This window comes from Tetrao urogallus, assembly GCF_951394365.1.
Source record: "Tetrao urogallus genome assembly, chromosome: Z".
In the NCBI taxonomy this organism is placed as follows: domain Eukaryota; kingdom Metazoa; phylum Chordata; class Aves; order Galliformes; family Phasianidae; genus Tetrao; species Tetrao urogallus.
Window position 1 is genome coordinate 29,838,066 of NC_136816.1, and position 144,179 is coordinate 29,982,244.

Below are 144,179 nucleotides of genomic sequence, written 5' to 3' on the forward strand. Positions count from 1 at the left end.
GTCTTTCATCTACCACCTACCATCTTCTCCATCTACCACCTGCAACAAAATTACCCAAGTAGATTGTGTGCTTGTGTCCCTCAATACTTCCTTTTCAGTAAAATAATACTATGTAAATTATTATAATCCATATATATATACAATTATATAAACCAGTATTAGTATTCTAGCTTTTTAAGAAAATTAAAATAGCCTCCAATATCTACTTGCTCCATGACTAGATTTCTTGATAGAAGTCTGCTGTTCCATGCTTTCTAGCTAAGGGGTTGATTTGATTTTTAAATTTAAATTAAAAAATGCAACACAAGGTCTTCACCAAATTTTGTTTCCCAAAATAAAAGGGTGTCCTTATCATAACCAAAAGGTTCTCTGCAACTCTGCAATAATGTGAACAATGGGGTAGAGTGTATCCTCAGTAAATTCACAGATGACATGAAATAATGGGAAGAGGCTCATCTGAAGAAGAGGCAGCCATTCAGAGGCTGGAGAGGTGAGCTGATAAGACATGCAAAGTCCTGCATCTGTGAAAGAATAATGCAAACCACTGGGAAGCAGCTTAACTGAAAAAAAAACAATCTAGAGGTCTTTGCAGACACCAAGTTGAACAAGTCAGCAGCATTCTCCTGCTGCAAAGATGACCAGTAGTATTCTTGGCTGACTTAGGCAAAATATTGCTGGCAGGAAAAGAATGGTGATTCTTTTACTCTACTCAGCATTTGTGAAGTCGCACTTGGAGTACTGAGTCCAGTTCTGCATAAAAAAAGTGACCTAGCAGTACTGAAAAGTACAGCAGAGGCCGTTCAAATGGGGAATGGCTGATATAACTGGGCCATTCAGTCTGGAGAGGAGCTGTCTTGAGGGGAATCTCAACAATGTCTATACATACCTGAAGGGAGAGCACAAAAGAGGAAGAAGGCTCATTACCAGTGCTGGGACAAGAGATAATGAGCACAGACTGTAACACAGTATGTTTCATCTAAATATCAGGAAGAATTTCTTTTCTTTTTTATGCAGGTGCCTGAGCCCTGGCACAGGTTGCACAGAGAGGTTGTGGAGTCTCCCTCTTTGGAGATCATCCAAATTTATGTGGATATTATCCTGAGCAACCAGGTTCAGATGTTTCTGCTTGAGCAGGAGGGATTGATGACCTCCAGAAAGCCCCTCCAACCTTAACTATTCTGTAATTCTGTGACTCTGAGGAAATATTTTATTGTTCAGAAACTGAACGTTTCAGGGAGCTTAGTTTGATTTGGTTAGATATTTGATTAGATATTGCTATTACTCCTATAGCCCTATTAAAAGGTGTATCTTTCTCAATTAGATTTTCTTCATGAGTTCATTTACATTTAAGTTTCTCAATTCATTCATAAAGAAAATATCACAGTATCTAATACAATAAAACAGGTAAGCAGAAGGACAAATTAGGTCCATGCTGAGCTGGGCTTTTATTTTGCTTGTTCTAACCATGAGATCAATGCCCTTTCTAATACTTGGTACTGATGCCTTTGAAGGCATGGCTAAACTCTCCAAAACTGTATTCTTGGTTTGTTACTGATATAAATGTCAGTCAATTTGCTTAGCTGAAGCAGCTTCTGATATCAATGACAAGGATTACTGTGAGGAAAAAAACAGGACTTGCCAACTGGTGCAAGCCAGTGGTCACAATAGAAAATGTCAACTACATTGAATATAACTGATCTAGTAACTGGAATAATTTCTGAAAAAATTGGAACACTTCATATCAAATTATAAACTGGAAAGCCTGTCCTCCCTCCTTGTAAGATTAAATAAAAATATATTTTTATTACTTATGTATTTATAATTCATAAATTATACATTTTTAAAATATATTCCAACACAAAAAGAAAATTTAAATTCACTTGCATGCTTCACTGAAGTCACTAACAATAGCAAATATAAGCAAAAGAATTAAGCAAGTTTTCCATCAGGAGATCTTTGTGTATGGAGGAGAGAGTAAACATTGTGAAAGAGACCACTGACCTGTAAATTGCAATAAGAATAATCTCTGTGCCATGATACCTCAAAATGCTAAAAGTATGGAAACATATTTCAAGCTAAAGAAACAGCAGAAAAAGGAAGGCAATTTGTTTGGAACTATGCTATTTCATCTTTTCAATATTATTATTATCAACATCATCTGTCTCGTAACTATTATTTTTTGCCACTGTGTTGAAATGACAGCAATTAGCCAGTAAGAGGAAGCCTGGTTCGTAGAAGACTGGAGTCAGTTAAAACTTATGATACTGAAGACAATTTCACCAGGATACTTGTTGAAGCAACCTGTACTTTCATTGTATTCCTGAATTTCCTTTAAAAACTCAGTTAAATACTTTAACTAAGAAAGACCTCACAAATACATATTTAATTTGATAAGCAACAAAAATGTCATTCAAACGATAAACTATTTAGCAATACCCTTCACAAATAACATTGTTAAACACCATATTTTATATTAAGTGAAACATGCGTCTAGAGAAACGAAATGATCAGAACTGTGTAAAATGGTTTTAGATTTAGGATTAGAATAATACCAATAACACTCCAATGTTTTTGTTGTTGCTGGGCAGTGCTTATGCAGACCTGAGAACATTTTAGCTTCTTGCACTGCTCTGCCAGTAAGGAGACTGCAGGTTCACGAGAAGCAAAATAAGAGGGAGAGGGCAAAATAAGAACAGCTGACCCAAACTAGCCAAAGAGATGTCCTACACTGCATGGTGTTGTGCTAAACAATAAAACTGGAAGGTGTAATTCAGGGGGGCAGCCATTGTTAGGATCATTGCTCAGCGGGTAGCAAGGAATTGTGTTCTGCATCACTAATTCTGTATGTTCTTTATTATTTTTTTAATAACTAATAATTATTATTATTGGTGTTGTTATTCTCATTATTTTCCCTTCCTTTTCTGGCCTATTAAACTATATTTATCTCTACCCACAAGTTGCACCTTTTCATTATTCTACTGTGAGAGAATGAGTGAATAGTTATATGGTACTTATCTGCCTGCTGGGTTAAAATCTCCAACATGGTTTCAGAGTTTTTCCAAACCCTTAGAGATATCCAGAGATAGTTATCTTAAATGTTTTCAATGTATCAATAGGACAACTTGGACAAAGATTCCCCAAATACAGTACACTTTTGTATTTGGATACAAATTAAAAGAACAAACACTGAAACAAATCCCTGTGGAATACAGTAGAAGGTGGCTTTACTATGTGCCCACTAGCCATGCAGACTATATATATATATTTACAGTAATTTTCTGCAAAAGTTAATGCTTGTGTTTGTTAAGCTCAAGAGGTCCTTACTTAAGTAATGGAAAATCATGTAGGTCTGTTGCTTCTGCCTATCATAATATATCCATTTTATAGATTAAGAGTTTAAAAAGTTCAGATATTTTTCTTCTGTTCCAGCAATTTTGTTTTATAGTCTGTTTGTTTTATAGTTTTATAGTCTGATATTTCACAACTAAAGAAAGAGTAAAGAGTTTACCACAGATTCATGCTTATCTTTCAGGGTTTTTTTTTATTTATGTTTATTCTTTTCATATCTTTATTTTGGTGTTCATTTTTCTAAAAGTCTTTTTCAGCCTGCAATCATGGTTACTGATGATGTGATAGAGATCCTCTTAGCAAAGGGATGGATAGGAAAGTAGATGTAATTGTGGGTATCTAGTATCAATTACGCACACAGGATTAAAGCACAGATCAGTTATTCTATGGGCAATTAAGGAAACACTTTAAAAAAGACAAGTTTCCCTCACCATTATGGGTTATTTTAACTTTGCATTCATAAAAAGGGAATATCATACTGTGACAAGATATTCCCAAAGCACACTGAAGAGATTTTTCTGTCACAAGTAATCAATAAGCACCTTGAAAAGGCATCCTCCTATACTTGTTTGAGAATTCAGAAGCCTTGTAGAAGACGTGATGGTAGGTGGCTGTTCTGTCTACAGTGAATTGGGTTCAATGTTTTTGGTATAAGGAGGAAAAAAGCAGATTTGCTTACTTGGATTTTAAGGAAGCCAGCTTCTAGTACTCAGCTAGCTAGCAGAGCTCCCAATAATCTGTTCTAGAGGACTGAGGGACCCATGAGATTCTTTTTATTAAGCCCACAAGAAGGCATTTCCTACTGTGCCGCAAAGCAAGCAAGCAGAGCAGAAGGCTGGCTTGGCTGAACAGGGAGATCTTCTTGGAACTTGAATAGAAAATGATATCTAAAAGTAAGGTAATTTCTTAAAAGCGCCCATAGGAGGGCAACAGGTGAGTTGGAAGACATATCCTGTGAGGAGAGACTGAAGACACTTGAGCTCTGCAACCTGGAGGAGGCCAAGAAGCAATCACATTTCTCTCTGAAGATTCCTGAGTATGGGGAAGTGAAGATGGAAGTGCCAATCTCTTCTCCCTGGTAACCAATGGCAAGACTTGGAAAAAGTTCAAAGCTGCACCAAAAGAGATTCAGTCTTGACATGCACTGGAATAGTCTTCCTAGTAAGACAGTGAGTGCCCTGTGGCTGTTAGTGATCAAGAAATATTTCAATAATGCTGTTATTAAAATGCTGTAAGTTTTGGTTAGCCCTGTAGAGGTCATATGGTTGGACTTAGGCATCTTTCTAGGTCCTTGCCAACTGAAATATTTAAATATTCTATTTGGGGTACCATCTCAACAGTGCTTTTATTTTCCATTTCTGTGCACTGCATTTAAGTATTCAATATCATCTGCATAGGAAAAAAAAACAAAAAACAAAAACAAAAAAACCACCAAACTTTCAAATGTATCACTGTGTTACACGTTCAATACCCTTGAAGTACTTAAGTGCTTTTTTATTTATTTATTTATTTTATTTATTTATTTTAAAGTAACAGGGAGACATTTTATACCTACTTTAAGATAAATGGGATTGGATCATGTATGTGCTGGAATGGTCACACAGGACCACAGGCCACATGAGTTATAGAAATTCAATTGAACAGTTGGAAGAGTCTTACCCACATGAAGGTGCAAGAAAAGAGATCTGGTAAAAGAGTTTGCCACCACTATCTAATCATGAACACTACCCTCTGGAAAAATATCACAATAGAAGTGTTTTAGCAAATACTGCCTATGTACATAGTGTCATGGTTGTGTGATTTTTGTTATCGGTATTCTACATCATAACATCATGTAAAGCACTGGGAGTTAAAAAGTCCACTTCCATGGACTGCGATTTTCCAGATACCTAGATCTCAGAAGAGAAGAACTACGCGCTCCAGAGGACTTGGTGTTCAGACACTCTCTCATTTCATTTGATTTAGTAGCCTCAATTCCAATTATATATTGCATTATTTTGTGTTATCTTGAATTCTGATACTATATTTAGTAAATTAACTTTCCTCCTGTTTCCACTGTTCTGTTTTGAGGCCCAGCTCCCATCTCCCTACCTTTCTACTTTTCCCTTTTTCCAGAGCGATGGGCCTTCTGTTCCCCTGTCATGGACACAGAGAGATCTAGAAATAACTCCATGACACATACATCGAAGATGTCTGTCCAGTCTGCAACATTTGTTGGACCATTCAGTACTACAAAGCCCATTCAAGCACCAGAAGAAAGGCATTACAAAGACATTTTGTATGCAGTCAAAGCCCAAAGTAACAGAGTACTATGAAACTTTCCAAGAGATATGGGAGAGTTTTAGATATTAGTTAGGAGGCACATGCTGAGCATTTGAGTTATGGAAGGAAGAATGAAATGTGTATAAAACTATGCAATCTACTTGATACTTAGCAGACCAGGTCACTTGCAGGAGAATAATGTCAGAAGTTCTGACACCTGCGTCTTTATGGACTAGCTGACTTTCTACTTGTCTTGTATCATGATTTATATCAATAGAGATTAAGCACTGAGTGAATATAAAGACTACCAAGTGAAAATGACGGATTTGTAAGAAATGTTTCAGCCTCCACCAAAGATTCAAGAACTTAAGTAAATAAGAATCTTGAATGTTAGGGTTGTGTAATAGTGACTATGTTCCCATTCTGATAATATGATAATAGTCTTTTCCTTGCTTCAGTAAGCCTTATATCACACCAAGAATCCTTACTTAAATGTATGTCTAACCAGGAGACAAAGACTTACTTTGCATGAAAATGTTCACTACACTTTAAAAACACCAGACCTTGCTACATTTTCAGTATTCAAACATAGTCCTACTTAGCATATTATACTGTAGATAATCCTCACAACGCCTTCAGTAAAAATGTTTAGTTCATTATCGCAGAAGAGCAGAAATTAACTCAAGATGGAGGGAAGTAGTAAATAATGGGGTATTTGACTAAGAATTTTCCCCCCGGGTGTTTTGAGACCTTTGTTAGGGCTGACAAGCAAAGTCCTTCTGAAATGATAATTAGAACTGCTGGGTACAATACTAAGTGTAGATGATAAACTCAAAAGCCTCAGTATTACAGCAACTAAGCAAAGTCAAAAAGCAAGAATTGCATTTATTACTTTTTAGGTTTAAGAATTGGCTTCAGCTCCTATTCTGGAAAAAAAAAAAAAAATTAAAAAGAAAGAAAGAGAGAAAGAAAACAAGAGCTTTCTGAAATAGCTAGCTTATGCCTAATATTTCGCAGTAAGCCCAATTACTTAAAAGGCTATTTCTCATCCAGGGAATTTGCCTGGGTCTTCAGGTGCTGTAAGCACTCTAAATCAGGCTAATCTGTGAAAATGAAACCCTGGAAAACACTCTCACTTACAGACCACCAGCCACTGTATTCCATTTGTTCTGCTGAACATTTCTATCAAAACACTGAAGTGAAAAATAGCAACAATAAATATAGTCAAAACAAACTTTCTTTTCCGAAATAATCAGAGGGTTAGATAACTGCAACACTCAAAATGGTTATATTGTTAATGTCTGTTTTTGGCTGTTTTCAGTTTGCTTACTTGGTAGGAAACAGCTACTGAAGAGTGAGAATGGTCCTGTTTGTATCTCCGTTTATAAACTATGTAAAACGTGTAGAAATTAAGTATAATCTTGAATGATTTTTAGTATGTTGTTGATACTTACTAATATCTCTACAGAAATCCTCATCAGATTGCAGGCATTTTACTGGCCATATATATGGATCACCAAAAGAAAATAACAGAACAATAAGTTTTTCCATGAAGTATTTTACAGAATCACAAAACAGTTCAGGTTGGAAGGGACCTTTGGAGGTCATCTGTTTCGCTCCCTGTTCAAGCAAATATGCCTAGAACAGGTTGCCAAGGACCACGTCCAGATGACTTTAGAAGACCTATAAGGAGACCTCCACCACCTCTGTAGGTAACTTTTGCAAATGCTTAGACACTCTCATATTGAAGAAATCATACAATAATAGAATTTTGGAATCATACACTATTGTAGAATCACAGAATCACAGAATAGCTTGGGTTAGAAAGAATGTTAAAATCATTAAGTTCTATGGACCGAGATGCTGTCCACCAGATCAAGTTGGCCAGAGTTCCATCTAACCTGGCACTCATTGCCCCTCATTCTACCACTGTCCAGCTCAGCTGAAAAGAGCCTGGCCCCATCCATTTGACCCTTGCCATTTAGATATTTATAAACTACTCCTGATAACCTTTTTTCCATTTGCATGTAGATGACATGCAGAGTAAGTTGTTTAATCACCTCCCCAGTGACAGAGGTGAGGCTGACTCGCCTGCAGTTTCCCAATTCCTTTGTCTTACACTTTTTGTAGACTGGTGTACCATCAGCTTTCAAGCAGTCCTCAGACACCTCAGCCATTCTCCATGACCTTCCAAAGATGATAAAAAATGTTGGACAGTCACTTCTCTTGGTGCATCTGGTTAAGTCCCACGGATGCACTGAGTTTGCCTAGACAATTTCTGACCTCCTCCTCAAGAAAGGGGAAGTCTTCCTTTCCCCTGACTGTCTTATCTCCAGGATCTGGGATTTCTGAGGGGCAGTCCTAACAATAAAGATTAGAACAGAGAAAGCGTTCAGTAACTGTGTCTCCTGTTATCCAGGGCACCCACCCAATTCAACAGTAGGTACATGTTTTCTATGGTCTTCCTTTTGCTATTGATATATTTCAGCTCTTCTTTTTGTTCTTCCTCATCAGATTTAATTTGAATTGAGTTTTTGCTTTCTTTGTTGCATCTCTGCATTCTGCAATAGTTTCTCTTTTCTTTATACTCTTTCCAAGTGTCCAGATCCTTTCTCCACATTCCATCAACATTCTTTTTCCAGTTCTCCCACTACGGTCAATACATTTTTCTGTTTTGCTGCAAAAAGACAGACTACAGAGTGCCTCACTGTGAATTTATTCTTTCAGGTATAACAAGCAGTAAATTATTCTTTCAGCATTTTAATTTAAAACTGACACATGCTTTACTATCCTGTCAAGATCAGTGGTGTGAGGCTAATCAACAATTAGTATGATCACAATCATACTTGAGGAGGAAAGAGCGCATCTAAAAATAAAAATAAACAACAATAACAATGAAAAAAAGTCAGGGAGACTCCCAGAGATTCTCAGAACTTACTTAGCAAGTAGGTGGTAGAAAACTTTATCAGTTTTCATGCATTTGAAGCCTGAGTTACATCAAGCTCTGGCAACTGAAATCAGTGTGTAAAGAAGATTTTCTTCTATGCAGATAAATAAACCATTTTCCTTTCTAGTGCACATGTGTTCTTTCACCTACTTTACTTCCAGTGTCTAACTATAATCGGCCAAGGGAGAGATGAAACTTAGTAAGTATATGCTCCAGTTTTTGATTGTTTGTTTTTTGGTTTTTTTTTTGTTTGTTTTCTTCATGTGGTTGAGTCATGTAAAGTTGCAATCTCTGGACTATTACATTCAAGGTAAAAAAAGCACTTCATAAAATGCTTCAAGGAATTCATAAATTTTCTACTTTTTTTTTTTTTAATATCTTTTTTTTTTTGATCAATAATCATTTTACTGTCTACCAAAAAAAAAAAAAATAAAACCACCCCAAAAAAACACCCGTGCCAAAAAAAAGAAATATTATAAGCTAAGTGCTTACAGAACTGTTTCACTACAGCTTTATGAGACAGTTTTATTTTCTATAATAGAACTTTTCATTAAAATGACTAAAACAAAAAGTCTTGCCTTTCTTATCAAAACAGAGTCCTGTTTGAAGAATTTTAGAATTTTCACTTCATTCTGCATGGGAATTCTCTACCTGAAGTTTTTCCTCAGAGTACACTGTAATATGGGCTATGCATTTATTCAGGTTTAAATATATCTCCAGCTTCTGAAATTGCTTTTGTATATTCTGAATGTACCAACAGAGAAATGGCTTCAGATCTAAGCTCATATAGGCCTCTACCATCTAAAAACATTTTTGAAAATAGATTTCCAGATTTACATCTGCTGTAAAATAACTTGTTTTTATCAATGATCTCTATACCACTCTACAAAATCACCTAACATTCTGCAATAAATAAAAATAAATCTGCTGATATTTTTAATAAGATTTTTCTCATGCTGCAGAGATAATCAAGAATAGAAAACAATACTTAAATTTTCATGTAATAGGGCATCCTTTCCATTTGTTCTTTCCAATACTTGATTATAGAACAGATCTAATTTTGCAAAACTTTCCATTTGAAAAGTTTAATTTTGGTGATCTTATCCTAATGCATTTTATGTGTCTCATATGCTTGTCCATTACAAGCCCTTTTAAAAGCATTCCTTTTTATGCATAATTACTATTCCATTTAAAAATCTAAGATCTCTATCATTTCATCTAATTAAATGGCATTAACTAAAGATGCTATTAGGCTGAAAAATTGTGACACTATTAAGTACAATTTTACTCTTTTTCTTTCATCTGTACTCTTTACTAGATTTTCCTTTGTGAATCTTCCTACTTTAGTAATCTCAAGAGATATTACATATTAGCACTTCAATTAATCACTGAATTGGAAGGCAGAGATAAGTAGAGACCACTGAAAGTAATGAAGTAATTATATTCATTTTGTATAAGGCAGTGTCAAAATGGTTAAAAAACAAGACAGAACTTACATACATGCATATTCACTACTGGGACTTCTGAAAAGTTTCTTTGGAACACAAAGAGTGAAGACAGCAACCTGGATACGTACTCGAGTGAGGTTGGGATCTCTGTTCAACAAATATCTAACATTCCCTATGGACATCTGCTTGTCAAGCAGAATATCAGAATGGTTTACACTGGAAGGGAACTCTGAAGTTCCTCTGATCGAGACCCTCTGCTCAAGCAGGGCCACCCAGACCAGGTTGCCGAGTATTATGCCCTGGTGATTTATGAATCTCCTCAAGGACAGGTACTCCACAACTCTAGGCAACCTGTGCCAGTGCTTCATCACTCACAAAAGAAAGAAATGTTTCCTCACGTAATTGAAGCAAATTGCACACATTTGTCTTGTTCCTGGACGTCACTGAAAAAAAAAGCCTTTTTCAGTCTTCTTTGCATTGATCCTCTGGATATATGTAGACATGGGTAAGTTCCCCCAGAGCCTCCTCTTTTCCATAGTGAACAGTCCCTCAGACATATTTCACAGGAGAAAAGTGCAGTCCCTTCATCATGTTAGCAGCCCTTTCATGGAATTGAGAGTATGTTTTTCTCACATACTGGGATGACAAGAATTGGATACAGCTCTGCAGATGTGGCCTTACCAGTGTTGAGCAGAGAGAAGAATTACCTCTCTCAACTTGCTGGCAGTGCACGTGTTTGAGGATTAGCCTTCTTTATGACAAGGTTCCTTGCTGACTCTTGTTTTGCTTAGTGTCCACTGGGAAACCTAGGTCTTCTTTATCATGCAGTTGCTTATCTGAATGGACTCCCAGTTTAAAATAGTACTTGGGGTTGTTCCATAGAACTTAGCACTTTCCTTTGTTGAATTTCATATTGTTTCTGTCAAGTCACTTTTCCAAGTTGATGAGGTCCCTTAGAATGGCATTATGATCCCCTTTTCACTCGTCCTTCTTCTGTCTCATCTGCAAACTTGTTGCAGTTACACTCTGCTTCTTCATCCAAATCATTATGGATGAGGAGTCCATTCCATGAAGACTTCACAGGGTATACAGTGTTAAAGGTCTTACTAAAAAATCAAGATATCCTCTTCTTTCCCTCCTTCTATTAGCTGGCCATTTCATCATAGAAGTGTACCAGCTTGTTCAGACAAGACCTTCTTTTAGTGAATCTATACCAACTGCTTTGGATGTTTTTTCTGACCCACATATACATGAAAGTATCATAATTATTTCAACTACTAATTAATCACCTACTGTCACTGAGTTAACCATAGTCATAGAGGTCAATCTATGCCCATGACAGAGGGACAGTAGGCCCCTGAGCCCCCCTCTGGCCCCACACAATGGGAAGGCAAAGGGAAAAAGAGTAGGGCGATGGGAGCTGGGCTCAAGGAAGGAAAAAAAAAAAACAAAAAAAACCAGCAACAACAATCTATGGAGGAAAACTTATTTTACTATGAAAATGGACTAACATATCAAATAAAATAGGAGAGAGAGAGAGTTCCCAAGACCGAGTCAAACCTGAAAAGTTTGGTATGGCTAGGAAAGCACTTTCCAACACTCCCTGCAAGGCAGTAAGAGATCGCCCAACCTGGAAGGGCCAGATCCCATGACTTCTGCAATGTACAGGGACAGGTACCCAGAACTGGAGTGTTAATAATTTAACTTCCAGTCCACTACTTGATGTTATGGTGTGGAACACCGAAAACCAAAAAAATCACAAAACCATGACACCTGTGGAAAGTATTTTATAAGGAAAGACAACTATTACATTAAACAATAAATCGTTGACTTTAGGGTAGAATAGAAAGTATTTTATAAGGAAAGATAACTATTACATTAAACAATAAATCGTTGACTTTAGGGTAGAATAGTTAGGTTGTGCTTGGATTCTATCTTTAAGGTCTTTTCCAACCTGTGTGATTCTATGACTTTTGCAACTCTAAGCCATATATGCTTAATGTACAAGATTCTTCAAAATGTTTTTCTAATTCCATTAGTATCAAATTATGACACAGTATTGTAAGAATTGTGTTAAATAACACTAACAATATTATGGTTCACACAATAGAAATGTCATCACTTTAAACAGTTTCAGTCATCTTATGGCACTTCCTGGACTTCGTAGTTTAGAAGTCACCACAAAAAGGAACGATCATAAAAAAAATGGATGGCAAAGTGGTTCTTCTCTGTTAAGTCTGAACACCTATTTCAGAACAGTTAGATAACCTAGGAGTGATTTCTTAAAAATTTCATTTATGCATACATGCCACAACTTTGCCATTACTTCAACCAAGTTTTCTTCTTTTATATAGGCTAAATGTATAAACTTTGTATGTTCTTATTGAGCACTTAATCATGTGCCATTAGTGGCTAGTGTTAAGGAATGCTCCTGTCAACAACACAGGTGGTGAATCTCCATTAGACAGGGGGAAAGGTCTCAATACACGTTTCCCAGCATCACCCACCTGCCTAAAGCAAAAGACTTCCTGATATGAATCATCTCAGAATTATTGTACAGAAGACGTTTGAGCGTCAGTGATTGAAAAATCCTTCAAAATCAGCTTTGCTGATACCCTTGTCTAAAGAGTAAAAAAATCTCAGTTACATTTTCTTATGCTTTCCTTAATCCTTAAATGTTAAATTACAAAGCATGGCTGACTCAACATGGTTCAATTTTACAGTGAGCTAATTACACTAAAGCAATGGTAGTTCTGAAAGTAATTTCAATAGTACCAAAAGTTAGACTAACTATCTGTAGACTATCAGAGTTGTAAATGGCGATTCTTTCAATTGAATTTCTATATTGACTTATATAAAATAACACATGAACTTGCATACTACCTCATTACTATATTGGGCTGAAATAATATTTTGTAAAGCATATAAACACCCTGATATCATAAATTCTTAAATAGAGAGGGAAATAGTAAGCATTACCTAGGACATGAATAAAGAGGTTTTATCCCCAGCATTAATTGAGGCAGAGAAATGAACTTTAGAAAGTTTTATCATGAATTTATTTGGAATTTAAACCCCATTGATTTTCAGTTGTCCTTATGGTACTTAATTATCACCAACCTTTGAAAATATTACCCTTAGCAAATTCTTCAGTTCAGTATGAAAGTTAAGTCTACTCACACTGGGTCAATAAATCCCCCTCCCATTTCCTTCCTTTCACAAGATCCAAACACATATACCTACATATACTGGCACATGGTTCAAGGCTTGCAAAAGCATGAATGTTAGCAATAGCTTTATGCTTTTACAGGTGCTCAGATTTTTTTTTTATTTATTAAAACTTAATACAATATAATCTAACCAGTTGCATATGTATATGAAAGTGTTCCACTTGTTCAAAATCACAGCCTTATACAGAAGGTATAAAGTTGAAGTCTCATCAGATTTTGTAAAACAAAACAAAACAAAAAGTTCCCACATGATTACCATCTTTTCTGATCACACAACAAAAAGAATGAAAAAAATAAGTAAAGCCTGCTTCATGAATTCAAGGTGAGATGTTAGTTATTTAGGGATTTGTCCCAGCTACATTTCGTATGTTGAAATTTCTGTGTTTTTGTCTCGCTCCAATTTATAGGAGGTTCTTTTATTATCTATATACCCGGCGTGAGATTAAGAAGCAACGGTTCAAATGTTGGTCCGACCAGTTTATTACAATTCTTAATCAGGGAAATGGGGAAGGGGAGGACAGACACTATTATGAATTAGGGTAATGGGGGAAGGGAAGGAGGGCGATAGAAAAGACAGAAAAGAAGAAGCAAGGAGTCTTTATAAGCAGCAAGAGGGACATAGTCACCACCATGGATCCAGCGAGGTTCGTAGTTCCATCTTTGATCCTCAGTAGTGGTGGGTCGTCGGGCATTGTTGTTCTATTCACAATGACAACGAAGATGAAGGACAACGATGAAGGACGACCACAGCGATGATGGCCCTTTTTCAATGCTTCAAAGTGGTTGAGTCAGCTGTCTTTGGAGTGACAGCTCAAATCCAAAGTGGTTGAGTCAGCTCTCCTTTGAGTGAAAGCTCAAACCCAAGGTGGTTGAGTCAGTTCTCCTTGCGGTGGCAGCTTCTGGCTCTGGGATCTCAGCAGGAACCTCCTTTGTTCTTATCTTTCTGACCTTGCCAGCAGATAAGAGGAAGCAGGGAGGCACCAACTTGTATCTTGCCTTCGCAGGATGCAATGGTATCATCCCCCAGCCTCCCATACCAAGCTGGAGCGGTTTGGTCACAGGCCAGATCTTCCGCCAGTGAACACTCCTGAGCACTCTCTTCCGCTCTTCTACAGAGCAAGCAGCTCTGGGGGAAGGGGCTTGCAAATGTTCCCAAAGCGATATCGATTGTCACACAGTTAGCACCCATCACTTGCCTCCTTGACAAGTCACTCAGAATCTTATCACAAGAAAAACCTCAGGAAGCAAACTTTGAGCCAAAAAACAAAGATGGATTCTCACAGTTTTGTACTGTTGCATGAAAGAGGCAGACTATAGGGTTAGAAGATTATCACACACTGCTTCAGATTGTTCCATTACAGGAACAGTGGCTGTTAAGTCTTTCAGAGCTTTTTTCCCCCCACCAAGTTATTAGAGATTTCAAAACTGGTTATTAACATTCTTATAATAGTCTACCTAGAATCTCATAGGATACATCAGTATATTAAATAAGAGAAAAATAATGACATATAGATAACTGTCTTGTTCCAATTTATGGGGCGGAGAAGAGGTCCCTTTAGTATGTGTATGGTGAGATTAAGACACAACAGATCAAATGTTAGCCCAAGTAGTTTATTACAAATCCAAGTTGCTTAGGGAGATGGGGGAGGAAAGGTGGGCAATAGAAAAGAGCTATAGTAACTGTTCATGTTTGCTTTCAGACATGCAATTGTAAAGTAAACTATGCTTACCTAAAGTTGGTGTGAATGTTTTCATTTCCAATTGTGAGTCCATCCTCCTCATTTAAAAAATCCCTGGAAATGAGGATGTAAGAAGTCATGACAATAGTTTGGATTGGAAGGGAGCTTTCAGATCATCTACCTCTGATGCTATAGGCACTGATACCTCTCCCTAGACCATGTTGCTCAAAGCCCCATAAAGCTGGTCTTGAGTGTTTCAGGAAGAAACCCAGAACCTCACTGGACAGCCTGTTCCAGTGTCTCACCACCCTCACAGTAAAGAATTTCTTCCTATTATCTAGGATAAATCTGCCCTCTACCAGTTTAAAGCCACTTCCCCTCATCTTGTCACTACCTGCCCTTATAGGTCGCTCACCAGCTTTCCTGTAGGCCCCCTTCAGTTACTGGGAGGACTCTATAAGGTTTTCTCAGATGCTTCTCTTCTCCAGGCTGGAGATCCCAAGCTTTCTCAGCCTGCCCTCATAAGGGAAGGTGCTCCAATCCTCTATCCTCTGATCACCATTAAAAAAAAAAAAAAAAAAAAATTTGAAGAAAATTTAGCTGTAGCTCTGCTTGCTTTCCCTATTCAAATTCCCAGTATTTTTGAAACATGGCAGTGCCTCATGTTTTCCATAGCTTAGCTCTTCCCTTCTCCAGTACCTACTATGACTAGGTCTACACAACAGGCAAAAATTTCCAGAACACTCTGTAAGTTTTCCCCTGGTATTTGGCTGGAAAGACTGTGCGCATACTGCACAGTGCCTGAACCAACAAACTCCTCTGTTCCTAACAGGAATTTTGGAATCATATCCCAGGAGTTGGCTACAGTCATTAAAGCAACACCTCTAGTTCCAATTCTGTTGATAATGACAGAAGTTAGTATTATTTGTCAGCAGAAATAAATACACAAATGACCATTTTTTCCTTTAAAGCCAGAAGATGTGTACATCAACTATTAAGCGATGGCAGGAGAGGCTAAGATATGCATTGACATATCTGAAAATTTACCCCAGACAGCTAAAGGTTAATCACCCTAAAGTAAAGACAAAAAACGTAGTCTGAGTGTTTCATGTTTACACTTCCCATAGGTCAATATGACTTTATTCATTAAGGTACAGTGAAAGTATCTAACATTGAAATATGGACATATTCCTAGTGAGCATTACTTACAGGAAGAAAAAATAGCAGAGTTCTCTTGAGTTGTAGTTCTGTGTGGCTACATACATCTACAGAATATCACAATCATGCCTCAGTTGTATTTCAGAGCACAAAAAAGGATTCTATTTCCCTCCAGTGTATTTACATTATTCTCATTCAGGATTTGCAGTGTTTTGTTGTTGGATTTTTATTTAATGTAGATTATTTATAGCTGTAAAGTAGACTGACTTCAGGTGAGTACAAACCATTTCACTTATGTATACCCAGCTCATAGAAAATGTTCCAGGAGAGACATACCTGAAGTAGATATTACTTTGTTCCAGAAAGAAGGTGGATTATTCATGGTGGTTTATTCTATAGATTCAGTCTCTTTTTCTGTTTACTGAATATTCATGGCCAGATGCATTTCTTCAACTCAACAAAATTGAAAGTTATTCAATATTTTTTGTTCTCTGTTGCTTAGTTTGAAATATTGAATATATTGAATATTTTATATGCAAGTGTGTGGCTTAGTTTCTACTGATACATCAGAAAAAAACCTTCCTGTTTCATTCCTATTACAGACAATTTATGTGAATTATGTTATCATCAATTTACTCATGCAGATCTAAAACATCGTGCTACTGATTACTGAGTATTTTATATTTCCATACAACATTTTTTTAACCTGTAAACAAAAGGGAATAAGCAAAAAACAAATGCTTCACTTGGTATCTTTGTCAAGAAAAACTATGGTTAAATGGTGAAAATTCTGAAGAAAAGTAAAATAACCCCATACAGAATACCGTCTAATCCCCTTACAGTTTATATTTTAAGTTATTCTTCCACCCTTCCACCCTCAAACCACATGAGCATCCCTGTTTGAGCAGGGTGACTGAACCAGAAAACTGCCAGAGCTCATTTCTAACCTTATCTGTTCTATCATGCATCCTTTGATAGATTTTCGTGTTCAGTTCATTAAATAATATTTTCTATTTCACCTTTTCTCACCTTATATTTACTTTGCATGAATATTAATTACTATAACTTTTTAAAAAAACATTCTTATTTTTATTTAACCATAGTATAGCCCTTGATCCTTCCTTTCTATTGTGATGCCATTTTCAATGAAGTGTTCTTTTTTCTTTTACTATATTATTTACTTTTGCTCCAGATTAGTTGCCATGGTCTACTTCAGGAAATAACTCAGGAATACTTGACCTGTTAGGATCGTTTTAAATTTTTTTGTCAATACTGACAATTTCAAATAACATTTTTCCTACATCTGATGTGCGGAATCAAACTCTGTAACCCAAGTAAGATTAGAAAGCAGGTACAGTTTATTCAGTGCTGTGCAGACACCTGGTGCAAGGGGAATAGATCCGCCTAACTTGCACACCGTTTAGAAAAATCATGCTGCAGATATAGGCCAAGCTAATACATAATCAGTAGTTTTCCCGGAATTTGGATACATATTCATTACACCCCTGAGAGTTCATTAGCATGCAGACCCTCCCCTCTTGCGTGCGTAGAGGGTCATGGGATGAAGATTTTTTGTATTCCTTGTGAAGGCTTCTGACCTTTTTCGCTGTAAACTCCTGGCCTTTCGGGAGGGCATCCCCCCCAAAATGTTTTCTTCTTGCCCTATGGACATCTAATCACCTGCCTGCCAAATGTCCTCGGGCTGTTCTCAAACCCTTATCTTTATGGCTTTCATCCCCCTCACTACCCAGACCCAGTGTCTGCCATCCTTTATTTTCTAACAAGCTCTACATTCTTGCTTCTGTAAACTATCTCTAATTATTCCCCTTCACCCTCCTTATTCTCAGTCACTGTGCAGCCTTCGTGCCTTTTTACTTTCACTTATGGGGCCCATCTCACCTTTCACATCACTTATCTGCAGCACTTTCCATTAAATAAAACTTGCAGTTCAGACATGCTGCTTTCACGAGTCTTGCAATTTTTGCTATGTATCATTTGGTTCAAGCAGCTTCAACCATGAAAATGTATTATTGGAAGAATTCACAGATGAAGTACATATAAGCCACAAGTAAAAAAAAAAAACAACCACGCTGTCAGGACAAAGTAATCACTTTGTAAAGTGATTAGGAGCATTTCTTTCCCTTCCTCTATAATATGTGTAGCAGACATGAAAAGAAATTCTGTACTAAGTTAGGAAATTAGCTTTGTTTACACAAAACTCAAAAGTGACATAATTTCCTAACCTCAAAGAGAAAACTGCTAAAATTAATACGTCACACACACCAATCTTAACATATTTACATCTTACACTTAGAAAAGGGAAAAGAAACTTAAAAGTCTGCTGAAGAATCATATATTGCACATTTGTGTATTAACTTAATAAATGGCATCATCTAAACCAGAGTATAAGTTAAAATAAATACATGCATGAGATAATGTGATGTGATATATACTACTTCCCAGCTGACTGAAAGAATTTGAAGTGAAAAACTTCTGCTACATGTGAGAACAATTATAAAATAGAACAAAATCTCTGGTAGGTAAGTAGGATACGGAGCAATTTACAGGTTAATGTGTCCTTCAGATATTTTTTTCTGTGAAAGCTCAATTTGTTGATAACCTGAATGTTTTGAAAGAACCATCAATAGTATTAATTTTATTTGGAAAAGAAATTATATCTCAAAATTACATAAACATTTGCAAATAAACTAATGCATTTTCTTGACCTATTTAATATTAGCACTTGTATTGTATTATATAATGTAATTTTTGGGACATAGACACATGTGAAGCATCAAACAGCTTCAGAAGTCTTTGTGGAATTACAACTCCTGGACAATTGAATGGTTGAATTCAGCTGTAACACATTCTCTGTGTCTGTGTAAGTGAACAGAAAAGAACGTATTTACAAGGCACGTACTGCTGGGTAATAAGGGTAAGCATAACAGAATCCCAGGTTTAATCCCACAAGTAATATGCTGTAGAATGAGCGCTGCTTGCTGCTGAAATTTCTAAGCCAATATATAGAATAGTTACTTATTATTTCTGACTCCAACTTTTTTCAGTCTTCTGAATTGTTATCTTCCCATGACTGAGCATATGAAATTGTAAACAAATATATAGAAAGCATTAGAAAACACTGAAAACACTGCAGAAATTTGGTTTTGAGTTCGCATTTACTCACCTCTGAGCATAGTACTATATCTACCTTATATATTTACAGAGTAGATCTCAAGTGCTTTTTTTTTAATCCTCCTTATGTTGTGATGCTCAAAGCTGCAATGGTGCATTGTACAAGGCTGCTACGTTTCAGTATCGATCCACACAGAACTCTCAAATGATACGTTATACTAGATTTATAACATTTATTATGTGTTTTAGTAAAATAGATTTTGTATTAACTTACTTAGATAATGGCAACTTATTGTGATATTTTGTTAGAGCTGTATTGTTGAAACATTTATTGAAATCTCAGCAACATGGGGTCCGTAACTTTAGACTAAACAAAATAAATCATAACATTAATTTGATGCCCATATGTGGGAAACAGTAGGAAATTTATCCACAGATCACTAATAATTTTCAGAATTGGGATCCTATCAAAGATATTGCAGAAAAACTAATTCTCAGAATCAGAAGTTAGAAGGCTATATTCTTTGCTAATGTACTTTCCCTGATCATCCATTACTGATCGCTACAGGAGACTACACACAGACACATGGGAGATATTTGTTCAGACATAGTACAGTCTTCCTTACGTTATTAATCACACTGGAGATATATCTATGTGTGAATTCCTGTTGTTTACAGTAATAGTGTCCCGAAAAAGACATAATGTATTTTAAACAGTGAAAGTAGCGAAAATTGAACAATAACAAAACTTAAATGAAGAACTTCAGAAGATTTTCATCTTACATATAGGCAGTATAATAGAGTGGGTAGAAATGCTCACCTAGATAATCTCGAGCATATGAACAAGAAGATGTGTTTTAAATTGGTAATTATAGGTCACTAAAATGGCTTTAAAATTACTTTATGTTGTTGTCTGAAAATGGCACATCTCTCCTCCAAGGGAATGCAGGAATCAAATATCAATTTCAGACATATTCTAAGTTCTAAAGAAAGCAAATGTTTGAATAGTTTTATACCAGAATGCGAGAACTAATATACTGTTCCACATAGTGTTAGAGTATATTTTATAGTTATTTCATTTAACTTTGGAGGTGTCCCATTACTAAGAATCCTTACTTACTGATTCAAAATAAAATATTTTTAATAAAAATAACTTTTAGTCAATGTGTTCGCTGTAATCTTGTTGAAATGAAAGTTCTGGACTAGGTTGTCCCATGCTTGGAAAAATGCTATGAACTCAGAAGTTTCAGAAGACCTGGGGCAACTGAGATGTTTTAAGGACAGCCCTATGCTGTCACAAAAATGACAAAATGGTTTGCACTGGAGGGGACTTCTGGATGTCACTTCATTCAAGCCCTCTGCACAAAAAGGGGCATCCAGAGCACATTGCTCATTGCCACATTCAGGAAGCTTTTGAAGATCTCAAAGCAGGGAGACTCTACAGCCTCTCTGGGCAAGCTATGATTATTCTATCACCTGCTTAGTAGTGACCATTTTGATCTATGACCATTCTATCATGCTTAGTAATGACACGCTTCCTGATGTTCAGATGGAACTTGCTGTGTTCCATTTGGATCTCTAAATTACATCTGATAAACACCTTTTAACACCTGATAAATTACCTTTTGTATCCTTGCCTTTCCTTGATTCCCTGAAATTCTGCACACAACCGGAAATCATTCTTTACTCTTTCCACACAGCACATGAACAAATGGGACATTTCCAAATTCAAGGTCTGGGAAAACAAATGTATTACAAGACAGTACTGATTATATCCAGAACCTTGAAAACTACAAGATATTCTGACTCAGTTCTGAATGGAGATAAGAAATATAAACCTGGAAGACATGATAAAATTGATATTTACTAACATATAGCTCATACATTAAATAGCTATTGTAATGAGTGGGTGGAAAATGGTAGATGATTGTGTGAATATTTAACTTGGAAGTTCTAGACTTCAAAAAAAATGTATTTCTATTCTGTATGATTTTGAAAGAGAAAGATATTGATGCTAACCTGAGAAACTAATTTTCTTGTGATAAATCAAAGCCATAGTAAAGTCTTAAATAATGTAAGCAGTAATTTATCAGAGACTTTCTAACAAATATATCCATCAATATTAAAGCATCAGTGATTCTGATGTACAGTACTTTTTCACTATAAAATATTCTGACCATACTTTCTAATGTTTCTCACTTTTAGTGATAAAATGCTGTAATTTTATTATAACTTTATGATAACAATGGTTAAATATTCCAGTTAACGCTTTTTTTTTTTCCTGCTAATCTTAGAGAGAAGCAACAAATACTGCTGATATTTTATAACAGGTAACAATGTAGTGAAGCTATCCTGAAAGAACAGTAGTATAGAAATGTGGCTTTATAAGCCAAACAGGAAAAAACTTAGTATTTCTGCAGAATATAAAAGTCTTTCTTAAATATTTAAATTAGCAGGGAAAAAAAAAAGTCTCAACTTCATTTATTATTAAGTAAATGAAGATCACTATGTATAGGTTAGCACTGTACACCTCTTCCTACAAAGAGTCCTACAAAGTAATTTTTTTTTTGTTTTGTTAATAAACATCAGAAACCTTACCAGATAATAAGAAGGTTTAAAACTGAGTAATTCACTTTGTAGCTACAAGATTTTGGAACACAGAGTTGACAATAAAAGGACTCAACAACAATCTCACAGGTATTCCAAACTAATAATATTGTAATATCTTTCTGAAGGCAGCAGAATTAAGTACTGCTCACAGACACTGGGAATTGTCATGGTTCAGCCTAGTCCCATGACAAGGGATGAAAGGAACCAAAGTCCCACACACTGGGAAAAGGAGAAGGAAGGTAGGGAAAAGGTAGGGAGACGGGACTAGCTGGGGAAAAACAACAAAACAAACAAAAAGAAAACACCACAGCAACAAGCTAAGTGAGAAAACTAATTTACTACATATGATAGCAGAACATAAGATAGAACAATATAATAAAATATAATGGAATTGAATATAATAAATCAAATAACATGAGAGAGTGTCCAAAAACTGAAGGCTTTACTATGATGCTGAAAGTGAAACAGACAGGGAGCAAACAGAGGAAACAAGCAGAAAAGAGAGAGTCTCACGACTTCCAGTCAGTTTTATCTTTCCCTGCCCCCAGAAGCCAGAAATAAAAAAGTGAAGTTTTCTGGAAGTCATGGTTCATTCTTCTCTCCCAGGAAGAGAACTGCAGCTTTAGCTCTTTAATTCCCAGCCCACTACATGGTGTTATGATGTAGAATACCAATAACAAACCACAAAACCATAACAGGAATTCATTTTCAGTGCTAAGTTAAAACAGTGCAGAAATTCACTTCAGTTTGTTAAGTACACTTAGCAAACATCAACCACGTGATTTCCCATTTGTGAAAGGAACTGAGCCAGCTAAGCAGCTGTTCAAAATTCCATACATTTTATACCTTATTTTTCTTTCATTCAAACATATAAGTTCAAAGTCAAATTAATTTTGTCCTCATTTCTACTCCAAAAGTTTCCAAGCTAAACTGAGATAGAAATTGCAATATAATCTCCTCTCCAGTGTCTGTATCAGTTCCCATAAACACACACAAAAAAAATCAGAGTAAAAATATAACCTTAAAAATCTAATATTTGGCAGACTGCTTCTACTGAATTAATTTCCTTTTTACCACATGAGCGCCCTATCATTAGTTATTTGTGTCTGGTCTAAAACTAGTGAGCTACAGCACAATGCATAGTACTTTTCAAAAACATTACACTGCAGCCCCGCAAGCTCCCAAAGGAAAAAGTTTCAGTAGGTTGTTTCACGGTTCACACTTTCCTTTGTTTAAAAAAAAAGGATAGATGTAATTATTATTTTTCTTTCTAAATCTGAAACAAGCTGACAGAAATAAAATTTCATTAAGTCTACTGTGTCTTCAGTAAACCACTCTTCAATATTACTGTAATCACAAACTACATGCTGGAACTAAATACTAGAGCACTGAGCCACAAATGCACTGAATAGCATAGGGTGAGTAGGAGACTATGGGGTGGTTTATTCTGAATAAATGCTACTTAAATGATTAGTGTGTTTGAATATTGCGTCCTTTTCTACAGCAAATTGCATCTTTCCAACAATGCAATAGAATTTCTTAAGGAAATAATTCCTAAATTAAAAAAAGAATGCTTCCTCCACATAAAGATTATTTCACAGAATCACAGAACAGCCAGGGTTGGAAGGGACCTCAAGGATCATAAATCCCCACGCTGCTGCCATAGACAGGGCCACCAGCCTCCCCATTTAATACTAGACCAAGCTGTCCAGGGCCCCATCCAGCCTGGCCTTGAACACCTCCAGGGTCTGGACATCCACAACCTCTCTGGGCAGCCTCTTCCAGCACCTCACCACTCCCTCTGTAAAGAATTTCCCCTTGACATCCAACCTAAATCTACCTCCCTCAACTTAAAACCATTTCCCCTTGTACTGCAGTTATCAACCCTTTCAAAGAGTTGATTCTCCTCCTGTTTGTAGGCTCCCTTTAGGCACTGAAAGGCTGCAATGAGGTCAACCCGCAGCCTTCTTTTCTCCAGGCTGAACAAGCCCAGCTCCCTCAGCCTGTCCTCATAGGGGAGGTGCTCCAGCCCCCTGATCATCCTAGTGGCCCTCCTCTGGACCCTCTCCAACAGCTCCCTGTCTTTTTTGTACTGCGGGCTCCACACTTGGACACAGTATTCCAGATGGGGCCTCACAAGAGCAAAGTAGAGGGGGACAATCACCTCCCTGTCCCTGCTGGCCACCCCTCTTCTGATGGAGCCCAGGATACCATTTGCCTTCCGAGCCGCAAGGGCACACTGCTGGCTCATGTTAAGTTTTTCACCTATCAAGATCCCCAGGTCCTTCTCCACGGGGCTGCTCCTTTCAGTCTCTATAGATGCCTGAGATTCCTCTGGCCCAAATGCAAAGCTCTGCACTTTGCTGTGTTGAACCTCATCAGGTTCACCCAGGAATTAAGCAAATGTATGGGGTTTCCTGGAATCAAGTAAGCTGCCTATTAAATGAAACAGTATTATTTTTACCTCTTCTGCTTTAAGTAAGATGTAGTATTTTCTTTAAGATATTTGTACTTTCTCCTCTGAGATTATGGGGGCTAACCATAGGGAAAGACAATAACATATAACCAGTTCTAAATTACCCTCCAAAAACAGGTAATGGACACAATCCAGTTTAAGATAGATTTGCTTACCCATACCAAGGTTTAGGGCTCATCAAATACTCAAATAGAAGGGATTTCCAGGTAGAGATCCTTACTCTGTGGCAGTCACCCCTTAAATGAGGCTTAGGGAGAAGTAGAACCTGCTTCCACCCTTTCCAGTCACAAGGGTGAATTGCTTTCACCTGTGCTCTTAGGGCTGTCTGTATCCCTTCACTAGGTGCTCAATCATTGGTTCAGGCTGTGATCTAGCAATTCTCGTATGCTATCAATCTTCAATATACTATCAATACTAATCAATCTTTTTATAAAAAAAATATACTTTATAGACTTTTATTTTTTAATCTTAATCTAAATAAGCATCTGTTGAAGTATAGATGCTTGTTTGCCAAGAATCTGTGGTTTGAAGTTCCATCTTCATCCTTGTTCAACTTTCTGTATTCGGTACTCTGTGATCAGTATGCTGGTAGCTTGGCTTGGAGCACTCAGTTTTCCCAAGGTAGTCAGTCAGCCAACTAAACTGAAACATTTGCAAGATACATCAAGGAAATGTCTTGCAAGCTCATTTCCATTGGAAATAATGGAAGTGCACCAGAGATGCATTATGAAAAGCCAGCTGGGGATTAATTCAATAGAGATTAACTCTTAAAAACAAAACAAGTTCCTCAAAATAAATCAGACATGAATTCCTTTCCTCATACTGGAAGAGCTGAATCCTAGGTGCACATAAGCCCTGACACATAGGTCCACTATCATCACTACAACATGACCAAAGCTCTGTTTTCAAGGTATCCCCTTTCCCGACCTGCCCTTCTTTACAGAGAGCTCAACTAGGTGTTCACCACATTACAAGAGAGATCCAAGAATGCATGATATGGTCTATAAAAGCATTTCCGGTGAGATTATTAGTAAATATGAGATGTTTCCTATGTTCTTTCCCCTTTTAATCATCATGAGGGATTTATAGTAGATCCATCACCCTTTCTTTTTGGATCCCTCACTACAAGAAAGACATTGATGTCCTGAAGCGTGTTCAGATAAGAGCAGTGAAGCTAGTGAGGGGGTCTGGAGCAGAAGTCTTACGAGAAGCGATGGATGGAGCTGGGATCATTTAGTCTGTAGAAGAGGACACTCAGGGGTGACTTTATCACTCTCTATTACTACCTGAAGGGAGGCCCATGTAGCTAGCAATAGAACAAGATGGAATGGCCTCAAGTTGTGCCAGCGGAGAGTCAGGTTGGATGTCAGGATGTCCCCTCTGAGAAGTGATTGGGACCTGCGACAGAATGCCCAGTGAAATGATGGAGCCACCTATCCTAGGTATTCAAGAAACATTTAGATGTTGTACTAAAGGACATGGTTTTGTGGAAAATATTGGTGATAGGTGGATGGTTGGACTGCACAGTCTCAGAGATCTTTTCCAACTTGGGTGATTATATAGTTCTATGAAAGATGGATTCTTTAGTCCTTCTGCCAGTGCCTATCCTTAGTCTTTTTCCTTTTAATATTATAAAACTCTTGTGAGCTTACCAGCTGGATTCTTTTATCTAAATTATAATTTTAGGAGTATAGTGGAAATTTTGGTTCTTCCTGTTTATGCATAAATACTTTTACTATAGTTTATATATAGATTTCTTTTTATGTAAGTAGTACTGGAAATGAATATCATTAAAAAATGATTGTGTCAGAGTAACAGACAGTATCTCAAGCTGTATATCAAACAGTATATCAATCATCTGACAATGGTTGGTGTTAGATAATCTAACAAGAAATATTAGATCTAAGCAGAAAAAATTGTGGTCTAAAGCTAGAAGAGTGACATCATTTTTAACATTCCCATTTCTCTTTTCTCTCAGACACCTTCATTTAAAGTGTTTTTATTGGATAGTTGCATACTTTGCTTGTACACATATCAAGCTTGTTGATTTAAATGAGTTTATAATCTCTTTATATGGTAATTCACTTTGTACGGCTACATTTGTACTTTTTTGTTGTTCTGCTAATTTAAGCTATAAGTCCCCCCACAGTGCTCACAGACAGAGAAGTAATAAATAAATATAACAACCACTGTGAACATTGGGAATGAGGTACAGATCTGGATTCTAGATCCCTTTGAATCCCCCTAGTCTTTAAAGGAATAAATTTCATCTACAGTATTCAGTTGCTTTCAGGACTAATTCTTAAATATCAACTTTGGAGTCTTAAATATCTTCATTCCACTATGATACAGAACTGCTCCCTAATTCCTCATGCAGGTCTGCAGTTATTATCATAGAATCATAGAATAGCATGGGTTGGAAAGGATAAAGATCACACAGCTCCAACCCCCTGCTGTGGGCAGGGCTACTGCCCAGCAGATCAGGCTGCCCAAGGTTCTATACAACCTGGCCCTCAACACCAGCAGAAGTGGGGCATCCACAGCTTCCCTGGGCAGCCAGTGCCAGTGCCTCAACACCCTCTGAGTAAGGAATTTCTTCCTAACATCTAGCCTAAATATCCCTTCTTATACTTTAAAGCCACTCCCCCTTGTCCTATCACTATCTGATCATGTAAAAAGTTGGTATTCCTCCTGTTTACCTCCCCTCAAGTACTCACAGGCCACAAAGAGGACTCTCCAGAGCCTTCTCTTCTCCAGTCTAAACAACCTCAACTCTCTCAGCCTACGAGAGGTGCTCCAATACTCCGATCATCTTCATAGCTTCACGGTTCTCCTCTGGACCCAAAACCAACAGCTCCACATCCTTCTTATGCTGGGGGCCCCAGGCCCCACTGCAGTACTCCAGATGGGGTCTCACAAGGGCAGGGGTCTCTCTTTCTCTCTGCTAGTCCCCCCTCTTTTGATGCAGCCCAGGATACAGTTGGCCTTCTGAGCTACAAGCTCACACTACTGGCTTGGGTCAAGCATTTCATTCTCCAGAATCCCTCAAGTTCTACTCCCTAGGTCTGCTCTCAAGGTATTCTCCTCCCAGTTTGTACACATTCTGGGATTGCCCCAGCGCAAATGTAATAACTTCCATTTGGCCTCACTATATTGAAGAGAACCAATCCAAAGATAAACCCCTGAGGGACACCATAAATCTGAGACAAATTTAATTAGCAAGATATTCATTTTTTCTTATTATTTATTAATTTAATCCCTTTTTTATTTGCTGCCATCATATTCTTATATTCTTTTAATCTGACTAATGTGTTAAACACAGAACCAGCCTATATTTGAAGCAACTAAGCTGCTGCTGTCAGCAAGATTGAAGGTACTCAGCAACTCAAATCAGTAGTATCAGATATTGCACTCACTGAAAGCATATTTTTAATAGGATCTATGCATTAGCACATGTCTGTTACTATGCAAAGAGTTGAGTTGACTCCTGTTTTAAAACTCAGACATCCTTTTTTTAGTTTATCAGCATGATTCAGACATCCTAACATAAACTTCACAGAAAACGATTTTATTTGTTATGGCAACAGAACCAATCTGCCAAACTTTAGAGCTGACTTTACAAAACAACACCTGAAGAAAAAAAAAAAAAGTAAAAATTGTCAGACTGTTTAATTATTTTTCTTGGGAGGCAGCTGCAGATGTAGAATGCTGAAGTATGGCAGCTGTAACCTGTGTCAGCCTACTGAGATAAAACAATTTTCTCATAGCAAGTATTAACTTCAGAACCACTATGACTTCATTTCAATCCCTATGAAACTGTTCTCTGTGAGCTTGCTGCAATTGCAAAACATATTAACTTAATTCTAGGCAGCAGTACTTATGCTGCAATCACTCTATGTAAAGGCTCCACGTTGTGTTTTAACCTGGGCAGGCATCTCAGCACTGCACAGCCACTCACTCATTCTCACCAGAGGAGAGAATCAGGAAAGTAAAACACCTGGGCTGAAATAAAATTAGTTTACTGGGCAAAGCCAAAGCCAAGCAAAGCATTCATTCACTGCTTTCTACTGGCAGGTTGGAATTCAGCCACTGGCAGGACAGAAGGGCCCATCACACATGATGTTTTCTGAGGAAGACAAAGCACTATGAATGTGCCCTTTTTCTCCTTCTTTACTCCAGCTTTTATTGCTGAGCATGACAACACATGTTATGGAATTCGGCCAGTGCAGATCAGCTGTCCCTGTTCTGTCCCTTCCCAGCCCTTTGTACCTCCAGCTCTTTGTTTGCAGAGCTGCACAAGAGGCAAAAGTGTCTGTCTCTGTACAGCACTGCTTGGCAGCAACGTATCAGTGCATGATCAACACTATTTTTATCAAAAATCCAAACCACATTATCATGCAAGCCCCTAAGAAGAAAATTAATTTTATCCTAACCAAGAACTTTTACATTCAAGTACGGTGCAGACATTTGTTCTTGTGAACTGACAGACCATTACAGACCCCTCTCTGTGCATTGGCTCTCCACCTCCCCACCAGAACAGATCTTTTTCAAATGTTTTGTCCTCCAAAAGGTAAAATACTTTCCCAAAGTTTCACAGACATCAAGGTTTGAGCACCCCTTATAACGCATTTTAATCACCCCCATCTTCCCTTTTGAACACATCTCTCCAGAATTCTAAACCGCTGAGTCACAGCTAGTGTTGTGTGAAGGAGTGCAGGATACAGTGAGCATCACAGTGCTGCTATATTTACATCCAGTGAAGTCCATCCATTACTGATATACGACAAGAGATTAGATAAAATGAATTGCTCTGTATTAGTTCCTCTTTTCTACAAGGTTTCCTATTCTTGGTGACAAGTCTTCTAACTTACAGAATTAATAAGTGAGCTATTTTGCAGACTACTTTCACATACAATGTAAATGCAAGCTATTTGTTATCACGTCATAGTTTTGTGGCTTATTATTCCACAACATAACATCATGCAGTGCACTGGGAGTTAAAGAGTTAATACAGCAGGTCCAATCTTGGAAGAGAAGAATGAGTGACAACTCTCAGAAGACTTCGCTTTTTCATTTTTGTCTTCTGGGGAGAGAGAAAAACAAAGCTGACTAGAAGTCTCAAGACTATATCTTTGCTTCCTGGTGGATAAGAGAACAGTGATTTTCAGAAAACTCTTTTATTTGATTTATTAGCTCCAATACTAATTAACTTGTATTTTTGCTATTATAATTAGTAAACTGAGTTTGTTTTCCTCCTCAAATTGTTGCTGTTGTTCTGTGTTGTTGTTGTTGTTGTTTTTTTCCTTTCATTCCCTTTCCCTTTCTCCCCCTTTTCAGGCCAGTGGGCCAGTGGGTCTGCAGTCCCTGACACAGATCTACAGATAAAACTATGACATACATGCCTATTCTTCTTTTACATTTTTGCCAGAAAATAATGCAAATTTATTCTTGTCTTCTAGAAATATGATAATGTTGACATAGAACCTGATCCTTAGAATAATAATAATGAAGCAAGAAAAAAATCACAGAGCAGGAGATGGAACCTCAAATGCAAAAAAAAAAACACCCTACCCTTTGTACTGCAGAGCACAGCATGTGGCCAGCAGTTGTTATCAGCAAAAAGCCCTCTGTGTATTGATGTGCCAAATATCTACGTGCACCTAGATCTCACAAGTACAGAACAACCAATTAAAAAGATTGGCATACTTATTTTAGTACTACTGCCTTTATCAACACCTATCAATCTCTCTAAACATTATCTTCAATAACTGCAGAATTTAAATTAACTGTTAATATATGCATTACTTGTAAAAATGTGTCAATGGTTTACGGGCTGGTTTGGCCCAGATCTGTGACTAGAGGAGCAGAGAGATTTCACAAAATCCATGCCCCCAGAAAAGGGAAACAGGGGACCCCAAAATAATTAAAAACAGTGGCAATGATCTGAGGAGAAACAAACTAATTTACTAAATATGGTATTGAAATGCAAGATAACACACCATGATACAATATAATTAGAACTGAAGCTAATAAATCAAACATAATGAGTGTCTGAAAGGTGGGTAGGCCTCACTGTAACACTGAGGTGAGATGCGCAGTCCAGCTGAGCAGCAGGGAGGAGAGCCTGACAAAGAAAAGCGCATCAGCTGACCTTGCCAAGGGTTATATCTCCTCTCTGACCACAAAGCCCCCTGGGGTGTGTAGTTCCTCTTCTCTTTCGGACAAGTACCTGGAACTGAAGCATTAACACTCTAACTCCCAGTGCACTACATGATGTTATGATGTGGAATATCAATAACCAAAAATCAAAATCATGACAATATGTTAACTTTTTTCATGAAGAAATTTGAACTTGAGTAATTTAGGAACAACCCTGTAAAATGGCTGAGAGGCCATGAAGAATAATGCTATTTTTCTTCTCTAGATACCTTCTATGTTTTCAGTGTGAGTCTCGCTTCAGTTCCACGCAACTCCATGTATTTAGCCCTTCCCACATCATCACAGGGTGTCCTCAGTTCCCTTGTCCAGGTCATCAATAAAGCTATTAAGCAGAACTAGCCTCAGTACTAACCCCTGGGGAATACCACCACTCATGATGATTGCCAGCTGGATTTAACTCCATTTGCCACCACTCTCTGGGCCCAGACCTCAAGTCAGTTCTTTATCCAGCAAATACTACATGTAGCTGTCCAAGCACAGGTTGCCAGATTCTCCAGGAGAATACTGTGGGAGACAACGTCAAAGGCTTTCGTGAAGTCTGTGTAGACTACGTGAACACCTTTCCTTCATCCTCCTGATGTGTTACTCGATTGCAAAAAGAGATCATGTTTCTCAAGCAGGACCTGCCTTTTGTGAACCCATGCTAGTTGGGCCTGGCTCCCCAGTTGTCCTACATTTGCTGTGCAATCTCATTCCAGATGATCTGTTCCACAACATTCCCTGGCACTGAGGTCAGACTTACGGGCCTGAAGATCCCTGAATCCTCCTTACAACCTTTCTTGTAGATAGGAATCTCATTAGAAAGTCTCCAGTCCCCTGGAATCTCTCCAGTTGACCAGTAATGCTGGTAAATGGAGGAAAGCCACTTGGCAATTATCCCCACCAGCTTCCTTAGCACCCTCCAATGGATCCCATCTGGTCACATGGACTTGTGACAGTCCAGGTGGAGTAGTAGGCCCCTAGCTACTTCCACTTGTATCATGGGGGTTTATTCTGCTCTCCATCCCAGACTTCCAGGTCTTTCAAGTAGAGAAGCCATTGAGGCATTTCCTTATCTTCAGTTGTCACATTCCCTGCCTCATCCAGTAATGGATGGAGATTCTCCTTAGCCATCTGCTTCCTGATCATATATTTGTAAAAATGTTTTTTGTTCTCTTTTTTGTTCTGGCTAAGTGGAGTTCAAGCTGGACTTTTGCTTTGCTCATATTCTCCCTGCATATCCCAACAATGTCTTTGTGCTTTCCCTGAGTAGCCTGCTCCTTCTTCCACAGGAGGTAGCCTCTTTCTCCTGGAGCTTCAGAAAAGTTCCCTGTTCATTTACATCTGTTCTCTTCCCTTCTGGCTCATCTTGCAGTACACAATGGGACTGCCTGCTCCTGTGCCTTTGAGACTTACTCCTTGAGAAGTGTCCGCTCATCCTGAACTCCTTTATTCTTCATAACTGAAGTCCAAGGGGCCTTCCCTACCTGTGCCCTGTCTAGTTCAAAGTCCACCCTCTGGAAGTCCAACATAGCAGTTTTGCTTCACCCCTTGTGACCTCACCTAGAATTGAGAGCTCTGCCATTCTGTGGTCACTCTGTCCAAGACAGCCACCAACCTTCAGATCTCCCATCACTCCTTCTCCGCTTGTGAACAGGGAGGCATCTCTACTGGTAGGCTTACCAGCTGTATCAGGAAGTTATCTTCCACACATTCCAAGTACCTCCTGCTGGTTCTGCTCTGGATTCTTTCCAATATACATCAGGGAACTTGAAGTTCCCCAAGAGAACAAGAGCTGGCAATTGCACAACTTCTGCCAGCTGCTTGTAGAATGCCTCATTTGTTTATGTATCCTGGTTAGGCGTCTATAAGAAACCATCATCAGGATGTCAGTCTTGTTGGCCCTCACCTTGATCCTTTATTCAACTTTATCTTTCCCAGCCCCAAGTTTAATAGCATCAAGACATGAAGAGCCACTCCACCAACTCTTCTTCCTTGCCTCTCCCTTCTGAAGAGCTTATAGCCATCCACTGCAGTACTCCCGTCATAGAAGTGATTCCACCACGTTTCAGTAATAGCAGCTAAGTCATAATTTGCCTGTCACACAGCTCCTTCTGTTTGCTGCCTATGCTGCATACATTGGTGTAGACGCACTTCAGCTGAGCCATTTCCCTGTCATCATTCCCACTAACATTATCTCTAGCAAGCCTGATTTTGCCCCCCTCTTCACTTTCATGCCTAATTTAAAGACCTCTCAATGAATCCCGCCATTTATTTGACTAGAATCTGTTTATCTCTTTGAAACAGGTGAGACTCACCTGCAGCCATCAGGCCAGGTACCAAGTTTGAACTGGATGATCTTTTAGGTCTTTTCCAACCTTGGTGATTCTATGATTCTATGATTCTAATATATTTTTAGCTCTATAACATAGTTTTGCAACCGGGATGGGTTGTGAAAAACACTCTAGATATTCTCATGTAATGGATTTAGATACTAGGCAATGGTGCTTTCTGAAGTTGTTTTAATCATTTATCTTTTAACATGTCTTAAACTATGTTAATATTTGTGTATCACATAGTTCAAGGCTGATGTTCTTAGAGAACTACAACAATGACCGTTGATCAATAATAATTCAATTGGATCCCCATTTTTTCAGTTAAGTCACTGGATGCCATTTGATGTGCTGTCTGCAGTTGTCCTTCATGAATCTCACTGATTAGTCCAAGTTCAAATTACAGTGAGAAACAGCTGCAGAGCTCAGATATAACTTTCTATGAGTTTGTACAGTAAAAATGGTAAAAATGTAATGCTGAAAATTTCAGTTACAACCTGTTTCTCTCCTTTTCTCATATAGCCCAAGTTATAGTCAAAATGACTGATTTTTAAAAAAGGAAAATAATAAACATGAAATGAGTAATTTTTAAAACAGAAAATAATAAAAATGAATACTGTGCAAATAAATAAATAAATAAACAATGTAGTATTCTTAGTAAAAAAAAAAAAAAAAATCCTCCTAATATTTCTAAAAGCAAGAAGCAACATTTCTGTTCTGCAAGTTCTGTCAGGTTGAATGTGCATTCAGAATTTGATGTTTGTTTTTTTTTCTTTTGACAAATTCTATTTGAATCTTGTCTGTCCTGAAGGTTGCAAACTGAGTAGAGTCTATCACGTGCAGGAAACACAAATACATGCTGCATACATAATGTACTACATGCTAGTAATCACTCTACTTTAAAATGTAACAATGAGGAGTACCTATATATAAATAAATGAAATTGCAGTAATGGTGAGGGGAAAAAAACTGTTTAACTGCTCAACAGCTGATGTTGCAGTACTATATTACGGACAAACTGGGACATACAACTGAGTTACTAGAATTGGAAATGTATTATGTTGATGAGTATTTGGTAAAGTTCAGCATTGTCACTGGAAAAAGTTTACAGTAGGTAATTCATTCATTGTTCATTACAAAAAGACCAAAAACTTTATTTTCTAAACAAAATGTATGTATCTACAAATGTTTTTACCTTCTGTTTTCTCCTTTAATAATCTTGATGGGAAACTGATATATCTATATGATGAATGAAAATACATCACTTTTTATTTTTCCAATCAAAGACTGGGCTTATATTAGAGGTCTAGATGCGGGGTGACCTCATTACAGCCTTTCAATACCTAAAGGGAGCCTACAGAGGGAAGGGGAATCAACTCTTTGAAAGGGTTGATACGTGTAGGACGAGGGGAAATGGTTTTAATGGTTGAGGGAGGGGAGATTTAGGTCGGACATCAGGGGGAAGTTCTTTACCCAGAGAGTGGTGAGGTACTGGAAGAGGCTGCTCAGAGAGGTTGTGGATGCCCCTTCCTTGCAGGTTTTCAAGGCCAGGTTGGATGGGGCTCTGGGCAGCCTGGTTTAGCATTAAACGTGGAGGTTGGTGGCCCTGCATGTGGCAGGGGGGTTGGAGATTCATGATCCTTGAGTCCCTTCCAACCCTGGCCATTCTGTGATTCTGTGATTCTGGGAAGTAAACTGTTCCATGGTAAAAACAAACAAACAAACAAAAACAAAACAACAAAAACTTGAGGATTCTTGAGGTTGCACCAGCCTCTCAACCATGTATTCATGAGATTGGTTTTCCTGCTCCCCTTAGTATCCCTCATTGCCACTGAAGGGATAAAGGAAAACACCATCTGTACTGCTACTCAATCAATTAACTGTCCCAACACCCCTAAGACCATTTTGATAGCCCTTAGGCTTCTTAGCAACTTCATTGCTGGCAGCCTGAAACTATCAGTAAAGAATAATAACCATAGGGGCAAACCAGAGTCTCCTAGTAATGTCCTTAACCCAGGCCCCAGAGAGCCAGCACACTTTCCTTCGGGTACGATCTGGCTGATATACAAGCCCTCCATACGTCTCAGCAGGGAGCGACCCATAACAATTACCTATCTTTCCATCTTGGCAGAGGCAGTCTAGAGGTACATAATAGACATGAAACTTTTTCCTAGACAAACCTACCACTGTATATAAACTATCAAAATATATATACAAATCCATCTTATTTTTCACATCTGATAAATTAAATAACAACTCTTTTGAAACTGTCTACTTCTTGTACCCTTAATAAAAATTCTGTATTGCCCAACACGTAAAAACTCAACTGCTGTCCCCTCATCGCAGTAACGTAGTGTCTTTTAGTCTGTATTTCCAAAAACTTCCTTTCCTGAACCACATTGGTGTTCATTAAATTATATATGTTTTACTAATTTTCTGTTCTTAGTCTTACGTGCATATAAACTTTTTGCAATTTCATTGACTATGTGCAGATATTTAACCCATGAATCACAGCTTGAAATAGAATCAGTTACTTACTGGTATTGAGGTAAAAGTGGATTTTGAAAATACTCTGTAAAGGAAAAACATATTTTTGTAGAACTTCTATCAGAACTCTTTTTAAATTCACTGTGTCTGCTAAATTAAGCCAATATTCCATTATGCAGGGCAGTCAGTTATATTTAGAAGAATAACTAAACTTTTACATGTCTTTTTGAAATGTGGTTTTATGGTTACTGGGGGAATTCTGCTCAGTTCAACTGAATAAATTACCTCATTAATGTTAGTAACATAAAATTCATTTCATTACAAAAAGATTGATTTTTTTTGTAAAGGATTTGCTGTCTCATAAGTAGTGATCCCTGCCTTCCTTTGAGAAATACTGAGATTAAATTTCATACTAAAGCAGTTATAACTGTATTCCACACTTAAGAATTGATTCAGCTGTTTCTGAAATAGAGTCAAAATCATACAAATCTATCTTGTTTTTCAGATAATGTTCATGGTTTTTCCAATTTGTAATTAATGCGCTCATACCTCAGCTGCGTTCAGACAGTTCATTCCCTATGATCGAATAAAACTTTCTTGAAAACAAGAGTCGTGTAAGGACAATCAGTTTTTTATGCACACACAGAAAAGTACACCCATATAAACACATCCTGCTGAAGGTGTTCCCCAGCCAATAGCTTGTGGGAAATTGGAGTAGCTGGAGGAGAGGTCACATTAGGGCTTTCCTGTGTAAAGCCAAACATAAGATTCTGAGGCCATTATAAGTAGGCTCAGAGCTGCCCTTAGGCAAAGTTCTTACAGAGCTAAAGTTTTACCAAAGTTTTAACTAGCAATAAATATATATATATAATAAAATAATGAAATAAAATAAATGAAATGTCAAGATTCAGAAAGTACAAGATCATCCAACATCCACTTCTTCTTTTCCAATGAAAACTGGTAATTTGTCTCAATATTTTCTTCTTTTTTCCCCTAGAATTTCACATTAACCCCATAAATTACCTCACAGTTTTTATATCTTCTTTCTCTCATAGACAGAGCCATCTTCCCTTCTTTTCTGTCTACAAAATTCACTCCAAAAGTATTGTTTTCTGTCTATTTCCATGAAAACTGCATCAAATACAAGAGCACAGTCACAGTATTCAGTAAAGCAAATTCTCAGCTACAAAACACTATTTTTCAAGATAGTCGCCATAGTTACTATGCATTTTAGCCAGTCATGAAAAAGAGCCTGCATGCTGTGCTCATAACTATCTTCATCAGTAGATGCGTGTATGGGAACTACTGAATCACGGCCTGAACCTCTGATTGATCACCTGAGGCGAGCAATGAGTCAGCCACAGGAGCACAGGTGAAGGCAATTCACCTGAACTGCTGGAAGGGGAGCCTCTCCTAGACCCATTTAAGAGCTGACTACCAGTGGGGAAGGATCTCCTCTGGAGATCCCTCCTCTGGAGATTTGCAGTGAGCCCAGGATGTGGGTAAGCTTTCTATATATTCTCTTTTTGTTGTTATAATCTGGATTTACCTAACTCTCTTGTTTATTTCATAACTATAGCATCTTAATATTCATTGATTATGTAATGTGGCATACTGCCACTTCCACCATTGCTGAAACACGCCACATGCTGCTTCACTGTTCTCATTTTGACAATTCATCCATAAACTTTCAGCAAGTGTCAATGACAACAATAGATGCCATTTTTTTCCACATGGAGGAATGGAAGTGGCACACCTTTGCTTCATCTGCGCTTCCATATCAAACAGAGTTTTGTCAGACTGCCTTTCTGCTGCCATTTGTCATAGGACAACAAAATGTAATAAAATATTGGTGAGAAAGTTCAGTCTCTACTGCAGTACCGCCAACGATCAAAAGAGGCATGATTTTCATAACAGCCTGTATATGAGTATTTAATTTATTTTTTTTTCTAATTGAGTCCTATTTTCTATCCAAGGAGGTGAAATGAGTGTGAAATTAAGTCATTGGCATATTAGTAGAGCACTTGTAGAGACAGCAATATATTCTTTATACATTTCCTATATATATTCTTTGTTTCCTGTTAAATAAGATATGTACTATTCTATGTAAGTAACATAGCTCCTTCCCATCTTTCCATTTAGAAATTTCCCAGAAAAACAGGATATCTGTGCTGTGCCTTCTTACTGGCCCATGAGTTTTGTACTTCCCTTGATGTTCCGACATCAGTATGGGCAGATACTATCTCTTCTTTCTATGCCCGGATCCTGTCTTAGATCTCAGAGGTCTCTTCCAAAAAATATCTTTTATCCTTTGATTTTCCTGTAAGCAGCAGAATTCTAGAAAAAAAAATCATTGAGTGCTGATAATAGAAAACAGGCACATTGACCCAGAGTTCAAAATCCCTCCAAACAGCCTATATCAGCTGTCTCACATACTGGAGAAGATTTTCCAATGATTAAGGCAAAAGAGTAACTCTGTAATGGATTTAATTCTGGTCAGTCTCTGTACTTCAGTTATAAAACTATTAGAGAGCATTCAAAAGCTACAACGATGGTGAAGTGCCTGGAGGTGTGAGAGGAGTGGCTGCAGTCTTTTGGTGTGCTCCATGCAGAGGAGCTGAGAGGTGCCCTCATGGCGGCTGCAGCTCCTCACAGTGAGCGGAGGGCAGCGCTGAGCTCTGCTCTGTGTGACAGCGACAGGGCCCGAGGGAACTGCATGGAGCTGGAGCTGCGTCAGGGGAGGGCAGCTGGGGGTCAGCGAAAGGGTCTGCATCAAAGGGTAGTGAGTAAGAAACAGGCTGCACAGGTGCCAAAGTTCAAGGAGCATGTTGGACAGTGCTCTCAGACATAGGTTCTAATTGGACTAAATAGTTCTTGTAGGTACCTTCAAACCTGGGATACTCTATGGTTTAAAACATTGCTTATGGTTAATATTGTCCAACAGATATTCTTGCAACAATTAATTCCAAACAAACCTTTATTTTCTTCTTCCTGGAAACATTTTTATCAACCGATATTCATTTTTAACTTTTTCTGAGGATAAGAGTAGAGAAAAAGGCACAGATCTCCTCTTTAGAGAACAAATCACTGTAGTAAGCTCTGATATAATATGCAGCTTTACATACTCCTTCCATTGTGAAGCTAAACTTATTTCAGGTGGTGCGAATACTGTGTGGAAACTTCTGCTTTGCTTGGAGAAATAATTGTTTTGTGGAAAGGTCTTGTGAATCATCTGATTATCCATAGAAGATATTAGATGCGAAATATTCCCATATCAGAAATTTTGTAAATGAAAATATCAAATTTTATAATTGTTTACATCTGATTATTGCAAAAGAGGAAAAAGGAGACAAGACAGTGAAAGAATATTAAGAATACATTCATAACATAAAAGGTAGTCAATAAGAATTATCAAAAATTCACACAACTCAATAAGAAAATGAAGAAATATAAATAATATGTAAAATTGCTCCAGAGAATATTCTGCTTTTAAAACCAGAAGAAGAAAGGGGAGCCTAGTTACAGAAAGAAACTAAGGGCTGAAACTATTTGGGCTACAATACTGGCTTAGATAATACTTGTGCAACTGAGCATATGAACAGCAGACACAAAAAACATAATTTTATAGAATAGAGAATGAGGTGTTAAAAGCATGCACAGGAATTGAGTGCCCAGACAAGAAAGGGGATCAGGCATCTGAAATAACAAAACACTGATCAGGATAAAAAGCCACAGTAGCCTTGGGAAGTCTAGAATAAGAAGAGTACAACAAGATGACAAGAGAATTTACAACAGTATGGGCTTAGGAGTCTGGGACTTAGAAAAGGAGACCAGGGAAGGAAGACAGCAAAGCTTTATGAAACAGAAGTAGGAAAAGAAACAATGCACAGTTAAGCGAAGATGAAGAAAAACACAGGTTGAAGACAAGGAAAAGTGGAAGACTAAAGCTAAATAAGCAGTAGACATTGTACCTGGTAACTTCAGATTCTTTTCGTTTGAGTCTGATAATTTTCAGTCCCTATTGAGACTGCTCACTATTATGACTACAAGTCTCACTGTTACATAATGTGAAAGCACCATGAATTCTGATAGATTTAATAGTGGGATGAAACTTGTATGTGGCTCTTTTTGAAAGCATACTTGACAAAAACAGAATCAAATACCATTATTCACATAGATTAGATTTTTATCAATCTCATAGTTCACTACTGGTGTAGTGAAAACATTAAATATAATTTTATTACAGTGTACTATAGACTTACGTTCTTTGGTGTATAATCAATGAATATTAACATGTTATAATTACAAAATCAACAAGAGAGTTAGACAAAGCAGGTTATAATAACAAAAAGAGAATAAATGGGATGCTTACCTGTGTCCTGGGCTCACTTGTGAAACTCCAGCAGAGTGGATCTCCAGAAGAGATCCTTCCCCACTGGTAGCCAGCTCTTAAATGGGTCTAGGAGAGGTGGATTAAACCTGCCTTTCACTGAGGCCTACACTGCTTTTCAAAATACAATGGTAAATTCTTTTATTTTGGTTTTAAACAGAAGGAAGAAAGGAAAACTAAAGAAGAACTAGTATCAAAACTTGCCAGTGATCAGTGCGTTGGGGAAAAAAAATCTGTTACCTAAATGCCAGAAATTTAACATTCAGTCTTAAACTGTTAATCAAGCATTTGCATATTAATGTTCAGAATATATTTTTAAAGCAGAAAGTTACTCAAAACTTGGCTTTGCCTCAGAAGGAAAGCACACAGAAGTTCTCAGTCATTCATACTTCATGCATGAGCAGAAAAACTCCGTCCTTAATGAGGAAAGAAAAAAGAAAGGAAAAAAAAGGAAGAAAAAAAAAAAAAGGACACATATATGTAAACAGATAGTTCTTCAGTACCAGAGTTTTATACTTTTCTGTTCCCCTAGTAGTTGGATGTTAATTTCTGATCTATGAATTTAAAATAGACTGTTTGCACAGTTATACATGAATTTAGTTTTTTTTTCCAGAATCTGAATTGTTTCCTTGCTGGGCACACTGCAGCCTTTGTAGAGTCCCTGAAGCAAGCTGATAATGATGCATAGAACTCTGTAGGGGTCCTTTCCTTATACCATGTCCCAGAATATATAGCATTAATGATTACTATGCTGTTTCATGTAATCTTTAGCTATATGGCAGCCTGAAAAGCCTGTCAAGACAAGAAGCATATCAAATTTTTCTTTGGTATTTTTCCAACCAATCTGTTCCTTTTGAAAGGAAGAAAGAAAAGGAGAGGGATAAAGAAAAAGTTTAAGCTGAGAATCTGGCTGCCATTAAGCGCTCCTCAGAAAAAAAATTGAAAGATCAACCTAGCAGTGTGCTTGTATTCCTTTATTTGAAGAGGAAGAGACTATTTAAAGGGTAAGAAATTATAAAAGCAACCACTTTTTCTGTGATTTCCATGGTGTATCTATGCCTACTAAGAATTGTATACATTCATAGAAGTAGTCTTATTGAAAGAGACAGTTATTCTTACAAACATCTTGGAGAAAACTTTTGGTAGAACTATCAACATTCAAGCTATGACCTTTATGTTGTATCCTGTAAAAATTTAAATGCATGAATGAAGTATGTTGTCCTCATGGAATTTGATTGAGTTTTACATTTGTAAAGCACTGTGGTGGTTTGGGGTTTGGTTTTTTTGTTTGTTTGTTTTTTCTTTGTGTGACAGGTACTGAGATAATATTTAGTGAAACTTTGATTGTCTATTCAAGACATACCATTTGTCTATAGAAGATTCTAGGACGCGAACTTGAGTGTATTGCTATCTTCAGAGTTCAAGCTAGCCCTTGTATTGTCTTTATACTATGATAGATCAAGCATATCTTTTGCACCGCCTGTGCAGAGAGCTCAGTTCTGTTCCTTTTTACATGCTACACCTAACAAGTACCATCATGGCACTTTGCAGCCCTGGGTGTGCGCTCATCACTCCCAACAACTAAACAGTGGTGTGCAGTCAACACTGTTGGAGCTGAAACCAGGGCATGGGAAGGGCTCAGTACTGACTGAAGCGATGGTGAATAAGTTTATGCATTTTAATACACAGCCTAAACAGCTCTGTGAACAGTGAAAAATATGTGGCCGTGTTTTTCATTTTATAAAGAAATTTGAAAATGAGTTTCTGACTGCAGAAAAAGTCATTTTTTCTTTTTTTTAATATATATTTGCAACTACATTTTCAGTCAGCATAAATACACTGGCTGTGAATTTCAAATTGTAAAGTATTGCAATCAGATATTCGACTCAAGAATTTAACCATGTCTCTTTACTGGTGTTTTATATGACCTCTCTTACATGCGAAACATATATTTCACTTCATAAGGAGGAGGTTTAGGTTGGACATAAGGAAGAACTATTTCTCTCGGAGAGTGGTCAGGCACTGGAATGGCTGCCCACTGGACAACGTGCTGCGAGATGTGGTTTAGTACTTGTGGTGGCAATGGTGATGAGGAGATGGTTGGACTAGATGATCTTGTAGGTCATTTCCAACCTTGTGATTCTATGATTCTATAGTAACATCTTACTTGTGTCATTTCTTTTTGGCAGTATGTACATTTGTGAACACATTTTCAAAGGTACAGAAGAGTAAAATTTCATCAAAAATCTCAAGAAAAAATCTTGAGAGTTCACTGAGCATGGCAGAAACTGCCTTCAAACGAGACTTATGGTTATGCATGTTGCACAAAAGCAAATAGCCCACTGGTTTTGTGCTTTTGTTGCTCTCTTTTCTGTTTCAATATATATATTTAAAAAAAAAAAAAAAGTTTTGCTACTTATATACAATAGCTATGTTACCTATGAGTCCTGCTCTGAAAGAAATGCCTCCTATTTTATCATGTTGGCCCACAATGTCAGGGGTGAATGTTGGTGATATGGCAGTAGAGGTTGAACCTTTCCACCAATACTTTTTATCTGTTGTTTCTGCGTGACAGACAGCAAGAGAGGCATACTGAGAGAGTGGTGTCTAACATGGAAGTACGTATGAAAGTTGTGTCATTTAATTCCTTCCTGTGGCAGAGGGGGGAGGGGGAAAGATGGTAGAATAAATAGTAGCCACTGCCATTTATCAACAGCTGATTAAAGTTCATAGAGATCAAACAGTGGATGTGAGCACAATGAGGTGGTGGGTGGTGTTTTTCAGCTGTAGCAACAGTGATAGTGGATCACATACTCCAGTGCAAATTGTTACAGGTATGACGTGCAGGCTCTTATTCACTGCTGGTGAAAATGTACAGCTAGTGGTGGTAACTATGTTGAAACTACTGTTTCATAGCTGAAAATCTGCAGTATTAAATAGTGTTCTTGTGCTCTTTGTATCTGCTGTAGTTTCCACTGAAAAAGATGAAGAGCATGCATTTTGGAGTGATATACATATTTTACATATGACCCAAGACAATTCTTCTAAAGTTAGTGCAGCCTACACAAGCTGAAATATTGGATATCCATGCCCTAATAAATAGGTCCGTCTTCTATTCACTTGTATTCAGTGTTACAAAATGGAATTGTTAGGTCTTAAGATTTGAGTTGAAGGTTTGTGCAGTTGCATTACAAAAGACCAATAAAAAAACTAGAGTAAAAGGAGAAGAAAAAAAAAAAGATATATAGATATATATATATTAAGGAAAAAAAGTCAGTAAGAATGTCTCTAGTGGTTTTTTTTTTTTTGGTTGGTTGGTTGTTCTTTTTTTTGCTGTAGTTTTATTGATATTGACAATCTCTATAGGACATAACACCCCAGAGAAAAGAACTCTGGGATGCTGCATATAGAGTATTGTGAGAAAGGGGAAAAATTGTTATAAAACTTTGAATAACTAAAAACAGTTTTCTAAAAACTATAAATACAGCAATTGCTTATCTGGTATTAGGTACTTATTTTGAAATCTATTTTCCCCAACCTCCAATCCCATCTTCTTTAGTAACTTTAAAATAAACAGGAACTGTCTCAAACATAAAATGAATACGAAAGAGAAAGGACGCATTACGAATCAAGAAGCCTGTAAACTTCTTGCAAACACCTCCAGAGGTGGAAGACTCTTCCGAGCTTCCAGATATACCCACAGCTACCAAGCTTGCTCACTGGACAAGGTGATACTTCCCAGTGCTAAGAAAATGCAGCTGTTGATGGGTTTATAGCATCTGACCTGCATCAAACTGTTTGTACCTTGCTGTGTTGTCATAATAGAAAATAAATGTAAGGGAAAGACATTACTGAATTATCTAGACTCTCCTATTTGTTCCAATTTGATCATTGGCCTGTTTTTCATCTGTCAAGACAGACAGTGCAGTGTTCCATTTATTCAACAGAGAAAATCAAATTTACCCATTTACAAGGAATTGCATTTGGACAGGAAGGGAGCACAGGAAATATATAGGAATGTAACTATTGTCAATTTAATCCATCATAACAGTGAAGGTGAAACTACTACAAAGTAATTCTCTGAAATTCTATTAACAGTAGCTGTTGCAAAAATGCTTTACTTTTTCAATCTTCATATCTGACTATTAGCTTCCTAAAAAATAATGGCTTACACATCAATACATTGAAGATACTTTCAGAATTATTCAGAAATGACTCTCAAATTCAGAGACCCAAATTCAGAACTTATTTCATGTGAGATTTTGCACTCTTACAGAACCTCAATGGGCCTGTGAAACATATTGTGTGGGGTTAGATCTTACCTGCATGTGGAAAAATAAAAAAAAAATAAAAATAAAAAAAAAAAAAAGAAAAAGAGAGAAAAAGAACATGGACTATAGTTCAGACACTGAGAAGTGAACATTCTACAAAAATCTGTAGAGAAAAAAAATCTCTTCATGTAGTTCAATAATCATAATCTAAGTATTCTAGCGATACAGATTACATTTCTTAGTGCAGAAACATGGCACTTGAGATGTCCTTTTAGTTTCAAATTTAACATTCATGAGTATGAGTTATTTGTTTGGTCTGCTACCTTTATATATTATTAATGCACATCAGTCAGTAGATCCATAGTCCGGACATTTTGTTCTGAAAATATTTCTACAGTGACACATAGATTATAACTGCCATGATCTTATAGGCAATGTATTTATATGCACTTTGACAGTACAATTCTCATATCCTACATCCATGGTTCAGTGTTCAATGGAACACATATCTGAATTTCTTTATTAGTCAGAAGGAGGTGGAACATAATAAAGAATGCAACTGCATATGTGGCTGGAATTTTTCCAGCAAAGCATTTATTGGAGAGGAGCTCTGCAGAGAAGTACATAGGCGTGCTGATGGACAATGAACCATGAGCCAGCAGTCACCCATGTGGTCAAGAAGGCTGCTGGTATCATGGGATATGGCCAGCAGGTCGAGGGAGTTGATCCTTCCCGTCTGCTCTACCCTTGTGAGGATGCATCTGGAGAATTTTGTCCAATTCTGGGTTCCTCAGTTCAAGAAAGATAGGGCATTTCTAGAGGGGGTCCAGTGAAGTGCTTCAGAGATAATGAGGGGCCTGGAGCATTTCCCTTCTCAAGAAAGGCCAAGAGACCTGGGACTGTTTAGTCTGGGGAAGACTGAGGGGGGATCTTATCAGTGCTTATAAATAGCTGAAGGGCTTTGTGTGTTTTGTTTGTGTGCTTTGCTTTGTTTATGTTTGTTTGTTTTACCAGAATACCTTTTTCTCTGCAAAATTTTCTTTCAGCAATGGTTTTCCTTCTATGCCAAGAACTTTCAGTTTCCCATGAATTGAGTGAAAATTCTGAGTTCTGACCAACTGTAACAAGAGTGGAAGAACAGTCATTACTGCTGACCTTTCTTTCGTCGTATTCTCATGACAGTTTATTACTCTTTGGAAAGGGAAACTGACACAGCAAGTTTCAGTTAAACATCTGGGTAAATAAACCAAGGGAGAGGTTAAGATGGACATGAATCTCCATGCCTGGTTCACTTTCTGCAGTGGTGGTACATATCTGCTGGTTAGGAATAGATCAAGAGATTCTTTTTTTCTGATCAAAATGAATTTTCAAAGTGTTTGTTAGGTGCAGTGTGTTGTTGCAAGATAAATAGATTAAATAGTGAAAATACAGTAATCTTTACATAGGAAAAAAAAAAAAAAAAAGGATGTTGATTAAGGCACTACAATGTTCTACTTTTAGCGAATTCACAATAGTAATTTAAAAAATTGGCCAAATATTCTTTTCACAATCACTGAGTTCTGCAAAGAAAAGATTGTTTTCCTAGGAACAAAATCATATTTGCCTACTTTAAAAACCTTGTGAAAATGCCTTTTATTTAAAAAAAAAATGATATGGTGTTAGTGTAAGTTTATCATCAAACTAGGGATAGATAATTAGTAAATATAACATTAATTTCTTCCTTCTGTGTATTAATTAGAAGCTGTTTAAAATCAGAGAGCCGCATCTATTTTTCATCAGTATTCTCTGCAAAATACAAACAGGATAAAGATAGGAAGGGGATTTCTCTGTTCGTCTGAGAGCTCAGGGCAGCAGGGAAGTGGGCTGGAAGATGGGGTGCAGGCTCACAGCTCCCAGGGGGTGGCAAGGGAGCCAGGAGCAGGGACAGAAGCCGAGGACAGCAGGCAGGTTCTTCCCAAAAACACAACAACATATGGTGACAAGACCACTGCCAGTTGCATCCAGTCAGTCTGGTCAGTTGGATGTGCTGGACACAGCACATAAGGCCTGGGTATGCAGCCCGTGCAGCTCAGGTCAGGACTGGAGGCAGGAGCTGGATGCAGCTCCTGGAGGGGCAAAATATTATAATGCAGATCTCTATACTGAATTATTCTGACTATTCTGACTGAAATCACAGTCAGACAGTCAGCATACAAAAAATGTCTTCCATCTGAGGATCTTAAGGGAAGGGAGTATGGGGCTTTTATAGCATCTTCATTTGACAGTTTGAATTTATGTCCCTTTTCCTTTTGTAAATTCAGCAGATTTTTCAGAGTCATTTTTCAGGCTGGAAAAAGATATATCATGTTTATGTGACCATAGAATCATAGATTATCCCAAGATGGAAGGGACCTAAAAAGTTCAACTCCTGGCTCCTTGTAGCACCATGCAAAATACCAACTCTATGTCTGAAAATGTTGCCCAAACACTTCTTGAATTTCAGTAGATTTGATATTGCAACCACTTCCTTGTTATCTTGACCTTGGTTAGAATAATTTTCCTCATAGCAATCCAATGGTCCTGTGTTTTGGGTTTAGGATGGGAATAGTGTTTATAACACATTGATTTTCTGGCTGGAAGGACTGGACTAAATCCCCAGGGATCAGTGTTGGGCCCTATCCTGTTTAATATCTTTATTGATGACCTGGAGTAGGGGATGGATAGCACCCTAAGTCTGCAAATGACACCAAGTTCAGAGGAAATGTTTAATCATACTGGGTGTAAAAAGGTCCTTCAGCACGATCTAGACAGACTGGATTTCTGGGCTGAAGCCAATGGGATGAAGTTCCACAAGACCAAGTGGTTGGTTTTGCACTTTGTCCACAATGATCTCCTGCAATACTACACGCTTGATGCAAAGTGGCTACTGTGTGGGGGGAAAAGAACCTGGGGGTGCTGAAGACATGTAGCGTATGAGCCATGAGCCAACAGTGTGCTCAGGTAGCCAAGAAAGCTAATGGCATCCTGGCTTGTAAAAGAAATAATGATGCTGATGTGCGGAATCAAACTCTATAACCACAAAGTAGTTATAAAGCAGGTACAGTTTATTCAGTGCTGCGCAGACACCTGGTGCAAAGGGGATAGATCCGCCTAACTTGCACACCATCTAGAAAAATCGTGCTACAGATATAGGCCAAGCTAATACATAAGCAGTAGTTTTCCTGGAATTTGAATACATATTCATTACACCCCCGAGAGTTCCTTAGCATGCAGACCCTCTCGCGTGTGTAGTGGGTCGTGGATGAAGATTTGTTGTCTTCCTCACAAAGGCGTCTGACCTTTCTTGCTGTAAACTTCTGACCTTTCGGGGGAGCATCCCCCCAAAATGTTTTCTTCTTGCCCTGTGGACATCTAATCATCTCCCTGCCAGATGTCCTCGGGCTGTTCTCAAACCCGTATCTTTATGGCCTTCATCTCCCTCACTATCCCAGTCACAGTGTCTGCCATCCCTTATTTTCTAATAAGGTCTACATTCTTGCTTCTCTAGACTATCTCTAACTATTCCCCTTCACCCCCCTTATTCTCAGTCACTGTGAAGCCTTCGTGCCTTTTTACTTTCACTTATGTGGTCCTTCTCACCTTTCAATGCTAGTAGGAGCAAGGAGGTGGTTGACCCTCCATACTCAGCAGAGATGAGACCACACCTCGAGTACTGGGTTCAGGTTTGGGTTCCTCCCTCCAGGAAAGACGATGAGGCTCAGAAGAGTGTCCAGAGAAGGACAAAGAAGTCGGTGAGTGTTTTGGAGCACAAGCCTTGTGAGGAGCAGTTGAAGGAGCACAGATTGTTTATTCTAGAGGAGATTCAGGGGAGACATTATAGGTGATTCAGCTTGGAAATGAGGTAAAATTTCTTCTCTGAAAGAGTGGCCAGGTGCTGGAATGTCTCTTGAGGTTATCAAGAAACGTTTAGATGTTGTACTGAGGGACATGGGAGTAAAACTTGGTAGTATGTGGACAGCTGGACTAGATGATCTTGGAGGTCTTTTCCAATATTGATGATTCTATGATTCTAAATTATCATGTGTATTTTGGTTTATGCTTGGTACAACTGATACATTGTTGATAATTGTTCTTGTTTAACATTTTTCGCAGTGCATATTCATTTCCTCACATAAATAATTCTGTATAAAGAATTTATTCACTTGCTATAAAAAACAAGCTAATCATTTGCTCCCACCTGTAAAGGATGAAACTGAAATACTGCTACAGGTTTTGAACTCAAGTTATAATAATTGAATTATAAGTCATGCCAAGAATCCACGGTTCATAGGACATTGGAAAATAAACGTTCAAGCAAGCAAAACAAATCAAGATGCACTTGATTGACTTGGAGAGACGAAATTCCAGTAATAATGATAAATCCAGTTATATGGAGACTTACTGAACCCATTGCCAAGCTAAAACCAGGCATCTCTACGAAAACTTTCGTATCAGAGAGGATCCCTGGTTCTAACTAACATTTTCAATTGCAATTTATTTGTGTTCTTTGGAGATTTGGGTATTTATTTGTAGCACTTAATTACCCAGAGTAAGCCACAGCAGCTCTCCAGTAAATTGAGAACTGGGGATTCAGCACCAGGCCACTTCTTAGGTATGCTTTGCAAACTACACACATTTCCAGCATTGCAAAAAAAATTGTCAGGAGTTCCTCTGTGTCTTCTAATCAGTAGCTATTAGGGCCTAGCTTGGATCACTGTGAATTTGAATTGTTTTCTAAAATGAAGATAGCTGGTTTAAAGAGTCGTAAACTGCAACGTATGCAAACTTTCTGCAAGAGAAAAAAGGGAAACAACCACAAAAAAATATCTTTTGGAAGGCTCAATACAAAATATTTTGCATTGACAAAATGAAAACAGAAGAAAACAGCACATTCTTTTCATGTATACATAATTTAGAGCCAAAGCCTGAGTCCAAGTGCATAAACAAGTAAAGAAATTAAACACAAGAGGAAATACTGTAAATTAAATAATTTTTCTCACATATACAGAAGAAGCCTCTCATAATTATTTCTACAGCTTTACTGTTGCAATGTCATTGCTGTACATTTCTTGCAGAAAGACTGAATGGTTGCCTGGTGGATCTGAAAAAATATCCAAGTCTGCCTCTGTCACTGTATTCCTTTCTAAAAATACTCAGATCTCTCATGAAGGCTACATACAGCAGTGACACTAGTTCTTCTGTAGGCTAAATCATATGGTGTCTGGTTGACTGCTCAGAGAAAAATGCATAAAAAATGTCCCAGGAAGGGCTAGAAGTGAATGCCTCAATCAAAAAAAAAGCTAAAAAAAAGAGCAGTGTTTTTTGTTTTGAGATCTTAAAAGAAAAATAACACAAGCATTCTTCAGAGATAAATCTTGAACATACTTCTGGAACAATACTTGGAACATAACTAAACTTGATATATATTTCTTTCTAGCTTCTTGAAAATCAGAAATTCATACTTAGAAGTGTGATGTAGTTGAGTTTATGCAGTAAGAACTTGCATAAGGAAGTTTAATTTAAGAACTGTCTTTGCATATCTGAATCAAAATTGTGGTTATTAGTTACAGCTCCTGTAATCTTATGTACACCCTAACATGAGCACTTTCACTGATGAACTATGTGCTGTAGACAGTTAAGTGAGTGTTTAATCATATTTGCACTGTAGTTCATAAATGTAGCTGCAGAAAGCTTTTGCCAGCTGTGAATGAAATCGTAAGGTCCAAGAACAACCTGTGCAGGCTAACACAGCACACACAGTTGCCATTTATGGTGCTGTATACAGTAAACATGGCTGCTGCCGTTATAGTATCTATGTTGTTTTTAATTTCTCAAGTAATGTAAAATATGACATTGAAAACTAGTTCTGCCTGAGGAGTGGGGGGGGGAAAAAAAAAAAAAAAAAAAAAAAAAAAAGGAGGTAAATTCCAATATCAATTTTCAAACATGGATACTTTTACTTAAAAATTAATGAATGTGAATTTTGGAAATAAGTTAGTTGTGATGCAGTGATTCCTAAAGATAATTAAAAATTAAATAATAGGAATTACATGTACTTTACATAGTTGTGAAATCTTTCTAATTCTTATCAGAATTAGGATAATTCAGAACGAAAAGCACTTAAAAAAAAAACCTGATACTGCTTAGATAAATAAGGTTACCTTTGTGTAAATTACTGCTCTCCGAACTCCTTTTTGTGATGAGTACATAAATGTAGAAAATGGATACAAGTGAATATTAGTGAAAAATCCATAAATTTAAATGTTTGAATAGAAAAAAAAAATCACATAGTTAAGAATAAAGATATAAAAGTTTAATGTATCTTAAAATACCGTATCTGAAAAATAAACTGTTAATTCTGATGTTTCTTTTACTAACTAGGAAACTGAATCAACACTTTTTTGACATTGGCAGAAGGCAAAAAGTGTCCATGTTTTGCTATATATTTTGAAAATTCATTTTGGGCAATATTTCTTTTTTTGTAACTCTTTATAAGCGGATGGTGAACGTTTCATGACCAGTAATGTCACTGACATAAAAACCATTTACTTGCAATATGTATTATGTAAAAATATATTGAATACTAATCATTTAATTCTATAATTACACTAAATTAAATCATTTTTTAAATAAATTCAATTATTTATGTTTGATACAAAACCATAATTCTGGGTGCAAATATGGCATATGTGGTGATAACAATAAGCAGGTCTTCATATCTAAGTTTTTTAAAGTAAATATTCACTCAGTATTGGAAATATGTTTTATTTTACTGTGCAAATTGTCATGGAAGGGCGTAGGCAGATCTACTATTGCTGAGCAGATTAATAAAAAATTATCATACAAAAAACTTATCAAATAAATAAAATCATCATATGGATTATTATTCTCTGCAGTTGGAGAGGATAAAAATGAAAAAAAAAAAATTAAATTTTTAAAATATTTAACTGCCCTTGCCTTCATCATGACTTTTAAATCCACAAATACTCAGCTTTATGTAAGATCACACAATGTATTACAGTACCAAAGGCAGAATACAAAATAAAAATTATCAGTTTGCTCACACAAAGAGAATTTTCCTGTAATAATCTGGGAATTAGAGTGGTGTAGTCCCTGGGAAGGTTTGTTGTCAGGTTAGCAGATCTCTTAACAATTTATTTCAAATATCTCTTAGGAAATAGTTTTACCATAGAGGTTTTTCTGACTTCTACATCTGAGAAAAGTTTAAAAAAAAAAATTAAATGCATAGATTGAAATGAAAGAAAGGAAGTCTCAACTCCCTTTACTATTTAGACATTTTAAATTAAATACTGATTAAAGTATGGACTGGAATACAAGCATTCACACACGGGGATTTATGACTGGAATGCTGCGAGGAGAAAAGCATCTCAACCCACTGCATATTTCAAAACAAATAACTTAGAAATGAAATTGCTGAGAGACGTGATCTTGTGACCCTATTAAAACTTTACTTCAGTTGCCTGGAAAAATTAAAAATTAAAATTAAAATTAAAGTGAAAACACATCTTTATATCAGAAACTGACTTTAATTATCAAGTACTTCTGTTTTTCCCAATAGATAATTGTTCCAGGTCATGGCAGATGGATTCTCGACGTATTTTACTCTGGAAAATTTAAATATTTTTTTTCTTCAGCAGAGGAATGTCAAAACTTTTGTCTCAATACTAACAACTGAGATTCCAAAATGAATCAAGGTAATCAAGGTAAAAAAAAAAAACTTACATTATAGTATTATGACTTCTAAGAAAGCCAGCTGTTCTGGGGCAACTGGGCCAGAGGAAACACGGTAGAAAAAGGAGCAGAAATGATGGGAAGCTTAGTATTATCAATTCACCATTCAATTGTGCCACAGCATATCATTCTATGGGAGTAGGTACAACCCCCAGATCTCAAGACAAATTTTCCCTGGCTGAATATTTCCTTTTTTTTTTTTTTTTTTCTACATTCATACTTGTTTCACGTTCTCCAGCTCAGGAAAGTATTCCTTATCCATGTTTGATGAAATCATATAAAACAATTTATGTTCATCTGTATCTCAGAATAACTGATCTTTAGTGTAACACCATCAAAAGCAAATTCTAGTTGTAGTTTTCAAATACATTATGAGGTTCTAGAAAAAGAAAAATATAGTAATGTAGCATTCAAATACATTACAATCCTTCTGGTCTACATTTGCAGCACTATTTCAAAATGCATTTTTCTTATATCAGTACTTGTGTAGCTCTGCAGTGTTCTGCTGTGCTTCAGGATATTTTAATCAGATGCTAAGCTCTTGGACTATGTGAGTACCCAGTGTAACTCCATTGTAATTAAGGCATATTAACTTCTTATAGGTTACTTTTTCTATCTCCTTTATGTGTTTCGGAGTATTTTAATTAATGCCTGTTACAAGAATTATAATGTGCAAAGCATAGTATACAACACCTCCAAGTGGGAATCTAAAAGTTGCTGTTGCCAACTTTAGAGAGCTGCTCTAAAAATAGTGCCTTTTATTTCACTATGTTGGCCAATGTCAAGAAAACCCTTTTTTCAACATACTTAACAAAATTTCAGCAAGGAGATTTCATTAGGGAAAAAAAAATCACAGAAAATATGGCTAATTGATAATTAATATAATTAATAATACCAACTGAAAAGTTAACTCAGTATATGCAGAACTGCATCTGAACTTCACAAACCAGCTGAACTCCTGCTTCAGGATGACACAGAAATCTGGAACAGAATTCAGTGCAATACTGTAAACTTTGTTTCCAAACAATAAACATCTTATTGCTGGTAGAACAGATTTATCTTTTATTTGTCAGAAAGTTAACTACAGCAACAGAAACACTGGAATGGTTATAGGTATTGCTGTATCCATGGGGCAGTATTGTTGCCTCACAGGACAGTTTTCATGCTCTTTAATAAAATAGGCATAATAAAAGTTTTATTTCACAAATACACCACAGAGCTCTGACTGAATTTTTGTATTCTCAAAAAAATAAGTGGCATTGAAGTCTTTGTGTAGGTTTTGTTTTTGTTTTTGTTTTTTCCCCCAGTGGTAACTAGAAGAACATCCTCACCCAGATTGTGTTAATACTTGTTTCTGCCTTTATTTTTACATACAGGTTTGTGTGTTCCTAAGAATAGAAGAGGCTTTGTAAAGTATAAATGTGGATATAAAAATGTGATTTTCAAAGATGGACAGGGTATTTAATGATTAAACAGATGCAATTTACATAGTATTTTCAGAAACTGAAACGATTTCACCAGACACAACAGCACTGAAGAATGTACTGATGAACAATGTACAGAATTTAACAGTATTTGTGGGATTTAGCAGTAGTAGTGGTTCAGAGCAAATGTCTATTACGCATTGATTCAAACATACTTGACCAAATATGTTTGCATGGTTTATTGTGTAAGTGAATGAAGTTTAATTTACACTAATGTATGATTCAAAAGAAAATTAATGAATATGTTTCAGGCCTGCTCATGCTATGACATTTTCTATTAATAGCACTCTTCAAACTTGGCACTGGGATTCAGTCTTTCCTTCACATGTCAACATCACTCTCATGCCTTCCTCACATTTTTGTATAGGGATCTAAAGAGCATTTAATTGTACAACATCTGAAAATGAAAACAGAAAAAATGTCTTGAACAGAGTGCTGTATTTCTGATGAAATGGGAAAGCACAAAATTTTAGAAGCAAATGAAAGTTCTAAAACTCTGGAGAACTTGTTATAAAGTTTATGTGTGTATACTTTATGTATAATATCATATTGTATTATAATATGTATATATACCATATTTCTTCCTCTCATCTTGAAACTGCAGTATTGATGTAAATATTTGATTATTTTTCTCTAGAAATTGAACAAGTGCAACTGTTCTAATTAGCAATGTTAATTTTTGCAGATCATTCTGCAGCTTTGCAAACAGTTGACAGTGATTACTGCTGGTTTAAATGCCTCCTGGGTTATATCTGATCTTCTCAAATGAGTGTAAAAATTGCAAGTACACAGAGTTAATATATGCGTGGACAATTGCTCATCCACATCAAGAAAGATGGGCTTTTGATGGGGCCTCTTTGAAGTGGCCTATTCTTCTCCCTTCCTGTTCAGCGTATGTGAAAATCTAAGCCAATAATGAGTTTGTTCAAAAGTCAGATGCATCAGCGTGTGTAATGATTTACATGGCTGTATGTCTTTTGTATGGAATATCTAAATATTTCAGCTTTTCTAGATCTTGGTCAGTGTAAAATTTTCAAATAGTAAGAGGTTATTGGGGATTAATCTGGATAAAGTTGCAGAATCCTGCTTTGAGCGAAAAATAAATAAATAAATAAAAATCTATGTCAACATGTTTCACTTAAAGTTTCCTTCTTTGCCCTATTCTGATTTTCATTTTGCTTCCAGGTAATCCACATGGCTTTTATGTCTAGAAAAACATGTAGCAAAGCAGTTAAATCTCTCTAGATTCACATTTTCAACTACTCCAAAACCATCCATAATCTATGAGAGAAGAATTAGAATTATACATTTAATCTGGGAAAATTAGTCTGATATCTGTGTACGAAACTGCTTTACATGGCACAAATGTGAACCTAAAGATGAGCAGTGCTTTCTGCTTGCCATGCCTTCACCAGGCAACTACCATTAGCCACAGATGAAGCAGATTCTGCCTAGATGATTTTTAAATTCTGAGCAGCTTCAAGAGCTGGTTATGATATGAGTTACATAGCAGTTTGAAGAGCTCTCAATCTAATGATTGGGGTGAACTCTTTATCTTCAACTTCTCTTGCATCTCTTACTTTTTTTGGTTGTTTAAGCATCAGAAATTTTTTTTCTGATGTCTAATCTATAGTCTGTGTTGCAATAGGTTAGACACTCTTGAAGCCAATATGGAAAAGCTACAGCTGACATAACATTCTCAGAGATGAATAGAACAAAGTGGCAAAACAGCTTCCAATTTTGATATAAATAAATAACTGCATGAATAAATAAATTTGTTTCCTTTCCCAAACCACTAATGCATCTTCATCCTGAGGAGTCAGAAAGAAATATAAGCACAGTTCAGAGAATGCAAGCAGTTACAGAACCATAAGTAGGGAACAGGAGTTGTGGCACATTTTGGGAATAAATCCTCTCCCAGTAGATGTGATAGTCCTAAGCAGTTCTATTACTTCTTGGAATCTTAGAGGTGGGAAAATGCAATAGTTTGTGTAGCTGACAAACAAATCTAGAAAACATGATTGGAATGGAGCTGGGATAGCTGGTGTGTTTATCATCCTACTGGTCTCACAGTACCTTAATGATGACATTTATCTGCAAAGTCCTTGTTTGTTTCCTACCTCTGTGGTATTATATCTATTTTTTTTTTTTTCACTTAACACAGTAGAAATGAAAGCAACTGATGTGCTATCATTAACAGTTTCTATATTTCTGTATTCTACTGCCAGGCAATGAAAAATGATTACTTGCAAAGAAAGTTTCTTCCTCTGGAGGATAGTTTGATCTCTAAGTATGGTTATGCATGAGAAAAGTCACTATGCCTCCTGTTTCAAGTAGAGGTCTCTGGCAGTTGGAAAAAAGTTGTACTTAAGAAATATTGCATTTACATTCAATTAATAGGAGTAAAAGTATTCTTTTACTTCAAATATTTCATATTAGTACATGATATTTTAATTTTCAGTTTTCTTTCCTTAAAATTCAAGATGTACTTTTCTTATTGGAAGTTCACTTATAAGAAGTACTATAATGTTAAACTCATTATAGTAGAGCTAGTGAGGCATATTGAATAACAACTTTATCCAGGCTCTACTGCAATCCACTACAAGTAAACAAACAAACAAACAAGCCAAAATAATCTGTTTATATTGAGAAAAATAACTGAGGTTCAAGTATCAGTATTTTTTACCTCTGAACATTGCTCAGCTTCAAGAGTTATTGAATAAAACATTTTACAATCAAGCAATCTGCTGCCAATTGTCCAAGTGCCATTAGCCACCTGGCTAAAATGTTAATCAATTTAAAGTACAACAAGAAGTAATGTCAAATTACATATTAATAGAATGGAAGAACAACCTAGACAATTACAGAGAAAAATAAGTCAAATCTAATTCTTACAGTAATTTTCTAAAGATGTATCAGACATTACATAGTTTGCCCATTCTGTGATAAATGGTATTAGAAGTTACTTGAAAATGGTTACACTCTCCACCAGATCTACAATTACTTCTTTTAAATGAGAAATAATTTGATTTGAGGGATAAATCTGCTGAAGATGACCTATCTTAGCTTTATCTTCCAAAGCTCCAAGCAGTGATCCAAAACGCTGCTTATTATCATTAAGGCTTTTGTTTTTGGCTTTTACCAGAACATACATGCTTGTTTGAAAGAATCTTTTCAAATACACCATCCCAATTCTACCACAAACCTCTGAGAAATTTTGTCAAATGTCAGTACTTTTGAAGAATTGAGTCCTATGTTACATAGTATTAAGGACAAGACAGAGGTATCATAAGAAATCTGACAACAAAGTGTTATATTCAGGAGTATTAGCCTCAAACAAATATTAAGTGTTTTCTGCATTTTACGTAAATCACACAAGTTTTCAGACTTTCAGCAGAACAGAGCAATGCTACATGTGTATTTTCAGTGGAGGAAATCTTAAAGAAATTCTGTTTCCCTTGCCCAGGACACAGATGCCTTGTTCTTACCTCTCCATTGGAATTCATTGTTTCTTCAATCACCTCATTCTTTATGGTCCTGTATGGTCACCATAGGCCAATCACTGAAATGATTAAGGCTAAATTAATAAACTGTTCTCTCTACCTATCTTGAAAATAGGGAGAATGACACCAATAAGTCAGTTTACACAGAGGCCCGGGAAATCTCTCCATCTTTACAAATGGAACAAAGACATAAGTGAAGCAACCAATTCTATATGTGATCAAAAATTTGTTTAACTATCTTTGAAGACAGAAAATATGAAAGCTCACCAGAAAATATTTACCTTCAGAGAGAGTGGGTGAACTATTGCTTAATCTTCAAAGAACATACTAGTAAAAAGTAATGAAAGCATGTTCTACTTCATTAGAGTGCTGTGGTTTCTCATATATCTCTTAAATTTTAAAAATGAACTTTATGTGACTAGCTGGCACAGCTGGCAAGATTACAGAGAAGATACTCACATAGAATGTTTTCTTACATTATTCATTTCAAGATTTAATTAAACTCATGCCTGTCAGGAATGGCTCAGGTACATTTCTTTCTGTCTTGGGGCAAAAGTGACAACTCAGTAAGCATTCAGTCTTCCATTTTTCTGTAATCATTCTATTTTATATGACACTGTGTTGAATCATTATGTTCATAATTTTCTCACATTATAGTCTATACACCTCTGCTGAGTTAGCAACAGAAGCTTATCAAGGTTCTATTACATAGAAATGAACTTTTCCTGAAATTTGACTTGGCTTCAGACAGTTCTATGTAACATCTCACAATTTATTTATTTAGCATTTACACTGGAGCAATTATCATAGCTTAGGAACTCATAAAGCCATTACCTAAAATCACTTTATATATACATAATATTTTTTTCAGCTTCTTTTCTATAAAGACAATAAATACGTTGTGAACTACTGGGATGCAGACAGTTGTATCAAAAGAGGGATGGCCAGCAGAGCAGGAGAGGGCATTGTCCTCTCTACTTTGTCCTCATGAGGACCCACCTGCAGTACTGTATCCAGACCTGGGGACCCCAGCACAAGGAAGCTGTTGAGTTGTTTGAGTGGGTCTGGAGAAGGTCAATGAGATGATCAAAGGGCTGGAGTTCCTTTCCTATGCAGACAGACTGAAAGAACTGGGTTAATCAGCCAGAACGTTTGAGGGCTAATTTTTAATCACCACCTTTTCCTTGTATTTTAAGTAAATATTGAATTTAAATAATTAGGCAGTTCTACATAATATGATATATTCAACTGTAAAAGTGCTATTAGTAATAAAAGCAAAAGAACAAAATGCCTCTCCTACAGTTGTTTTGGTTTGGTTTTTTTCAGGTAATAGTATCATCTTTTAATATCAAGCATTTGTTGACGTTAATGGATCACACTACACACCTTTGTGAAAATGTGTTCTTTAAAAGAGTGTTTGGTTTAAGTATTTTGTTTTGGGAAGCAGAAAACAGTTTGAGGAGCTGATGATCTTGAGCAAACCAGACCAGCTTTACTGAACTTAAGTCTTAAGAAGTTTGTACGTCAGCACAGGCAGATGCTGTAAGGGAATGCACTGGAATGCACTGTAGAATCATAACATCATCTGAGTTGGAAGAGACCTCTTAAGGTCACCTAATCCAACTGCCTTGCAACGAACATGGCAGCTTGTGCTGAGCAATGGGGGATGGGATGGAGTTAACATTCCAGTACAACAAGAGATGATGTGTAGTCTTGTGTTCTAGACAAGATTAGAGGCATCATGGCATGGAAGACCGAACTTCTCCACAAATAGGATGCATAAAACGCATCAAGGAAAAATTCATATTGCATCTATTTGATGCTGAATGAAACTGGAATTTCCAACATTTGAAGGGACATAATATTTACTCTCAATTCATGTTGTTTGTTTTTTTTGTTTGTTTTGGTTTTTTTTTTTTGAATTTTATTTTACTTATTTAAGCAGTAGATTTCCTATGCCATTCATTTTTTAGGCCATTACTACTAAAGTTTGGAAAGAACTGTGAACTGTGTTTCTACATCACGTGTAAAACAGTGCCTGGGCTTTCTGTCCTCTTTGTGCATTTGTGAAGTGTGTGACTGCATAGAATTAAGGTGTTATACATGTATATATAATTCTTTGAAATATTTTTATCTGGATTAGATTTTATCTGGATTATATTAGAATCTCTTTTTCAACAGACCTATGGGTTTTTTTTTATATATAATTTTCTCTTTTAGTTCTTCCTTTCCTCTTCATTTTCTTGTTTCTCATGATACTTTTTGCTTGTTATTTCTACAATGCGAGCAATAACAGAGAAATAAATTCGCAGAACTTTGTATTTTATCTTTCCTTGCATGTTTGTTTTTAATTCTCTAGGAAAAATTTTGATACTTATCGCTCCTCAAGAGAAGCTGAGATGCATCATGTATGGTAAATGTATTCGTAAGACACTAAAGTCCTGCTTAGGCTGTCTGAAATTTGATTAAATCTTTCCTGGAAATGAGGGAAAATACCTTCCTAGGGCTCTGAGGCTTTTCTATGTTTATTGTTTTTGTTGTTGTTTTGATGTTTTTTGAGTTGGGTTACTTTTATTTGTTGCTTGGAAAGCATAATCATACTCAGTAAATTAACAGCAGGCTTTGTGCACCTCACATCACGTTTCAAGAGGAGTTCCAGAGATCTTGTTTTAGTCAGTGAAAGAACTATCCTTGTTGAATCACCCCATACCTCAAATAAAGAACTTGCTTGGAAGAGATAGGTTGTAGCTTACCTGAAGATAATGAAAGTTGGTTGAAAATGATTCAAGTTTGTTTGGGAAGTGTAATTAATAGAAGTAAAATGTCTTAGAACTGACATAAATAACAATACATTAAAGATACTATAGAAGAAAAAACGATTGGAAGTTTATCTTCCACCTTCCTGGAATTATTCTATAACCTCAAAAATAAACAACAAAAAAAAGAAAACCACTCATTCTCTTTTCCTCTAGAAATCTTCAAGCAATAGAAAGTTTTTGAGCAATATTGTTCAATTGCTTAAAAAATCTTGGTTGGAAAACATTAAGTCTCCTGTGACTCAAATAAAATATCATTTTGTGATTTGTAGGCAGCAAGGAGGCATATATTGTGCATTGATTTAAAATGAGTCTCTTCACCATCCGTTTTTAAAATAATAATGAATGATGAAATATAGGAGATAACAAATAAGAAATGTGCGGGATGAGAATTTTCAGGCAGTGTTTTTCTATCTATTTCTATATATTCCTCTTAGGTGTATCAGAACTCTTCATTTTATCACAATAAAGTAACAAGGAAAAAAAAATGAAAAAAACTCCACATTCATATAAGTTCGTTTAGTGGAACTTGTAAAACCCAGAGTCGTGAGATAATTCAAATTCCATCAGTGGGCTGGGAGAGAAGATGATGGTAGTTAATTTTCTTTGTTGTAAAAGAAAGCATAATTTTCAGTTCTTTTAAATCTGTATTAGCCACATGGGAGCAGTTATTATCTGCATAATGTACTGAGACATCTGCAGTAAGGCTTATTTTCATATTGGTCCCTCTTGGCTTAAAGTCACTTTCACTTAAATTGATAAAAATTAAATTACCAGTCATTTCCAGTTCACTATCAGTTTTCTCTAGTTGATATTTAGCAACCTACTGCTGTTGTATTACATGCTTTCACACTGCACATTTGTCTGCATTTCAGTAGAAGCTGATGTGGTACCAGGAATGACATCTGGAAGAGTACTACTGGACCTGTGAGAAGTCTATAGTCACTGTCTATATTAATTTTATTTTTTTTTTTCCTTTTAACCTGCACAATGAGGTTAAATTCATTTAGCTATTGGATATTTACCCTCAGAACCATGTTGTCTTTTCTTTTTATTCCATATCTTCCAGAACTGTACAGTGAGTTATACCAATAATTAAAGTATTGATACAGTGAAGAACAATAGTGGTCCTGATATTAATGAAACTGTCAGACTTTCAACCCCATGCGCCAATACTACAGAATGACGAGTCTTGGTACTGCATCTCACTAAGGCTACTGGCTCTCCTCACACGTACAGAATCACAGAATGACAGAGTCACAGAATTGTAGGGTTTGGAAGGGACCTCTAGAGACCATCAAGTCCAGCTTCCCTGCAAAGCAGGCTCCCTGCTGCAGGCTGTGCAGATAGGCCTCCAGCTGAGTCTTGAATATCTCCAGAGAAGGAGAATCCACAGCCCCCACTGGGCAGCCTGTTCCAGTGCTCCATCACCTTCACCATTAAGTTCTTTTGCATACTGGTGCAGAACTTCCTATGCTGAAGTTTATGGCTATTTCCGCTTGTCCTGTCCCCAAAGACCACTGAGAAAAGGGAAAGGGAAATGGAAAGATAGGGAAAAGGATAGATAAGGGATAGATAAGGGATAGATAGAGGAAGGGGAAGGGGAAGGGGAAGGGGAAGGGGAAGGGGAAGGGGAAGGGGAAGGGGAAGGGGAAGGGGAAGGGGAAGGGGAAGGGGAAGGGGAAGGGGAAGGGGAAGGGGAAGGGGAAGGGGAAGGGTAGGGAAGGGAAGGGAAGGGAAGGGAAGGGAAGGGAAGGGAAGGGAAGGGAAGGGAAGGGAAGGGAAGGGGAAGGGGAAGGGGAAGGGGAAGGGGAAGGGGAAGGGGAAGGGGAAGGGGAAGGGGAAGGGGAAGGGGAAGGGGAAGGGGAAGGGGAAGGGGAAGGGGAAGGGGAAGGGGAAGGGGAGGGGAGGGGAGGGGAGGGGAGGGGAGGGGAGGGGAGGGGAGGGGAGGGGAGGGGAGGGGAGGGGAGGGGAGGGGAGGGGAGGGGAGGTGAGGGGAGGGGAGGGGAGGGGAGGGGAGGGGAGGGGAGGGGAGGGGAGGGGAGGGGAGGGGAGGAAAATTAGGAAAGGAAGAGAAGAAATGTAGGAAAGGGAGGGAAGGAAAGCAGGAAGGGAGGGAAGGGGAAGGAGAAAAGAGATGGGGATGTATAGGAGAAGGTGGGAGGGGTAGGGAAGAAGGGGAAGGGAGAGGAGGTGCAGAGAGAGAAGGAGGGGAGGAAGGAAAAGGAAGGGAGGGAGAAAAAGGAAAGGATAAAGAGAAGGGGGGAAAAGAAGAAGGTATTGAGACTTCCTAGAATAATTCTGCCAGATGTTCTTTTTGGAGATTGTTCATTTTATTTCTTCACAGAATTGGAGGTAATAACAGAAACATTTCTCTCTCCCTAGAGCCTTTTGTTCTCTAGGGTCCTTCAACTCCTTTTGTCTTGCCTCATAGGAGAGGTGCTTAGGATCCGTCCAATCAACTCTGTGACCTGCTTCAACATCTCCATATCTTTCTTGTGCTGGGGGCTCCACATCAGGATGGTGTACTCCAGATGGGATCTCAGTAGAGGTAGAGTAGAGGGGTACAGTCACCTCCCTTGTGCTGCTGGTTATGCTTCTTTTGATGAAGCCCAGGATACTGTTGGCCTTCTGTATCGGCAAATAGTTAAGACTGTGTTTAAGATTAAACATTCCTAATCTAAATGTTCTCATTGTTTTGACAATGTAGAAATGGATTATAAAAGTAATTAATTAATTAATTAAATGAAAAAGTAGCTTGCATTAGAAGCACTTTATTTTACAAACTGTTCTGTTATTAATCTATGATGTTTACAATAGTCTACCTTCTAAATCTTCCCTCTAGGAAAAAAAAAAAAAAAATCAGAAAATAACCAAGTTTTAAAAAATTTACTGATTTGTTGACCTTTTATATTCTTACACTGATTTTTAAAACTTTAATGTGAAGTCTTTTCTTTCACCAACTTTTTTATTAATAATATATTTTCCCATAGAATATATGCCAATATGCTGTTCTCGTAGAATATATGCCATTAGAACTCTCTAAAGTAGAAAAATATACTAAATTAATTCTGTCAATTAATTATTTTAGGTTTAACAGATGTGTCTTTCTTTCTTGACACTGTGTTTATCAAGTTCATACAGTAATTTTCCCGATTAATCTGCCCTTTCCACCATGACCAGGAAAATGTATTGAAAAATACCATATAGAATTATACAGAAATCAATTTTACTGTATTACCATAAGTATAGCAGTATTAAAATAATTATTTCTTCTCTTTATTGTTCACTCCTCTTCATTCTTTTCATAGTTTTCTGTAACTGAATATATTCCCTCTGGAGAGACATATTTTGGAGAGGGCATTCTGTGGGCTAGTTAAAACTTTTAATTGGATCATGAAAGATACACCATTAATACATTTACAGAGTATCTGCAGCACAGTATTCTATCAGCCTCTACATGGCCACTCTACATAAACTTACATGAGATATGAAACTTATTCATATTAATTCCTGTTATTGTTAATATTGTATCTCAGTTTACATGGCAAACTTAAAAAAAGTATAGAGGAAAGATGTAGAGCAACATTGTATTCATATTCTTATAGCTGTCCTTAGCAGGAAGAAAAGTGTCAGGAATGGATCCCCATGAAAAAAAAAAATAAGCATCCCTACAGTGCAGGACTAATATAAGCTATCCTTAATTACATTATAACATCACAAAAACTTTACAGAAAGTTCTGCTGAATAGCTGCTTCTCTTCAGGTCCCTTAAAAGACTTTTCTTTTAAGAGAATTTTTTTTTTTTAAGAGATATTTTTACAGACAGGTAAACAGTAGAGAAATACCACTATAGCCTATATTGACTGAGTTCTGGGACTTCCTCAGAAGCTTCGTAAGTATTGGTTGGCTGACACTCCTTACAGAATGCTCAGAATGTGCAAGCAAGGAACCTAGGTGACCTGATTACACTGCATCTTCGAATATCCTGACAAAGCTGCCCAAGTCTTCCATTTGATCTCCTTCTATGATCGAGTCACCTGCCTCATGGATGACGGAAAGGCTGTTGACGCAGTCTACCTAGACTTCAGGAAAGTCTTTGACACTGTCTCCCACAGTATTTTCCTGGAGAATCTGGCAGCCCATGAGCTCATGGCTTAAATGAGAACACATTTTGCTAAGTAAAGGACTGGCTGGATAGCCAGGCCCAGAAAGTGATGATGAATGGAGTTAAAACCAGCTGGCAACTGGTCGCAAGTGATGTTCCCAAGGGTGTCAGTACTGGGGCATGTCCCATTCAGTATGAGTATGAGTTTAAATAGAGCCAAGTGTCACGTCCTGCATTCTGGTCACAACAACCCTTACAGGCTTGGGAAGGAGTGACTGGAAAGCTGCCTGATGGAAAGGGACCTTCTTGTACTGATGGACAGTCAACTGAATATGAGCCAGCAGTGTGCTCACTTGGCTAAGAAGGGTTCCATTCAGTGGGAAAGATAAAACTGACTGGGAGTCACGAGACTGGCCCTCTTTGTTTGCTTTGGCTCTATGTGCTCACTGTCCAACTTGCCTACAACATTAGAGTTAGACCTTAGGCTTCTGGACCCTCTCTTTTTTATTTGATTTATTAGCTTCAATCCCAATTAACGTGCTTGGTTTTTTGTTTTGTTTTGTTTTGGGTTTTTTTGCTATTATAATTAGTAAACCATGTTTGTTTTCCTCCTCAGATTGTTACCACTCTTGGTTTTTTTTTCCCTTTTGTTCCCATTCCCCCTTTCCATCTTTTTTGGGTTGGTGGGCTTGTGGGCCTACTGTCCCCATCATAGACGGAGATCTAGAGATAAAACTGTGACAACAGACTGCTGTGGGAACATTTTCTTGCTGTCATAGCAGCTGTAAAAGATTGAGCCAGCTCTGCTGGTGCAGATTTTTACAAGCACAACATGAAGTCTCTTGTTCATGACTATTGAAGATGCACAGATAATAGTGGTAACTATGTTGAAAAATAATGTTTCATAGCTGAGAATTTGCACTATTGAACTGTTATTATGCTCTTTGTATTTGTTCTAGTTTACATGGAAATATATAGGAAGCATTACTTTCAAGGAAAGCATATACATCACTTCAGCGTTTTTTTTCCAGAAAACTGTTTAAACAGCATGCATATAATTTATTTTATTTGGGAAAGCACAGAAGGAGTTACTATGTGTATTTAAAATTTTCCTGCCATTCTGGCTTCATGTGCTGCACATCTCATTTTCATGAATATCCTAAGGGAACAAAAGTCAGACAACACTACTGAAATATATTTCAGCAAAACAAGGCAGTATAATACAAGACATTCAATCTAAAATAGTGACAAATGAAAATGAATGATTACAATTTCATACTCTGACAAAGTTTCTCAGAAGCAACACAGAAAATTTTCTTTTCAAGTAAGTAATATTTCTGTATAACAGGGAGTTTGTTCTAGTTATTTTAAATGCCCTGTAAAAGTTTCTCTCTATAGCTATATTAGTGGCTTAGTTTAAAAATCATCACTATATAACTGCTCTAGTTCCCTTAAACTGTATACTTAAATGTCTACAGCCAAGGCCACTGATTTTCTTAAAATATTTTTCCCTTAAAATTTATCTCAGTATTGAAAACAGCATCCAGGACTAAAAAAAATAAAAATACATCATTTGCTAGGATTGACTAATATAATTCAGGCAGTCATCCTTTCAATTAGTAAACTATTTTCTTAATTTCTATCAGTTTTCTCTCTGTCTCTCTGTCTCTCTCTGTGTCTCTCTGTCTCTGTCTCTTTCGTTTTGTTTGTTTGTTTGTTCGTTTGTTTGGTTTTTTCCAGTAGCGGATAAGAAGCTTAAATATGATAAAATGATAAATGAACACATTTCTGAGATACAGATCTAAAAGTATTCTGTCCTTCAATTCACATGAAACTGAGTTTCATGTAAATTGCTGTCCACTATAATTATTCCATGGAACACTGATTATTAAACCATATAATAAAAAAAATATAATTAAAAAAATAAAATCATATAAAATCCTTATATAAGGAAGAATAAGAGGGAGTAAGAAGATAAATTTTCCAGCATCTTACATCACATCAGGTAAAGAAAGGCTGTAATGGAAGCCCAGATAGATCTTATTTGAAAATCAGGTTTAGGTCAAAATAGTGCCAAATACAGTCAATCTATTTGTAAACTGCAGTCCAATCAGTTTAAGTTACCATATATTTTTCTTGTCAGATGTTCTCACTGAGGAGATTTATCTGGAATGCTCCAGCTAGAAAATACATTTAAATGCTGCATTATAGTCACTGACAAATGAAAATTTTGATACCTTTTTCAGAAAAAGTTAAACAAAACTGAGAAAACATAAAACTTTATCATCTCTTATGCTGATAGTTATTTGGTACCTTTTGAAACGAGAATCCAGAATCCTACCTGCTTGGAATATCAGTACTATTAAAACTTGATAGTAGCTTTTCATTCTACATTAGAAATGCAAAGTTTCTTGTCAGTGTATATCAAAAATCTTGTAGTTAAGTTCTGGAGATACATATGATAATTTAAACCTGCATGTGAAAATTTTCCCTGTAAATTGTGACACGACCTGAAAATTTCTAAATAGTGAATAAACTGAGTTTTGCTGTGCCACTTGATGGTAGATTATGACTCTGAATGAAAGATCCTAACTTGAGATTTCACCAAGAAAATTACTAAAATCATGAAGTTTTTTTATTCTTTTCCCAGAGCACCAGGCATAACACAGAGGTTGATCTGAAAATAATGCCTCCTTTTTCAATATTTTGTCCCATGACATAAGTAGTGGATGCTGGTGGAATGGAAGTAGAGGTTGAACCTTCCCACCAATACTCCATTATATTTTCTTGCCATGTGGCACCTGGCAGGAGAGAGGTAGTCTGATAGAATAACATCTGACATGAAAGTGCAGATGAAGAGAAGGCGTGTTATTGAATTCCTCTGTGCCCCACTTGTAATATATTATTCTGTAAAACATCAGTGTCTCAAAGCTTGTTGGGGATACAGATGAAGAAGTCCAGGCAAGTCCTGGGCAAAGGTTGTGAAATCCTTTCTCTGGAGAACTTTGATGGACAAGTCTTTGGCAAGCATTGTGAAATCCTTTGTCTGGGGGACACAGATGGACAAGGCCAGGGGCAAAGAGAGAGAGATGAGCTGCAGCTTAATAGCTGTGAAGCAGTCTTTTGTGTGGACTTATCTCAGGACGATAGTCATCTCAGGAGGTACTCACATGTCTCTTGCTCAAGCGCCCAGGAGTGTCACGTAGGAAGAAGAACAAGTAGGATAATCAAAAACCATGAGGATAGGTTTCTGACATCAGATTCCTCACACTACAGCATTCCTGCATGCTGATCAACTCTTCTGGGCCTGCTGCCTGAACATGGGACTGCTGCTGGATCCTGGTGGTGACTATCCCCGCTTTACGCAACTCCTGCTTTTTTCCTATCTTTTCTATCGCCCTCCTTCCCTTCCCCGTCTCCCTGATTAGGATTTATAATACACTGGTCGGGCCAAAATTTGAACCGTTGTTTCTTAATCTCACACCGGGTGTACAGATATTAAAAGAACCTCATCTCCCTCCTATAAATTGGAGCGAGACACCACTGACATTCATTGATGCTTTCTGAATGTTTACAGACAGCAAATAGTGAATGCGGGCACTGTGAGGTGGTGGTTGGTGCATCTCAACAGTGGTGTCAGCAACAGAGGAATCTGGAACAGCTCTGCTGTTACAGATTTTGACAAACGTGATATGCAGGCTCTTTCTATTCACTGATGGAAATTCAGAGTTAATGGTGTTCAGTGTGCTGAAAAATAGTGTTTCGCAGCAGATAATTTGCTTTATCAAATAGTGTTATTTTGCTCTTTGTATTTGTTGTAGTTTCCATGGAATTAAGAAGCATTACTTTCAGAACAATCTACGTCATACTGACAGGATAGTTGTTAGTTCCTACAGAACAATATTCAAAAGTATCATTATTCCAGAGTCAAGTGAAAATTCCATTAATTTGGATACACACATATTTCACAAATGACTGTCTGATGAATAGTTACTGTTGAAAAATAAGATTTCAGGTTGTGATTCATGCATAGAATCATAAAGTAGTTTAGTTTGGAGGAAAAAAGATATTAAGTTCAATCACCACCATACCATTACCAGGTCCACCACTTAATTTTTTTTCTATGTGCTGCATCCACAGGTTTTTTAAATACTGCCACCACACCCCCGAGTATCTCATTCCAGGCCTCAGTCTTCATTTCCACAAAAAAAAAAAAAAACCAACAACAACTATGAAAGAACAATTCTCAGATGGTGAGATATCTGCAATGTTATGTCTGCATCAGACAGTCTATGAGTTCGCCTGGTGCTCCTTGGCTACCCTGTAAGAGCATTAATCATGAAACCTTAAAAAAAAAAAAGAAAAAAAAATCCCGCAATATTTTATATTTGAGAAAAGAGAGAATTTTTCATAAAAGTAATTAAATGGATTTTATTACAAGAGACCACTTATTAAACCATCCTGATCTAGATTATTGACTTAACTGAATAACATCCATTATCTAGTTAGCCAACAGTGGGCCCTTGTGGCCAATAGTGTCCTGGAGTGTATTCAAAAGGCTGTGGCCAGCAAATCAAGGAGGACTGTCCTCATCTGGAATACTCTGTCCAGTTTTGGTCTTTTCACTTCAAGAAAGACAAGGCATTTATGGAGAGAGTCCAGCAGAGGGGCACAGAGATGATGAGGGGCCTGGAGCATCTCGTTTCCGAGGAAAAGTCAAGAGACCTGTTCCATCTGAATAAGAGAAGGCTGAGGGGGGATCTAATCAGTACTTATAAATGTCTAAAAGGTAGGTGTCAAGAGGATGGGGCCAGTTTCTTTTTAGTGGTGCTCAGCAACAGGGTGGGGAACAATGCACACAAACATGGGAAGTTCCATACAAACATGGGAAAAACTCGAGAGAAAGTGGGGAGGTGCTCAGAAAGCATATTGTCAGAGGTGGTCATAGATTCTTTTCTGCTAATTTTCACTAACATAGCTGACATCTAACTTTAAATGCACAGGTCATAATTACATCTGCCACTATAGTTACTGGATAATCTAGCCACTTTCCAAGTGATTTAGTCCCAATAATACTGTTTGTAATCATCATTATTATTCAACTTGATACATTTTTGTCAAAGTACAAGATGTCAAAGCTGTACAGTTCAGGAAACATGAGAAATAAAAAGAAAAAGGAGGCACTATTATTTGCATATTTTACAATTAGAAGTTATTTGAAGTTAATTGCACAATTTTGCACTTGAATTTCTTTGAAGACACCTGTCACATGGAAATCTTAAAACAGCAGATCGAACTATTACACATTTAATTAACATCAATTACAGGCACCAAAAAAAAGCCATTTTATATCAAAATTTCTCAGTCTCTACTAACTCATATTTAAAATGTTTTACCTTCTTCCCATTGCAAAAATGTATATACACACACTTTAAAGTACACTACAGAGTTAATTTCTTAATCACGCCAAATCTCACTTCATGAAAATACCTAATTACTGTAATTATCTTAAAAGCTGGAGTCAACTGGTAACTATAACAGTCTGGTGAAAAATGAAGTTGTTTATAGGTAGCCTGTCGTAGATGATAAACCATGTTTCTCTTCACTCTGTCTCAGCTCATCTCTCATCACTTATTTCTTTATTTCTATTTCTACCCAAAAATATTGTACAATATTGTACATACACAGATTCTTCCCTATTTTGATTACTGGAATCAGTGTGAGCCTTTCTGTGGTAAACATTAGAAACTCTTTCCAGTCATCATTAATAATATTGATAATTACATACGGCAAGGAATTATTTTATTCAGTTTGCAAATATTTGCTCATGTTGATTTCTGTAGGAAAAAAAAAAAAAAAATCAGCCACACTTTGCAAAAAGCAGCAGCTCCTCTTGCTTTCTCCATACTGCATATACTCATCCTTAGAAGTTCATTGTGTAGTTATACCACATTAGGAAAATGAAGCAGTCGGACATGTTGGAATCAAAACCATTGGGGATTAGTGTGGAGATAGATTTCAGCCCTGTGCACAGAACCCTAACAAGGCACAGAAGAAAAGGTCAATAAAGACAAAGGGGCACAGTTTGCTAACAAGCTGTTCAAATGCTCTTCTATTTCTTCCAGGCCTGAACTATTAGTTTGAATAGTGTAATTCTTGCTCCTTTGCAGAGCAGCAATCAAACTCCACTGTAACTGTAGTTTCTGCTTATTAGGTCAAAATATTGACATATTCAATAAGGCCTGATCTAGTATACAAAATTCATAATGGAAAAGGAGAGAAATGTACTGATTATAACTGCAATTACAAAATGAATAAAAATCTGTTATGGTTTTGTGATTTTTGGCTATTGGTATTCCATATCATCATAACATCACGTAGTGCACTGGGAGTTAAAGAGTTAATGCTTCAGTTCTGGGTACCAGTCCTGGAAGAGAAGAAGAACTACACACCCCAGGGGGCTTTGTGTTCAGAGAAGAGATATAACTGTTGGCAAGGTCACCCGACATCTCTTCTCCCTTTTCAATCCTCAGATTCTCCTCCCTCCTGCTCACTCCAACCTCACAGTTTGCCTCAGCATTAGTGTAAGGCCTTCAACTTTTGTATGCTCTTTCTCTTATCATATCTAATTTGTTAGCTGCAATTCTAATTATGTTTTATTATAGTGTGTAATCTTGCATTCCGATATCTTATTTAGTAAATTATTTTGCTTCTTCTCAGTTCACTGCCACTGTTTTGTTCTTCTGCACATCTCTCTACCTTTTTCTCTTATCCCTTTCTGGAGTGCAGTTCTGTGGGTCCCTCTGCCCTGCTAGTCATGGAACTGAGCTGAACAAGGCTGTAAACAGCTGACAAAGTCAAACAAATAAAATGCATCATTTTGTTAGCTAATAGCCAGAAACGCATATGTGGAAAATTCTACCCTGACAACCTGCAATTCAAAACACAATAACAGGAAATCACTAAAATTTGAAATAACATTTAGAAGACATTACATTTATTTTGGTATAGAAAAAGGGGTAATCAAAAGTATCAAAAGAGAATAATACATTTCCACCAACTGATCTTTCAAGTAACACATCTAAATTGACAAAAAGTTTGTAGTTGTGAAAAAAAGACATAGAAGAAATATAAATAAAAATAAAATGAAACAGAGACAAGAAAATTATGACAGGCTATTCATCCTAGCTTCTAATGCCAACTATTTTCCAGGATATCCATAACACATATTTATTTTGTATTTCTTCTAAATTCTCTACTTAAGAAGAGAATATCTTTGAGTCTTTAATGGAAAGCAGAAATAACTAATAACAGGAAGAGAAGAAATTTAGGTTTTTTAATCTAAAAATTATAATCTCAATTAGATACTTCTAAAAGAACAAGTGGGGAAGTAACAGAGGGACTATATTAGTTCATGATATTGATTAGTTCATAATATAATTAGTTCATTCATAATTGAGAAAATTAAGAAGCCAATATGAAATAGAAGAAAACAAATTTCTACATGGAATTTCGAATTTCCTTTAAAAGGGAATTAAAATAAAAATTAAGTAATTAATTTAAGTTAAGAATTAATTTAAATGAAAAAGCCTTTATCGTTCACTAAAACTGTGATTAACTGAATATAGTGTTTAGTATGTTGCTCACGTATTTCTGCATTAAGTTGTAAGGACAGTTTGTCAAGTTACTCTGTATTAAATTTAACTGTTTAACTGATTCTGAAGTTCATGTTTTATTACATTCTATTTCAGGTGTTTAGTAGATCAGACAAAGTCTTAGAATAACTTATGTTGGAAAAGGTCTTTTACATCATCAAGTCCAATAGGGAGGGAGGAGAGGAGGGAGGGAGGAGAGGAGGGAGGGAGGAGAGGAGGGAGGGAGGGAGGGAGGGAGGGAGGGAGGGAGGGAGGAAGGAAGATAACTGTTGGAGTACATTGCAAAAGTCATTGCTGCCATATAGATTCACTTCTGAGACTTGAATGATTTGGAAAGGAACATGGTGAGAAACTCAAAGCTGAAAAACTAACTCAGCAAATCTGCTGCTCAACACGGCATAAATTTTGCTGTATAAGAAGCATATATTTTGAGACACTGTATCAGGCCTGCATGTGTTTTCAGCAGAAAGTGGAAGATTTCCCAAATGCATTAGCAAAGAGAAGATTTGAATTCAATTCATCGACTGCAAAGGAAGGAAGGAAGGAAGGAAGGAAGGAAGGAAGGAAGGAAGGAAGGAAGGAAGGAAGGAAGGAAGGAAGGAAGGAAGGAAGGAAGGAAGGAAGGAAGGAAGGAAGGAAGGAAGGAAGGAAGGAAGGAAGGAAGGAAGGAAGGAAGGAAGGAAGGAAGGAAGGAAGGAAGGAAGGAAGGAAGGAAGGAAGGAAGGAAGGAAGGAAGGAAGGAAGGAAGGAAGGAAGAGAAAAAGAGAAAAAAAGAGAGAGAAAAAGAGAGAAAGAGAGAGAGAGAGAAAGAAAGAAAGAAAGAAAGAAAGAAAGAAAGAAAGAAAGAAAGAAAGAAAGAAAGAAAGAAAGAAAGAAAGAAAGAAAGAAAGAAAGAAAGAAAGAAAGAAAGAAAGAAAGAAAGAAAGAAAGAAAGAGAGAGAGAGAAAGAAAAAGAAAGAAAGAAAGAAAGAAAGAAAGAAAGAAAGAAAGAGAGAGAGAGAAAGAAAAAGAAAGAAAGAAAGAAAGAAAGAAAGAAAGAAAGAAAGAAAGAAAGAAAGAGAGAAAGAGAGAAAGAGAGAAAGAAAGAGAAAGAGAAAGAGAAAGAGAAAGAGAAAGAGAAAGAGAAAGAGAAAGAGAAAGAGAAAGAGAAAGAGAAAAAGAGAGAGAAAAAGAGAGAAAGAGAGAAAGAGAGAAAGAAAGAAAGAAATTAAATTTAAATTAAATCTGAAATTAAAAGAATATATCCATAGTTGAAGGTAGTTCGAAAAACAAAATTACATTAACTCAGTACTTTATGCTACTTGTTGTCAACGGCTTACGGGCTGGTTCAGCCCAGTTCCATGAGTAGCAGGGCAGAGGGATTTTGCAAAATCTGTGCCTCTGGAAAAGGGAAACAGAGGATCCCAAAATGATTAAAAACAGCGGCAACGATCTGAGGAGAAACAAACTAATTTCTTAAATATGGCATCGAAATGCAAGATAACACACCATGATACAATATAATTAGAACTGAAGCTAATAAATCAAATATAATGAGAGAGAGAATGTCCAAAAGGTGGATAGGCCTCACCATAACGCTGGGGTGAGATGCGCAGTTTGGTTGAGCAGCGGGGAGATGAAGAGCCGATGAAGAAGAGCACATCAGGTGACCTTGCCAGGATATCTCCTCTCTGACTGCAAAGCCTCCTGGGGAATGTTGTTCTTCTCTTCTGGACAGTTGCCAGAACTGGAGCATTAGCAGTTTCACTCCCAGTGCACTACATAATGTTATGATGTGGAATACCAATAACCAAAAATCACAAAACCATGACACTTGGTCATTTATATTATCTGAGAAAGGAGGGGAAAAAAGCAGATGTAGTCCATTATAAATAAATGTGAAGTGAAACCCATTGCAAAAGAAATTAAACCTTCTAATTGTATAGCAAGTGATAAGCTCTCAGTAATCTGTGAATAAGTTTCAGGGTTATGAAGTATTATCTCTTTGCTCAGAATTAAATGGCTGGAAAATTAACACAGCGTTAAAACTCTTTAACAAACAGAAAACAAAACAAAATATGCCATTATGTAAATTAATTTCAAATAGTGTATGCCACACAGGTCCCTTACCCTCTATTACAGTAAAGAGGTGCTAAAATGTGGCAACAAATATTTTCTAGATAAGAAGGTTCAAAAAGAGCCAACAAATGGCTTCTAGATAAGAAGGTTTAAATATTATTAGCGAAAAATGTGAACCAAATGAGAAATAAGGCAGAGTAAATAGTAGGTGATGGTTCTCTGTCTCTACTGATACAAAAGGTAGAAAAGCTACAACTGAAGAAATGTCAGCAGCAAAACAAACAGAATGAGGTCGTTCACTATGAAAATGTGTAATGCTAAATGCTAAATATCTAATGTGATTCAAAAAAAGGTTTAGACAAATCAATGGAAAATCATCAAAATCTATGAAATTGATGAGATCTTTCAGAAAGTGAGTGCTCAGTTACTGGAATGTGAGAAAATATTCTTGAAAATTAGCCCTGCATGATTTCTCTGGCTGTACTCTTTCAAGAATCTATTCTGATCAAGGAAAAAGAACACCTGACAGATGCTATGCTTACGTGTGACATAGTCCTGCCTACATTTTTTCAGTACTGACTACCAGATTACATCTCTTGAAGTAAGAATGGAAATCAAGATCATTTTTACACTCCCTACACAAGACTGGGCTTTAGCAGTCACACTACAGTGTGAGAAGGCTCGCCATTTACAGTAGTATGATGCTCCTGCATATCATAAATCTACATGCTGTGCGGGGATAAGTCTACTTTCCAATTTTACGTAATTCAAGACATTTATGTAAATGTGCAACGGAAGACAGGTATCAACTAATTAGACTTATGCAAGGTCTTTAATATGGTCCCACACCACATCATAGTCTCTGAATTGCAGAAGTAAGGATTTGAAGGGTGGAATACTGAATGAATAAGGATCTGGTTAAATGGTCACATGCAGAGAGGTAAGGCATGGCATTTCGGCAGATGGCCACTTCTTTGCCTGTCTTCTAAGCAGTCTGAAAAAATAAACTGCTTTAAGAGCTATCTAAGCCCTCCTCCAAGTTGTCTAGATAGTCAGAAAATATCTTTGGTTAATTCAGACCTACTGTTCAGAGTGACTTAGCTTGTGTAAAACAGTACAACACAGGATAATGAGATTCATTAGGGCAGTCTTAATAGATTATATAAGCCATATATATAGTGGAATCAGAATGGTTTTCATGAAGTGATTATTAGCACATTACAAACAAGTCTGAGTGGGGTAGGGGATATCTCAACAGAAGGTCAGAAAGAAAACTCAAGGTACTTGATGCCTTTTTCCTTCAGCCTTCTGTAGTAAATCTTCAAGGTTCTCAGTCTCTGAGACCAGAGGGTAAGCCTGGATGAAGAAAGAGCACTTAAATAAACAGGTTGAGTTTTGTCAAATTGCAGCCAGAAGTTCTGATGGAGTTCACTGGCATCATTGTGAGATTGCAGTTGGTTGTCTTTGAAAGGTCATAGTGATCAGGATAGATTCCTGAACACTGGAAGACTAGAAGACTTGCATTCAGTAGCAACAAGAAAGAAGATCCACATAAGTACAGGCTAAGTCAACCTCATCTCAATTACTAGGAAGGTTATTGAGAAAATCTTCCTGGAATATATTTCAAAGCATGAAAGTGATTGAAGCAGTTACGGATTCACAAAGTGGGAGTCATACTAATCAACCTTCTAAATGTGTTGATTTCAGAGGGTTTTGATCAATGACACAAAGTCCACCTGGAGACCAGTCAGTAGTTCACATGCGGGTGGTTATTAGTGTAATCAGAACTGCTTAACATCCTTATTAATGGTGCTGGAGGAGAATTTTTATTTGTATTTTTAACAACTCTGTGGATACAAAATGGAGAGGAATGGTCAGAGGGTTGTGCTATAATCTGAAAGGATCTTGACAGGATCAAGAAATAGATTGAGAAGAATCTCATGAAATTCAACAAAGGGAAATACTATTCCTGGAGGAATAATCCTGGGAGTCACTACACACCGGAGACTTTCTGGAAAGCCACCCAGCAAAATATCTTGGCATCCTTCCTTACAGTTATAAGCCAGGAATGCACATTAAGAGCAAAGAATACAAACTGTATTTGAGGTTGTATTAAGAAAAGCTTTTCCAACTGATTGAGGAAGGTGATCTTTCCCATTCTTAATGCTGTCTAGAAGCTGCACCTAAGAAGGATTTGCACTTAAGGAAGGAAGTCCAGTGAAGGGGACCAAATCATTAGGTGACTGGACTGTATTCTTTCGTACAAGAAGAAGCTATGGGAATTTTTTCGCTGATCAGGAGAAGGCTAAGGGAATGTAATCAGCCCATGTGTTGATTAAGCTGAATACCCGATGGAAAGCAGGAAAGAAAATGGAAGCATACTCATTTCATTAGCAACAGACACAACCTGCAACACAAGAAATTCAATCAATCTGAACAAAAAAAATACTTTGTCACTATGGAGCTGCTCAAACACTAGAACTGGTTGCCCAGGGAAGTGATGGAATCTGTGCAGATACTCAAAAAAACTCAAAAAAGCCTTGGGCAGCCTGCTTGAGCTGACAGTACTGGATTGGATTATACGATATCTAGATGTCTATTGTTGTATATACGATATAGATGTCAAATTGTTGGCAATTTCAAAGATTCTGTAATTCTATGTGATTGTGAGGATGATGTGAGCTAGAGATATTTAGATTTTAAAATGGTGAGTAGAAGGAAGACATTTAGAAAACTACAGAAATAAAATTCCCTAAACTCACAAAGATCTATTTACACGTAGAGTAGCTCATATTTCAAACTCAAGAAAAGACAGAAAAACAAATTTACACAGTCAAATTATAAACCCTTTATCCTTAGCTCTTTATAATGGAAGTACTAACATAACCTTTACCAGAATTCTGCAAAAACATCACTATAATCAAGATAAAGTATGACAGGAAATCAAAGGTGAAAGAATTATATATTTTTTAATGTAAAAAGAGAGATAGGCCTAATAAGTTAGAATCTTCAGTGTCTTTGTGTATGATAGAAACCACATGGCGGTAAACAAGTTTGCTGTAAGATCTGAACCATAAACATAGAGAACTAAAACTGAATCTAAATGAAATAGATTTCATGGCTTTTGCAGTATAATAAAGCAAGACTTTACTGCAAAGTATAGTTAAGTTTCACATAAATTTATATAAAAATGTTGAATCTGGAGTACATCTGACATATTTTTCAATATTCTATGTTCAACTACTTTATACCTAGAGGGATGTTTAAAAGACAGAATCTATGATTACTATACATCCATCCAGAATACTATACAGCCATCCAGAAAGTAGACTGTGTAACTTGTCTTTCACATTGCTGTCACCGCAGCGTGACCCGCCACCTCACTGTGCTCATATCCACTATTTGGTCTGTGGAAATGTACAAGAGTCGATGAATGTCAGTGGATGCCAATTTTTTGACATAAAGGAATTCAGTGACACACCTTTGTTTCACCCACCATGTCAGATATCATTTTGTCTGTCTGCCCCTCTGCTACCACCTTCCATACAGCAACAAAATGTAACGGGATATTGGTGGGAAGATTTAGTCTCTACTGCCATATCATCAACATTTGCTTCTGATGTCGTGGGTCAACATAATAACATAGAAGGCACTGCCTTCAAGCAGCCCTTGTATATGTAAGATTGTTCAGTTTAGCTTTAAGCATTTTGACTGTTCTTGTTTGTTATCTGATTATTATGTGGGGTGTAAACTCAGAGTTGACTTAAACCACAGAAGACATTTCAGCTCTTTAGAAACATTTATTATTTCATTAAGATTTGCAAGTTTCATAAAACACTTTGAAAACTGTCTTGTATTTGTCAGTACAATAATTCATTCATATGGCTGCTCTCCACGGTGCAGAGCTGTAATGTTATCATAATAGAGAATAAAGCATATCATCCACCTTTCAAAAGACAGATTTCAGATATCATTCTGTGTGAAGCTCTTATTCAACAAAGTCATTTAAGGATCTTATGATAATTTCCTGATTATTTTTTTTTATCACATAATGATGTTGAAAGAAGATTTCCTTTTTTTATTTGCATTTTATGATATTACTTGTTTTTTATTAAATCAGTCTCAGTAAAACAGAAATGCAGGGAGAAAATCCAAGCAGATCTTTCCTGTAATAAAAATTTATCACACTTTGTAGTGCTCATTAATCATTCCAGTGTAACACCATCTCCAGCACTTACGTGATATTATTCACTGCACTTAAGAAATTAACAGATTCATGGACTTTTTAGAGCTGAACAAACTGTTTATTTTAGGAATCTGTTATATCTAGGTAGTCAAGATGATCTAAAACTGTTAGAGAGAGAGAGAAAAATTATTTCTAACATGAGCAAAAGTAGGAAATTCCTCTGGATTTGACTTAAATTTGGTTGACACAGTCTGGTGTGCTTGGCTACTTCTCACACTCAGGGTTTTCCAGATGTGTGAACTAAGAAGTTATTTATCAATTTGATTGCAATGTAAATCATGAACACTAATCATAAATGTCTGAGGCTTTTAAATCATTAACAAATCAACCAACAATGTGGTGATGCAGTTCAGAATACATATTCCATTCTTGAATTTAGAAGCATTCTTCACCCTAGTGTTTGAAATGTCTCATTATCACTGCTTGGATCATCTGATTTTTTTGTTAAATATAATTTAGCATCTTGGGATGCTTTACAAATCTCCATTTGCTATATTCAGCTATACTATACATGGCAGTCTTTAGTACTGAGTATGGAGGCCGCTTGAATTCAGTGGGTCCCCTTGTGAACATGAGATTCTAATGCTATCATCAGTTAGAGCTCAGCACATACCCTCAGCTGACTGTGGTAGACCATTATGAATGCTTCGTTTTTTCCATCTTAGATCTAGCCATCTAAATATTTCCTTTTTAATCATGATGGATGCTGAAGTTTCATAAGATTCCCTCATTTAACAAGACTGCTACAATCGCTGATTATAATCCAAATTCCTACTAGCAGTGCATAAAAAATTTAAGTATAGTTCAGACTTTACTGTCTTAGAAATGAGAACAATGTGGTAATGCCTAAGTATATTAGATATGCCAATTAAAAGGAAAAAACTTTCGACAACAATCCAACGAATGAAACATCATGTTGGCTTTTTCAAGACACTCAGGCTGACAAAATATAATCTTAGCTCCTTGCAAAAGAATACTGAAGGTAAAACTAACATATCTAATGCAAAATAATTTGAAACACAAAGAAATATTCTTAGAGCTTTCAATAATTAAATAAAAGCATTGCTGCACACATTTCAAACAACATAGATGCAAAGTTTACTATGAAAGGCTTTGAAAGTTACTACAGCTTTTAGAAGATAAGAGAACAGTTGGTTATCAGGTTTTAATAAAAAATAAACTGAAATGTTCTGCTACATATAACAGTGTGAGTTTGCATAACTGAAATTGGCATATAGTGATTCATCAGAAATATTTATATCAACTTTTTCAAAATGTTCTAATTGCAATTGTAGCAAATTACTTCCCGATATACAATCATGTAAAGAGTTGTTAGTAACACATGGAGTTGTGGGATCACTTTTTCTTCCCTTATATTTTTATTCTTCATTTTGTGCTGAACCCAGAACAAAACATCTGAATTTTGGCAGAAGTTTTCAGAAATAAAAATCAGAAAGCACATAACCTTCTCAACCCTCTAGAAGAACAAATAATCTTTTGGGTTTTTTTTTTTTTCCCTTTTTAAATTTATTTCTGTTATTTTTTACCAAGACTACAGGATACCTATTATGTTCTATTAACTATTTTCCTCCTTAAAGTTTCCACTCAACTGGATTAGTTCCATCCAATAACTGAATTAATTGCAATTGCTTTTCATGCACATTAAGAGACTCCAAATAAAGAATAAACTGCAGAATCATCATCTAACTCAATAAGTCTTTAGATAAATGTAACTAGATCAAGCTGTAAATATTCAGGTTTTTCTGGTTAACAATAAAGCAAATATATATTTTTTGAGAATTGCTGAGTTAAAGTCACTTAATCAATTTTCTTATATTACAAGACTGTTAAAAATGGTAAACAACTTTATGTTATGCTTCCACCTATGCCTATATATTCTGCCCTAGGGATATTGATTAATACTAGGTGCTGCAAAACACCTATTGCACATACAGAGCAATCTTTCACCACTTATATGTTCTGAGTTTCCAGACAGCTGCTGAACTACCTCAAGTGCAGGACACATGTAGGTCATGATGTTTAATTATTAGTTTATCTTCCTGTAGATTCATGATCTTATTTTCTAATAGTTTGTCTAGATCTTTCTTGAATTTAGTGACACACTTCTAACAAGGATTTGTGGAATTTACGTCACCTGCAGAGTAGTCACAATTCTCTTTTGACTGTTTAAAGTTTGCTGTCTGCTTAGTTCAGTGCTGCTGTCGTGATATTGTGAGATTATGGTCCTTTAGTCACCATCTCCATTAGTTTCACCAACAACATCCTTTTTCTTCAAATCAGCTATTTGTTTTCCAAATTGAAAAGTCCTATTGCACACTTCAGTCTTTTCTGAAAGGAAGACTGTCAAGATTATTATCCTGGTCATTCTCCTTGTTTGTAACATTCTCCTTTAAAACAAAATGTGTCTGCAAGAATACATACAGGCATTACAATATATTAAAGCCATTTTAAAAACACACACACATAAAAAATAGAAGTATATTGTTCTTTAAGATTTTTCACTTTTACATTGCCACAGAGTCACACTAAACATACAAATGTATCATCACTTTAGAATATATTTACTTATGCTACAGAATTGACACAAATATCACTTTCTGTCGAAGTTAAAAAAACAATTTTGATTTATGGAATTTCAAACAATTTATTTCCAACTATTAAACTTATGATTACTAATTCTGCCACTGAAAGCTAGAAACAAATAAATAAACATTTGGGGAAAGTACTTCAAATTCCCTCTAGACACCTCTCCTCCTTTCTTCCTGGTACCCAGTCTCTTCATCATAGACTGCATTTGGTCCCTTCAGTAAAGTGAAGGGCAGTGCAAAATGTAGAAGTCAGTGCCAGCCTTGCAGCTCCCCCTAAGCAGGCCCTGCTAGTTACACAAGACTTGATAAAACTTTATTGTTTAGAGTCATAGTCCTGGTGATAACTGTAAGCTTTTATTCACCCTTCTTCATCTTGTTCACCATATAAATACACAGTTGGTCAAAATATCCCAGTGCCACTGCCTAGGGAGGGAAGGTGAGGGTGGGTGGAAAGGATGCTGAATGGATAGCAAAGGCAAGTTGGATATCAAGCACATCTTTATATTCTAAAATTAATGATTACACAACTGTATTAGTCATCAAAGCTTTCTTTCACTTTGTAATACCTATCAGTCTCTATTGTGGAACACTGACTTTGACACAGTTGTGGGTTGTTTTTTTTTTTTTTTTTTTTTTTTTGTTTGTTTGTTTTGTTTGTTTTTTTGTGCTAATGAGAAAAGCACATAAAGAAGAACAATTGAAATTTATTTGGTTCTAAATTAACCATACTTTTAAATGCCTTCAATTGCAAGGCACTTCTTAAGGAAATATTGTTCTCTAAAACTAAGGAAATAGATTACCATACTGAGAATTTTGAGAATTTACATAAAACGTCATTGTCAGTTTTCTGTATTTTTCTTAGTTCTGCTAGCATTCATTTCATAATAATGGGGAATAATTGTCATCTGCCATAACTGTGAAAACAGAGTTTAATAATTTTGTTGTATTATTTTCAGGATTTCTTTCTTCTTTTTAAAAAGAAAAGCACGTTCATATTGACATTGATGCATTACGAAAAGGATAATTTTAACCTCTGGCATTTATTGTTCTCAGTGAAAGCTCTGAATTCAAAAGGCGTATGAGTTTATGTAGGATAAAAGAGCTTTTTTCGTTTAGTTTTGTGAAGAAAAATATTGTCCCTGTGAGGCTGATGGAGCCTGACAATCTTTGCATGCAGAAACATAGCCTTCACTTTTCCCAGAATCTCTGACCCGAGAAAAATACTAAAGGACCGCATTTTCAGCAGGTTATAATCAAACTCTGTTAAAGATGGAGCTGAAAAAGATTATCCAACAATCTGTTTCAGCATGGTGCTGTGGAAAGAAGTTCATTGTATATTTTTCTGAATGGTGCCTGGAAAATGATTGTGAACAAAAATGTGGGTGAAGGTAGAGGTATGTCTGAAGACAAGGGTAAAATATACGTACATAGATTAAGAACTGGTCTTTTTTTAGCATCTTGGAAGGCAAATAAAAAACAAATAATTTATAAAACAAAAAACACTGAATGGACACCTAAGTCATACTCTAAATTTGAGTGTATTTATAACACAGATGGATGTAAGAGTTAGGATTTTGGCTTTACAGTGTTTTATTTCTAATTAAGCTAAATTTATCTGCATTTGGATTTGTATCTTCTCAATGGACAACACATAAATAAAAAAATGAAAAGCACTGCCATCATCTTAGCCCAGGGGAAAAGGCTAGGTCTTTTCATTTCAGTTTCTGGGAATAAGGAGTTTACTGGACTAAGACTTGAAGCCTTCTTATTCACATCTTAACCAACAGATGACAAAAGAGTTATTGAACAGGTATAAAAAACAAGTTATTCTTTCTTAAGTGAAATCTGATCTTACTAAGCAAGTGCTATGATCTTATTTTCACTATTGTTGCCTTCCCATATTTTCTCTGAAGACAATAGAAATACCGTAATGAGTGCTGAGGATAAACTTCGCTGTTATTTTGCTATCAGAAAGAATCTCAATGAATGCTGCTGAAAATAGCAGGTCCATATACCTAACTCATTCAAAAGTCTTGCTTACATACAGATCAAAATTAAGCCTTGTTTTTAACAAATATAATTACGTTAGAATTACATCGACTTTATTTGGAGCATGTACTTAATCAAGATTTTGAACTTAACAGTCCAAAAAACATTATCTTGAATATAATTGATATGATAATACCTACCTGTTCAAAGTGAGCTATCCTGGTTCCTGAATTCATGAGAACTTTTTTATTACTATTGTTCTTGTTGTTTGGTTGGTTGCTTGCATTTTTTTTATAAAACTTTGTTAGTTGCATTACTCAGGCAAGCATGATACTGCACACATTCTTCAAAACCGTATGCTGTACGTGAAATTAGTTCAGTTTCTTCACTGTTTGAGAACCACTACTCATCAAAAAGAATAGTCTATTTAATTAAAACTCAGTGCAATTATTCAACATAGAAGTGAGCCGTTTTCATTCATATGGACTTCAACATTTTTATGCTGCAAGAGACGCATGTACATTTGACTTTAAAGTTTATATTTCTAGTGCCTACTTTTTAAAACTGTATTCCTGACAATTAAACATCTAAGTAATTAAAGACAAAATAAAATATATAAAAACACCATTATATAATATTTTAAAGTACTGAAATATGGAGATTTAGGAGGTTTCCTTGTCAGTTTTCATGCTCTTTCTCTGTTATAGTTAACAATTATTTAAACTGTAGTTTGCACAAACTGACGTAACAAAGTAGAATTTCAGTTAGTACAGAGAAGAGAGATAGAGCCAAAAATGCCACCTGTAGACTAAGCAGAGTAATATCCTTTTAGGAAAAAAATATATTCATTGTAGAGGATCACATTATTTACTATAGTCAGTTAGATCTGCAGTGACTAAAAAGGAATGCAGGGAGGAGATGGCATGACAGTATGAGAAGATGAAATGTCTTTGATCCTGCGCAGCACTGCATAGCAACCACAAAAGCATCTATGTGTTAATAACATTTCTCCTAAAGGCAAAATACAGCATTGTTCCAGACACAACAATGAAAATCCACTTTGTCCCAGCTGAAACCAGACAAGGCAAAAAACCATCCAAGGTCTTGCAAAAACTAGTAAAATTCAATCTAGAGACCCATTGCATCTAAATTCTTTGTATGGTACTGACACTGCCTGTCCCATCATAAAAGCAGAATGACAAAGTTTTAGCACGTTCTTATAGAAAGAAAATAATCTGTCCCTCAGTAAAGGGTAACACATACAGTGAAATAATGGATTATAACTGCAACTGATAAACATATTTAAATATTCAAAAAATGTATGGAAAATGTTTCCTGAGGCTGACCTTTTTAATTAACAGTGTTAACAAATCAGTAGTTTGTATTAGGAAAGGTCTAGGTCATCTTTTTCTCTGTGTTTAGAAACTCCAAGTGAGCCTTATATAACACGTATATGCTTGATATTTCTGTATGTCAGACCTTTTCTCACTGTGCAGATTGAGTAAATCTGAACTCCTGAAAGTCAATTTGTATCTTATTTACATTTTATAACTAAATTCTAAATACTTCTGAAATTCTAACTGCTTCTTCAAACTGAACATTTATAATTCAATTTTGAAAAATATGAATTTAAGGAAAAAATTATAATGAAAATCTATATGTAGAACATGAATCTCTATGTTACTGAAAAATAATGATTTTTGTGATGAGAACTACATTGTTAATTTTACTTCATAATGTAGCTTTCATTAAAAAAAGAAATATTTTCAACTGTGATTCAAAACTGTTTTCAAAATGTCATTTTTTTACATAAAATTGTCATTAGAATCTCCAAGTTTCATCAAGCTCCAAATATAATCACACCATCTGATGCATGGACTCAGATGTGAATAATCCAAATCATTTATTACATGTTCTCACATCACTTAAATACTTTCAAAAGTTTTCTTTTTCTAGCTTTCCCATCCACCCCTACAACCTTCCTGTCCACCTTTACATGTCAACAGAGCATTCTACAAAACACTCTTCAACCTTTCATGCAGGCACTTATCCAATCAGAGCCCTGAGATGTTCTTTCTTCTTCTAGAGGAGTCTTTGGTTCTCATGCTGTTTATCTTGCTCCACAGCTGCTGCTCTGAACAGTTTTTCTTGTATTCCCACATAAATTAGTTAGAATAAAAATAAATGAAAGATACATTCACACTCAAAGAAAAGATTAATATTAATATAAAATTGTAAAATAGCAATCCTGTAAAAACTGGGCAGTGTTATCCATGAATACATTTATGATCACAGAAAAGCTACTGACTAAAATTTTCTACAGGAAAAGCTTGCATGACTGTAATGTTTTTACTCTGGGGTATGTAGGTGTAGGATTATAACAGCATGGACCTCACTGTAAATACAACTTAGTGCAAAAGAATTTCACATTTATTACCAATTTAAGCTATTGAGATATATGTATAAAGTTATCATGCATCATCAATTTCATCATCCAAGGTAGATATTTGACTTTGAAAGCAAAATCTTAAAGATTACTGATGCTTAAGTAAAATATATTCACTACCAGTGTAGAAGTATTATGAAACAATTACAGAACAATATGATGTTAAGTCAAAATTGAGCTCAGCCAGCATTTAAATTGACCTTTATTCATCTCTCTAATGTTAGAATATTTATTAACAGAAATAAATACATATAAAGTAAAAAAAAAAAGGTTTTTTTTGTTTAGATCATTAATTCTGATTAAGAAATTTCCATTTGTGAATAACCTATAAGTGTCTAGTATGTCACTGATGTACTAGTAAGTTAAAATATTCATTTCTGAGCAGATTAAAAACATATGTTTCTCAGTTGTAATTTATGTATATGTTCATAAACATGTTCCTTATGAGTCTTTGAGTGTGGCAGAGGAAGAAACAGAGAGGCAAATATTAAAACTATGGCCTAGAAGAAAGTTACTGTTCACAAGACTTCATTTTTGTAGAATAAATGCTCTGTGACATAGTTTATAAATTTAGACTGGAACATTCATTCAAGATGTTATGAAGTCTTTTGAGTTACCATATTAGAATAAAAAGCACGTGTATTGATGATTTACTTTCCTAGATTTTAAGAGATAAAATTTCACATTACAGGCTTAATACACACTACTTACAGTCAATAAAATTTAATTTGTTGTCTTACGTGGACATTACTTTCTTTTAGTGTCATAAGCCCATGCAGTATTCTGTGGAGTAACAGAAAATTTTGAGAGAACAGTACAGTGGTAGAGAAAAGAGTTCAAGCTTTCTGATTTCATAGTATACTTTACCCTTGAGAGTTAAGAGAAAGCAACATAGGCCATAAGCAACGACAATAAAATGTCACAATATCACTATGCACTGGTAAGAAAGATTTAAAAAATAATAATAATGAAAATCAAAAGATAGAAAAAATATAATAATGCCTTTTTACTTTGTTCGTAACAATACTTGAGCAACACATCCGGAGTAGGTTCTACAAATGTTAAATTTTCAAATGTCAAAGTACTTTCCCTAGGTTACTGAAAGCATCAGGCAAGCAGCCACAAATAGATCAACCCCATAAGATGAGCTTTTGAGTCTTTTTCATAAAAAACTCATGTTCCTAATTCTTTATATTATGAGTTCAGGAAATATATCAGACACAAAAGTTCATTTGAAGTGAAAATTTCACTTAGATACGGCAGTTTTGCTTTTAATGGTTAAGAATCACAGTGTTCCAAAGAATTAGCACAATTCATAGAAGATAGAAACTTTTCAGAAATAGAAGTGGAGGCTGCTTTGGCTTTTGGAGAATGAGCCTGTTGTGCCACTTTTTAGATGACAGCTGAAAAGCAGAAAGGGAGACAAGTATATTTAGCAGATTTAACCTGTGAGTTGATGCCTGCTGGGTTCTTGGGCAGTTAAATCTATGCAAAGGGACGAGGCAGAGGGTATCTGTCTATCTTTATAAATGAGATGAAAAGGATGGTATATATTTAAAAAAAAAAAAAAAAAAAAAAAAAGATAGTTACTATCATTGTAACTACTGAAAAAAATCAAGAAGACTTAACTCTAATGTGGATATGATGTCTCAGGGGAATGATTTCTTATTAGTAGGCTTACTAAGGAAATACAAAAATATGATTAAAACAAAATGTAGAGATGTCAACAGTTTACAGGCTGGTTCGGCCCAGTTCCATGAGTAGCAGGGCAGAGGGATTTTGCAAAATCTGTGCCTCTGGAAAAGGGAAACAGGGGACCCCAAAATAATTAAAAACAGTGGCAACAATCTGAGGAGAAACAAACTAATTTACTAAATGTGGTATCGGAATGCAAGATAACACACCATGATACAATATAATTAGAACTGAAGCTAATAAATCAAATACAGTGAGAGAGAGAATGTCCAAAAGGTGGATAGGCCTCACCATAACGCTGGGGTGAGATGCGCAGTTCAGTTGAGCAGCAGGGAGACAGGAGAAGAGCTGATAAGGAAGAGCAGATGAAGAAGACCACATCAGGTGACCTTGCCAAGAGTTATATCTCCTCTCTGACTTTAAAGCTCCCTGGGGAATGTAGTTCTTCTTCTCTTCTGGACAAGTACCTGGAACTTGAGCATTAACTGTTAAACTCCCAGTGCCCCACATGATGTTATGATGTGGAATACCAATAACTAATAATCATAAAACCATGACAGTAGAAATCTATTTGGAAGAGACATACCTTTCAGTTTGGTGATCCTGTCCTTGTTAATAAGTAACCTACTCAATAACATAAGCCATTTTTATTTATAGAAGTTTTTATTGTAATAGGGTGCAATTTCTGTCATTGCAACTTTTGAGTTTTCCAGAATTTCAACATTCTGATGTTTTTTTTATCTGTGACAAGTTTTGGCTTTTTTTTTTTTTTTTTTTTTTTTTCCATAATCCAAAAGTTCTACTCTGTTTTAATACTACTAAAAAAAAAAAAAAAAAAAAAAAAAAAAAAAAAAAAAGTTCTTAGTTTAGAGGGTTGACATCCAAATCTTCCAAAATACCTACATGAATTTGTGCATACCAGAAATTTCACAGAAGTCAAAAGGGCTGCTTAACTCTGGTGCCATGCTATAGATCCTTGTAGGGCCAGGGACAAAACACTTGCCAGTGCTTAGTGGCTGAGCATGTACATGTGCTGTACACCTAAATTATTTGCTGGAATACAGATGTTGGTTGATACCTCTTCTTTACAGGATACAAGGGTTGATAGAATTGACAACTAAAAATAAGCAGAATAACTAAAAAATGAGAGAAGACATATTATATGAAAATGAGAAAGGAATAAATTGGCAATTAAGGTAAAGGACATCAATAAGTATTTCTATAAATACATCAACAGCAAGAGGAGAGCTAGGGAGAATCTCCATCCCTTGTTGGATGCTGAGGGCAACTTGTTGACTAAGGATCAGGGTAAAGCTGATGAATTTAATGCCTTCTTTATCTCAGTCTGCAATAGTAAGACTTGTTACTCCCTGGGAACACAGCCCCTTGTGCTGGTAGATAGAGATGGCGAACAGAATAGGCCCTGCATGATCCATGATTATATGGTTTTGGACCTGCTCCATAAGCTGGATGCTCACAAGTCCATGGGGCCAGATGGATTGCACCCTAGAGTGCTGAGGGAGTTGGAGGATATGGTTGCTAAGCCACCCTCCATCAACCTTTGGCAGTCTTGGGTAACCAGAAGTGTTCCACTACACTGGAGACTGGCAAATGTGACACCCATCTTCAAACAAGGCCAGAAAGGTGATCCTGGTAAATACAGACCCCGGTGGTGGGGAAGTGTTTGTAATGGATAATCTCTGGAGCCATCATGGACCAATTAAAGATCAACCAGGGAATCAGGCCCAGTCAGCATGGGTTTACGAATGGTAGATCCTGTTTGACACACCTGATTTCATTCTATGACCTGTTTAGTGGATGAAAGTAAGGCTGTCGTTGCAGTCTACCTGGACTTCAGTAAAGCCTTTGACACTGTCCCCTCACAACATCCTCGTGGAGAAGCTGGCTGCTCATGGTTTGGATGGGCATATGGTCCACTGGGTGAAACAGTGGTTGGATGGCTGGGCCCAAAGAATTGTGTTCAGTGGAGTTAAATCGAGTTGGCAGCCAGTCATGAGTGGTGTCCTCAATGGCTTTGTGCTGAGGCTGCTCCTATTCAATGTTTTTATTAGTGATCTTGATGAGGGGCTTGAGAGCACCCTCAGTGAGTTTGCAGAAGGCCAATGGCATCCTGGATTGTATCAGGAATGGTGTGATGAGAAGGACTAGGGAAGTCATCCTGCTCTTATACTCGGCATTGGTGAGGCCTCACCTCAAGTACTGTGTTCATTTTTGGGCACCTCAGTACAGAAAGGACATTGAGGTGCTGGAGCAGGTCCAAAGAAGGGCAACAAGGCTTGTGAAGGGCTTGGAGAGTATGCCCTATGAGGAGTGACTGAAGGAACTGGGGTTGTTTAGTCTGAGGAAGTTGGGGCAGAGGGGAGACCGTATTACTCTTTTCCAATATCTGAAAGGTGCTTACAGTAAGAGTGGTGTTGGACTTTTCTCATTGGTGACAGGTGACAGGACAAGAGGAAATAGCCTCAATTTGTGCCAGGGTAAGTTTAGTTTATTTACAGAAAGGGTTATTAAGCATTGGAATAGGCTCCTCAGGGAGGTGGTTGAGTCACCATCCCTGGAAATGTTTAAAAACCATTTGAATGCGGTGCTCAGGGACATGACTGTCTAGCTCCAATTTATAGGAGGGAGAGGAGATTCTTTTTAATATCTGTATACCCAGCATGACATTAAGAAACAACAGTTCAAATTTTGGTCCGACCAATTTATTAAGATCTTAATCGGGGAGGTGGGGAAGGGGAGGACACGATTATGAATTAGGGTAATGGGGAAGGAAAGGAGGGTGATAGAAAAGGGAGGAAAGAAGAAGCAAGGAGTCTTTATAGGAAGCAAGAGGGAGATAGTCACCATCATGGATTCAGCGTGGTTCGTAGTTCATTCTTCAGTAGTTGTGGGTCGTCAGGCATTGTTCCATTGAGGACGATGGTGATGACGACGATGATGGCTCCTTTTCAGTGGTAGTACAAACTTATTTATAAGTCCAAAATGGTCGAGTCATCTCTCTTTGGAATGACAGCTCAAATCCAAAGTGTTTGAGTCAGCTCTCCTTGCAGTGACAGTTTCTGGCTTTGGGATCTCAGCAGAAACTCCTTTGTTCCTATCTTCCTGGCCTTGCCAGCAGATAAGAGGGAGCAGGGAGGCACCAATTTGTATCCTTCACAGGATACAATGGTATCGTCCCCCAGTTTCCCATAGCAAACAGGAGTTATTTGATCACAGGTTAGATCTTCCGCCAGTAAATAGTCCTGAGCACTATCTTCCGAAGGCAAACAGCTAAAATTGTCCACACAGTGATATTGACTGCCACGCGACAAAGCCCATCAGTCATCTCCTAGACAAGTCAGTCTTATCACAAGATAAACTCAGGAAGCGAGCTTTGAGGTGAAAAAAGAAAAAAAGCCAAAGAAGGTTTAGCAGAGGGTTGTTAGAGTTAGGGTAGCATGGCTAGGTTGAGATTGGATTTGATGATCTTTAAGGTCTTTTCCAACCTGAGCAATTCTATGATTCTGTGAGTCTGTGAAAAGCATACACACGCACACAAAATAAAAAATAATAATTAGAAAAATAAAATGAAGGACATGGGAGGTTTAGATGCAGTCCAATGTTTACCTGTTATTTTCTACAACAAATCCTAACTGAACTACTTAGCATTCCCATTCAGATGGGAAATATATATAAATAATTAAAGATTATTAGAGTGTTTTAATGATTATAATGCAGCAGAAATATTTCACAGACTATGAAAAATAAATCATAATTAATGTAGGAAAGATAATGAGAAGTCAGTGGAGTATAAGAAAACTGTTGTCAATTGATCAGTTGATAAATCCTGTTATTATTGTAGAATCAGAGAATCACAGAATTACTTAAATTGAAAGCAGTCATAAAGATTATCTAGTTCTAACTCTCTTCACAATGGTCCAGGTTGCCACCCTCCAGGTCAGGCTGCCCAGGGCCCCATCCAACCTAGCCTTGAATACCTCCAGGGAAGGGGCATCCACAGCTCCTATGTGCAGCGTGTGCCACTGTGTCACCATCCTCCTAGTAATGAATTTCTGTCTAACATCTAATCCAAATCCCCACTCTTTTAGCTGAAAACCATTTGCCCTTGCCCTATCACTATCAGACTGCATACACGGTCTGCCTTCATCCTGTTTGTAAGCTGTCTTTCAAGTACATTACAGCATACCAGTGCCTTCTCTTCCCAAGTTAAATAAGCCCAGCTACCTTAATCTTCTTTCGTAGGATATAGATGCTCCAGCCCTCTGATTGTCTTCAAGGACAAGGGGCAGCCCTTCAGAGGGATCTCAATAAGCTGGATCGCTGGGCTGAGATGAATGGGATGAGGTCCACCAAGGCTAAGTGCCAGGTCCTGCACTTTGCCCACAATGACCTCATGCAGAACTATAGGCTTGGGGATGAGTGGTTGGATGACTGTGAAGAGGAAAGGGACTTGGGGGTGTTGGTTGATGCTCGGCTGAACATGAGCCGACAGTGTGCTCAGGTGGCCAAGAGGGCCAACGGCATCCTGGCCTGCATTAGAAACAGAGTGGCCAGCAGGAGCAGGGAGGTGATCATCCCCTGTACTCAGCACTGGTGAGGCCGCACCTCGAGTACTGTGTTCAGTTTTAGGCTCCTCACTACAAGAAAGACATTGAGGCCCTGGAGTGTGTCCAGAGAAGGGCAACGAAACTGGTGAGGGGTCTGGAGCACAGGTATTTTGAGGGGTGGCTGAGGGAGCTGGGATTGTTCAGTCTGGAGAAGAGGAGGCTCAGGGGAGACCTCATTGCACTTACAACTTCCTGAGGGGAGGTTGTGATGAGGAGGGGTTTGGCTTCTTCTCCCAAGCAACAAACAGGACCTGAGGAAATGGCCAGAAGTTATACCAGAGGTGGTTTAGGTTAGGCATAAGGGAGAACTTTTTCTCTCAGAGAGCGGTCAGGCACTGGAATGACTGCCCAGGGAGGTGGTGGAGTCACCATCCCTGGCAGTGTTCAAGAGGTGTCTGGATGAGGAGCTACAAGATATGGATTAGAGTTTTGTGGTAACAGTGGCAGTGGAAGGATGGTTAGACTAGATGATCTTGCAGGTCGTTTCCAACCTTGAGATTCTGTGATTCTATGATCTTTGGACTCGCTTCAAGAGCTCCATTCTTCTTGTGCTGGGGACCCTTGGATGGAAAATTCCAGATGGAGTCTCAGTAGGGCATAGAAGGACAATCACCTTCCTCAACCTGCTAGCCACTATTTTTTTGATGGAGTCTAAGATACAGTTGTTCTTCCTGCTGAAAGCACACCCTGCTGGTTTATGTCCATGTTTTCATTCACCAGAACTCTGAAATCCTTCTCCACAGGTCTGCTCTCAAGGAGCTCTCCTAGTCTGTACGCATGGGATCTTGGACAGAGTGGAAAACATTGCACTTGGCTTTGCTGAGCTTCATTACATTCGCATAGGCCCACTTCTCAAGGGATGGCATCCCTTCTTTCTGTTGTATCACCTACACCACTCAATTTGATGTCATCAGCAAACCTGCTGTAGGTGCACTCAATCTCATCAGCAAACATGCTCTTGGTGCAATCAATCCCACTATGTAAATCATCAATAAAGGTCTCAAAAACTCCTTGGAGATACCACTCATGACCTGCCTCCATCTGGTCTACATCTTTTGACCACAACCCTCTGTCTACGGCACCCAAACAAATTTTTATCAATTCAATAGTCCAGCCTTCAAATTCATAAGGATGGATGTTAAACCACACCAAAGGCCTTGCAGAAATCCAAGTAGACAGCATCAGTTACACTTTTTTCGTCCACATTTCCTGTCCAGAACAAGGACATGTCAACCGAAAAGATGTAGCATCCGTAGATTGAGATAAAAATGGTAATTGTGTAACTGTGTATATATACACACATATGTGTATTGTATGTATATATATGTAAAATATTATTTTATAGTGTATATCAAATGTTAAATATGTAATTATATTGTATAATAAATGTATACAGTTATGTAATGGTAAACTATTATACAATAATAATATGATAATATATAATATGCTGTAAGATAATACATATAATGTATAATATAATGTATATACAGAACAAGTGATGCAAATACAATTGCTTAACACCTGCAGACTGTTGTCAGGCCCCAGGTTTCAGCTGCTCACCTTGGCTAACTCCCCTCAGTGTTATAGTTTCCAAGATCTGACTGTTAATTGAAAGTTCAGCAACACAGTCATGTCTTCGATTATTTTTCCCTAGATGAATTGCCTGTACTGTGGCTCATCTACACTTTACAGTTTTGTGACATCGTTATGGAATTCCTCACCTCTGTCAGCGCTTACTCACAGCAGCTTCATCTTCAAAGTTACAGACTTCACTTCTTCTAAAAATTTTTCACTACTACATTCAATGAAACCAGTCTTAACACCAGCCCTCTGGCTTTTGCAAGCACTGCTAGCTCTTTTCTGTCCTGAAGAGACACCTTTAAATTCATCTGTGTTATTTTGTAAAGCCTTGATTCGTTATTATATAGTGAAATATCTTGCTTGGGGGGAAAAAAAGAATCCAAAACAATTAAAGTTAGCACTGATATTTCAATGCAAAGTGTTGTCTTGACACTACAGAGCATATCATTTTCTAGAGTAAAAAATAATCTAGTTTGAAAACTAGAATCAGAATAACTGTATGATTTCAGAAGAACATCACACGGACTTGTGCTTTAAAAAACAAAAACAAACAAATGGAAAAAAAAAAAACAAAACAGCTGCAGGCATAGGAAAGTAGTCCCAGGGATGAAATTAACTCAATTGCTTTATAATGTATTCTACACTCTTTACAACTTTTGTATTTTTACAGGAATACATTAGTTAAAGTAACAATTATCAATTGATTTTGATTGTTTCTGCACACAGTGTAACAGTGGGGTGGAAAATATTCACATAAACTAAAAAAGTTTTTTCCAAATGAAAACACAAAAAAGTGAATTCAAATTTAGCTTATTTTTTTATACAGTTACCTGAAGAAAATGAGCTCCTACTTGACGCTACCACAGCAGTTAGGATGGAAAGCATAGTAAGTACTGACTAAGTGAAATGCTAAATTATGTCTCAGTGAAGCACAACATCAACCAGTGCGTCAAGAGATGAGCTTAAAGGAGCTTGACAATGTACATTTTTCATGTACATGGAAATCCAGATCACAGGTTGCTAAAGTCAAAAGAAATACTAAATACTAGTAGAAATATCAAACTCAGTAGAATCAGACTGTATATTTTAAGCTGGACTGGACGTGATGGCATCTATCTGACACTATCAATTTTTGTTATAAGATAAACTAAAAATCCATGTCAGAGCATATCTTGAAATTCCAAGCATTGGAATTTAAAATTTGTTATGATTCCGAATGTAGCAAACTAACCAACTTCATGTAATCACAGGAATGCCTCTTAATTGGTGAGACCTAACATGGTCTGTTGCTTTTAACCCTGTGAAATTGTTATACTTCAGTGAGCCTTATCAAGGCATATCTGACACTTCTGTTGTGACTGGTAATTCTTAAGGCTCAACATGGAAAAGAGCCTGAGCAGCACTATTGACTTACTTCACAGAGTCGCAAATCAAAGAATTGCAGGGGTTGGAAGAGACCTCAAGAGATCATTGAGTCCAGCCCCCCTGCCAATGCAGTAACCCTACTACAGGCTGTAGGTGTCCAGATGGTCTTGAATATCACTGTCGATGGAGACTCACACCCCCTCTGGGCAATCTGTTCCAGAGCTCCATCACCCTTGTCATAAAGAGGTTTCGCATGGCTGCACAGAACTTCCTATTTTCAAATTTTAGTTCATTACTCTTTGTCCTATCATTATATACCGCTGAGAACAACCCGGACTGATTCACTTGCCTCCCACTTCCCCTTAGATATATATAAACAATAATCAGATATCCCCAAATCCTTGTTTTCCTCAGACTGAACAGACCCAGGTTTCTCAACCTTTTCTCATGCAGGAGATGCTCCAGGTCCTTTAGCATCTTGGATGATTCTTGTGGATTTCCAGGACTTCTCATTTTCTCTTGGCCAGTTTTAGCATTCAGAACACATTTCAGAATAAATTCTATGATTCCCAAATAAAGTCCCTCAGTTTACATCACCGCATGATTAAGCAGGCAGTTATGAGCTTCCACATAGGCTTATACATTCATAGGTACTGCTTATAGATCATTCAGACCAGCAAATTACACTGAAAAACTACTGCATCACATGCTGTTGAATGACAGCATTTAGAAAAGCTTGGATTGCTTTTGAATCTTGGTGGCAGGCACAAAAACCTGCAAAGGGGTTGATTTTTTCACTTTTAACTGAAAATATTTGGTATTGAAATGTATTTAGTGTTAAACCTGAGAAGACTGAAAAAAAAATCAGATTGAAAGCTGTCCGATTATGACTGCTTGACATCTTGTCAGATGACTCTTATGGGGTATGATTTCATCAAGAAAATGTTACACAGTTTGAATCTACAATAATACAAAGAATCTTTTAAAATACATATTTTTCTCTATTTTTATGCCCTTTTTGAGTGAGCTATTCTTTTCAAGTATACATAAGGAGAAAAAGTAAAATTTATCTGGCAGGATTATTTACCCCTTGGACTGTGCACATCGTGCTTTAATTATAAAATACATTCTAAGCTATAAACCTAAATACATGGAAATGCAAGAATGAACTGCTTTCAAACTATTCAGTCAGTTGGAGTTACTTGGTTGCAAGTAAGTCTTGTAATGTGACAGTGTTTAGGTCAGTAGGTCAAAGATAAGTATGACTCATCTTCACAAGTGTCAGATACCAAACTCCCTTCTTTCCCCTAGCACACACTCATCATATTCTACAGGTATATGAGAAATTCTACAAGTATATGAGTGATAAAAGGAAGGCCAGGGAAGATGTCAGCCCTCTCTGGAAGGAAACTGGAGACCTGGTCAGGAGGATATGGACAAAGCTCAGATGCTCAATTACTTCTTTGCATCAGCATTCACCAGCAAGGGCTCTAGCCACACTGCTCAAGTTGCAGAAAGCAAAGATAAGAGCTGGGAGAAGGAAGATCTGTATGCTATAAGTGAAAGTCAGGTTCAAGACCATCTAACATGAAGATGTTAACATGAAGGTGCACAAATCCGTAGGACATGACAAGATCCAGCCATGGTATCTGTGGGAACTGGCAGATGAAGTTGCTAAGCCACTATTCATTGTATCTGGAAAGTCATGGCAGACTGGTGAAATTATCACTTATACCACTGAAAAAGGCGGCACATAACCCCCATCTTCAAGAAGGGAAAAAAAGATCTAGGGAACTACAGTCAGTCTCAGTTTTGTGCCTGGCAAGATCACGGAGCAAGATATTCCTGAAGTTCCTACTGAGGTATATGGAAAGTAAAGATGAGGTGATTGGTGGTAACCAACATGGCTTCACCAAGGGTAAGTCATTCCTGACAAACTTGGTGGCCTTTTATGTTTGAGTTACAGCATCAGTGGATAAAGGAAGAAAAACTGATGTCATCTACCTGGACTTGTGCAAAGCCATTGACTCTGTCCCGCATGACACCCTGGTCACTAAATTGAAGAAAAATAGTTCCGCTGGATGGGCCACTCGCTGGATAAGGAATTGGCTGGATGGTTGCACTCAGAAAGTTGTGGTCAATAGCTCAGTGTCCAAGTGAAGATTGGTGATGAGTGGCATTCCTCAGGGATTGATGCTGGGACATGTGCTGTGTAATATCTTTCTAGGTGACATAGAGAGTGGGATCAAGCGCACCCTGAGCAAATTTGCAGACGATACCAAGCTGAGTGGTGCAGTTGACAAGCTAGAGGGAAGGAATGCCATCCAAAGGGATCTGGACAGGCTAGGAAGTGGGCCCATGCCATCCTTCTGAAGATCAACAAGGCCAAGTGCAAGGTACTGCGCCTGGATCAAGGCAAACCCAAGCATAGGTACAGGTTGGGCAGAGGATGGATTAAAAGTCGTGTTTGAATGATCTGAAGGTGTCGGTTGAGGAAAGACAACATAAGCCTTCAAAGTGCAAAAAACACTTGCAGCCCAAAAAGCCAATGGTATCCTGGGTTGATCAAGAGAAGCATGACCAGCAGATCAAGGGAGGTGATTCTGCCCTTCTACTCTGCTCTCATGAGACACCACCTGGAACACAATATCCAGTTTCTGGGCTGCTCAGTACAAAAAGAACATTGAGATGTTGAAGCGGGTCCAGAGATGTTGGCCCTCAGTCAAGTTAGAGAGCTCTCACAGTTTCTTGTAGCATCAGAATAGTTCTCCGAATAGTTCTCCTAGTAGTTCTGCTTTATTGTGTTCAATATACAACTTCCATACCATTCACTTACAAGCCAGGAATTCCTGTCTCTATAATCAGTTAATTGACCTAGCTTCTCCCAAAACACCGTGATAAAGGATGAAAGGTTCCTGAAGTGTGATAAGATTGCCCCCCTGTCACAGACATAGATCGATCTAGTCAACTCCGTGACACCCCTGAAAATATCAATACTTGTAATACTTGTAATATTTAACAAACACAAATAATCCCTTTGAATAAACTTGAACTTAATAATGTTTAAAAATAAAATGCTACTTTACAACTAGTGAACTAGAAAATTAACTCGTAATTGTCTTATTTGGGGGGCTGTACTAAAAGTGCCCTCCTTTGTCAAAAAAGTTAAGCAAATGTAGCCTTGTGCTAAATAACTACTTTTCTGTAGGATGATAATTCAGTACTTGGTGTAGAACTATTATTTCTCTGATGAAATCTTTGAAATTTTACTTTTTGAAATTCCCCTTTTCTTCAGGCTTAAGCTTTAGGAACCAGGAGATTGATACTACTAGATCTTTCCAACAATGTATTTCTTGTTTATGTTCTCTTGGCCCACTGATCCCTTGATATTTAGTTTGCAAGTATTACATTCTCTTCCAAGCTTATCTACTTTTTCATAGTTGTGTCGCAAATGAACTCAAGAGAAGGAAGAATTATACATTGGATAATCAAAATGAGCAAAGAAGATAATAAAATATTCAAAAATTTGAGATATGCAAGAGGGTAATAAGATTCAGTAAAAAAAAAATTGCAATCACAACCACCAAGAACAATAACAACAAAATAACTAAAACACCACAAAACTTTCATTTTAAAGACAGGATTTGAATGCAACTTTCGTTGCCTTTTCATGCTGAAACAATAAGCCCAAGACATCTACATATATACAAGGTATTTCAGGATAGTTTGATCTGAATTTTAAATTTAGGATAACAGATGTTTTCCAGTCATCTGATGTTAAATTTATAAGCAGTATAATGCTGTATTTTGCATACTCTTATAAAATATGATATACTCAAAATCCAAGGAAATTTTACGGAAGAGTTATATTCAACATGTTTTTTAAAATACTAGTTACATAAGTCACAATCTCTATTCACCTGATAACGTAGCATTCGTGAGAATGCTTTTTGTGGGCATATGTGTGGCTATTTTTATTTACTGATAATTACTTAAATTATCAGCCATCCATATCTGTTCTTTTGATTACGTTTGTGATTTAGTCTTAGTTTTCAGCTTGCAAATGAACTGTTATCAACCATATCTTAATACTCAAAAATTCAGATACAGAGCACTTTAAATAGGTACAAAGTAGCATATATCAGTGGGAAGATTTGGGTTTATCTTAACGGACTAAATTTATATTTAAGGCACGGAATCACACGAAGATATGATCAAGATTTCTAGAGTATTCTAACGGGTCTGAAATGTATTTTCTGTTAACATCCATTAGCATTTCTTATTTGATTAACACCTCTCAATTAGAGGAAGTAATGTTGATATGTAAAATAATGCTTGTTCAGCAAAATAATCTAACATATTTTTAACTGTAATCTTTTAATCCACCTTTCCCGGTTTCCTGGAATTTGACTTAAACCAAATTAGGAAACAACTAATACATGCCTTTTTTTACTCATGACAAACATATCGTCTTAATGGTCTGCAATGTTCCAGTGCGTAAAATTTAGTACAGATTATTTTTAATGATATTTTTAGTTCTAACTTATATTCACTGTAATACTGGATTGAATTCCAATGTTAACATTGTAAGTTGTTATTTTTATGTTTTGCAATTCAGTAGTGTACATTTCCCTATTTAGAACACAGATACATGCTATTTTTCTCTAAAATTTTGACCTTTTTTTTCACCTACTCTATGGATAATATTTCCCTTTGAATTCTGTAGGACAAGAGCATCTTTTTTGATTTCTTAGATGAACATATTTCTACAAATTTAAGCATATTATGACATACTGCTGTGGGTGTGGTATTTATGGCTTAGATTCAGAGGTCTATTGTGACAAGCTACACATGTGAATGGTTGAGTTAGTCCTTCTCTTTCCCTTCTACTTTCTGAAAATAATTCCTGAACTGTGCAAGAAATCTCTTTGCCCAGGAACTGTGGAAGTCAAGGTCCGTTTTCCATCATATATTCATTGATTTATAGCCAGTAACACTGACTTGTGCTAGACTGAGTATATATTTTAGGGACTTTGTTATGACTCTAAGTCTGATTTTATGGAATGACAAAATCATTTATGTCTATACTCACTTTGCTGGCCACCTACAGAAGTGCCCTTTTGTTATTTCTTAACATTATTTTCAAAATATTTACTTGATGTAATAACTGCAGATGTTTTATAATGGGAAAATAAAATTTAAATTCATACCATAGAGACTTTTATGCAAAGCCAAAGGTAAATTAATTGTGCATTATATAGTTACCAGATTAAAAAATATTATGTATCAAAATAGGAGTAATTAAAAATGTAATGCTGGCACATCTACAAATGTGTTGCACATTAAAGAGTGGTGGTGATAAGGTATAATATTTTCAATCTTATCCTCTTTAGAATAAGTGTCCTGCTTATGGATATTTGTCCTAGTTCCAACAGAAGAGAATTAATTTTGCCTTCATAGTGCCTGGTATGATTCTATGGAAAAAATATGGCTTTAGGAAAAAAACAGTGCTGATAATACCCCAGTGTTTTAGTTGTTGCTGAGCAGTACTGTACAAAACCGAGGTGTTTCAGCTTCTCAACTTCTTGTACTGTTCCACTAGTGAGAGGTGCTGAGGGAGTAGAGGGAATTGGAAGGGAACAGAACCAGGACAGCCTGAACAAAACTGCCCAAAGGGATACTCCATACCATATGACAACACATCAAGAAAACCTTGAAAAATAGTGTGGAATTGGCTGGGCAGGAGCCCACGGCTTGGGAACTGGTTAGACATCACTCAAGAAAGATAAGCAATTTGCTTGTGCATCACCTGTTTTGTATTTATAATAGTAATTATAAAACATATAGAAATTATATATATATATGTATATAATCATAATTACTATTATGTTTGTTTGGTTTTTTTTTCTTTTCTATTTTAGTAAATAGTCTTTACCTCAATCTCCAAGTTCAATTTTGTGGAGCTTTTTTTGATTCTCTCCACCATCCCACTGGGAGAGAGTGAGTGAATGACTATGTGGTGATTAGCTACTTGCTCGGTAAAACTACAACGCGCTGCCATCCTTATGTTAACGCTTTTTTTATAACAGAGTCTTGAGAACTGACATCAATACAGCTACATAATCTTCTCTGCAGAATATAAAGAGATTGATTCCTGACAGAGTAAAAAGTGTGAATGAGAGCGTTGGAGCAAGCCCTGTGGTACCTCAGACAGTGACTTGTGGCTTTTGAATGGAAAAAAAAAAAAAAAAAACAAAAAAAAACAGAACACTCTTGCTCTCCACAGAGCTTTTTTTTTCAGCAGATTCTTGAATTAATTCCACATTGTGGCTACATCCTAGGAAGTCTTATTTATGGAAAAGCCCACTCTAAAGGTTGCAGCAATTGCTGCTTATGTGCAGTAGGATACCTAGCAATGTCCAATCTCTGTTATTTTAAAAGCATAAGTGAGTCAGTAGGTAGTAAAAATCAAGAAAAGAACAGGAGGTTGAGGACGCTATTCAATCTATATGCATTCTGTGATTCAGCTGGTTTTCTTTGCTATTATTTTTTCTTACAGGGCAATTTTCTCATACATAAATCCAGAATAAAAGGACCAGTACTGCTGTTTGTCTTATGCTGTAGTTTGTTCTAAAAACTTAAATCCTTCACAGTAGACATAGGCTAATTTTCAGTTGCAGGTATTTTATTCAGGGCAGTTTGGAACTCTGTAGCTTCTTGGTAAACCACACTTTCTATTTTCCTTTAAATGACACTTTTCTGCGACTTTGTTTAATGGGTTGGTTGGCAATGCTAGCATGGAAATGCACCTCCCTGCAGGTAAGTGATATTTCAAGACTGGGAAAAACTGGTTGAACTTGTATGCCTTTATAACAAATAAATGCTAAAGTGACTAAAATAGAGCACGTTGATGCAGTTCAAGTAAAATCCAAGTGTTTCATCAATTTCAACAGGAACTCATGCAGAATAATAGAGTAAAATTTGAAATGAATCAACATGTTTCTTTGGAGATGAGAACAAAATTATGAGGTGGTCCTAATTTGAGAAGATCAAGAAAACTTGTCTTACTTTCTTTGATATGAGGACCCAAATATCTTTCTAATGACTGTTTCTAACGCACAGGGTTTTAATGATGAAAATATGAAACCTTGAAGCAGCAGCTGAGTGAGCTAGACCTAAGACAAAAGAGAAGCACAATTTAATAAGTTCGTCAAGAGCAAAAGAAAAGTCAGACTATCTTTGTTATACTGCCAAGGTATTGGGTAAGAAAGCTGAAGAATTTGGGTCCCTCTGAAACAAGCTGCAATTAGAGATACTTCCTTCAAGTTTGAAACATCTGTGTTACAAATTACTACTGATTTTTCCAGTAGATAATGAAAGTAATATATTTAGGAAGAGCATACGATCAGCTGTGACTACTTACTGGTAAACTGATACTAGATAGGGAAATAATTCTGTATTTTACAACTTCTAGTTAACTTTGTAGTGGTTTACAATGATGGCCAACTAAATGTTGCCACAATGCTCTCTCACTGTCCCTCATCAAGGGGACAATGGGGGAGAAAATAAGATGGAAAAATGGAATGTCTTACAGGTTGAGATAAGGATAATTAAATTAAAGGAAATAAAAAGGGGGGATAAAAACAGCAAAGGTTGCATGGAAGCAAAGAGAGACAAAAAAACTGTTCTTTGCTTTTCATCAGCAATTTATGTTTGGTTACACCACGCAAAGCATCACCTCAGTGGGTGTAGCAGGAGAACATAATTTTTACAATAAGATCACTTCCTTTTACTTCTCTTTCCCAGCTTTTATTGTAAAGGGTAACATCACACAGTATGGAAAATCCCTTTGGTTTAAGTACTAGTGATGCCCTCTCTCCATCCTACTACTGGCACCAAACTGGTTGTAGAGAGCCCTGATGCTGTGCCATCACTGCTCCAAAATAAACAAAAAATTGACATGCCTACAACACTTTCTAGCACAGCACTCTGTAGAATGCTGTGGGTAAAATGAACTCCATCCTGCCCAGTCCTGGTAAAAATTTTCATTTAAACTGCTTCTTAGTATCTTGATCAATGAACAACCATCTTGTTGATCTGAAACACATCCTTCAAAGTAATTTTTATAAACTGTTCACAGAATTGATGATAACACCCTAATTCGTGGTTGTACAAGCCTGTGTGAGCCAGTAGGCCAACTCAGTCTCTCAATTAAATAGCACTATTCAGAATTTGTCTGCAATAAGAAAAAGAAATGTCTAAATGTGTTACAGGATGATGCATTCCAGGAGTCTTAAATTCTACTGTTTTTTTAACATGAATCTTTCCTGGCTTCATTACTGATCTGAGCTGGCCTATTAAGAGAGAGAGAGAGAGAGAGCAGCATCCAACTGCTGTATCTTCTGAATCCTAAAACACATGACCTTAAGTCTGGTACTTCAGTAGAAAAATATCTTAGAAGATTATTTTTGCACTAGCCTCTTTTTTTTTTTTTTTTTTTTTTTTTTAACTTTCTAGAAGGGGAAAAACATGTCTTAAAATATCTGCTGATTAAACTTTCATACACTCTTGTTAGGAATTCTTTCAGCATCATTTTTAATATGTGTATTATTAAGTTAAGAGTTTGCCAAGGAATATGCCTATGGTCACAGAAACTTTCAGTAGGCTATGAACAGCCAGTGATACTCAATACATTATCTTAGAGTTCTTGCTAAGCATATAACAGAATCATTTAACTAGAAAGAAAAGCATCTCCATAAAAAGGCCAATTAGGAGACACAGACCTTAAAATGAAGTGTATTTCAATTTTTCCAGAATGAAACTTAGTCAGAATTGATAAGCATCCTCTAGTTGCACAGGCAGATACCTGGAACATTTTGCAGCTTTCAGAAATACATTCCCCAGTGGTGTTTTTCTCAAATGCTTGTCCAGTGTTAAATATACATACAATTAATAGAATCTACAGCCTCTTCTCTGTATCACTGTGTTGATATTCTCTGGATGGCATTAGTTTCTGAGAATGCAAATAAAAAGGAACCATACTTTAGAGAATTAAAACATAAATACTTCTGGTAGAAGTTTCCTATGCCAGTTCTTTATTTCTTTGAATGTGAGAACAATTCTCTACCAAAAGGAAAAGATGAAAATAATTGCAGTAACTACAAAGAAAAGCTTCAGATCCTAACAGACTTTAAGCACTCAGATTTTGTCTTTGTTTTTGATGCTCGATATATTGCACTGACTACAATTTTCTCTTCTATGCTTTGCCTTTCCAGTGATATTCTCAAATAACCTCTCTAAAAGGGTTTAACCGAGTATGCTTAAATTAAACACAATAAGGGAAACCACAAAAACCACCAACAACTGGTGGAAATAAAGTAACCCCAAAACTTTTTGTACTCCTCATTTGTGTGAATTTTCAATGTCTTCTTTTTTTTTTTTAATTCTTAATCCCAAGTCTTCTCTAATTAGATAAATATGCTTTAGACCACAGACTGCATCATATTCCCACTGAGTTTCTAAACGGGTTGAAGTCTACTTATTGGCATTGTAAAGTGCCAATAACCTCCAGCCTGTTAAAAATGGTTAGTAATGATAAGAATAGTTTTACAAAGCTCTTATGATTTTCTCTGTCTATCTCAGCTTTTCTGGTGACCTGATTTTATAATCAAACAAGTGCAGAGCTTTTTCTACTTCAAACTTCTAGATTCTAAAAAATAGAGATGTCATGATTGCTGGTCATTTTTACATGCAATAGCAGCTTTGTGAAATGTTATGAACCATAACACTTTCAGCAAACATAAATTTTCTGACACTTTCATTTCATTAATGGGATGAGGTTTAACAAGGCCAAGTGTCGGGTCCTGCACTTTGCCCACAATAACGCTATGTAGCTCTACAGGCTTGGGGATGAGTGGTTGGATGACTGTGAAGAGGAAAGGGACTTGGGGGTGTTGGTTGATGCTCAGCTGAACATGAGCCGACAGTGTGCCCAGGTGGCCAAGAGGGCCAACGGCATCCTGGCCTGCATTAGAAACAGAGTGGCCAGCAGGAGCAGGGAGGTGATCATCACCCTGTACTCAGCACTGGTGAGGCCGCACCTCGAGTACTGTGTTCAGTTTTAGGCTCCTCACTACAAGAAAGACATTGAGGCCCTGGAACGTGTCCAGAGAAGGGCAACGAAACTGGTGAGGGGTCTGGAGCACAAGTCTTATGAGGAGCAGCTGAGGGAGCTGGGATTGTTTGGTCTGGAGAAGAGGAGGCTCAGGGGAGACCTCATTGCAATCTACAACTTCCTGAAGGGAGGTTGTGGTACAAAAGGGTCTGGCCTCTTCTCCCAGGCTAATAGTAGGACCCGAGGAAATGGCCAGAAGTTATACCAGAGGAGGTTTAGGTTGGACATTAGGAGAAACTTTTTCTCTCAGAGAGTTGTCAGGCACTGAAATGGCTGCCCAGGAAGGTGGTGGAGTTGCCGTTCCTGGCAGTGTTTGAGAGGCGCCTGGATGAGGAGCTATGAGACATGGCTTAATGCTAGTGGTACTAATAGGAATGGGAGGGTGGTTGGACTAGATGCAGGTCATTTCCAACCTTGCGATTCTGTGATTCTGTGATTCTATCTCTGTTGCAAACCACATATTTTCCCTTGTTTGCATTATAACAGTTAATCCACCAAGATACTGCATGCAGCACATCATGCTTATTCTAAACTAGTCCCCAGAGCTATGGTGACAAGACCTGCACTGTCAGAAATCATGAATGAACTTAAAAGAGCTGATCTGACTCAGAAAGCAGTAGAGTAATTCTATTCACTCATATTTATGACAGAAATTCACCTTGCAGTTGAAACATATTAAATATGTGCTTGTACTAATATTAAATTGATGAAAGCTAATGACAGAAATATAGATGTTTTTTCTACACTTGTATGGATGTATCTTCTATTATGAAAATACAATTATTGTTTGATGTTTGACTTCATTGCCATACAATAGTGATGCATACAGGAAAACTGGTTTTGACTGCAGTGTCCAACATCTGTAAGGAAAGAGGATTTCAGGATGTTTTAAAACAAAACAAACAAACAGAAATATTAATTTAGACAAATAAAAAAATGTCCAGGGCTATTCCTGCTGTAGGACTAATCATAGAAACCTAGATTCATAGAGTTGCTCAGGAAAAGACCTTAAAGAACATCACATCCAATCACAACCTACTCATACTACCCTAATTCTAACAACTCTGCGCTAAACATGTCCCTGTACATCATATGCAAACAGCTTAATTTTAGGATTTTTTTTTTCTTCAATTCATAGCAACAAGAATAACAACGAATTTTTAATAAGACATAATTTCCTTAATTTTTGTTATGCACATGTGTTTATAAAAATGACATTAATACTCCCAGCACGCACACTTCAGATTTTATTTGCAATATTTTTGAGCTGTTATATCCATAACAATTCTTCATTTCACAGAACATCCTGAGGCAGAAAGTCTGAATTTTTAACTATAAAGATAGGAGAGTTTTCTTTTTAAAAAAAGAAAATTGTTTTAGATTTTTCCCTCCTATACTGTGATAAAGGAAAAGTTCAAATCTGTTTTTTATTTGATGGTAACTTTTGAATATTTTCAGTCTGCTGAAAGCTAATCTATAATTCTCATTTATTTTTTATGGTGAGCAGAGTGACAAGTTCAGCGATTGGTACTTATAATAATTGTGACATTATTAAAAATGCCACTGTGGGTATGAAAGGATCCACACTTACTTATAGAGGCAAAAATGTTCTGTCACTGCTAAAAATGCTGGGGGCTTTGTATAGATCTTTTTAAAATCTTCTCCAATAATATCATCTCATCGACCCAAGGAAATGAATTAAAATATTATTTAAATATTGTTCAAAAGCAACTCAGTTTGAATAAATGGGTCAGATGCTGTTCCTCAGAAGATATAAAAAGAGTTATTTATTTAATCTCAAATTCTGCAAGATACTTTCAGTAAATGGGAATATAAAGTCATCAAGGAAAAGATCCTAGTCTGCAGATTTTAATCTTCACATTTTCTCAGTGTGAACGTAAAGACTTGAAAGAGTACTCCTGGGGATTCTTACTCTTCAGAGCCCCTTTATCTACTTCAAAGAAAACTCTCTCTCTCAGGGAAATATATTCGTATAATTCTAAAGTAATCAAGTATCATTTAATCTATTTTTTTCCATGACAACTTTTAATCAAAATGGAGAATGCTTTAATTCTATTTTTTTTTTCCTTTTGTACAGTAGAAAAATCTAATAATCACTATTGCTGTGAATTCCATTCGATCTGGACAGTTTAAATCAATGACAGGAATTTTTATCAATGAAATTGAAAGTTTATTTTTTTAGAATAAAAAAAATAGAATTTGTGTTTAAAAACATTTCACATTACTTGATCCAAGCAAATAAATTTTACTCTGATTATGACTAAATAATTTTTGATTGCGAGAAAAAAATAAATGAAATCTCATTAAGTTCAATTGCAGAACTGAAAGAAGTATGTTTTGAATTAAATTGCTTAGGTAAATGCTGAACTGGGGAAAATGTCAACATAATGCTTCTATTCTTGTTTTCATTTTTCTTCTACCTTGTAAATATATGATGCTGGGAAAAAAAAAAAAAAAACCCTCTAAAAATTACAAAATAATGATATTCTTTAAAATGAAAGAGATCAAGCAATAATATAACTAGTTCTGGCAGAAACTTTTTCCCATTTTTAGTCCAGCTTATATTTCTCAGCATAGGAGCGATGGAAGCCTAATGAAGATTTACACGGTAATTACTAAGTATTCAAGTCTTCATGATTTGCTTTCCTGACAATTTCCAGTTCTTTTCAAACTTAACTTGAATAATTCCAAAAATCAACAGGAACAATATTCTGTGATGACCAAGAGAGATAAGTTTTGTGGAGAAATACTGCCAAGTGAAGAGGTAATATAACGCATAATCTACAAAATTGCTAAGTATTGACTGAGAAAAAAAGAATTGATGAAAAGCTAAGTTTAAGGCCATCTAAGCTTTGTGATTTTTTAAACTTCCTTAACAAAAAATTCTGGTAACATCATGTCTCACACAGAGGCACTTAGGGAAAAAAAAGTCTTAATAATATAGAATATGTTTCTATCTTATGCTTCAAGTCTGAAAGGTAAGTATTTGCATCAGATATGTATAACCCAGATGAACATTTTAAAAACTGTTTTTTATAAAACTTAAAAAAAAATAAAAGCCTGATTAGCAAGCATGAGATATCCCTCAGATTCTTCCATTTCTGTTCAAGTTTCAAATATGTTTGGGGAAAGTGGAAAGGACGGGATGTAGGACAGTCAGGATCAAACCCTTGATCTAGATAGAGATTTTCTTACTTGGTGTATCTATCTTTCTCTTAGATTCCCTGTAGATGGAAATAGAGAGGAGCAAGTACATATGCTCATTTTTGTATGTCACCCATCATAGGACATTATGAACTGTAAACTGTACCCAAAAACCCCATAAAGTAGATGTGGGGAAGTATAACATTCTTCAGTTGAAAAGCTCTTCCTATTCATAAAACAGCCTTTTTTTCTTTTTTTCTTTTTTTCTTTTTTTCTTTTTTTCTTTTTTTTTTTTCCAGAAAAAATATGAAAGAATATCTAGATTTCATGTATTTACATTTCTTGAATCTGTCAGAAGGATAGAAGTTTAAACCTATTGATTGAAGTTCTCTGGTCAACATGCAAGAGATAGGAAAACATATGCTTCACATGATGAATGTAGAGATTATTGGCTTTTAGGCTGAAGTACTAATTCTGCTTTTGTAACAAATACATGCTAGGATGGGAAAGCTTATTTGCTTAAATATTATTCCCCTATGAATGCAGCTCTCAAACTCTGGAGAATATGCAGAGATGTCAGTTCTGTCCTTTCTGTCCCCCTTATATAATTACATTGTGGTTTAAAACAGTCTATTTTTTTCATAATAGGAGTTAAAATGTTCTTCCACTATACCAGGAGGAGTACCATCATCAAGTTCCATTTACTGTAAAGACTGCTAAAGGAATAGCAAAGAATATTTTGGAGGAAATATTTGCAAATTTTTACCGTGTTTCTTCAGATTATTAAGAAAAAAAAGTGGTTAATACAATCTCACAACTACTGATGATATATCAGAATGTCTGTAAGATAATTATTGGTCTTTGGAAATGTTATTACTGTTTCCATTATTAGTCTATAGGTGTATTGTAGGTAGGTTGCTCTTAAAGTAATGCCTCCTATTTACTTCCATGGAAACTAATGCAAAGAGCTCATTAACACTATTTGATTTTTAGAGATTTTCAGAGAGCAAATTCTCTGCTAGAAAACACTGTTTTTTAACACAGTCATTACTATTAGCTGATTCACATGACTGAGCTCATTTAGACACTCGTCCTTCTGTGGTGTGACAGCTGTGTATAACCATCCAGAACACCCATAAATGTTTAGCAAGTGCTGATGAATGTCAATGGGTGCAATTTTTTCCACATAGAGGAATTCAATGACACATCTTTGCTTCTTATGCACTTCCATGTCAGGTATTTTTTTGTCAGACTGCCCCTCTGCTTTCATGTCATGTGGTAACAAAATGTAGATACCACTTCTACTGCCATACAGAATCACAGAATTGCAGGGATTGGAAGAGACCGAGGAGATGATCAAGTCCAACCCCATTGCTAAAGCAGGTATCCTTCAGTAGGTGAAACAACTAGGTGTCAAGATGGGTCTTGAATATCTCCATAAAAAGAGATTCCTAAACCTCTCTGGGCAACCTGTTCCAGTGCTCTGTCACTCTTACCATAAAGAAGTTCTACATGGTTGCATGGAACCACCTACGTTCAAGTTTTAGGCCATTACTCCTTGTCCTATCACTACATACCACTGAGAAGCACCACCAGCATCCATCTATGATGTCATGGGGCAACATCATAAAGTATGAGCCATTACTTTTGGGGCAGCCCTCACATGTAATTCAGATTTTTCCTTGCTCTTCTAATATTACTTCAAGCACATGTGAGAGAAAGCCAAATGATATCTGAAAAATTAACATATATATCTTTGCAAAAGAGTGTTGTCACCTGCACAGTTTTTCTCAGCTATTTCAGTTCTTCCGCTTTCTGCAACCCTGTTCACAGAATCACAGAATCAATCACAGAATCACAGAATCATAGGGGTTGGAAGGGACCTCCAGAGATCATCGAGTCCAACCCCCCTGCCAAAGCAGGTTCCCTACAGCAGGTCGCACAGGTAGGCATCCAGGCAGGTCTTGAACATCTCCAGAGAAGGAGACTCCACCACCTCCCTGGGCAGCCTGTTCCAGTGCTCCGTCACCTCACTGTAAAGAAGTTCTTGTGCACATTTGTGCAGAACTTCCTATGCTGCAGTTTCTGGATGTTCCCCCTTGCACTGTCTCCACACACTGCTGAAAAGAGTCTGGCCTCACCATTCTGCCCCCCACACCTTAGATATTTATAGACCTGGATCAGGTCCCCTCTCAGTCTTCTTTTCTCAAGGCTGAACAGACACAGTTCACTCAGCCTTTCCTCATAGCAGAGATGCTCCAGGCCCTTCACCATCTCTGTGGCCCTCTGCTGGACTCTTTCCAAGAGATCCCTGTGTTTTTTTTCTGGAGTCCAGAACTGAATTACTCTAATACAAAGCTACAGATAACTTCTATTTCACAATTTCACAATTGTATACTTAGGCTGCAAACTATGATCTCAAAATTATTATTCCATTTACTAGACAGGAGCATAACATTGCCTGATGTGCCAAAAAAAAAAAAAAAAAAAAAAAAAAAAAAAAGTTATTTACCTTGGAAGCAGTTACCTTGGACTATCAGTGGAAATCAAAGGCGCACATAGGCACAGATCTTACAGTTGATGAAACCGAAAAAATCTTTTCCAGGATTTCTTTGTTCTGGAATATTTTCCTATTATTTATTTATTGAAAGTTTATATGTAATTGTTGTTAACTGGAAAGGGAAGTCACTGATTTTGTAATGATCAATTTGGCTACAACCAGTTTTGCAGTAATCACTACAGTGGATGCTGACTACTTTCATTCCCTTCCTGCTTTTCCTGTTTTTTAAACTTAAGAATTCAGCTGTTTAGTGTTCCTAAGTGATGGGCTTCTCTCTGCACTAATGTGTATCTGAGCAGCTGTGAGCTGAGAGTAGAGCCCCTAATGGATAATGGCTGACAGCCTGAATTTTACAGTAAATCAATTCCCCGTTCACAGGTGAAAGGAAGAAAGACAAACTTTCTGGGTTATCTTTAGGATCCATAAGCAAGAATACTGAGCCAGAAGAGAAATTACTGAGCGGAAATGAATAATGTAAGAAAACACATAGCACACTCTGATGGCATAAGTGCTTAAGTAGGGAGCAAAAGCAGAAGAATTATTGCACGTATTCCATAGAATCATAGAATCATTAAAGTTGAAAAAGCCCTCTGAGTTCACCTAGTCCAACTGTCAGCACATTATCACTAATCATGTCCCTTTTTTATCATTTTTCATAATTGTTTAAATGATTTTAAATTACTACAAAACTCCTAGAAATTTGAATAATTAATTTTCAAAATAGACACTAGAATAATTTACTTATAGACAGCTTAGGTTTGAATAACCTGAAATTGTTTTTTTGTAACTCGTTCTTCATCAATATTCAACACTTCCTGAACACATGAAAATTTCAGAGAGGAAAGAAATGATGTGAAGGAATGTTAAAAATATTCTAAATTTGTAAATGTTACATTAACAATTTGGCTGTAATTGAATAAAACAATGACTATTGTTGCCATTGAATATGTACTTTTTACTAAGTGAAAACAGCCTGTCAAAATATTTCATTGTCGTGCAGAAATCTTTATCTGGAACAGGGTGAGTCGGTGAACAAAAACTGGAGAACATTGTAACTGATATGGGAATTCTGTTCAGGAAAAACTACTAAAAGTTAAAAAGCAAATGTCTTACTGTCAGTTAGTATATTCTGAAGCATTCTCAAAGTGTTGGACTATAGTTGGAAAGATAATTGTCAAACTGATACTTCAGTTAATGAGCAGATAAAATGTCTGTTGCTGAAGAAATGCTACTCTCACCTTCCTAAAATACTCATGAAAGTATTCATAGATATTGTTGATGGCTGTGAAGAAAGAACGTGTGTTCTGGTAGTTTTTCTTTGCTGGAGGTTTACACATGCTTGAAAAGAAGAATTGTGACAATACAAAAAGAAAACATAGACTACAGTAGAACTGTCGTACAGATATTATGGCAATAATTTATTTTGAACTCTGAAATCAGAGTCTAATTTTACTGAGTTAACATTCAGTAAATGCAGCCATAGGTGAAGTTAGACACCTCTACTGAGAGTACACAGTATTTTTAACAGTATAATGTTGAGTATTATTACAGTCTAAAGGCTTGTCTGGTATATCAAGTGAACACACTGCAGATTACTCAATTCATCAGAAACTGTTTGCTGCTATGTAACACTATAGTTATAATTATTCTGTTGAACAATCATAGAATCACAGAATAGTTTGGTTTGGAAGGAATTTTAAAAATAGTCTAATTGCAATCCCTATCTATGGGTGGGAACACCTTCCATTAGGCCAGGTTGCTCAAAGCCCCATCCAGCCTGCCCTTGAATAGTTCCAGGGATGGGGCATCCATACCTTCTCTGGGCAACCTGTTCCAGTGCCTCATAGGAAGTAATTTTTTCCTTAAAACTAAACTAAGTCTACCTTCTTTTAATCTAAAACCATTACTCTTTGCCCTACCTTTTTATTCCCTGTAAAATGTCTCCCCTTGTTTTTTATAGGCCCCTTTTAAGTACAGGAATGTCTCTCTGAAATTAATTTTAATAATATTTTAATCCTATTACAAGCTGTGCTAGTATTCTGTGAAAGATGACAATGAATGTTGTCCAGAGCAGAATACTTGATGGAAATACAGAAAAAAAATTTGATTTGTTTTTCATTCATTGGAAGTTTTTAAACTAATTTTCAGTCTGACCTTCAGTTTCATATTTATCTGTACCATTTGAAAATGTCATTTGGTGAAATCAAGTAAGAATGGGCACAAATTATTTCATTATATCTAAATCCACAGTCATAAACATATGTTTGTAGTATTTTCTAGAGAATTTATTCCTCTTTCCTCTATGTGACACTTGCTGTCAAAGCAAGAAACTTCGTCTTCTTTTTGAAATATTAACTGATTATTTTTCATGAGATGTTAATGCAGCAACTGAATCAACATTGTATCTGTCATCTCAAATGCCAGACCTGGACAAATGTCAGAAAGGTATCTTAATGTTCCCAAGCTCCAATGATCCGTACACTAGATCACAGAAATTGGTACTTTGATTTCTATGCCTATGACCACTGATGCCCATTTGAACAGTTCTTTCAAATGTTAATAGATTATTTTGTTCTGTCATGTGGAGAGAGAGATGTGTATCATGTATATGTGCATTTATGAAAGTTTTATTGCCCTAATTGAATCAATCTTAAATGTCTGAGCTTGTCTACTTTAAAAGAGAAGATCTCCAGTTAAATATTGTCTCATTTATTGCAAATATCTATATGCTTGCAACAATTGCTCACTAAGAAATTTAACTGCAGCAGTTATCTTACAACTCTGCGCTCAGCTTGCTTTTTATGTCTTCCAGCTAAGAATAGATTTTCCATTTTGAAGTTTGTAAATATTTTCTTTCACTAAACTGTGAAAACAAAAATGTCCCATACATGAGCATTTGCAGAAATGAAGCTGAAGATCTGCTTATCCAAAATTTTTATTCCACATCTTCTACCATAGGTTTTGCTAGGGCATAGAAGTAGATATTCTGAGTAAATTATTCACTTGTTATTTATATTCTGATTATGATTATTTAACAACTATAAAGATTTTCCATGTGCTTACACTTGTATCCTTTTACTTTTAAGACCAGCTAACTAGACACAAAGAAAGCATCATAAATTCAATACCTCTATTAAATAGCATACCAAACATTATTTCTACTTATTAGTTTATTATCTTATTTTTTAGCAGTGTAAAATATCTTCTGCCTTCCCTTCCCTTCCCTTCCCTTCCCTTCCCTTCCCTTCCCTTCCCTTCCCTTCCCTTCCCTTCCCTTCCCTTCCCTTCCCTTCCCTTCCCTTCCCTTCCCTTCCCTTCCCTTCCCTTCCCTTCCCTTCCCTTCCCTTCCCTTGCCTTCCCTTCCCTTCCCTTCCCTTCCCTTCCCTTCCCTTTCCTTCTTCCCATCCTCTCCTCTCCCATCTCCTCCCCTCCACTCTACTTCCCTCTCCTCCCCTCCCCCTTTCCCCTTCCCTTTTTCCTCTTCCTCTTCCTCTTATTTCCCTCCCCTTCATTTCCTTTCATTATAAAAATTGCAATTGTCTGTATCAAAATTTATTATCTGAGTTATTCCATCTCTTTGACATGGAACAGAATAAAGAGGAATAAAGAGAATTTATCTATGTGTTTTGTGGAAAATGGCATTAGAAGTTCCTTAAGTGTACCTCTTCCAGTTGTCAGGGTCTTAGTGACACGTGGAAAAGTCCATTTATTTGTCCTGCTGAAATCTGAAATGAGATTGCAAATGTTGGTGGAAGATGGCATACTTAGCCTGCTAACTCAAATATTAGATGTAAATTCCTCTTGTGATTCCATGAGTGTTTCAAATGAAAATGTAGAATATCACATTTATCAGAATATCATAGAATCATAGAATGGGTTATGTTGGAGAGTACATTATATTTCATCTATTTCTAACCCCTCTGTCATGGGCAGAACTGCCATCCACCAGCTCAGGCTGCCCAGGGCCCCATCCAACCTGACTTTGAATACTCCCAAGGGCATCCACATCTTCTCTGGGCAGCCTGTGCCAGAGAATACTCTGCTCTCAGAGTAAAGACTTTATTTTCTAATATCTAACTTAAATCAATCCTCTTTTACCTTAGTGCTTTAAACTACTTCCCCTTGTCATAGAACAGAATCATGGAATCCTTAGAGTTGAAAGGGATTTCTAGTCCAACTCCCCTGCAATGAACAGGGACACCACAGCTAGATCAGCTTGCCCAGGGCCCTGTCCAGCCTCACCTTGAAAGTCTTCAGGGTCAGGGCATCAACCACATCACTAGGCAACCTGTTTCATGCCTCACAACCCTCACTGAAAAATACTTTTTCCTTATATCTAACCTAAATCTCTCTCTAAGCTTGAATCTATGCACTTTGAGTTTGTCCTGTCACTAACCATTTAAAAAGTCAGTCCCATTCCTGTTTATAACCTTCCCTCAAGTACTCAAAGGCCACAGTGATGTCTCCCCTCTCTTCTCCAAGATAAACAAGACCAACTCCCTCAGCCTATCTTCATAGTAGAGGTTCTCCATCTTCATAGCCCTCCTCTGAACCCACTCCAACAGCTCCATATCCTACCTGTACTGGGAGCTCCAGCCTTGGACACAGCACTGCAGATGGGGCCTCATGAGGACCGAGTAGAAGGTGATAATCCCCTCCTTCTCCCCACTGGCCACTCATCTGTTGATGCAGTTCAGGATACTACTGACCTTTCAGGCTGCAAGAGTACATTGCTTCCTCATGCCCAGCTTTTCATTCACCAGCACCCCTAAGTCCTTCTACTCCAAGCTGCTCTCCAGTTCTTCCAGTCTGTACTCATATCTGGGATTGCTTTGACCCAAGTGCAAATTGAAGTTGGCCTTGTTAACCTCATTGAATTCTCATATGCCTACTTTTGGAGTGTGTCCAGGTCTACTTTTTTATTTGGTCACTTACACTGTGGTTTGTTTATTTGTGTTATATAAACTCTTTTTATTATAACAGACACAAAAACAGACTTGGATAACAACAGTTAATTTTTATTTTATTTTTTATTTTTTATTTTTTGTCATTCCCCTACAAATAAATTTTAAAGTTGACCTTACTTAGGAAACTTTTAGACTTTTAGCTGAATTACCCAAATTCTTGAACATAGACAATGTCATCCATCACACTTACGTGCCAACCATCAACAATTTTCTTGTTCTTAACTGAGGATTTTTTTTCTGACATAACTTCTTGGGTTTTCAATAAGAATTATACACAGTTAGAAGAATTTAGAATTAGTCTATGGGAGAAGTTCCCATAAAAACTATGAAATATGGACCTGTAACGCTGCCATATTTCCAGATGCTAACGTCTGATGTGAGACATCAGAATCCCATACTTGGTTTTTATATACAGTTGAGTGGATATAAGAAAACTCTTAGCTTTTTTTGTACTAAAAGTAATACGTTTATCGTGGTGGGATCCTACTTTAACAAATTAAATTTATTTATTACTACAGAAGTGTGGAGAGGGAAAAATAAATTATTATGATAGAAAAAAAAGATGGATAGAAGAAAGGAAGCATCAGATAGGAAGAAGCATGAAATAATTCTATGGCACAAGAATGAAGGTACACATTGAAGACATAAAAGATCCTCTGAACTTAACCTCTTACTGTTCATAAAGAGAATGGAGAGAAGGTTTCTGAAAAACTGCTATATATTTTTATTTGAGAAATCTCACATCATAGTTATTCCTGAAATTACTTTTCTGAGTGAAAACATTAAAAAAATTGTATGCTATCATAGCAAGTACATAGTGTTCTTAAATTTGTTTTACCTGAGATACAGGTTTTTTGTTTGTATGTTTGTTTCCCTAAAGGTGCTCTGATATAGTATTAGATGCAAGGAGCCAGAAGTAGAAAGTACATATTTTCTATGTGCAAGTGAATGTAAGGGAGAGGAGGAAGAATAATTATTACATAATTAACAACAACAAAAACGAGATCAAGGGAGATGGTTGGAAGGGGAGGGAATTGTTATTTTTGAATGCTATAAAAATTCTCACAAGTTCCAGTGTGGCTTCCATTTATTTTCTAAGGGAAGCTAACAGAGCTCAGAAAAACATGTGAAAAATGCAGGCAAAAAAAGGCAAACTTAAATATATCTATTAGCCTACAAAAAGTGAACACACTTTATTATAACAGACATTAAAAAGCAGTGCAGTATTATGAGCTTTTGCAACATGAAATGTAAGCTTTGTTCCAGATACTGAAAAAAAAAAAGTATATCCATAAAATAAAACATCCATCAGTTTGACTATTATTTTTTTTTTTACCAAAATCCAAATAGTGTGTTTAGATAGATTACTTTAATAAGTTTTCATTAGTCATGTCAATTTAACGATCTCTCATTGTCAGCTATGAAAGGGGAGAAACTTTTGTGACACATGAGTATTTAATGGTGACCTTCCCTTAAAAAAACACACAAAGGTAGAAAGTGAACACCCTTACTTCCCACTTCTCAGCTGAACTCACTAGGCTGATGTAGGCATTATAATAATTATTTTTCCACATTTTTTCTACTCGGATGAACTCCTGGTTAAACCATCTTTTTCCTTCCATTTGAACTAGAAAAATAAATGCATTTAAGAAAATCAATAGCAGCTATTACTGTGGTCTTTCTACTTCAACATTACTTAATTACGTGTCATTTCCCATATTGCTATCAATGAAGAGCTTTGTACTGATGACAAATTCAAAAGATCTATCAATACTTTGCTTTCTTACTGAACTTTTCTCAGTAAAGCATCAGTGCAATATGAAAGCAATCACTACATAATAGAAAACCTTGACTGTATTCTGAATTTCAGGAACATACGAAGTCAGAGAGATGAGTTGACAGACTCAATATGGCAACATACCATTGGACAGCATTTTTTAGAATAGGGATCTTTATTTATACAAAAACGGTATTTAAAAAGTGAAACTACTGCCTATTTTTCAACTACAATTATATTTTGATTTAGCAGTGACATTGCTTTCGAGTACTCCAATATGTTATTACTTCACTGATCAAAATGTCATACGTTATACATATTAAAAATATGTAAGCTGTATAATATATAATAAAAATTATACATTAAATATATATAACTGTGCATAAAAATAAACAGTTACTCTTTGTATATATCTGTATAATCAGGTACAATACATATGATATAAGTATATGCACTCATATGTAAAAAAAAACACCTATGAAACAAACAAAAAGGAATTTTTATAGAAAAAAAATGATTAAATTCAATCTACACTTATCTGAAACTTCAGCAAGTAATTCCACATAAGAATTATCAGATTAATCCTTAATTAATTAATTAATGCTCTATATATCTTAGGAATCCCCACTAACTAGATCAACAATGAACAATATATATGATTGACTGTAGAACAGGAATTAACTAGCACTGCTGTAGTGTTGCAGCTTCTGTAAAATGGGAATGAAACCCACATATGAAGGCCAAAAGAGTGTGTCAGGACACATGGCTGGAATATTTAAGCAGCATATTATTTACAAAGAATAACAAAGCTTTTACGTACCAATTTCCCTAAACTCTGTCAGGCTCTTTTCAGTTTCGGTTAGCCATAAGTTTCAAATTGAATAGACAATCCTCAAGAAAATTCACAGCATTGAAGTATAACTGTAGGTTAGTGAAGAGACCATGTAATTTTGTTGTTAATATACACCATAATGTGGATTTCATAATGTATAAACATTTTTCTGGAACTAAATCTTTTCTACACCAGTGCTGTTTGTTCAGCAAAGTAAACAGTGTTATGTTTCATTTTCAGTAAAGAAAAATATTAAAGTATGATTTATCAAAATCTATGCTAGGCAAACAACAATAATTTCAGATGCAAAATCTGTTTCTAACTGGAGATGATCAGAAAGCCTCAAACAATGCCCATATCTGTAAATCTGAACAATCCGATATATTTCGGATATATTTCAGATATATTTCAATATATTTCGGATATATTTCAGCCATTTCTTTGCCGTGTAAGTTTTATAATGCAGAAATCTCTAGCTCCTCTCAGTCCCTTGAGAGGCTACTATTATACCATGTCTCACAAAAGCTTAGCGTATTCCAGGTATGAGTACGTGACCAGATGACACCAGAGTGCATGTAAGAGCAGAACCTTATAAGCACAATGATTTTCCTAGCTCTCTCTTCTCCTTCACTGTCATGATTTTAACTGGAGTGGGCCATGAAGATTATTAGACTGCTGGAGCACTCTCCTATGAAGACAGGCTGGGAGAGCTGGTCTTGTTCAGCTTGGAAAGGAGAAAGCTTCAGGGAGACCTTATTGAAGCCTTCAGGTATTTGATGACAGCTTACAAACAGGAAGGAGATCAACTTTTTTATGCAGTCTGATAGTGACATGACAGGGGGAATGGTTTTAAACTGAAAAAGGAGAGATTTAGGTTAGGTGTTAGGAAATAAATTCTTTACTCAGAGGGCAGAGAGGCCCTGGCATAGCTGCCCAGAGAAGCAGTGGTACCCCATTGCTGGAGGTGCTCAAGGCCAGGTTGGATGGGGTCCCAGGCAGCTGAGCTAATGGGCAGCCCTGCCCAAGGCAGCAGATTGGAACTGCATGATCTTTAGTGCCCCTTCCAACCCAAACCGTTCTATGATTCTACGATATGACTAAAAGAAACTTAGGAGTTGGACCTCTAGCAGATTTCTAAAATCCTTAATCTAGATGACAAAAGAACTTGAATTCAGGTACATGCCAAAGTGTGGAATTATTCTTTGCCCTGGAGGCTCAGAGCCAAAGGAATTTAGAGCCCCATATCTTATGCTAATAGAATATAAACATATAATTCACCTTAGAGCAAATGTTTGTCATCTTTTTCATCTTCCATTTTCTACTTCACTGTTACATTCTTCATGAAGAAAACAGCTATTGTTAAAGAATTTTTTCAAGATAAATCTGATTGCTACAAGAACTATATCTCAGTCTACATAATGTAAAGCACCAGATAGAAACCTAATATTTCTATGTTAAAATTATATCTATATTTCTTTTCCCCACTTATATTAGAACATCTCAGTTACTCACAACAGTCAAAAATTTAAAAAGACTAATGCATGATTATAGGCTTTCTTAAGTTTTCTTGTACAGATAACATGCTCACTTAAAATGGAGCTGACACTAAAATAGGATGTGTGGGTTTTGACCTATTATTATGTGACTCATATATAATATGTAATTTACACTACACATTATATAAAATAACAATTTTTTATCCTATTTTCATATTATCATATTTTTTGCTGTTATATCTAATCATTATATAATTTCCTCAAACAGTAGCCAAAATATGAACAAGTAAACTAGTTTCTTAGCATTAAGAAAAAATTATAGATGACTGTCAGCTAGCTTTTTAACAAGATCTTGGGATGCACCAGTAAAAATGCAATGCATTTACTATACTTTTATGAACAGAACTTAATAACTATATGCACAAGTCTTAGTTACTAACATGGGCTTGGTTTTTTCTTTGCTTGATTTCCTTTTATCCAGATTACAGCAGACTTGTAGAAACAGTCTACATTCTCTGGATAAATTCTTACTAGGATTTTTTTTGAGGGCCTTGTGATGAAAAAGAAATGGTTCTGCATACTATGGTAAGTTGGTAGCAACAACTTTTGTCACTGCAGTTCTCATCAGTTCTACAGTGACTTTTAGCATATTAAAATAGAATGTAACAAATTATGGCAAGCAGATGAAAAATAACTTGCTACAAAGGTTGTTAGCACTGCTCAAATTTATCTACACAGTCATGTCTCACCTGACTATCTTTTCTGTCATACGTGTGACAAATTCCTTTTAGTTTGTCTGAACTTGTTTCCATACACAGGGTAACAAGATAGAGTCTATAATCTGAAACATACTTCTTGTTGGGAGGATTTTAAAAATTGAAAATAGCATTCTGCCTTGCTGTATTAACACAAATTTCACTGCAAGCAGGTGTAGCCAGTGGCAAGACAATGTGCCATCATATACATTTCTACTATAAAATATTACAAACAGCACTAAAGATTTTAAATCAGTCCTTTCCCATCACGGGTGCAAAAACTGAGGGAGCTACAGCAGTTTCTCTGTTGCAGTACAGCTCCACAGTCACTTTATGCGCTGGAAGATAGAATATGCCTCCTACTTGTCCATCTCATTACTCAACCTAGAAAACAAAATGGCAGCGTTGCTTATTTAATTGAAAATCAGTAGGAATGGAAAAATAGCAACTGGATTTGTTATTTTAATCAATGATGTATTTGTAAAGTTCTCTCACTTCAATTTATAGGAGGGAGAGGAGGCTCTTTGATATCTGTATACCCAGCATGAGATTAAGAAACAACAGTTCAAATGTTGGTTCAACCAGTTTATTACATATCTTAATCAGGGAGATGGGGAAGGGAAGGATGGACACTGTTATGAGTTAGGGTATAGGGAAGGGGAGAAAGGCGACAGAAAAGATAGGAAGTAAAAGCAAGGAGTCTTTGTAGGAAGCAAGAGGGAGATAGTCACCACCATCTAGCTTGCTTCGTAGTTGAGTCATTGATCTTCAATAGTGGTGGGTCATCAGGTGTTGTTGTTCCATTGATGACGATGACTTTTCAGTGGTAGCACCAACTTATTTATAAGTCCAAAGTGGTCGTCAGCTGTCTTTGGAGTGACAGCTCAAATCCAAAGTGATTGACTCAGCTCTCCTTGGAGTGGCAGCTTCTGGCTCTGGGATCTCAGCAGAAACTCCTTTGTTCCCATCTTCTGGGCCTTGCCAGCAGATAAGAGAGAGCAGGGATACCCACCTGCATTCTGTTTTTCACAGAACACGATGGTATCAATCCCCAATTTTCCCATACCAAGCTGGAGCTGTTTAGTCACAGGCCAGATCTCCCGCCAGTAAACACTCCTGAGCACTCTACTGGAGGCAAGTAGCTATGGAGGATGGTGCTTTTAAATGTCCATAAAGTTATGTTGACTGTCACACAGTAGCACCAATCACTTCCTCCTCAATGAATCAATTAGACTCTAATCACAAGAAATACCTTAGGGAGCAAGCTTTGAGTCAGAAAACAAAGAAGGGTTCTCACAAAAGTAAAAGAAGTTTTAAATAGAGTTTAAGGGCTCTGTTTGGGGTAAAACAATTAATGGAAATCAGAATTTCAGCTGGGCTTCTACAGCCCAACAATAAAAGATAAGAAAAGAAAGAAAATTCAGCCTCTATCAGACAGTGAAATTATGATTTCCGCTTCCCTCATCACACAGAAAAATGTGCTGCAGGACATGAAAAATATATATAATCATCACTTCATTATCTTGTACTTTATGTAATAAAATGCAAGTTGTTGATAAGGCACTTCACATAACTGCAGTGACAAGAGAAACAAGTTAAATCATCCACAAAAAATATGCAATCTGTCATAGCTGTTGAAGTTAGTGATGTTGTCTTAAAGATTCCTTACTTTTCATCCAAAGCAAGTTAATTTATTTTGTTTTGAAGAATGCATAGAAAATGTATGTTTCAAAATAGAAAATTAAGAAAAAAAAAAGCAGAACAAAGCAAGCAAACAAACCAACAAAAATCTGTCAAAGTCCTTATTGAAAAAAACTTGTTACAAAATAAGAAAACATTTATTAGTCATGGGCACTTAATATATCAGCTGCTGGAGGGGAGGTCACTAAATCATCATTTAATTTTATTTGGGATCATCTCTATTTCCAAGTGATCTTTTATTCTTGAATCAGACTACTGAGGAGTTATTGTTGCTCATCAAAAACTGAAAGTCTTCTTCAAAAATGATTTCTTATCTCTTATTGAATATGAACTACAATATTTATGAGTTTGAAAACAGCCAGTTTCCTGGGCTTGCTTATATTCTAAGTTATTTCTATTTTGAATTTTTATGTTTGAAAGTGTATCTAGTATTAGACTAAAAAAAAAACAGGCTGTGAAAAGTTTAAAAGAATATGCCTTTTTACCTTTGGAAGTATATCTTTGCAAAAAGTAGTGGCACTTAAAAGAATTGTTCAACTAATAAGTACATTCATGGCAAAAAAATGTTTAATGTAAGTCTCTATTACTGTAGAAATAAAACACAAGTAAAGAGTTAGTGAAAATAAATAACATATTCTTAGAGTTTCCAAGTTTTTTTTTAGTTGAAGTGAAATGGAACAAATTAAAATGATAATATTATGATGATAGGAAAATGATAACATTTTGGTGGTTAGAAGAAAATACAACAAACAAAAGATTTTCTTTGGCAAAGAAGAACTATTTATTTGTTTGCTAATGAATACGATGTTTTAATTTAGGAGTAATCACCTTTACCAAAAAATCAATCCTCTGGTAAAACCTAACATTTTCTTACTTGTTTATTTACCACAGTCAATTGCAATGCTGACATCTAGTAGGAAAAAGGAAATTATAAATTTTCTTGACATTACAGCTACCTGTCTACAACATTCAGCAGGTCCCAAAACATAGTTCACTCATGACTGACTCTGTCTTGCCCTGCCATGTTCAGATAATTTCTGTATAAAATCTGAATGCGCAAGGTAGGCAGGCTGAGATGCAATAAATAAAAATGTTTTTAAAAGATTGCTATGCACTTGGTTAAGATCATCATCCCATGAGAATAATAATTGTTTCTTACATCATATATATCTGCCAACCAAATTCAAACAATAGAGTTAGGTTATGTCCAGTGTTTCATAAGATAAGTCCGACTGGATGTAAGGAGAGACACTGGCCAAAAAAAAAAGCCACACTCTCAGTCAGAGGCAAGTGAACACTGTAATTCATTCTCAGTGTACAAAAATAGTACGTAATAGTACATATCTACAAAGGTATAATGAAAGACTTATTCCTCTAAGGTGTGACATCTTTTCTGAAAAGGAAGAATGTAAAGTACCTGGGGTTAGTCCTTTTGTTATGTTAATAAGTATCTTGACATAGTTTATCTGCTTGTAACCCCTGCAAGTGTCACTGTCTTTCTAAACTTTCCTTATATTTGATAGTTATTCATTTTTTGTGGTCCTGAAGTTCTTCAGATCTCTACACAGCCAGCATTTTTTTTGTTCACAGGAATAACATCCATCTGACAGAACCATCTATTTCAATTTAATCTTGTTTCAACACATTCATTTGAGTTTAATCTTTCAATTTAAATTTGTTTTTTGTGGAAATTTTAACAATGAGAGAAAATTAGATAGCATACAATAAGTCTTATCAAAATGATAATCCTCGTATTTAAAAGAGGATTATATAAAGGAGAGGAATCAACGTTTTACTTGAGTAGATATTGATAGAACAAAGGAGAATGGTTTTAAGCTCAAGGAGGGAACGTTTAGATTGAATGTCACGAGGAAGTTCTTCACAGAGAGTGGTGAGGTGCTGGAACAGGCTGCCCAAAGAGGTTATGGATGCTTTGTCCCTGGAGGTGTTCAAGAGCAGGTTGGATGGGACCCTGGGCAGCCTGATCTAGTGCCGGATCTGGAGGTCAGTACCCTTGCCTGTGGCAGGAGGGATGGAACTTCAGGACCACTGGGGTCCTTTCCAGCCAGGGCCATTCTGCGATTCAGTGATTCTATGAAAAGCATGTTAAACAAATTATCAATAGAATGAATTCCAAACTTTTTAAAATAATGACGTTAAATTCAACAAAGAAAATAACACAAATCAAAAAGCATTTATTACTGTCATCCCATTAATATGACCCCAGCTATCATCCAAAATGCAAATAGAAATTTTTTGTGGAAATATCATCATTTAGGATTTTGAATTAGGTGCTTTCAGAAGACTGAATGAACAATCGTCTTTCTCATACATTATTTTTTTCTTAGATAATCTTAGAATTACTTAAAACTATATTTCCCAGGGAAGAAAAAAAAAAAAAATTATCTCCTACTCCTATGCTCTCCGTCTTATTGCTGATATTTAGATAAAATGGAAAAACTGTGAAATTTTTACATACTAACAAAAGTTCTTTGTTTGATCATAAGGCATAAAAATAACTGTGAAGTTATTAGCCCTCTGAAACACTTTCCAGTATCACTTACAAGTTTTGCTGTTAACTAGCGCTACGACTGGAAGTTATTTATATTATCTTTCTGAACCACCATTTTGACATATAAAAAAGCACAAATCTTATATAGCTCTTCCAACTACCTGAGAAAATTTTATTTGATAGGGTTCTGATATAGACAGAGAGAAGAGTCAGTACTTAAAAAAAAAATGTCTCTTTAGGAAAATGTATCCTTAGGAGATATGAACAGATTAGATATATGCTGAGCACTGTAGATCTGTTTCCAGTATGCCACTGATTATGACACTGATGAAAGAGCTACAGTAAAACTAGGATAAACTAACATATAAATAAAAGACAAATAGAACTCAGGTCCCAGTTTCAACTGATAAAATTGGAAAATCTCTCAAGAACAGGTTGCAAATGTGATAAATCCCAAACTGAATATGTTTCCAGAAGGACCTCAAGTCACAGGCAGTCCAGGTAATATGAATAATTCTTTACCTGAAAAATAATGCCTAGAAAAATAATGGCAAAAGATTCTATTTCTGTTTAAGCTTTTGTATAGGTATCATCAGTGTGCTGTGCTTACAAACATGACTGCAAGCAGCAGTTGCCTTGTTTTCTTGGTAAAAATCTGATAAGCAGATTTGTTACCAAATTTATTTGTTACCAATACATGTTCAGAAATACCATTGGCCTAAAAATAAGAACACATGGCTTAAACAAACATCCTTGCACTGAAAAAGTAATCACAGTGGAAGAGTAGTAGAGTACTGGTAGGCATTTTTCTGTCGTGGACTTTGGCTCTGATCTTTCTGTTTTGTCACTACAACAGCAGATCCCATAATTGCAAAATAGAAGTATAGAATATTAATATAGAATAATAGAAATATTGCAACCTCTTCAGGAATTTTTAAAAATCAGTATTTTTTGCAACTAGCTTTCTCCTGTGCAGGAACATCACAGAAACTATGCTATAATATTCAGTACTATGTAAGTTTTTAAAGACCGGAGAAGTTACACTTCTTAACCAGAATTCTTGTGAGATATGAATTTAATGGCTTGGTTTGTGTTGGAAAGGATCTCAAAGATCATCAAATACTATCTAGTTCTAACCTTTATGACAGTGGAAACAAAATAGTGCCAAGTGTTCTGTCTTCTGTTTTGTAAGAGAAATATTTGATTTTACTTACTTCTCTAAAAGAAGCATATTAACATTCTCCTATGACTTGTTTTCCTGTGTTTGATTACAATCCAAAAAAGTCCAGCAGGTAAATGGTTTTTTTCAGTCACTGTCTCGTAAATTTAATGCAGTGTCACAGAATATCAGAATGCAAGTCATGTTTAACTTTATTAGCAATCCAAGAAATGAAATAGAGTATTTTCACCAAATTTGCAGAAGACACGAAAATGGAAGAGTGGCTGACTCACCAGAAGGCCATGCTGCCATCCAGTTAATTTTGATGGGCTGACGAAGTTCAAGAAGAGTAAATACAGAGTTCTGCACACGGAGAAGAATGTCAGGAACCAGATGGAGGTGCACCCAGATGGGAGGCAAATTTGTAGAAAGGGATCTAGGAGTCCTGACTAATAGTCAATAAGGTACCCTTGCTAGTAAAAAAAAAGCTAACAGTTTTCTTGGCCACATTTGGCAAAGTATTGACAGCAAGTCAAGAAAGATAATCAGTGCACAAGTAGTACTGTGTTCTGTTCTGTGTCTTCTGATACAAATGAAATAGGGACATGCTGGAAAAAAGCATCAAGATGGTAAAGGTACTGGAGCACTTCTATTATTAGGAAAAGCTGAGAGACCTGGGACTCTTTAGCATGAAGATGAGAAGGCTCATGAGAGGTCTTCCCAATTTCTAAAAGTAGTTGAAGGGAGGGTGCAAAGTTGTAGCCAGAACATTTTTGTAAATATACATATTTATAAGACAAACTGGAACACAACAGTTTCCACTGAAATGGAAATAATCTCATATTGTGCCACGGAAGGTTAAATTAGATATTAGGAAGATTTTCTTCATGAATAGGATGATCAAGCACTTGGATATGCTGCCCAGGATAGCGTTGGAATCACTGCCGGTGTTTAACAGACGTGGACTTTGTGTTAAAGACATATTTTATAAATGGGACTCTGTAGGTCAAGTTGATGGTTGAACTTGATGACCTTGAAGGTCTTTTCAAGTCTGGATGATTTTATGACTCTAAGCTTCTGGAAAAACTTCTTTACTATGTGAGTGATAGAGTATTGGAAAATGTTTCCCAGAATGTTTGTGGAGTCTCCTTCCTTTGAGACCTTCAAAATCAATCTGTACATCATCTTGGTCAACTTTCTCTAGACGATGCTGCTTGAGCAGTTAGGGTGGACCGGGAGACTGCCAGGTCCATTCCAATTTCAATCATTCTCAATGACTCTGTGAAGTTCTGTACTCTCAAAGTACATACACAGCAGAGCCTTTGGAAATATTTCTTGTCTACTGTAAGGTGAGTTCTAATTTTCAGATGCTAATGTAAACATGATGAAAGAAAACTTGTCTTTTTAATCCTAGCATTTCACTACATCTCCACTTCACACTATCAAGCTTTTTAAAGTCCCTTCTGGCACTGACTGTTTTTCTTGGGAAAGAAGTAGCAAATCACTCTATGTACCTGTCATAATGCAGTGTAAGTCAGTAGGCAATGGCAGAGTATGCTCAAAGGAATAGGTGGCATACAAATCACACAATTCCAATTCTTATAATTCAGCATTTGTATTCTTTACAAATTGAAGCCTTAATTAGCTTAGTGTACAGTCACATGCTACAGAGATCCATTATGATCTGAAGGTTTGATTCTGAAGTGATAAGACAAACAAGTGATGAATACAAAAGCAGCAGAACAAAATGAGTTTTTCCAACTGAATTAAAATGCTCCATAACAGAGTTGAAAGTATGAATATAAATGATGTTGTGTTTTTTTTTCTGAATATCTCAACTATGTATGTTAATACATCAATCTATAACACATATATTACTTTTGGCATTACTTCTATCAGTGAATTTACTTCCATTGTTAATTCTTAAAATTAATATTGCACTTCAATTTGAAAAATTCTAGCTAACAACTTATGATAAACCATCAAAATTATGCTACGGTACCCCAGTTCTCTGAGTTAAATCCTTTGTTTGAAGCCAGTGACATATTGTTTCAACCTTCACTGGTGTCATGTTCACCCCATTTGTTTGAATTGGTAGTCAGTGTTCAATTGTCCAAAGCTACTCTAGACTGAAATATTAATTATGTGCTAATTTTTGAAGTGTAACTGTTTAAAGTAGGGATACTGAGTTGCTAATGAATAGCTAATGAATGCTTATTTATTTTGGGATTTCAAGACTCAACGATAAATATAAGAAAAAAAATCATAGCCAGCACAATTCTTATTTTACTACAGATGCTTAATGTCTCATATTTTCCCCTGATCTTTTTTTTTTTTTCAGAGGCACAGTCTCATCTTTAAATACTTAGTTTTAATTATAAGAAATGAGCAGAGGAACATAAGGAAACCAGCGTTTACTTGCTCTGTGATTGCATACCCAAAATAGAAGAATGATGGGAATTATTTCTAGTCAATTACTTCAAATTCAGAAACACTGCTCTCAAACTAAAGAAATCAGTTTTGTTGGGTTTTAAGTCTAGGCTCTGTGAGTATATGAGGCTCTTATTATGCATGGAATGATGCCTGTAGTGGAGATCATCACAGGGAAGAGGAATAGGCTTTACTATTGCTTAATAAAGTTATTTATTATTGTTGGCAATGGAAACAGGGACAGGTATTTTTGCAAGAGTATAAGGAAACTGCAAGGCTATGTAGGGATGTGATCATGAAAATCAAGGCTCAGCTTGAACTAAAATTGGCAAAGGATGCCAAGAAGAACAAGTAAGGTTTCTACAGGTACCTCAATCAGAAAAGCGAAGTCCAGATTCCCTCCTCTAGTGAGTGACACAGACAAGCTGGTAACAACAGACAAGGAGAAGACTGAAGTACTTAACTTCTTTGACCTTGTCTTCTCTGATAACTGCTTGTCACATATCTCTCAAATGTCTGGCTTAGTAGGAGGGGACTGGGGTAGCAACATCTATCCCACTGTAAGTGAAGATCAAGTTTGTGATCATCTGTGGAAACTGAACATCCACAAGTCTATGGGTCCCACTGAGATGCATACCATAGTCCTGGGAGAAGTAGCTGATGTAGTCTCCAAATCACTCTCAGTGCTATTTGGAAAGTCTTAGCAATCAGGTGAAGTCCCTGGTGAATGGAAAAAAAAGCAACATCACACTCATATTTAAGAAGGGTAAAAAAGATGAACCTGGGAACTATGAACCTGTCAGTCTCACATCTGTGCTGGAAAAGATCATGGTGCAGATACTCCTGGAAGCTATGCTAAAGCACGTGGAAGATGGGAAGATAATATGAGAGAACCAGCATGCATTCACCAAAGGCAAGTCCTGCTTGATTAACCTAGTGGTTTTTTATGATGGTGTCACTGCATCAATGGACAGGGAAGAGACACTGATGTCATCTATCTGGACTTCAGTAAGGCATTTGACAGGATACCCCACACTATCATTCTCTCCATAGTGGAAAGATGTGAATTTGATGGGCAAATAACTCAATGGACAAAGACCAGGCTGCAGAATCAAGTCAATGGCTTAGAGTCTGGATGGAGATCAGTGGCAAGTGGTGTCCCACAGGGATCAGGTGACCTGCTAGTGGCCATTCAATATCTAAAGTAGAGCTACAGGAACAAAGGGGACAGACTCTTTAGAAGGATCTGTTGTGATAGCACAAGAGGAAATGGCCTCAAGCTTAAAGAGGATAGATTTAGATTGGATATAAGGAAAAAGTCTTTTACAGTGAAGGTGGTGAGGCACTAGAACAGGTTGCCCAGAAAGGTGATAGATGTCCTGTCCCTGGAGACTTTAAAAAGGTGAGGCTGGATCAGGTTCTGGGCACGCTGATCTAGCTGTGCATGTCCCTGTTCATTGCAGGGGAGTAGGACTAGATAACCTTTAAAAGTCCCTTCCAACTCTGATGATCCTATGATTCTATGATTTTGAATTATTGATAAATAATGCACTTGACAATAATACTGATAAAAGGGGAGTCTTTAAGGGACAGTATACAGTGGAATAATGTTTTCAAATTAACTATCCAGTAAATAAGTGAATGAATTCTAAAGCATTCAAACAATAATAGAAGAATCACAAACCTAGGAAGATTTTAGTAAGCCTCAGGGGCAGCAAGTGAATTGCCTACTCACAGCACTTAGTAATTGCTTATCTTTATAAAGAGAAGACCTAGTTCAGGGCTGAAAAGATTTGTGAAGTGGGAAAGACGCTGCCTATAGCCAATTGAAAATATGTATAGAACAGCATGAGGCTGAAGTCACTTCAGTTTCAGAAACATATTGATTTGTCCAGAAGCATTATAATCTTTACATGTTATGTCTTTATATCTCCAACTTACATGTGACAGTCCTTAAGTATATTATATATAATAAATAAAAATAATAATAAAATTTAAAACAAAAACAAAAACAATGACATGCATGAAATCAGAAAAACTGAAGACTTACCTATCTTTGCATTAACTATTACTACACAGAATAGTGTCCTTTGGTCATGCAGGGAATGCACACAGCAATACTTCAGCAAACTTTCCCAAGTTTCATCAGTCTGCCATTTAGGGACTCCATAAGCCATAATCATGTAGTCATACAGGAAAAAAATATAATGGTATACAGTAGTTGCAGTGATATTTTTCTACTTTTTTGCCCACATTCTTTCTAAGCTTATATAAGCCTAAATAATAAAACTTTTCTTATGTAAAAAGAAATCTGAGTCAAACTCCACAACACATGAGTAAATGTTTCCATTTGTTCCAATCCACACATATTAAAAATGTCCCTTGTTCTTACTTTATGAGAGGAAATGAACTATAATTTTCCAGTTTACTTTCTCCATTCTACTCATTACTACAATGAGTTAATCCTATCTGTATTAGGGCACCAACTGCAGAGAGGAGAAACATGGAGTTTCTTCTACTCTTTGTGAAAATCACACCATTCATTATTAATCGATCCACATAAAACCAGTGTCAACCTGCACTATAAATATTCTACCACTCTGTTTAGTAATAACATGTAGAACTTGTTTCATTCTCCCTAGCCTGAAGTCACTTTCTTTCTCCTTGCAGAAGGAAGATAAACACTTTCATAGTTTCATCTATTCAATTCTGTATTTGGCCGTGTTCAAAATTGCATCTGTTAAATTAACAGACTTTTTACAGCCTCCAAAACTAACCTGAAACCAGGACATCAGACATTCAGGGATTTTGTTTTGTTTTCATTTTTAATTGCGGATGCTCAGATCGCCAAAATTGCAGTAGGTGTAGTGAGGAAAAGGAAGGTGAGGAAAGGAAGATAAAAGAACAGAGCTGAATGTAAGGAATGACAGTCTGCTGCAATTAACACTGCATTAACAAAGTCCATAATATTGAATTCAGTTTTGTCGTATTGACAACAGGACCGATGTTGTCTATGGTAGTGAGCATATATGCTCAGTAGGAATATATGCACGAGAGGATCACATGTACAATTTGAAGCTAATTTTTCTAACTGGCTTACTGAGACTTGGAATCAGAAATTCACATATCTACAAAAGATTGGTTCAGTACAGACCACTGAATAAATTTAGATTTTATTGAAAGAAGATGCAGTAAAAATATCTCTTCTTGTAATTTAAGAAAGAAAACATCCTGTTTGTTTTTTCAGCAGCATGAAAGTAGTATTATGATGCCAAATTAATAGTTTTCATTTAAATTTCTTTAAGTGAAAACATTACTATGCTTTAATATAGCTACCTATTAAAACCAGAATTGTCATTGCTCACTAAGCTGATATGTATCTTCTGTTCTCATCTACATGGCGGATGTGAGATAATAGGTACAATATTAAAAGTAGTACTTTTGAAAATAACATTTTACATAATCTTTGCTTATGTAAACTCGAAAACAGATTCAGGGGAAAAAGTAGCAGACAGGTAGAAAGGTCTAAAAGGCCAGTGGCTGAAAGCATGGTAAACTTCCTCCTGTATTATCTTACAGTAATTTAATACCCCAGTGCAAAACTCTGATTTCAGCCCTCACTCCTGCTTAATTACAGGCTAAAGTTTGTTAACAGAGAAGTAGTAACAAGCAATTGACTAACTGAAATATTTCTCTTGCTGAAAATGTGAACCAATGAGGAGGAATTCATGGAACAATTTAGTATACCAAGAAAGAAAGAAAAAAAAAATCTTAAGCCTTCAAATGCTTTATTGTCTTCTATACATATCCTCAGAAACTTTTACAAAAGTACCGGATTTAAATTCCTTTCCATATTCTGTTATCTGAACATTTTTAATTATTAAAAAAAAACAAAGAGCACTTTCCTGTCCCTTGAGCTCTAATGCAAACTCTGGGTAAGGTTAAATACTGTTATCTTTCCGTTGAACATAATAAGGCCTCTCAATCCTTACATGACATACATACAACACACAATCTTGATAACTAAGAGACAGCTCTCCTTTTTAAGTGAGCACCAGTTAAAGAACGACAGCAATATGAAAGTCTTTGAATTGCAGTCGGTACCGTTTGTTTAGGTTTCCTTTTTTGCAATCACATTTGATATCATGTGATAAAAGCTTTTCTTCTTTGCTTTAACAATTGGTCTTAGTGTTGCAAACTACATAATATCCTAAATTTATTTCTCAATTTGTATTTCATTTCAGATTTCCCTAACATATGGCATTGAAAGAACTGCAAGTTGGAATCTTTCCTGACATATTGATTTGCACAGGCAACTTTGCTCAGTTTAAAATGAGGGTGAGTACATTTTTTGCCACTTCTTTTGAGTAAATTAAATCCTAATAGAATACATTTATTTATCAAATTCTGATTGTGCTACAAGAATGACAGTGATCTAGCACACTAATATACTCAGTAAACTGAAATGGAAACATGCTTCAAAGTGACAGGATGAAGACAGTTCTGTTCTGAATATTTCATTCTGAATTTCATGCTTTCTATAATTATGAATAACATGTTCCATTAGTTTAATCAAATAGCAGCAGTTTTAACAGGAGCTAAGATGACAAATGTATGTGACCTCTAGCCATAAGTATGCTGAAGTTGGGTTCAAATCACAGAAATATTGTATAAGAACACTGTAATTGATAGTACTTTTACAGGTTGAGTTTAACCACTTCTAATTGACTGGAAACTATTCAAGTTGCTTCATATGCAAGGAACTCTGCCTTTGTGGCCTAGCTGATATTTGCCAGTGATAAATGATTGACTTTGGAATTTGATCTTTCACAAACAGTGAAGAGATGAATAATTAAACTGTGCATTTAATTTGCACTAGAAAATACTGATATTGTACTCTCTAAAAAGGGTAAATTTGCACACAGAAAAGCTCTGCGGAATACATAATTTCCTCTGTTCATCTGCACATAGCTAACTATTTCTTAGAAAGCAGTAATAATCAGCTTCATGCAGAAATGATGAATACAGTTATAGGAACATATTTAAACATCACATAAAATCCTTATTCCAAATAATCTCTGTTACACAGATGTTTTTGTCATGTTATCCACTGTATTCACTGTGCAGCTAATACTACAAAAAACTAAAATATTAAGGCAATTTCCTGTTAATTGAGAAAGTAAATACCTATTTCATTTAGCTTATGGGGGAGTGGGAACTTCCTTGGCACACAATTTCATTGCTGTCATACTGAAAAAATTAAATGGTGGCTATGTATCTATTTCGTAAGACTTATTAAAGAGGATGGTGGTTTTGTGTGATAGAAAGATATTATTAAACAAATTGATACTAGCAATATGGAATAGGCCCTCAGCATGTCTGCCAGAACTGTATTTTCACCTCTGCTTTTCATGTGACATGTATTTCCAGATGAAATTTTTAACTTCACTGCTGATAATTCTTTCAAAACATTTTGAAAGTGCATTTCAAAGGTGCCTAACTGAATGGCTACCACCTAAGAATGTGTAATGTGTGTTTCATGATCTCTCAGCTTTCTATCCCCCAGTGCCACTCCCAGTCAGTGGATTAGAATGAATTACAGAGGTACTGAAGAGAAAATCAAATGTTAGAATGCTGTATCTCCGTGACGTAGAGCACTTTAAATTATTTCAAATAGTGGAAGTTTCCTGAGTACAGAATCTTCATGTCCTCCACAGAGCATACTAGCCTTTCTCCCCAAGCCACTCTGTAAAACAGGATGAATACTTTTATTTTCCTTGTTCCAACTTTTCACTTTCCTTCTGGAAGCTTGATGCTTTCCTGGTTGTGGGAACTTCCAGACTGTTAACCAAATCTGATATAGAACTTGCAAATTTTCCTATGGAAAGTTGCAGAGTTGCTAGCTTCAGTGGCATACTGTATTTTGACTACATACATGTTAGAACTGTATTTGATCAAAAGACAAGACCAATTCAGAAGTCAATAGAAAGCAGATGTTACGTATTTTTAACCATATACATGAGCACAGTTTGTTGTATTTCTTTAATTAAATGTTCTATCTGTTAGGTGGAATTCTTTCCTATTTCTTTAACTGAGATTTTAAATCACAATATATATGTAGATTCTACAGTACATTATCTGTGCAAAGCATAGGATCTTTTCATACATTTGTGACAACTATCAGCCATAGAACCCTCTTGCAGTAAAAAGAAAAAGAAAAAAAAAGAAAAGAAAAAAGAATGGTCGATTCTCTAAAATCTTTTATTTTCTAAAATTATCTGTTGTGTCATAATGTTTAGTACCACCTTCTATAACATGCCTGACACTAAGTGGAAAAACCTGTATCCCTAAATTGTACCCTTATTGAAGTTAGGGGCACAACTCCTACACTGGGAGAATTCAGATTTTCTGAGAACAATCATGATTTAGGTTTCTTGTTTTTCATCTTGTAATTCTGAATGTATAACTAAGAACAAACAATAAATCTAGAAACCAGAACTTGTAATTAAAATGTTCCTATTAGAAAATGGCAATTTAACCATTTCAAAAAGTTTTCCTTCAATGATTTGGTTTTGATTAAACCCAGTGATGAGTTTTGTTTTGAAAACAAAAACTATCATAAATCACTCTTACCTTCCAGAAATAATTCCAGTTATTCACTGGAATTATGGAAATCCATAAGAAACATTATGGAAATCCATAAGAAATATATTATGAGCATCCTAATCCACCATCACACAATTGTAATTTTTCTCATTTGGTACTCACAGTTCTTTCGTGAGATGTGAACTGAGATCAAGTCCTGCTCTTAATGTGGTGATAGAAATTGAGTATTATAGTTTTCTAATTTCTCATAAATCTTGACTGAATATGACAACCAGAGAACTAAGAGCTACTGTGTAAAAACAGGCTGGCCATTCTCAGAAAAAAAAAAAAAAAAATCATAGCATTTCAAATGTCAAGCCTCAAGTCTCTTCATACACAAGTGATTCATGATGAAAATTTACATAGAACTTAGACAATATTTTTACACAATTCAGAATATAGGAGTTGATTTTGCAAGAAAAAAAAATAGAAAAGAGGTAGCTGCATCCAGCTGAGGTGAAAGCTCTACATAATAGTAAAAATTTGAGGAGCTGGGTACACAAATTCTGAGTAATTCTAAAGTTGAAGAGATTTAATATGTGATGTAAAACTCACATATCAGGCCTATGATTTTCACTGCTAGTCTGCTGGTACTCCAACTTATAATTTGTTTTCTTTATTTAAATTATAGGGAATACACTAAAAAACTGTCTGAGACTCAGTGATTACCAGGAACAAAAATAATAAGCATTTCACACAGAGTCTGTGTATTCTATGGAATCACAGCCAAGGGTGGTGATGCACTGAAACAGGTTGCCCAAGGATGTTTTGGATGCCCCATCGCTGGAGGCATTCAAGGCAAGGCTGGATGTGGCTCTGGGCAGCCTGGTCTAGTGGCTGGCGACCCTGCATACAGCAGGATGATCTTTGAGGTACTTTTCAACCAGACCATTCTATGATTCTATGATGATATTGCAAATACATAATTCATCATATAAGGAATATAGCACAAAACAAAGGAAAATATTGAAAGTTATTTTCTCCAGCTAATTCTCTCAATCAGATTTCAAGTCTACAGGATTTATGAATATCATATGCACACTTGTTCACTTATAAAATCATATCTAATAATACATAGAATATATTGCTTGTATAAGACAGAACTTCATAAATAAACTTTTTTTGGAAGAAACATTTTAATTTGTGATGAAAATAGTGATATATATCATATATATATTATGTTCCAATCATTTCCACTTTAGCAGACATATCATTTCCATCCAGTACTAATCCATTTGTGCACTATACTGATCACCAAACAACTAAGAAAAGACCAGGAAAAAAGTCCTACACATCAATCTATTTTCCTCAATAAATCCTCTTTTCAGCAACTAAGACAAGAGAGAAAAATTAATCTTGAGATATGTAGAATCTACTGAACTAAAAGAGTGTGTCTTAAAAATGCGAAAGGGAAAATATGTCTGTTCTACATCTGTCCATCATTCTACATCTTTCTCATGAGGTGATAGACTATTCCTCCTACCACTATATTTATCTGACCATTCAACCCTACAGTGTTTACTTGATGGAAGGATAATTCAGACTCCATAGATTATTTACACTCTAAATATAAAATGTTAAAATGCCCCATGCAATGAGATTAAATTGTACAGAAAATATGGTCATGAAAATTTGACAAACATTTTAATGAATGAATTTCAGTAATTGTTTACAAGTAGTTTTAACTTTAAATACATGACTAGGTGCACTGAAGCCTCACCTTTAAGCACGTATTTAACTAATTTTTCTTGAACAAGTTGCTGGTATGAGCACTATTTCTTTACAAGTGCAGCAGATCTGGTTATTTTTGATGAACATTTATTTCCATGTCCTCTTGACAATGGTCTGATTGGCTTACTGTAATAAACCATACACAGATTTTAAGTTCAAATTTATTCATTTCTGAATGGCATTACTGAGAGGATAAACCAAAGCAATATCACAGAATCACAGAATCACCCGGGTTGGAAGGGACCTCAAGGATCATGTAGTTCCAACCCCCCTGCCTAGCAGGGCCACCAAACATACACATTTAGATCAGGTTGCCCAGGACCCCGTCCAACCTGGCCTTGAACACGTCCAAGGACGGGGCATCCACAACCTCCCTGGGCAGCCTGTTCCAGGGCCTAACCACTCTCCTTGTAAAGAACTTCCCCCTAACTTCCCCCTAACGTCCAACCTAAATCTTCCCTCCTTCAACTTGGATCCATAATGTTACTCCATTATTCCATTTCTGAAATATATTTATGAAATGAAGAGAAGAAAATGTATGTGTCAGTACATCCTGGAGGGAAACCAGATGTAAAGTAACTTTGTAAAGATGACCCAGGGTATTGGATGGTAAGATGAATATAAACCAGCAACGTACCCTTGTGGCAAAGAAGGCCAGTAGTATGCTCATCTGCATAAGGAAGACCAATAATAGAACATCCAGGGAGATTAGATTATCCTTTACCTCTGTTCAGCACTGCTGAGACACATCTTTAGTGCTGTGTCCCTTCCTGAGCTTCTTAAGTAGAGACAGATATCCTTGAGGTGAGTCCAGCAAAGGGACACAAAAATGATAAACGGACTGAAGCATCTGTCATACAAGGAAGGGCTGAAGACAAGATCAGTGCTGACCATTATCAGTGCTTATAAGGAACTCAAAAGGGAGCATAATGAAAACAGGTCCAGACTGTTTCTTTGCTGCCAAGTAACATGACAAAAGGCATCAGGCACAAAGAGGAACAATATAGAAAATAAAATCTGAACAGCTTTTTTTGTTGTTTTGTTTTGTTTTTTGCTGTGAAGGATGATAAATACTGGAATAAGTCGCTCAGATTGGTCCTGGAGTCTCTATGCTTGGATATACTCAAAATCCAGCTGAGCACAGTTCTAAACATCTGACCATGGAAGTGGACTACGTGATCTCCCATGGTCTCTGCCAGACTCAACACTACATGATTATGTGAAAAGAAATTAATGGAAGGCATTTGGAAAGCACATGTAAATAGAAGTAGACATTACACCAAGTTTGGGCTCATTAATTTTAGTTTAATACTAAAAGTGATGACTCAGTTCCTTTGTGTAGTCATACACGCCACAGTCTGTTCTTCATGTAAGATCAGAATCTTCCTAGACTACCACAATTCTTAAACAATCCTGCAGAACATCAATTAGGTGATTGGTTAACCCAATTTGGTAATACAACAAAATCTTATGCTCCCAGAGAGGACTGGAAGTAAAGAAACATGTTCAAATATTTATATCATGTCGTCTATTCTAAAATATAGCCTAATATGTTTTTACTTCTGAATATCCAAAACAAAAGAACACAAGAAAATATATGTTGTTACATACATTTCCATCAGATCCTCTGGGACTGAATCACTTATTCCAAGAGCAATAATAATATGACTTGATTTTTTCCCATATATTTTGCAGGAATAAAACAATGCTTCAGATTCTAATATGTTTTTTAGACTACATGTTTTTTATATTTCAAGGTAAAACTAACAATTGCAAGCATGATTTGTTAATTTTTTATCTTTAGTCTATTCCTGTTACCCTAGAAGAGATGTGGGATTAAATACAAAGCAACAATACTCAGCATTATTGTGGATGAAATTTATGTTTGTTCTGGATGAAAAGGCACATATCTATACAGAAGAGCCACTAATCTGGCCAGCAAATAAAACATAATAATAGAAATAAAAAATTAAAATACACGTAGGTAGAATTTTAAAAAAAATAGAAAAATTTGAAAATCTACTTGGAATTAATGTTCTCTGAGAAAATTGGAAAGAAGAAAAAAAAAATGAAACAACTACTAATGATTGAAAAAAATGCTCTGTATTAGCAGGGAAAAAGTAGAAAAAGTGGTCAGAATAGAAAAATGAAGTAAAACCAGCTTTTGTGTGTTAAAGTAGATTGACTAATCTAAACAAAGCACAATGAAAATACCTGTTACAGTGGGGAAAGCAAACTGAAAATTCTGTTGGTGAATAACAATGAGATTTTCAGTAACAGCATTGTGATCAAATATAATGAAGCACGAGGGAAGAAGTTTCGTAATAGATTCATGAAATCCACACACAGAGCTGTTCCCCTAGCAAGTTGTTTCTTCTCAGTAGCCATCTCTTCCCTCCAACAAAGTGTGCTACATGAAACAGAAAGGAACAAAAGGGTGAAACAATGTTTATGAGGCTGGACATGTAGTAGAACTGGACATCAATCAACATAGCCTGTATGGAAGACTTCCGTGGCAAAGATTTACAATAAAAAATAAAAGCCCTCAAAATTACTCCTTTGTCTTGGTTTTGGCCAGGATGATTTTCTTCATAAATTCTTCTGTGTTCTGGATTTCCAATGAAAATAGTACAATGGATCTGGATGGCCAGCCAGGACAGCTGGCCCAAATTTGCCATAGAGTTGTCCCACACCATATTAAATATGTGCAGCAACAAAAGCAGGGGTAAAGAAGGAGGAAAATATTCCGTCATTCAGAGTGATGGCATTTGTCTTTCCAAGTAGCCATTATGCATGATGATTCTGCTTTCCTGGAAGTGCTTGAATATCAGCCTGCTCAAGTAGTGAATGAATTCCTTGTTGGTGCTTGCATGTGAAGATTTTGCTTTTCTTGTTAAACTTTCTTTATTTCAAACCACAAATTCTTGCACTTTTCCCAGGGGCCACCCTGGGAATGCCTCTGAGAAATGTATATGAGAAACAGAAATAGAAGCCTTCACAACTGCAAGAAATGGGGTGAAAAGTGCATGGGAAAAACAGCCCCAGAAACACCAAGGTCATTGAAGGAAGAGGGACAAGAGGCGCTCCAGGTACACAAGCAGAGATTCCCCTGCAGCTTTTTGGATAACACCACAGCAGAGCAGGTTGGACCCTGAAGCCAAAGAAGAGGATGATGACAGAAAATTCTATATTCCAGCTACTGGAGACCCTTATACTGGAGCAGACAGTCACACCCTGCAGGAAGTTGCAGCCTATGTGGGAGGCACCTTGCATGAACTGTGTCACTCAGGGAGCCCATACAAGAACACTGTCTGCTTCTGTTTGAGTAAGGGTGTGCAACTGAACAGAACCCACACTGAAGAAGAACTCAGGCCTGTGGGAAGAACTGACATTGGAGCTGTTTCTGAAAGACATGTGAGAGATTCCACAATGGAAAAAGTTACAAGCGTGAAGAGGAAGGAGCAGCAGAGGTTAATTACTGTGTACTGACTATAGCCGTTCCCCATTGCTCCATGACAATTAGCAGGATGAGGAAGTAGTGGGAGAGTCAGAGGTGAAGAAATGGGTCTGAGAAAAAAGTGATGAGTGAGAAGTGGAGCAGTGTCTTTTTAATGTTTTATGGACTTTTTGTTTGTTTGTCACCATCATATTCTATTTTAAATTGACAAAATTAATTTTCCTCAGTTCAAATCAGCTTTGGTTTTTTTTTTTTGTTGGTGACACTAAGTGCTAAGTGGTCTCCCTACCTTTATCTTGACTCATGAAAGTTTTCATCTTATTTTCTCCACTTGTGCTGTTGAGCAGGAGGAATGAGAGAGCAGCTGGCTGTGAGTCTAGCAGTCAGCCAAAGTCAGCCCACCATAGATGCACATTTGTAAGTATGTATGTGCTCACCCATGTGTGTGCCTACTGGGAATGCATGCTCAGACTCACTATTGTTTTGACCTAGAAGCCTGTCTTATCACTGCCCAGCGGTCACATCTGGCTCCCCTAATAGAACCCACCACTGGAACAATGAATGCAAATATACACTGCATAGGAACTATGTTGCATGGGAACTATGTTGCTAAGAGGAACTAATGGAACATAATGCAAGAGTGCTTCTGAATTTTCAAAATTAACTCAGTTTTTATCTCTGTTGCAATTGAAGAAGTAGAGGTTTTTCCCCCATAGCCTCCTTTCTTGGAGGTTTTGTGTTATTAATGTGGTTTCTTGTTGTGTTATATTGTTTATCTTAAATGTATTATTGGAATTACATTCCCGCATGTATTCCAATTGGCATTTATTGTGCCTTTGTTGAAATACCAGCAATCAATTCCTAAACCAAAAATCATTTTGTGGACCAAGAAAATGCTGCCAGTCTGTTTTTGACTAAGAATTGCAGGAGAAGCTTGATTCCCAGCCCAATTATAACATACAACAATCTTTGCAACACTATTCCAACTTAACAAAAGAACAGCCTTGTTAAATCTTGACATTCAAATCAAATAATTTATGATTAATGGGATGAATCAACAAGAGAATTGAACTGCAAAGAACTCTCTGTCTGCTACTTCTCTAACAAATGTGTTTGTGAGTAATGTTTTATAACGCTGCAAGTGGGGACTGCTAATCTGTAGAACTGAAATAAATTAACAGGAGAGAACTTTGACTGAAAGAGTGAGGAACAATACAACACGTCCATGTATAACACAACAGTGCAGTAGCCCCCCTGTGTGAAGTTTAATAGGATCTTCATGGGAGTTGTATTTAATGGAATTCTCCCCATATAGCAGACTTGCTCCTTCACTCAAAAATAATAAAACAATTCCTAAAAATCAAAAAGTTCTGTTTAGAAAGTCAGTTAAGTCAAATTCTCTAAATATTTGTAAAATATGTAGGTGTATTCTCTTGAGTACTACTAGCATTTTTAACATCCAATCAAACAAAAATTTATTAACATATTATTCACTTGGCTTAAACACATCATTCAGTATACACTTCTTACATATATTGAATTTATCTATACTATTGAGTAAAAATAATGTACCAGGAAGTATATTTGTTATACAAAAATAAAAGAAAATATTCAAATACTTCCTACCTTAATCAAAAAATATTTTGGTTTTGATGTGAGCCAGAGGCAAAGAGAGGCAATAAGGCAAAGTATTGTATTCACTTCCTTATTTTCCACTTCCATTTCCTAATTTTCCACTAACTGTTGAAACATCCACTATTTAAAAACTATTTAAATTTCCAAGTAACCGATTAAAGGTCAAGAACAAGTAAAACTTTTTCAGATTTTTTTTTAGTCTAAACAATTTTTTAGTGTAAACAATTGTTTCAAAAAACAAAGAATAAAAAAATCCGTGTTGATTAAATGCTGTAATACAGAATTGAATTTAAATATATTTGCCTGCAGTGACACACACAGTACTAGTGCCAGCCTAAAGCAAATTCAGCTGTACAGATACATATGATCACCTCTCTTAAGTAGTAACTAAAGAGGTGTTTATAGGTCTGTAATGGTATATAACTATGTAGGATGTATCTGAGTACAGTCTTGTGATTTTATTTATTTATTTTTTCACATGATTTATTTATGTGACATCTCTCGCATGACATGCCAGATACCCAGGAGGTTTAGAAAAGGTCAGTGGAAAAGGTTACCATAGATTCTTTCAATATTACTGGCAAGCTTTATATCAGATTAAAATGCTGTGAACTGAAACAAGCCAATGTATACAGCTACCTCTCATGTAAGAAAGTCTGCAGTAAATGTCAAAAGAGAAGTGAGGAAGGAAAGAAGCAGGGCTGAAAGCACTCTGTACCAATGTGTATTTGTGCCCTTCATAAACCTTGTTCCCATACCCAGTTCTTGACAGAAATTTTCCATACCCTGAAGTGATAGCATTCTTTTTGTAGACAAATGGCAAGCTACTTACTGCTAAACTGCTCTAGACAAAATGGTGTATTTGTTGGTTTGATTCTGTCATCTTAGCCATTTCTATGTTTCAACAATCCATTTTTTCCTCTCATTAAAGTTCTTTGCCTAATAAAAAATGTTTCTGACCAGTGAGTACATTCACTGTTGAATGTATGAAGAAAAAATGAATGAATGAAGAAAAAAAGGTACTGACACTACTCTGTTTAGTGTGTACTGCTGTAAAGATTTCCTATCTAACTGTAGTCTTAAGAAGCTTTAATAATACAGCTAAAACATTTACTTTGTTTAACTTGTTTTTTGATATCCACACTCATTTATTAGTTTGCAACAATAAGCTGTTGCTCTATTCACTTCTCTCAGTGGTTTGAATTCTGCTGGGTGAAAAACAGACTCATGTAAGTAACTAAAAACAAATTTTGTATGAGACCTTACAACCTCTGTCACAAGATCTTGCCATCCAAATATATCATTATAAATCTTGTATTTTCTACTGTTTCTATTGTTTAAATCAATAAAAAGGAGTCATTAAAGTGTTCACAAGGAAAACAAACACTTCATTAAGAAAAGTTAATATGTTTTGACTGATTCTAGTTCTAGCAAAATGACAACCTCTTTCCTTAAGAAATATTCTCATTTCTGTGCAACATTGGTGAATGTGATTCGTGATCAAGCAGTTCCCATAGTATTATATAAGTATTAGAGGACCTCTATTTATACAAAAGCCTAGATCTTGAGTTTGGGTGAATACTAAGAAGTTGATAGGTAAGTAAAACCTGTTTGATGAGAATGATGAAACAATACAATTAGAAGAGTGAAATTAGAACCAAAGTTGATGGAAGAAAATGGAAGAAAAGCAATTTACAGAAATAGAGACCAAAATATTAGAAAAAAAGCAAGATTTGGAAAAGGCACTTTGAAAAATACTGAAATAATAAGTTTAAAGAATATCAAGTAACCAATGACAAAAATATTCTTAAATGATTAAGTTAACTTCAAAAATGGGTGTACATGTGAGTTAATTGCTGTCAAAGCAGCTGATATTAATTTCCACATACATGCTGTGAAACTTTTTGCTGAGAAAAAGGCCAGCTTCTGAACTGCCCTGAACAAGTGAAGCTCAGAAACTTGCCAATATACATCAAACATAACTATGAATTAATAGTCAACTTATGGCATCTGGTAACCTAGCTGCGATGCAATGTGGTAAAGAAAGTACTGTGGGATGTATAAACAACTAAACGTGTAGTTGGGTTGCAATGTTAAAGTATCAGGTAAACAGAAGGAGCTTTTTAGATTTAGTAATTCTAACCTTCTTGTTCAAAATAAAATAAAACTGTTGTATGAGTGTTTGTCCAAGTCTGGTGGTCCCAGCATAGGAAAGTTGTGGAGCTTTTGGAGAGGGTCCATTGGAGGCCATAAAGGTGATTAAAGGACTTGAGCACCTCTCCTATGAATTTAGGCTGAAGGGGCTGGGCTTGTACAGTCTGAAAAAGGGACAGATGTAGGGGGACCACATTGCAGCCTTCCAGTACTGAAAGGAGGTTATAAACATGATGGAAAACAACTTTTTACAAGGGTAGATAGTGATAGGAGAAAGGGAAATGGTTTCAAACCATGGAGGGGAGATTTAGATTAGATGTAGAGTCCATGCTCTTACCAAGACCATCAGCATGTAGATTAGACATAGCTTTCTTTGTTGGTGTCCCTTCTCCCTCTGCTTTGGTTGCTTGAATTAGTGGAGCTCCCGGAGAAGAAAGGGAATCACCATCCCTGGAAGCATGCAAGAACTGTGGCGCTGAGGGAGATAGTTAGTGGCCATGGAGGGTTGATGGTTGGACTGGATGATCTTAGTGGTCTTTTCCAACCTTACAGATTCTATGTCAGGAAGTTTTTTACTGAGAGAGCGGTGAGGTGCTGGAACAGATTGCCCAGAGAGGTTGAGGATGCACCACTTACATGTAAGTGTTTAAGGCCAGATTGGATGGTTGCCTGCGCAACCTGATCTAGTGCATGATCTAGCAGCTGGCAACCCTGTCTGTGGCAGAGGATTTGGAATCTGATGATCCTCAAAGTCCCTTCCAACATGAGCCATTCTATGATTCTATGATGACTTAATAATCCTATAAGCCAGACTGTGCTGTGAATAATCTAAAAATATTTGGTCTCTGAGGATGTATTGAGTATCTTATGCTATAGAAAATCAAAAGCATATTTCATCTGGCTCCTACTAAAGCTTTCTAGTTGAAAATAAACTTTATTTTATAGGAAAATATTTATAAAAAGCATGTGTTTTCTACCTAAAACAGTGCTTTATTTGTTGTTGTTTTTTGTTTGTTTGTGTGTTTTAAATACAAAATGTAATCATATAGAAGAAAAAAATGAAAAATTTTGCTTTATATTTGGCATTCTGGAAGCTGGAAGTAGGACA